At 59.4% G+C, this 118398-nt stretch overlaps 1 protein-coding gene and 1 long non-coding RNA gene across 8 annotated transcripts; one reads left to right on the top strand and one right to left on the bottom strand.

Moving 5' to 3' along the window:
- Window positions 1-14641: 14641 nt before the first annotated feature.
- On the top strand, window positions 14642-109996 carry AGPAT3 (1-acylglycerol-3-phosphate O-acyltransferase 3). 7 transcript variants are annotated; one of them, XM_045852739.1, is made up of 9 exons: window positions 14642-14661; window positions 95893-96119; window positions 97242-97411; window positions 97954-98115; window positions 98981-99134; window positions 99699-99801; window positions 103943-104018; window positions 109230-109428; window positions 109744-109996. In XM_045852739.1, the coding sequence occupies exons 2-9, from the start codon at window positions 95942-95944 to the stop codon at window positions 109830-109832; spliced, it is 1131 nt and encodes a 376-aa protein (XP_045708695.1). In that variant the 5' UTR covers window positions 14642-14661; window positions 95893-95941; the 3' UTR covers window positions 109833-109996. The 7 variants fall into 7 exon arrangements, with proteins under 7 accessions (XP_045708695.1, XP_045708691.1, XP_045708690.1 ...); XM_045852735.1 differs by lacking the exon at window positions 14642-14661 and adding an exon at window positions 31426-31598; XM_045852734.1 differs by lacking the exon at window positions 14642-14661 and adding an exon at window positions 32129-32261.
- LOC123828108 lies at window positions 81181-84210 on the bottom strand. The gene is made up of 3 exons (XR_006787422.1): window positions 84068-84210; window positions 81436-81512; window positions 81181-81318 (listed from the first exon to the last, which is right to left on the bottom strand). It is a non-coding gene; the product is annotated as an uncharacterized LOC123828108 (long non-coding RNA).
- Window positions 109997-118398: the final 8402 nt, after the last annotated feature.

Below are 118398 nucleotides of genomic sequence, written 5' to 3'. Positions count from 1 at the left end.
TGCTTCCCTGCCTGTCATCTCTACCCATCATTCACCTGTCGTCTGCCCCCCTCCTTACCACCGTCCGCCTCCCTCCCTGCCCCCACCCTCTCCCTCTCACCCCCTGAGATGACTGGAGCCACGGTGGCGGTCTGAAAGGAGCCCGTTCCCAGCAGCTGTGACTCGTGGTCAAGAGTCAGGGCCCAGCCTGGAGCCGTCGCGTGTGAGGCTGAGGGGCCTCAGCTCAGCTGTTGGCAGAATGCATCTCTCTGCAGCTGTGGGTCCAGGGTTCCCCTTTTCTTGCTGGCTGTCACCCAGGATCGCTCTGAGCTCCCCTGGCTGCCCACAGTTCCCTGCCTTCTCCCAAGGCTGGCCGGAGGAACCCTGGACTTCCATGCCCCTGCAGTCTCTGAGCTGTCCGGTCGGGTCCAGCCCACCTGGGCAGGGAGGGAGGGAGTCACGGGGGCTGTGCCAGGGGTGGGCATCTTAGGGCCCTCGAGAGTCCTGCCCCAGGTCCCTATGTCTGGTCCTCTTTCCTGAGTCTCACGCCTCCAAACCTGACCCAGAGCAGAAGACCCAGGGGCCCCTCCCCTCTTCTGCCCCTGGGCAGTGCCCTGCTCTGGAAGGTTTGCCAGAGTGAAAGGGGTAGAAAACACTGGAATGTTGGGGAGTTGACATTTAGGGTCAACAGAGCCAGAAAGTGAACGCAAACTCCCTGGATGCCCCAGCTGGTCCCTTGTCTGGCCATGCCTCTGATCCCTCCACCAGGGCCCAGGGAGTGGGGAGGGACATTCCGGGTCACCTCCCCTTGACCCACAACCCCTCGGCCTCCATCTGAGTCAGCACTTCCCTGCTTACCCATACCCTGCAACGCCCCAGGTCCACCCTGACTGCCTACCCTGACTGCCTGACCTGCCTGCCATCTCCAGGGCTGGGACCAGGCAGGGAGGGGCAGACTGACCCAGCATCGGGCATCCAGCCCCGGCCCGGCCGCAGGGAGCAGGCTGGAGCTCACGCCGAGTGTAGGACAACTGGTGCCTGGGCCTGTTTGCCGCCTGATGTGGTTGTGGCCCCGCAGCCCTGTCTCCTGGGTGTGGGCCCGTGTCACCAGGAGGAAAGCCTGTGACCACGCTGCTGGGGGCCGGCCCTGCTTTCTCCCTGGAGTGTGCTGGGTGGGCTCCTGCTCTGGCTCCTCCCATCCCTGACCTTGACCCGAGCTTCCTGGGGTGGATCCTACCTGCAGGCCGGAGGGCAGGCCACTCACAAGGGCCAAGCCCATATCCCCACCTCTGTGCCCCAGCACCCCTGTCTTCGCCTGCCCCCCTCTGTGGCCCCAGGGCTGTGGCATGGGGTGGTAGCGTGCTGGGTGGTCCCCCACACTGCCCAGCACCCCACTGGCTTCAAGATACTAGAGCTGCCTGGGCCTCGTCCTGGGGTGTTTCCTTCCCTGGGTGGGAGGCGGGGGTGAACTGGTCAGTGTCCATCCTGGCAGCCCTCACACTCTGAGGACAGAATGCCCCACTGTCCCCTGAGGCCTAGACACCCCACAGCTCCATCCTAGGGCACCCATGGGGAGCAGGGCTTCCCGCCCCCTGACGGCTCCCAGCTTCCTGGTTTCCAAGCTGACAACTTTCTCACGGCCCCTTCACTTCGTACCAGTCAAAATGCTGCTTCAGCCCTGGCTGGTGTGGCTCAGGGGCCTGAGCACCAGCCTGCGAACCGAAAGGTGGCTGGTTGGATTCCTGGTCAGGGCTTGTGCCTGGGTTATGGGCCAGGTCCCCTGTTGGGGGCGTGTGAGAGGCAACCACACACCAATGTTTCTCTCACGCCTTGGTGTTCCTCTCCCTTCTCTATAAAGACAAAATCTTTTTTTTTTAAAAAATGCTGCCTCGTTCCAACTAACTCCTCCCCACCCTGTGATTCACTCTGTTCTCCTTTCCTGGGGGCAAGGAGCAGACTCCACTATTCTCAGTGGTGACCGTGGTGGCCTTTCAGTGTCGCCCTTTCTGTGTCCTTTGTTCGGACGTGCAGGCATCCGGGGAGGGAGGAGCCCCCCTACCCTCTGCTTTGCAGCCAGACGGCCTCTACAGCCTCTTGCTGGACAGTTCGCTCGTTTTCATGGCGATCATAGTTATAATAAGTCGTCCTGGTGCAAATCCATGATGCGCTTGAACTTCAAAAGTGGGCCCTGCAGGTCTGCGTCAATGAGCAGCCCCGACGCAGACGGGCCTAACCCGGACAGAATTCTCCGGCTCTCAGCCCCAGAGAGCTCAGGCAGCGCTGGCCTCAGGTGAGGTCAACGAGGGCCAAGTCCCTTTCTCACCTGCTGAGCAGCAGCCCCTAACAGCCCCGTGGTCAGTTCCACTGAGAGGCTCACCCGGCGGGGGCCACGCCGCCCTGAGCCGCCTCCTGGTCAGAAGGTGCTGCTGGCGACGTGGGAATGGAGGCGCTGGGCAGGTGAGGGAGGCGTCTGCTCCGTCTCTTCCACCTGGGCTTTCCCAAGCAGGAAACCCAAGTCTTCCCCTTTTCTGGGGGTAAAACTCCTAACAAAGTGGAGACACGTGTTAACACTCAGAAGCACGTGGCTCTCAGTCCGACGGGGAGGACGGGCAACTGATGACTAAATTGGGGGCTGGCCATGTCCGGCCGTCTTGACATGCCCCTTAGTCTCAGGGTGCCGACTGCCCGCCCCTCCTCCCGGCGTGGGGGCAGCCAGCCCTGGTCGCAGTGGGGCACCTGTCCCGTCAGGCACCTGTGCCTGTTTGAAAGTCCTGGTCAATGCTTGCCTTTCTTTGTATCTGGAAGCTAGGAGCAGCGGCCTGCCCGTCCCTTGGAGCGAGGCGTCCGGCACGTTCCAGCCGTTAGCTGTCTCTGGGGAAGCTGGCGCTGTCTGGGAGCCCATGCCCTCGGGGGGAGCATGAACTTGTGCAGGAGGCCATGCTGCTCCCAGCCGGAAGCTGGGTGCTGGGCGTCAGGTGTCTGACACCTGTGCGTGGGGTGTCGTGCAGGCGTCTCTGCCCAGCACCCTGGTTGCTGTGAAGGGGCCCGCGGGTGTGACCCAGGCTGCCTGCAGTGGGTGCAGTGGGTGGGGGCAGTTGACTGTGGGGGCCCGAGGAGGGTGAGCCGCACACGGGCCTGGTCCCCGGAGCACGACTGAGCCTCGTCGTTGGGCCCATCTTCAAGCCACCACCCTTCAGCCTGCCCACCCCATTCTCTGTCCCCACTATTTTCGTCACACTGTGCCTGTGGCGATGCTGGCTGGGGTCAGGTTTCACGTGGGAACTCTGGCCCTGACCGTGGCGTTAGCGTCGTCAATGCTGCCGCCCGGGCTGTGGTCGGCACCTGGGAGGAGTGAATGGACAAGCACCACGGGGACCCGAGTGATACTGTCAGCCATGCGTCTCATGGCAACGCTGGAGAAGCCCAGCACTCAGACTTCTGCGGGATGCTGGGGCCCAGGCCGCTCTCAACCAAGGGCAAGGTCGCCCGCCGACCCACCCTTCCTGTCCAGATGACCCCAGACCTTCTCTGCCAGAGGGCCATCAGGAACCAATAAGAGTGAACTCCTCAATTCAGAGAAGACAGGGACCATGGAAGGGTGGGACCCAGGCGACACCTTTGTGTCACCCCCGGTGCATGAAGGGGTCACGAGGATGACAGGCATTCGTGTCACAAAAAAGAGAAACTCGCAGATGGCAGTGCCCCCTGGTGGAGGGAGGGACGGGCGCTGCCTCTGAGGACGGTGGTGGTGGGGGTGCCTCGAGGAGCCCACCTCGGATTACACCGGTAGAGCTGACGCCCTTTACAGAAATGCAGGGGACCCAGGAACAAGTTACTGACACATCAGGGACACGGACAGCACCCTTCAGGTCAGGGGAGGGGGCGTCCCCAGGGCAGGCAGCGGCCTGGTTCTTCCACAGAAGCTTGGTAAGCCAGCCAACTGGGACATCGCTGAGTCTCAGACCACGGCCGTGTGTGTTACCAGAGTAAAAACAGAAGCAAAACCCAAAACCCAAAACCGGTGCAGGAACAGTGCGAGGACATTGAGGAGTCACTGCCAACCTGGGGGAGTGAGGAGGCTGCTGTTCACGGAGGAGGGACCAGAGACCCAGTTCTGCGAGGGAAGGTTTGCTCTCGAGGACGTCACTGGCCCTGGGAGTGAGGGCCCGATGGTGACAGTGCATCCATGTCCCCCACCCGAGAGGCCGAGGTGCGGGGAGGGAGGACGATGTCCTTCTTGAAGGGCACACGGCGGGGTTGGCGATGTGGTGGGGTTTACTATACGACTCTCCTTTTACCTATGTTTGAGATAAAACATACTTCTCTTTAAGGTGTAAAAGAAGACAAAAGAAGTCTCTAGAAAATATTATGTTCATAATTTCTATTTTATTGTCACCGTTTGGGGCTTTAGAAATGGGATGTGTTTAGCCCTGGCTAGCGTGGCTCAGTGGATTGAGCGCGGGCTGTAAACCAAGGCATCAAAGGTTCGATTCCCAGTCAGGGCACATGCCTGGGTTGCAGGCCACGGCCCCCAGCAACTGCACATTGATGTTTCTCTCTCTCTCTCTTTCTCCCTCCCTTCCCTCTCTAAAAATAAATAAGTAAAATCTTTTTTAAAAAAGAACGGAATCTAAAAAAAATTCCTTCTAACTGAACAAATATTTAAAAAAAAAAAGAAACGGGATGTGTTTAAAAAGCACAGCATTTGTATGAGAACAAAGGTTACATTACGTAGTGAAATGTAAGTGGTTTTGCTCTGACGCTCCTGTTGTGGTTTGTACAAACAGAGTCTAGATCCAGATGCCACACACATGCCTTCCTTCGGCCGTGCCCGCGCTGGCTGACGAGCGCACCGTCCACACACGCAGGGCTCCCCTGGGGAGGGGGGCTGTGGGATTCCTCCCGGGACAGGGGCCTCTGGGCAGGAGCCTGTGGGGGTCTGGGTCCTGGCAGGCAGCCGCCTCCTTCCCCAGACCTGACCTGGACATAGGCACAAATGGTCTTAGTGCTTAGTGACTTTAATGCCCTCTTCCTGCCCGGCCCCCTCGCCACCACCGTCCCTGAGCTCGGTGTCAGCACCACCGTCCCCAAGCCCAGTGTCGGCACCACCGTCCCGGCCTCGAGGGCCACGGTTCCCTCCAGCCCTTTCACTGGGTACCTTCACCCTGTGTGCTGCCCCCCGTGCGGAGCCAGGGGACCTGGGTGGCCCCCTTGTACCCAGCTCTGTGCCCAGCAGGCTGGGGCTCGGGCAGGACCCCCAGGCTCCCCTGCTGGCTGCTGCCTGCTGGTTCTGCTCCCAGCTCAGCTCCCCCGCCCCCAAAGGTCCCAGCTGGGCATCCCAGGAAACCCCAGCTCCACCTGCAGCCAACTGCGGCGGCCATCCAGCCCTCTCCCGTCACCACAAGTCTTCAGAAGCTCCTCCTGGGGCTGGGGCCTGGCACTTCAGAGGACGAGCCACACAGCTTCTGTGCTTACCTGGGAGGTGGCCCAGGGACCCCGTCAGTTTCCAGTGAGTTGCTTGAGGAAGCTGTGAGCTGGGGCCTCCGCACATGGGGCACCAGGCCAGGGCAGGGAGCTGCTGGCCCAGTGCGGGTCTTAGGATGCCAGCCTGTGGGAAGGACCCGGACAGCTGTGCCTCGGTTTCCCCATCTGTCCCACAGGGACTGGCAGTGGTGCCTGCCTCAGAGATCGTCTGAAGACTGAGTAGACTGATGCGTGCTGCCGCAACAGAGCAGCTGTGGGCAAGCATCAGCGGTCTGATTTTTTTATCGTGTTTTTCCCTCTGTGCTGAGCAAAGGCCCACCAGCTCTGGGAGGACAGCACGGGCTGGACATGGACTCGGAGACCCTGGAGCCAGGCGGGAGAGTCCCGGGCGTTTTCTGAGTTTAAATCTGGGTGTGGGAGGCGGCCTTTCCCTCCCCCCATGACGGGTGAGGGGGCAGAGGAGCGTCCCCCCCGACCTCGGGGAAACGCAATTAGCGACCTATTTCAAGGCAGGTGTATTTTTGGAGAGGCCCCTTGCAACATAAAGGCACACTCATCGCTTAAGAGAAGAGGCAGTTTTACCGCTTAACCCGCCAGAGACACGAGGCCTGTGGCCCCGAGTTTCAGGCCTCTCCTCCCGAGGGCGCTCTCAAACCGTAAAGGTCGACTCATGGTAGAGATGTGTGTCTCTCAGACAGTCAGCCGTAGGTGACACAGGCCGAGCTGGAAGCAGCAGGGACGAGGAAAGGCACTGGGGACGGCAGTGAGCCCACAGAGCGACCCGAGCCAGAGGTGACGGATCGGATCGCTGCTGGAGGGTGGGGGCAGGGCCACTTGGGTCCCTGCGGCTCCAGCCCCTGCAAGGGGCGGGCGCCACCAGCCCCGCGGCTGCAGCGCCGACCCAGCATGCACACTTCCCGGGGTGTCTTTGCTCCCTAGGTCCTCCCTGACCTGGGGCTGGTGGGGCGCAGTTCTGGTCCCGGAGCCCACCTGCCCTGCCCACGGCCCGGAAGAGCAGGGCACTGAGCCCTGTGCCAGACCACCCCACAGGGTGGGTGTCCCAGGGACCGAGGCACAGCAGAGGGGTGCCCTGGCTGGGCCGGGGCCGGGGGAGGGGGGCTCGAGAGGCCTGGTGTGCCCTGGGCCCCCTCAGCGGGGTCTGCTGGGAGCCTGGCACAGAAGGCCCGGCCCCCCTGGGAAGCCCTGGCCCCTCCTTTTCCCCTGCTTTGGGGGTCAAGCTGCCCACGGGCGGGGCAGGGGGCAGGGGGAGGTGACTGAGATGCCTTGGTAAGTCAGGCCCAGATTTTGTGTTTGTTTAAAATTTTGATATTTTGTTTATTGCTGATTTCTTTTAAATCCTCACCTGAGGACATTATTTCATTGCTTGAGAGAAAGAGGAAGGGGGGTGAGGGTGGAAAAAGAGGAAGCATCAATTGGTTGCTGCCCATATCTACCCCAACTGGAGATCAAACCTGCAACCTGGGTGTATGCCCTGACTGGGAATCGAACCCACGACCCTTTGGTGCATGGAAGTATGCTCCAACCAGCTGAGCGACACCAGCCAGGGCTGTTTATTGTTGATGTTTTGGCATCAATTTTGATTTGTTAAGATACTGTGTTCAAGTATTAATCTCCATTGCTGAGTTTTTAGTGCCTCCTAATTTTTTTGCCCAAGTGAGCAACGTTCTCCAGCCCAGGCCCACCTCCCCCACACCCGGCCCTGAAGGACCCCAGCCCAGCAGAGCACTCCCTCCTGGCAGGGAACTTTGGTCTTCTGTACACACAGTTTGTGACGTGGCCACGCCCTTGGGCTTAGTGAGATGGGAGGGGCAAGAAGAGAGGACCCTGCAGTGGGGTGGCCCGGTCCCTGCGGTGGGGGGGACTCCACAGTCACCCCCACCCTGTGGTGAAGGGCGAGGACCACTGCTGTCCCCAGATGAGCCCAGCACCGCAGCTGGCCCTTGGCGCCAGTGCTGGGCTAATCAGTTCTCCTTCTTAAGAAGCAGAAATGAAACAAGCACTGGGTGAACTGCTCGTCAGGGGACCAGCAGAAGCAGCGAAGATGAATCAGGTGAACTGCAGGCAGAGAACAGGCTTTATTTTCTCTCTTTTTTTTCCTGCCTCGAGCTCATCTTTGAGTACCAAAGCCAAGGAGCATAAAGAGGTCAGAGTGTGAGCTCAGCCCCTGAGTGTGAGTGTGTGAGTGTGAGCATGTGTGCATGCACTGACTGCGCGTGAGTATGCAAGCATGTGAGTGTGAGCATATTTGAGCGTGAGTGAATAAGGGTGAATGAGCATGTGTGTGCAAGAACATGCGTGTGAGTGTGAGTGTGAGCGTGTGCTGGAGGGGAGAGAACGACAGTGGGGATGAGCCCTGAGGGGACCCGCAGGGATGAGGTGCTGTCTCCTAGAGGAGCGTTCCTCCGTCTGTAACAGCCCAGCAGCCAAATTCCAGGTCCCACCGAACAGAAACGCTGCCACTGGCTGTGGTGGGACATGTGTTGTCTCCCCCCCGCCAAGGAGACCTGCCAGATGGGGCATGTCCCCTCCCACAGCTGGGTGGACCCCTTGCTCGGTGCTCTCTCCTCTGAGCCTCTCCGCCCCCACCCTGGGGGCTCATGGGGGTGCACTCGGGCTTGACGCCCTGGCTGACCTCTGGAGAAGTGGGTACACCAGTCGGGGGCCTCAGGTGACAGCAGTGGAAGCTCACTGGTTCAGTTTGGAGGGAGTGCAGGGCCCGTGGGAAGGCCAGAGAAGCTTCCAGAAGTAACCCCCAGCCTTGCTGAGACTTGGCCCGCCAGAACCCCCCGCTGTTGAACACTGAGCCAGGAAGGTTCCTGACTGCACATCCACCCTCCCTGACCCTGAACGCTGTGTCCCTAGAAGCAGCCCGAGCTCACCTGCACCCGCAGACTCGAAGGTCGCAGGCGGAACCCGGGCCTCCAGGCCCCCACCCCAGTCAGGGCTGGAGCCTGGGCCTGCACCTGCTGGTTGGGGGGAGGGGGTCACTGGAGCTGTGGCTCCTACCCGGGCACTCCCCCAAAGGCAGGCAGGCCTTTCCAAAGACATGGGTGACAAAAAGAGATCGACTCACTGGGACATTTTGCTGAGAGAAAAGGCCAGTCCCACAAGGCTATGTGTGTGTGGTTCCTTCTAGAGAATGTCCTGAAAATGACACATTGTGGAGCTGGAGGGGGGACTGGTGGTTGGAGGGGCCGATGGCGGGGGAGTGAACGGACACACAAGGGGCGGCGCAGGGACCCGTGGGGATGGGATGCTCCCTATTATCTCATCTGTATCAAGGTCAGTGCCCAGCTTACGCTGCTGTCCCCCTGTCCTCCAAGTTGTCACCATCAGGGAAGCTGGGTAGGGAGTCCCTCTGTGTTACTTTGTACAACTGCATGTGAATCTGCTCTCAAGATAAAAGTTTAATATCACAACAAAGAGCCGGCAGCCAGGCCGGGACGGACGCCGTGCATGCTGGGCGGTCTCCATCTCTCTTGGCTCTTGTCCTGCCCAGAAATGTGCAGACGGGGGACACCAGCTCGATTGCTCAAGACCTGCCTCCACCCCGCCATCTCTTAGCCAGAGAATAGGGGGTGTCACCGGGAAGGTGAGCCCATGCATGTGACGCAGCCTCGGTTTCCTGGCTCGCTCTCCGTGTCACCGGCCATCCCTTCCGGTGGGTTCCAGTGCTGCCGTCTTCCATGCGGCAGAATGCCGCCATTGACAGCGAACCGCAGCTGTGCCTCCCTTGCATGCCGGAGAAGTCTGGCAGCTCCAGACACCATACGCCGGCTCTTCTCTTTCTAATCCTGCCTCCAGCTTGCCAGCGCTTCCTGTCGGCTGTGTGTGCGGAGGACAGTGAGCGGCCGATTCCCGGGAGAAGCCAGGCAGAGCGGCGGTGTGGGAGGGGGATGCACGTCCCTCTGCCGACGCCGGCCATGGACCTCGGGTTCCGCTGCCCCCTTGCTCAGGGAAGGGCTCCCTGGGGGCCTCTCTCTGCAGGAATGTGGTGTCTGCCAAATGCAGACTGTCAAAGCGACTGTGTGTCCCCTGCTTGGTGTCCAGCCGCATGGACTCCGCGTCCCAAGCGGACGTCCCGGTGCAGGTGAGAGTTCAGAGCCCAACGCTCTGCATTTTTGCAGCAGCGGGGAACCGTAACCCGCCCCGCCGGTCTTTTCACATTGTTTCCGTAACTGCTGACTCTGAGTAATGGGCGGCTTGTAGCTGTGAACAGCTTGTTTGTGTAAGGATCCTAGGAACTTACTTCTAAAGATACAGACTCCGACCTTCAGGCGTCCCAGCTGCGGGAGGGTTGCTGCCCTTCGAGCACGCAGCCAGGATGACGTGGAGGACGGATGACTAACCCAGGGTGACGCACACTGACCGGGCCGTCACCTGTCTAGGCAGAGTGGACCGAGCCCGTCTGCACATAGAGAACCTTTCGACCCCCTCCCTTGACCTCTGTGTTCTGCTCCCCCCTCCCTCCTTACAAAAGCCTCTCCCTCCACCGAGAGGTGGAGGTGGGCTTTGAGACGAGAGCCCCCATCTTCCAGGTGGCTGGCACCTGCAAATAAACCACGTTCCTTTGCATCAGCACCTGCCTCATGAGTACTGGCTTCTGCAGCGGCCCTGTGCTCGGTTGCATTTGCACCTCGAGTTCAGCTGATGCGAGAGGGATGGAGCCAGAGGCTCGCCAGGGACCACGCGGCAGATGCAGGCACAGAGATTTCCAGCCACTGAGCTGGCGAACGAGCAAACGAAAAAAAAAAAAACAAAGCAATTCCACCTTCTGGGTCCTTCTGGTAGTTTACAGCTTAATCTGCTCATTTCTCCCCATTTATTTTTTTCTATTTATAAGTTGCTGGCACTGTGTAATTTTATCTGGCTGCAGTCACAAAGAAGAACTGAGGGTTTGATTTTAGAACCTTCGGTAGAACAAGAGTTGCTGTCATCTGGTGTGTCTGCTCCCTCTGCTCGGGGCCAAGTGCACATGGGCAAGAAGCTTCCCTGCATTCACAGGGACCTTCCATCCCTGGAGAAGCCCTCGGAACATGAAAAGTCTTTCCTTGTCTTCCATCTCAGCTGTGTGTGTGTGTGTGTGTGTGTGTGTAGAGGGTAGAGTTTGGAGAGGGTGAGGAATATAGGTTTTAGAATCTAAAGTCCAATGCTTGACTTTACAATGTATCTGCTATTTAAACTTTTGGCTTCCTCAACACTGTTTGGGAAGGTCAGTTCATGTCACAAAATGGCCACTGGCACTCCAGCCATCATAACCATATCCCAGGCAGGAAGAAGGAGAATGAATGGAGGAAGAGCGCACTTCTCAGTGACTGAGGCAGTCCTCTTTAAGGAACTTTTCTAGAGTCTCAGGTCATTATTTGTATCTCGTTAGCAAAGCCCATTGGAAGGGGAGCTGAGAAACATTTTCAAAGCCGGGCTCATGGCTGCATCACCAATACTGAGATTGTGTGGCGCAGGAGAAGGGAAGAATGGGTGTCGGACAGGGCGCCCATGGAAGGAGGCCCCCTGCCCAATCTGTTCTAGTCCCCGTTTGTTTTGTCCACAGCATTGACAAATGGTTTGGGGCTATGGCTTCTGTTTGTCTCCCCCTAAGAGTGTGAGCTCCGAGAGGGTGGGGCTGGGCTGATCCCCCCGCTCCCACCCCCTCCCCTGCGATCCTGGCCACAGCCCCCAGAGGAGTGCAGCGCGTTTGCTGGAGGCAGGGCTCTGAGCCTGCCGCCTGCCTCCTGCCTCGTAGGGGGCAGGTGGGTGGAGACCTGGAGCAGCAGGGACTGGGGACCTCCCTCCCCCTTCTGGTCCTCGTCCCCAGCTGGGGTCAAATCTCTGGCTCTTGTGTCAGGGTGAAGGCAAGAAAGACTCACCCAAACCCTCTGACCTGGCACATGCCTGGGCGACACCTTGCATGTGGCCCAGGCTGTCACCACTGTTAAGGAGGGGGCGGAATAAAGTGGGGGTCCACCAGCCCTGACCAGTTCAGGCCGGGACCCTTCTGGGGTGTGGGGGGCTTGGCCCCCAGCGTGCGCAGCCTGGAAGGAAGCCGCCTGCGGCTACAGCTCTGACGTGTTTTCAGTCCGGAAATTCCATTTTATTCTGTACAGTGTCGCTGGGAGACACGAGGGGTTTTCATTGTTCAGTTTCCATGCTTAACCCACGCTCATTGAAAAAAAAAAAAAAAGCCGCACCTGTTCTCAGGAGTAACCACCATTTTTTTAATAGACTTTTTTGATTTTGCTTTAATCACCCACTTGTCCGCTGTGGTCTGAGTGCTGAGCTGGCAGGGTGCAGAGTGTAGACCCCTCTGCACAGGCAGATGGTGCTGGGGCCGGGGTGGGGGTGGGAGGGGGTGAGGAAAGGGTTGTGGGGCCAGGGGAGAAAGGGGGAGGGGCTGAGGGAACCCCCAGCTGGGCCCCAGCAGGCAGGCAGGCGGTGCCTGCAGGAGGGCAGGCAGGAATCAGGGGAAACCGACCTCCCTGGTGATGGTGGGGGTCAGGGGTGGACGTGCAGGCCCCCTGTTCCTCCTGTGCTGAGTCGCTGTGGCCCCAGGTTTCTGGCCATCAGCACACCCCTGGTCCCACTGGGCAGGCATCTCCGGTGAGCCCAGGGGTGAACACAGCGAGGAGAAACAGGAAAGGCCATCATCAGCAGGGTGGCCGTCCCCGCTCTGAGAAGACAGGCTCCCAGACCCTCCCGACGACACTGTCCCTCGGGGCATGCAGACCGACCTCGTGGTGCAGAGGTCCTCGTCTGACTCGTGGGCCCGGGTCTGCCCTCGTGCCTCAGGGGCCTGCCAGCTTCCAAACCAGTGGGCAGCTGGCAGCCCACGCCGAGCTGCGGTGCGTGGGCCTGAGAACGGGTTCCCCAGAAACAGCTGTCAGGCTCTGGAAGGAGGACCCACTGGGCACCCCTCCCTGGCTGTTCTGTCTTTAGGTGGCTGGGGTGGAAGGAGCTCCTCTGCTCTCGGGCGAGCGGGCGCCGGGACAGACTTGCTCTCTGAGTACAGGGAGGGCGTGCCGTTAGGACCCACACGGAAGCCGCAGGGCCTGGCCCCGGGACACAGGTCTCAGCCGGGTTCTTGTCAGGCTCCCAGACTCCCCTGAAGTCCCCATTTCTGCCCCCTTCCTGCAGAAGGGAACCTGGAAAGAGGTGTGGCCGTGCCCCAGGGCCCTCGGTCAGCGGGCGTGGTCAGCCAGATTCCGGGCTGGGTCCCCCGCCCACGAGGCCTAGTGGGTGCACTGCTGTCCCTGAGGCCTCCCAAGTCTGTCTGTCCCCAGGTGACCCTGGTGAGCACCCCGGGGTCTGCTGACAGGGCCACACAGACCCCTGAACAGAGGGCAGAGCTTTAGAAGCGTGGTCCCTCCCCCTCAGTGCCCTGTCCCTCCCAGGACCCTCTCCCAGCCGGATCCGGAGACAGACAACACGGGCCAGCCCGAGGGGGCTGAGCTAGGGGCCTCTGAGTCAGGAACCCACCCTCCTAGCAGCCCGGGTCCCCCCAGGGACCACCCGCCCCAATGGGCTCTCGGCTCTCCCCACGGCCCTGAGCATGTGGACGGAGGGCCGGCCCCGCTCTCGCCCTCTCCCGAGCACCGGCCCTTGGGGTCTCTCCTCCGTGCGCGTCTGTGAAGCCTCGTCAGACTCCTCTTTAGAAACTGCTTTCCAAAGGAACTCAAAATATCCATTTCTAGAAGGTTTGGCACTCGGAGCTAAGGATGACTCACAGCCCAGCCGGCGCCTCCTTCTTGGGGGGGGGAGGGCCCTCCTCGAGGCCCACACGGAAGGCCTACTTCCAGCCATTCCGGCTGCTCGCGGTGCGGAGGAAGCCCGGGCTGGCCAGCGCCACCTCCTGACCAGCCTGCCTCTCCCGTGGTTCGTCCCAAGTTCAAGGGGGCCAATTGCAACTCGGTCCCTGAAGGCCGACGTTCTTTCTTGGCCTTTTTTTCCTTTCTTTCCTTCTCCCTCTCTTGCTTTCTTCCTCACCCCAGGATGTATATTTATTGTCACTGATTTAAGAGAGGAAAGGAGAGAGAGAGAGGAAGAGAGAAACATTGACTGGTTGCCTTTTGTACGGGGATTGAACCTGCAGCCTAGGTGTGTGCCCTGACCAGGCGCTGAACCCACAGACTCTGAGCATGCGGGGGCGACGCTCCAACTCACTGGGCCACCTAGCCAGGCCCAGCGTGCTCTCTGGGTGACCAAAGACGAGTCTTCAGCATCCGGTGCCCTTTGCCAAGGTGTCGTGAGTGTGTTTCATCGTGTCCCGGAGGGTTCTGTGAGACAGAGACTGGAGTGTGGACGTCGTCACGACAGCCGCGCTGCGTCTGTGCGCTGTGGTGGAAGCCGTGCACGTTCTGAGCCCTGGCACCTTCCAGGGGCCACGGCGGCTGCCAGTGTCCCTACCCTAGAGACGAGGACACAGGGTCGGAGTCGCCATCTGCTTAGGTAGCAAGGGGTCCGCCAGCTCCTTCACCCAACCTAACCTGATTTTCTCATCCATAGAGCAAGACAATACTTTAAAATAATAATGCTTATCTTTTGGAATTGTTTTGAAGAGACTGTTTAGCAGTGACTCACTGGGTGCATGCAGCAGGCACTTAATGTGTGCAGGCCCCTCCCCTTCCCCTGCGTGTAGGAGTGCCCCCCAGGCATCTGCCCGAATGGACTTGGCTGGGGTTCCAGCTTCCTGCTCTGCTCTGTGAGCAGGAGCCCTCGGGCCAGCAGGACAAGGGGCTGCTGGTGGCCCGCCCTGGCCTAGGCCTGGGCGGGGGCGGGGCGTGGGCAGGAAGGACGTCCAGTCTGAGCAGGAGGGAGGTCAGGCGGAGGGCATGGGGTCCTTTCAGGTGACCTTCCTGGCCAGCAGTTGCTGGGCCGCGCATGCTCTGGCCGCGGGGAGGGGAAGCTGGTGCTCCCACGGGGCCCTCTGGGTGGTGTGCCGGTAACAGACACCCCCCAGGGGAGGTCGGGGAGGAAGTGCGGGGTTCCCGGTGCGAGGAGAACCTCGGGCAGACCGAGTCACTTCTCGGGAACAGTGCGTCCCGTGCGACGTCTGACATACTGGCACTGAACGTTTACCTGTGGTTTTCCTGGAATTCCGACTGAACAGGGTGTCCTGGGTTTTCGTCTGTTGGACCCTGGGCACGTGGTGCCGTGCGGAAGAAGCTGGGCACAGAAGGACAGGTACCGAACGACCCCGCGTCTGGGAAACGCCCAGACAGGCAGCTCCACCAAGAGAGGAGCAGGAGGGTGGCCGCCCAGCTTGGGGGGCGGGAGGGGGGTGACTGCCCAGTGGAAAAGTTCCGGAAGCAGAGGGCAAGCACGGTCACACGACCCCGAAGGCTTTTTGCATACCGCCCCGGGGACTCTGGAAGGTGTTTTGCTGTGCTCCCCACCCCACCTCGGCAGTGGGCAGGGTGCCCGTCCTCGGGGGGTGGGGAGGGAGAGGGATGGGCTGCTGCACTCTCGCCAGGACCACCGAGGGTGACAGATGTGGTGTACCTCCCGGCGAGGGGGAGAGCCCCCTCTCAGCCCCTCTCAGATGTCAGAGCCGCCCCAGCCGCCGCCCTCACCCCCTGTGGGTGTGGATGTGCTCCTTCAGGATCCCCCTCGTTACAGCCGGGGCACCCCAGGGGGCAGACCCCCGGCCTCCAGCTCCCGTTCCCCGCAGGACGTGGGTCTGAATCCCTGAACACTGCTCGGGCGTCTGTCACAAGCTAGCCCCGGTGTAGACACAGTGGCCAAGGGCAAAGTTGGTCCTGCCTTTCCGCGTCTGCAGTCTGGTGGGGCGGCCTGGAGGGGGAGGCCCCCCTACCCTGGGGAGTAACCCCCCAGCAGCCCCGTGATCACCACCGAGCCCGGAGAGCGGGAGGAGAGAGCGATGAGCTTGCGTGTTAACGGAAGGCGCGTTCCCGGTCCCACGGCCGGGGCCCAAGTGGTCCTGCTTCTGTCGGCCCTGGGGAGGTTTCAGACAAGTTATGTCAGCTTCTGAGCCTCAGTCCCCTCCCTCGGAAAGTGGGCACAGGATGGTAACGATCAGGAGACGGGACCTACTCGCAGAGTGTGTGTGAGGCGTGTGCTCACGTCCGCCCCTTGCAGCCCGAGCTGCCTGCGTGCGTGTGTCTGGATGACCCATCCCATCCTCCCAAGGGAGAGGCCTGGGGTCTGAGAGGCGCCTCCACCCCCACCCAGCCTTGGTGTCCCCATGCCTCCTGCTGTCGCAGAGCCCCCGGGGGGACCTGGAGGGGGAGGGGTCCTCATCTTATAGACGGGCCTGGCGCCGGCGTCACGGCTGCCTCCCCTCCAAGAGCCCACGTGTGAGCTCCTGCCGACTTCACTCCAGGAGAGGAACGTGGGTTTCTGTTCGGACAAACGCGTCTCCCTTCCGTCGGCGGAGCCCGGATCTGTGCGGCCCCCGGTGTTTCCGCCACACACACACGCCGGCACACACGCCGCAGAGGTCACGCCGGGCCGCTTCCACTCGGGTTCCCGACCTTCCTCTGATGGGAACACCGGCCTCATTGGCTTCTTTTCCACCTTTTCCTTTTGGTTTTGTGATGGGTTTGCTTTCACTTTTAAAAATAATTCTTGACTACCCAAGTGGCACTTTACAAGGAGAAACTCACTGTCCCTGTACAAATTTGACAATGAGGAAGTGATGGATCGGGGAGCCCCTGGGGTGGCGGGGCATCCAGGTGCTGGGGGGCAGCACCCCGGGTCCCCAGGAGCAGAAAGCCCCCACCAGAGCAGCCTCGGGACGGACCCCCTGGGGGCCTCCCCTCTGGCGGGTCGTTTGTGTCCTTTGTAGTGAGTGGGTCACGTGACCCGGTGATGGCCGGCTGCGCAGGGCTGCCCCAGTCCGGGCCTCCGTTCCCTCCGACCCGGGAGGCTCGGGGCGCGTCTTCCCGGGTCTTCCGGGGGTGTTGGCGTTGGCGTAGAGAAAGATGCAGGCAGAGCAGGCGTGCATGACGCCGATGGGGCCTCTTTCCCCCCATAAATGGTGTCATGCACACGTGTCGTTGGGATACTTGCTTTCTGTGTTAACTCCCTGCCTTGGAAATCTTTCCACGTGTCCGGTGACAAGTGATGTCTGGAGTGATGCTGACAGAGTTCACTCCGAGTCGGGACCCCCTCCCGGCCGCCCCCTCTGCACTAACGTACGGGGATGGCCTCTGGGGGGCGGCCTGGGGCCCTGCGTGCGTCCCTGTGGGGCCGAGCCCTCCTCGGACCGGAACTGTGCCTGCATCCAACGCTCTGCTTGACTCTGGAAGGAACATTTGGTCAAAACCAGCTGCAGGAACAAGGTGACACAGTGAAGTCGTGGCTGGCCTCAAAGGGCCCCTCTGGTCCCTGTCCAGCCTCGTGCCGTGTCCCTGCTGGGCAGGGGGCAGGGGGGCTGAACCCTGGAGTCCCGTGTCACAGGGCGAGGCCTGCCGGTGCGCTCTGCTCGCAGAACCTGTGTCTGAGGATGGCTCAGAATGCCCCAGCTCAGGAGATTTCGGTCTCCTCAGTGGGTGTGGGGCATGGGCTCACAGGGAGGGCCTGGGGGCTGGAGTCAGACACTCGAGGGGTGTGGGTGGCCTCCAAGAATGCTGGACACCGGTGACAGGGCTGTCCAATCACAGGGCCAGGGGAGGTGGACAGGAAGACCTCTCCCCCTGGCGGGGGGATGGTTCTGGAGCCTGGTACGGGTAGGGGGAGGCCGGCTGGGTCAGAGAGGAGGAGGCTGGGGCCCGATGCAGGATCCTCGCTTTCCAGAGAAGCTCAGTAGAAAGCCTCTGTCTTGAGAATCCGCTGGCCCGAGTGGGGTCTCACTGGCCGTCTGTCGTGGGTGAGCTGTGGGAGGGTCTGCTAAGCTCGGCCCCACCCAGCCCCTCCCCCACCGAGCACTGGGTCCACTGCCTGGCCGGGAATCCAGACCAGGGGAGCCAGAGAGTAACACTGTCGCTCAGGCCCGCAGCCCTGGGGCTCCGTGTCCCCCGTGTGTTCTCGAGCAGGGGCTGCGCCTGGTAACAGAGCCGGGTCTGGGGTGGGGCCCAGGCCACGCCACGCCCGTGACTTGTCCGCTGTGGCCGCAGAAGGGATTAGCTAAGGTGAGGTCAGGCCGCAGCAGGGTGGGCCCTGGCCCAGGGACTGGTGTCCCTCTGTGGAGGCCAAGAGGTGGCCCAGGCCCAGGGAGATGTGACAGCGGAAGCAGAGGTGGGGTGATAGGGCCACTGCCGGGGACGCCTGGAGCCGCCAGGAGCTGGAGGAGGCGGGAAGGAGCCTCCCAGGGAGCACGGCCCCGCCACACCTCGGTCCCGGCTCAGGAAACTGCTCTCGGCCTCCTGGCCTCCAGACCTGGGAGAAGGCCAAGGTCAACTGCGGCGAGCCGCCCAGGGCGTGGTGCTCTGTGGCAGCCACCGCAGGTAGTGCATCCGGTGGAAGTGACTCCCCTGGCCTCTCCTGACCTCGTCCACACCCCTGAACTTTCCTGGAGACGGAGGAGGACCGAATAAAGCTTTCCCGGTGGACTGTCCCTTCACCCCAAGGCCACCACACCCAACACAGAGTAAACCAGAAGCAGCCGAGCGAACAGGAGGCCGGGGCTGCAGCGGCGAGCGGCTGCCCAGAGAACTCGCCCTGGGGTGCCTTCCGTCTTCATCCGGCAGCAGTGCTCCGGGGAGGCCTCCCGCTTGGCGCCCCCCTCGGGCCTTGGGTGGGCCTGGGCCTGACCCTGCGTGCCCTTGAGGCCGAGAGCTCCCACTATCCCGCCCCAGGGGAAGGGGGAGGCCAAAGCCTTCTCCTTATCTGAGGCTTCACCTCTGTCTGCACCGGGGGCCACCGTCTTTCCTTCTGGCTTCCTTGGCGCCCCATCTAGGCCAAGCCACTGGCCCTGCGCCCTGCGGCTCCTCAGGCCGGGTCCTGGCGCCCCTCTGCCCCCCGCCCCCACCAGCACAAAGCTGGGGCCTTGCTGGTTCACCTCTGTCTTGTCAGAAATCATCCTTGTCCTTGAGGTGAACGAGCCCCTGGACCCAAGTTACCACGGGGACGGCTGGGGGCCGCAGAGATGGGGCAGGCCCCTCCGAGGCCTCTCAGGGTGGTGCCCAGGCTGCAGTCCCTCAGGGTGGCCCTGGGGGAGGTTCTGGGGACACAAGCAGCCCGCCAGGCAAGGGGATGGGGAGGAAGAGCCAACCTGGAGCAGAGACGGAGGGCCTCTCCCAGGAACCGTGCCCCAGCTGAGGGGGTGCCCTTGACCGGAGGGTCTTGAGTTGGCCCCCTTCCCCTGGGAGCCGGCGGATGCTGCGCTCTCCTTCTAGAACAAGAGCCCCAGAGGGAACACGCAACTTGACCCCCGCGCTTTGGTGGGACCTGAGGCGCCGACTCCAACGCGGTCCCTGGACTCCTGAGCAGCTCTGACCACGCACTGGTGCCGGGAACAGCTGCCTGGAGTCTGTGACCTCACTCTCCTCCAGAAACGGCCATTCACTCCTGTGGCTGCCACGAACACACACACACACACACACACACACACACATGTGGGGTGAGGGCGCCTTCACTCTAAGAAAGCAGCTTCACCTAGGACCCAGCTATGGCGTAGCCACAGAAAGTGCACACGAGTTACCGTGTCTTGCCATGTATAACCCGCGTTTCTGGCCCAAACTTTCAGGAAAAAAATCTTTTGTTGTAATTTTTAATTTGATTATTTATTTCTACTTAGATACTTGTGTATTATAAAGGGATTTTAGCATTTATTTGTGAACATATTGTGGTAACAGAGATTTCATGTACCCAATGCTTACAAAGCACAAGAACAGACACAAGGCACAGATACTTTGTGTACCGGGAACAAACTCACCGTACTTACTCAACGTAGAAGTCCAAGAACTCCTCAGGAGGAGTTCTACCCGTGTATAATGCGCGTCCTTATTTTCCCTCAAAAACTTGGGCGAAACAGTGCGCATTATACACGGCAACACACGGTACTTCCCTACCCGGTTCCTTCTTGGCTTTCTAAGGGGACTTCTAATTGCTTTAGAAGTAAAGACGTTCGGGAGAGCGGATATTAAACAGATATCAGTAATCTCATTTCGCTAAAGGCAGTTTGTGCTTTGCGTTGTAAGTTCTCTAAAATAAATGCCATTTCATACCGAGTCCCCTAATAGAACGTGACGTGCTCTCCCGTGGAGACACACGCCCGCAGTGGCATGCGCGAAGCTTTGCAGCCAGAATCCGGTGCAGGTGACTTCTGAGTCAGGCAGCCGCCCTGCTGGGTCGGTGGGGGAGCTGTCACCTGCTCACAGGAGAGCCAGGAGGGGTTGGGGGTCAGGTCACTCCCGGGCCCTGTGCCTGTGAGGAGCTGAGGGGCCTCATGCCCAGCCAAGGCAGGGCCCAGGAGAGGGTCCTTTCTCGGCAGGTGGCACGCTCCTCCTGCTCAGCTCGGGGTCAGAGAGTGTCACCGAGCACCTGTGTCGTGCCCGCATCTCCAGCTCAGAAATCCTGGGCAGCTCACCCGGGGGGCAAGGGGCCCGTGTGCTGTCTCCGTCTGGACAGTCAGAAGGCCGGCTCTTCCTGGGTGCTCGGGGCTGAACTGTGTCCTCCTGCAGTTCACACGTTGAAGTCCCCGCCCCCCCGCCCCCATGTGACCTTATTTGGGGTGGCTGCAGGTGTAATCAGTCAGCACAAGGTCTTACTGGAATAGCGTGGCCCCTCATCCAAGATGACTGTCCTTAGAAAAAGGGGACCTTCGGACACAGACTCACACAGAGATGAGGCCGTGTGAAGACAGAGGCAGAGATTGGGGTGATGCTTGCTTCTACGAGCCAAGGAACCCCCAGAATTGCTGGGAGAGAGGCCTGGAACAAATCCTTCACTAGCACCTACTGGTGGAACCAGCCCTGCCAACGCCTTGACCTTGGGCTTCTAGCCTCCGGGAAATGAGGGAACGAGTTGTGGCTGCCCGTGCCCCGCAGCCCCTGGCACCGGTGGTGGCAGCCCCGGGACCCACACCCAGGGCGCAGCTGGGGCGCGGCGTCAGAGCGGGCGATGGGATGGAGAATCCCTCATGTTCAGCACAGGAAGAGAGAGGACAGAAACTTCCGTCTCCTTTTCTTCAGCGACTCTGCAAGTGAGGTGGCTGCATTTATTTTTGTTTTTTAAAATAGAGCCTGGACCCTCTGGAACAGGGGGGCTTATCGAAACAGAGTGGTGGGCCCCTCCCGGAGTTCCCGATTCCACAGGCCGGCGGGGAAGTCGGGGGCTGGCTTTCCAGTGCCCAGGTTTTGCTGTGGGGGTTGGTCTAGGGCCTGCCCTTTTAGAACGACTACTTCATAGAGTTGGTCAGGCACATCCATCAAGATTGAAACGGTAAAACTAACCCCTGACGTGCCGTCACGAGTGGGGGGAGGGAGAACAGAGAGAGATGGTCGTTGACCCTGCCCCATGTGTCGCCCACGCGGTGTATGTGTGGCCGCTCCCCCACACCGGGCGCCCTGCCCCGCCCCGTTGACATCGCCTCTTGTGGTCCTCGCAACACTCCTCAGTGGCAGATACTTTGATTATTCCCATTTGAAATGAGAGAACAGAGGCACAGAGAGGTTGAGAAACCTGCTGAATGTCACACAGCTCTCAGTGGCTGAGCCAGGATTCAAAGCCCCGGGGGCCTGGCCCTGGCGGGGTGGAGGCAGGGTGTCGAAGCTCTCTGGTGCCCGTTTCAGGGTGGCATGCGTGAATTCCTGGGGAGCCAGGAGGAGGGAGAGGGCCGAGGCCCACGCAGCCTGGAGGTGCCCAGAGGCGCCCTGTGGGAGTCAGTGAGGCCCGAGGCCGACTCACCTGCTGGGCGGTGTCTGGGGTTTTCCTGTTCCAGTCAGTGGCACCGACCGGCTCCAGCCAGGGTAATAGCATTGATTGTCTTAGTAGATTGTAATTATTTATAATTAGCATTTCAATTCCTGTGAGGAGATTGCTTCTAAATTGCTTGAAAGTAGTCCTTGAGTGTCTTAAATTCCCTCAACAATTCTATTTACTCCGTAATTTTCGGGACGCTGCAGCACCGCACCGAGAAGTGTGTGTGCGGTGCACCAACCCCGCACCTGGGGGCGGTGAGGGCAGGGCCCTGGGCCTCCTGGCCCTGGCCACTGGGGTTGCCGGGATGTTGAACTGTGGTGACGGGGTTTCCCTCGGAGAGAGCATTTGGGGGTCTCTCCGTGACCACGGGGTCACAGAGCGAGGGTCACACGGAGTGGAACGATCCTGTGTCTCTGCCAACCCCGGCCTGGGGCCCGGGCAGCTGCTGGCCACACACTCACCCTTTAGGGCGCCCAGCAAACCCCTGCTCAGCGGAGACATGAGGGGACCACTGGGTTGGGGGGCGTCGCCCACTGACCACAGTGGAGAGAAGGCAGGCTGCCTGTGACGCTGGTGGACAGAGCCATTTGACGGGCCGGGAGACAGAGGTTTGGAGAGGACAGTGGCACCACATTGAGCGGCGTGACAAAACACCACAAACCAGGCGGCTTGCACCCAGGCAGCCCTGGAGGCTGGGCGTCCGAGACCAGGGTGTGGGCGGGGTGGCCCCTCCTCGGGCCTCTCCCGGTGTGTAGATGCCGTCTTCTCCCCGTGGCCTCACGTGGCCGCACCTCCGTGTGGGTCTGTTCCGACTGCCTCTTTTTATAAGGGCACCAGTCACGTGGACACAGGGCCACCCCGGCGGCCTCTCTCCATCTCGGTCCCCTCGGTAAAAGCCCCATCTCCAAATACAGCCACCTTCTGATGCACTAGGGGTCAGAGCTTCCACATATGAATTTTGGGAGGACACCATTTGGGACTGGCTGAGTTGTGTTAACTACAGCTGCAGGTGTGTTAGGGTCCCCACCTGTGCCGGGAGGTGGAGGGGCAAGATGGGGCAGAGCTGGGGGTGAACTGGACAAAGGCCGCGCACAGCCTTGGCCAAGCCCTCTGGGAGCTCTGGATGGACTCTGGCCATGAGAGTGTCCCCAGATGGGCTGGCGTGGCTGGGCTCATCCCGCCTGCCCAGTCCCCAGACATGGCGTCACCTCTGGGGAGTGGCTGTCTGTGGCGAGGCCGACCCCCGGCAGCTGCTGGCTGTCTGCTTTGGAGACAGGAAGGAGGCCGGGGGCCCGATGCCCTCTTCCCCCTGCCTCTGAGGCTGCCTCGAGCCCAAGTTCTCCGTGTGTCCCATCTGAGGTGCCCTAACCTGACGCGTGATCACTGGCTGGCGGTAATCACACAACGCTGCGGATGGTTCGTCGAAACACGAGAAAAACATACACAGGGACAACCAGGTCCTGTGGGGGAATCGGGACAGCAGAGCCACTCCTCACATGGGGAGTGTTTCTCACCGCCCTGCACAAGCAGGGTTTTATTCTTGAATACCAATACCGTTTGCAAATTACAAGTAGTTAGCTTTCGAAAGGTGCTGGCAGATTTCCTGCTGGGATCCTAAGCCAGAGATTTTGGGGTTTTATCATTTAAAAAGACTACAGGATTTAAAGCTTAGTTCTGTTTCCTGCCCCTGACTTCATATTCTAATTAAAGAGCATCCTCCAGCAAGCAGATTTCACAGGGTCTTTCATATTCTGTGTCTTAGGCCTGATTACTCTGGGAGTCGCCCGTTTCTGGTCCGGACTGTACCGCCCCTGTTACTTCCAACGGGCCTGAGTTGGGCAGAGGACACAAAGGCAGCTGGGAGACTTGGATTTCTCAAGGACTCAGGCATTGGCAAAATTGGTGCTTGATGTCGATCACCCCGTTATTTCCACTGCCCCGCAAGTCTTGTCCCCGTCATTCCTTTGTGAAGGCGTCTGTCTTAGATTCATTCTCTATCCAAGAGAATTGTTACCCGTCATTGACTGCCGTTCATGCCAGGGAAATAAGTTTTGTCTCCCTCAGTGGCTCCTGGTCCGGAGGTCTTTCACTCAGCCTAAGTCACGGGGGGTTACAGCTTCCTGAGACCAGGCAGGGTGGCTCCCAACACTAACCCAGCAGTCTAGACACAGCAGCCAGCGTGGACTGTACCCACTGTCCCCTCCTGTCCCTCCCGTCCCCTCCTGGACTCGCTTCCTTTCCCCTCCCTCCAGCTGCCCTGGGATGGGACGTGCCGGCTGAAGCACTGTGCTCAAACCTCCCTCAGCTTCCTCACTCTGGAACCCCAAGTCTGGACCGCCGGTGTGAGGGGTTTCACCTGCCCCCGCTCAGGGGCTCGCTGCAGGCTCCGGGGCGCGGAGGGACCCAGCCGGCCCTCGGGAAGGCCGCTCCAGCCACAGAGCACAGGCTGGACCCGGATGGGCCAAAGCGGAAGGTGCGGGGAGGCCCACGTGGCCACCGCAGAAACGGATCTCGGTGCAACGGCAACAGGAGGGGACAGAGGGGGCGGGGGAGGGCGATGCTGCGGAGGGAGGCGCCCCGTAACTCAGCATCTGAGGCGCATCTGAGGCGGGACCCACGACTGCGCTTAGACCGGCTGCCGGCTGGGCTGCCCACGCCATCCCGGTGCCCGGCACTTCCCGAGTGGGTCAGCGCTGCGTGTGCCCCGGACGCCCCCTTGAATTGGCCTCCTCGTCCCCAGCTCCCGGCCGGCTGCGCGCATGGCACGTGGGCACCGAGCGTGCACTGCACGCCTCACACTCAGCATCGTGTTGCGTGGGGGCACGTCTGTCTACGGCTGCTGAGGAAGGGGCGGCGAGGGCTGGGAGGGAGCCTGCGGCCCGCGGTATTCTGCAGTGGAGAGACACCCTTCCCCAGCCCCCAATTCAATCGTTTCTAGTGCAAAGCTGCAACAGGCTTGTGGTGACTGAGCTCAGCTCAGCAGGCTCTGAAAACAGCGCGATCGGAAGCTCTCTCTACATCGTGTGTCTCTACAAGATTACAGCCCCCGCAGCCCCGACTCCAGCAGCCCCACCCCCACCCCCGGTGGGGGAGGGTGAACGGACACCTCTGGTTCCCTCTCTCCTAGATGAACAGGAAGGCAGCACCAGTGCCTGTCGCCATGGGAAACGTAGCAGCTCATCGCCGCTACAAAATAACGAAGATGTCCATTTGTGGAAACATTCGGCGCTGGTTGTATCTCCCCCGCGGGTTTCGGAAGGAGAACGTGCGGAGGCCTGTCTGGGTTGGAGCTGGCAGAGAGGGCCCTTCGCTGGGCATCAGTTCATCTCTAGCTGGGTGACGAACCGCCGTGAATCTTAGCACTGACAGCTTCAAATGACCATTTCTTCAGCGCTTGATGCCGAGGGCTGGCAGTGAGCCTGGGCTCAGCTGAGTGGCTCTTCTGCTGGTTTCGGCCGGGTGGCCGGCACCTGGAGTCAGCTGGTGTCCGTGGCCTCAGTCTGGAGACTGGCGGTTGGCTGGGGCGACAGGCGACTGGCCGTAGGCCTGGCAGCACCCACCAGCTGGCCGTTCCTGTGATGGGATCCCAGCTTGCAAAGAACAACAAGACAACAAACCCCATCCATGTGCAAGATCTTTTAACATCACTGCTTTAAAAAAATCCAATCCTATATTACATAAAAGTATCGTTTTGGCCGCTGCTAAGTGTACAGTTCAGTGGCTTTATTCCGGGCCATGTCTTCCACTACCTTTGCCTCAGTCCCATTGGCCAAAGCAAATTGCAAGAGCATCGAAGGGTCAAGGTCTTGGGGGAGAAGTCCACCCCTTGATGGCAGGAGCTGAGCGTCATTGGGGCTACTTGTGCCTGCTTGGAGGAAATGTGGCACAGGGTGGCCCTCACTGTGTGGCTTGCACAGCAAAGATGTCTCACGGGAACGGGGCAGCAGGGGCCTTGGGCGTGGCAGGTAGATGACCGGTGTTTGGATACAGAAATTGAGCCCACGCTGGAGGCATGACCCTTGGTCCCCTGTCCTGAGGAACAGGCCCAGCCAGGCCGGCGGCCAGGGTGCCATCGACTGGCCTGACACTTGGAAAGGCACTCCAGCCTGTTTGGGAGCAGACATTTCATAGACACTCGCTTGATGCCACTTCTTGTTCTCATTTTTGTTTAAAGTTTTTTTAAAAAGATGTTATTTATTTATTTTTAGAGAGAGGGGAGTGGAGGGAGAGAGGGAGAGAAACATCAATCAGCTACCTCTCATAGGCCCCCAACTGGGGACCTGGCCCACAACTCAGGCAGGTGCCTTGACTGGGAATCGAACCAGTGGCCTTTTGGTTTGCAGGCCAGTGCCCATCCACTGAGCCACACCAGCCAGGGCCAGTTCCTGTTTTCTTGAATAATGACAGTCAAAGGCAGGGCAGAGCCCAGTCATGTGCGTGGCAATGGAAGAAGATGGGCAGGAGGCAGCCACTGAGCAGACCCCAGCCGGAGCCCGGTGCGGGGGGCAGAGTGGGGCATGAGTGTGTCCCCCGAGGCATCTGGTGTGTGTGGAAGGGCCACAGGGGGACCTTAGAAATCCAAACCTCATCTTCGTCAGGGCGAAATGGCACTGAAACCACGACCTCTCCATCAGGCAGGTTATAAAACAGGACTGCCGGCTTTGCTATCTATCAGCTGGCTTGACTCCCAGGGTGCACCTGCTGCTTTATTCATTGGGGTTTGGTCGTAGATCAGCTCGTGTTTGTGCCCAGCAGGGGGCGTGCTCACAGGGACAAGGGTCCATGCCTGGCGCCTGCTGGGCCCCAGGGAGGGAGCTGCCTCTGCCCACAGCACAGCCCGGGGCCCACTCTCATCCCGAGTTTGGGGAGCCTACAGCCTTTCCGTATTACCTAAGGAATACACGTGCATTGCAAAAAAATAGAAATAAGGAGAGAAAGGGAGAGATAGGGAGAATACACACGTCACGCGCCAAGTGTTTGGGGGGCTGGGCCACCCCAAGTGCACACGGTGAGGCCTGCACTTAACATGTGTTGAATGGGATGCGTGTTATTTGGAGCTGGGGAGGGCCCATTCAAGTAGTAGCTGAGGTTAATTGAGGTCATGGGGTGGGCTCTAATCGATATGACCAGTGTCCTTACAAGAAGGGGAGATTGGGACACAGACACACACGGAGGGGAGAAGACGGCTGTGTACACGCCAAGGTGGGAGGCCTTGGGCAACCAGCCCCGCCCATAGCCCGCACAACAGCCGCAGACCTCTGGTCCGTGATACTGTTCCACTTGTTAGGCTGCCCTGCCTGCGGCCCTAACAGACCAAGGCGAGAAGTCGAGAGAGAGCTGCCCCCTGCAGACCCGTCGCCCAGAGGTCCCCAGGGGTGCACTTGGCTGCACAGCCTTCCAGGGGCGAGAGCCTGTTTGCACAGATGGTGGCTGGTGCCTTGCAGGAGCCAGGCGCAGCTCAGGGGCCAGGTGGGCACCATCCTCATGGAGCACCCGTGCTGGGGCCCTGGTGGGGTCACAGACTAGGAGACAGTCCCCAGGAAAATGAGCAGGCTGGCTCGGAGAGAGTGACAGGACCCCCGGTGGAAGGATGATGCTGGGGAGACTGAGCAGGGGGCGGGTGGAAAGTCCCTGGGTGGCGGTGGGGCAGGTGAGGGACGGCGGGGACCAGGGTTGCAGAGAAACCTCGAGCCTTTCCCTGTGCAGACTCATCTGGTGCTCCCAGAGACCTTACTGATGAGCTCCAGGGAGGGGGTTCATTAGTGCTCTTTGAACATGCAGTAAACTGAGGCCCAGAACAGCAGGGTGACCAGCTTCACCAGGAAGAACCCTGTCCCTGGAGTGAACCACTTGAGCCACAGTAAGTTCCAGGGGCCTCCTGGGATGCCCACGCCACTCCCCCCTCCAACCACTCTGTGTCCGGAGGCAAAACCCCGAGCCCTGACTTGCCCTGAGGAAAAAAGAGGAACCATGGATTTATTTTGCAACTGTGAGGTTCAGTCTGCAGCCCATCCTGATGCCAATGAATCAGGGTTTGGTGGTTTGTCTGTTTGCTTTGGTTTGTTCTGTGTAATGTTGTAAGTGAGGAGGTTAGGAGGCCGGCCGAGTGAGAGCTGAGGCGAAAGGGAAGACGCCGGTGGTCCTGTCTCCCGAGTCTCCACATGACGCCGGGCCGCAGCCACTGCCCTGGGGGCGGGCAGCCCAGTTCTGTCACCAGGGCTAGAGCGGGCGTTGTGCGGTCCAAGGGAGCTTATGCATGCTTCTCTCTTTTTTTTTCCCCCAGAAACAAATCTTCTGTTATTCTGAGTATTTGGATTTTACTCATTTTATTTCCAGTCCAATCGCTTTGCACCTAGGTCTAAATCCCTACGCCTGAGGCATCCACTATCTCTCTGCTCCCCTGAAAAGCCATGGGGCCACCCCTCCCCTTTGTGCTAGCCCACCCACTGGGCTATCTGTTTCCTGGGAGCATTTCCTTGATCCCACTGAGAACGCTCCTGAGCAGCGCCTTTTCCCATTTCTCAGGAATTAGCCCCGTGGGCCTGTGGGCGGGGTCAGCCTTTTCCCACAGGTGTGAGTAACACGGAGGTGGAACAGGTGGGTTTTTAGAAACAGCATGTACTTTTTTTTTCAATCCCAGAGAACATTTGAAAAAAAATTGTGCTAAGAAAAAAATTATAGTTTTTGCTTTCTGTGCGCATGCTTGTGTGAGGTGGGGTGGGCGAGGCAGGGAGAGACTGTCCTTTGAGAGGTCCTGAGCCCAGGGCAGCCACTCCCACCTGTACAAGCACATCAGTGATTGACAGACCCAGGGCCAGAGGCCCGCCTCTGTCTGCAGAGTCGTGGAGCAGTCCCCGGTCGGTCGGGGAGGGCAGTGTAACACTTGTGAAAGATACAGGGGGCAGGACTGGGTGGGTAAAACCTCCGACCGAATGCGGCCGGCAGAGGCTCAGAGCACAGACCGCCTGTTGGGGGCGTCCGGCCCCAGCACCCTGTCTGCTCGGACTGGCTTAGGCTGCACCCCACAGCCCTGTTCTGGCCCCCCTGCTGCTGCCCCTCAGCCTGCCCTCTGGCCCAGCTGCCCTTGCCCTCTGGCACCCCTGACTCTTCCGTGGGACTCGCTTAAGAGGGTGCTGACGATGGCTCAGCGGCTGTGGGCGAGGCAGGCCCTGTGCTCAGATTGCAGGCCCTCAGGCCCCACACGGGGACAACGGCCTGCAGCAGTGACTGTGTGCAGAGCGAGCGGGGCACTGGTGCGGAATGGCGCACCTGCGCTCGCAGCCAGCTTGAGGGCAGCGGGTTCGAGCCCTGCGCGCTCAGCCTCCCCACGTGCCGCGTGTCTGCCCGCCATCTGCCCTCAGCAGGGCACTGGCCTCTGCTAGCTCTCGCGACCTTGACCTGGACCTCCAGGCTGATCAGGCCAGGCTTGTCTCCAGACCCCTGCTGCACCACGTCCCCGTATTCTCAGCTGACAGGGCCGAGGGATTTCTCGACGATGCGCTGTGTCTCCCGAACAATTGCACTTATCATTGTTTTCCTGTTATGTGTTCATCAAAAGCATGTAACATCTCTCCATTTGAGATCTGTGTTCATGTGCCAGACTTAGACATCTTCAGCAAAGTTATCTTTGGTTGCGGTATATTTTTGTATCTCGGGTAAATGTAAAGTTCCCTTCAGACTGTTAAAAATGCCCAGTGTGGCCCTGGGGTCACGGCTCTCTCGGCCTATTCTCGGGACTCAGAGAAGTCCCAAATGGGAACTTCCTTGTTTTACAGAAAAGGAAACCAAGACCTGAAGGGGCAATGGCCCTGTCCAAGGTCACAGTTCAGCTGGAGGCTGGCTCTGAGTTCCCCGGGCAGTGACAGCAGCCTGGTGTCTGTGCCCAGCTGCCCTGGGAAGCCTTCCCTGGGGTCACCCGCCAGCCGGCGTGCTCTCCCGGGACCCACCCAGACCCGCACCCTCTGTGCCCCTGAATGAGCCTTGGTGGGAAGGTGCTCCAGGGAGGGTCTCAGAGCTGGCAAGAGCCCCTCTGGCCTCGGGGGTGGGCAGCTGCCTGCCATTTGACCTTGGGATGGCCCCTGGGGCTCCGGTTTACTTACCTGAGACATGGGAGCCCGGCCAGCTTGCTCTGAGAATTAGAAATCTCGAACCAGGTGCCCCTGCCCCAGGGCCCAGCTCACACTCATGATGCCACTCTCCTTCTCATTCACGGCAGAAATGCCCTCGCTCTACAAATCCGTGTCGCCAACACTCCAGGCAAGGATTTTCCTTTCCCCATTTTTTAAAAAGGATTTTATTTATTTATTTTTAGAGAGGGAAGGGAGGGAGAAAGAGCGAGAGGGAAACCTCAATGGGCAGTTGCTGGGGGTCATGGCCTGCAACCCAGGCGTGTACCCTGACTGGGAATCGAACCTGTGACACTTTGGTTCACAGCCCGCGCTCAATCCACTGAGCTATGCCAGCCAGGTTACTTTCCCCATTTTAACTTAGGCAACTGGGAACCCGAGTTTCTCTCCTGATAAGAAAGCATCAGTCACTCCTGGGGCCGGGAGAAGCTCCGGCCTTGTGGCCGAGTCAGGGGGCTCTGCCGCCAGCTGTATTCTGCTGGGAAAGCTAGGCAGCTTTGCTGTGCCTCGGGTGGCGCCTACAGTCTCCACCCAAGGCCTTGTTTCCATAAGTAGCTGAAATGCACGCACATAGTAGGTGCATCTCAACACACCTGAGCGACGATGACCCCGTCCCTGTCGGTCTGAGCACGGAGGGGCTTGGCCAGCGGCGGAGGGCTGGCTGGCGGACTTCCAAGTTCCGCCGCAACGTCCCCTTGGCTCCTACGTTCAGATGAGCCAGTGCCTGCTCGGCCGGGCATGAGTGATCACAGATTCTCACCCAACGGAGACTGCCTCCTGCTTCACGCTGTTGAGACCCAGGCAATGTTTTTTTTTTTTTTCCCTGATAGAAAAGCTCCAACTGCAAAGAGGCCATCAAATATCTAAATGATGAGGTGCTTTTTAACTAGCTTTAACAAGTAATTATAAACATGTGTGCACATGATGAACTTGACCTGACATCACCGCCTAGTGCACAGCCAAGGCTTCCTCCCCGCCCCCCACCCCCTGGCCCAGGCAGACGCATGTTGGGGCGGGGCCCGCCCTCCCTGAAGTCCGCTACCCACGTGAACCCGTGTCCTGCTTCCCGACCCAGGAAAGGGGTCACGGCGCCCCCGTCGCTCTGCCCCTTCTCTTGGGTTTTAACTTACGTCGTGGGGATTATGTAATAGCATGCACAGGGTTGCCGCATTAAATTTATGGAGTGTCTTACATTTAACATACTATTCGATGACTATTCTGGAGTGTATTTGACCAGGTCTCTGTGGGTTGTTCGCAGGGTCTCCGTGACTCCGTGCTGTCGGGATGTCCCCCTGCGCACGGCTGCCGGAGCTGGCGGGGTCCCTCTGCAGGACGGGGGGCTGGAAGGGGCTGGGCGGGGTCCGAGGTCTTCTTACAAACGTTCCACTTCCGTGAACATGACGGACCACAGCTTTTGATTTCAACAGTGAGGGACTTGTGAGTAGAGCAGGTGCGTGTACGTCTATTTTAGTCTAGGTGTTTTGAGAAATAATGCGAGGAGGCTTCCAATCAGGCACAGCCAGCAGTAACCCCGGCACCTGGTGTTTTAAAATAGCTCTTAGATGAAACTTGTTCAAGCTCCGGGGGAACAGGTGGCCCTGAGGCCCCGAGGCCCTGAGCAGGCGTCAGGTCTCGTCCAGGTATCAGGTAGAGAAAGCCACATGGGGATGACCCTCTGCAGTAGCCATCCATTGACAAGGACATCTGGGGACAGTGCTGTTGGCTGCTCCCTCTGCTGGCTCCGCCACAGGGCAGGCGCCCTGCCCGGATGCAGAAACCCCCTGCACCCCCCCCGCCCCTTGGCCAGGCCAGGAGAGGACAGGGGTCACTGACCACAGGCAAGCAGCTGGCCTAGGGGTCATTGACCACATACAAGTAGCTGGCCTAGCAAGGCCAATTCAGGGCCATTGCCACCCCTCCCCCCAGTGGGGGAACTTCCTCCAGGGTCAAAAACCAATACAAGGCAGCAAGCCGGTGTCAACTATAAGTCAGAGGACACCGCGCACACGTGGGTCTGAAAGTGGATCCTCCAGCGGAGTCAAGGCTCCCAGGTCGCTCCCTACCGGGGCCGCCACCGGAGCGGTGAACCTCAGACCTCCGCCAGGATTCGGAAGGGGGAGCTCATGCCCGGAAACACCCCCAGTGCCCTCAGGACATTTTCCCGGGGAGGTAGGGGGAGTCGAGGAGGGGTCGCGGGGGGGGCCCACGGTGCTGTCTTCCCGCCCCCATCTGCCTGACCCCTCCCCCCACGCCGTGCCCCTGGCCCTAAGTCAGGTAATGGCGCCCGTGTCCCCGCAGGCTTGCGTCCCTGCGCCCCTAATCAGGCCCCTCCACGGACCTCACTAGTCCCACACCCCACGTGGCCCTCCTCCCGGATCCCGTCGTTCCTCCTGCCCGCGTGTCCGTTACAGGGCCCGGCAGGTCCCTTCTCAGCCCGCGGCCGCCCTGCCCCCACCCCACGCCGTGCCCCTCGCCCCTCCACGTTTCCCGTCCCGCGTGCTCCCCAGCACTCTACGCCCCCTGAGTGCTCCCCTGTCCCCCGGCGTGAGGCCCCTGCGTGCCTCCTGTCCCCCCCGCGGCGGGTCCCGTGTCGCCTCCCCCCGCCGCGTGTCCCCCGCCCCGCGCGCCGGCGGAACTGTGGGATCGGCGCGCACAGGAAGTGTCGGGGCGGCGCGGCCGAGGGCGGAGGGCGGCGGGCCGGGCGGGGGGATGGGGGCCGGGGGCGGCGGGCGCCGCACTCGCTGAGGCCCGACGCAGGGCCGGGCGCCCAGGGCCGCAGCGCAGGCCGGAGCGGCCCGGAGGCAACGCCGGGGCCACGCGCGCGACGAGCAGGTGAGTGGCGCGGCCGCTGCGGAGGTCGGGTCCCCGTTCGGCCGCCTGAGGTCGGCCCCCAGCCCCGCCGCCTGAGGTCGCCCCCTCCCGCCCCGGGCCCCGCCGCAGTGGGCCAGCGGCGCGCCCCCGGGCGTGGGGCCTGCGGGACGAGGGGGCTGAGAGGTCCGCGGCCCGGGTCCTTCCCTCGCCCCACCACCCCCGTCCTCCCCGGGGCCTTGCCCAGCAGAGGCCCAGGCCACTTTCCCACCTGCCTGCCGCGGTCGCTGCGCCGAGTGCGCTGGGCCCAGGGAGGGGGCACCCCAGGCGGGCTCGGTGGCTGGCCAGAGGGCGCGCCGCCCCCTCCCCTCACCCCGGACTTCCAGGGGTGGAGGATGTGCTCCATCGCGGATGCCACGCGCCCCCCCACCCCTTCCCGTGTGGACGAAGCTGGTGACCCGGGACCCGCGGGGTGTACCCTTCCTCCCCGACCCAGCACATGCGGCGCCTGGGTTGGTTTCACTCTTTGCGGGCTGGCGCGCGGGGGGGGGGGGGGGGGGGTGCTGGCTGGGGGAGGGCCGCAGGTGTACTGCAAGGGAGAGGGAGGGGCGTGCTGAGTTTCGGTTTGGACCAAAGGCTGACTATGAATTTCCAGGGTTCCAGTCAGGTGATGGGTCCATAATCCCAGACAGGGCCCTGGGGAGGGAGCCACCCGCACCCCAGGGCCACCCAGAGCTCCTGGGACCCTTTGAGCTTCAGATCCCCAGGACCAGAGGACTATGAGCAGTTGGTGCTACCTTGAAAAATTGTGCAGTTTTTTTTTTTAACTTTGAGAGAAGTTCAGTGACATAGGAAAAATGCTTTTTTAAATAAATGGCTCCCCAGGCCTTTTTTTTTTTTTTTTTAAGCATAATGTTAAGTCTTGTCTAAGGGAATACTTGAGCAGTTGGGTGTCTTTTCATAGGGAATGTGATCTAGGAGAAGGAAAAATGAGGGCCGTTGGCCTTGAGACAGGTTGGAAGGAGAAGTGGCCACCTACATGAAAAGTGAAAATCATCCCAGAGAGGGCCCAGACCCGTGAGGGGGGGCTGGTGCTGAGGGGCCGGGCGGTTACCTCTAACCCAGAAGGCCCCCTGTGTGCTCAGTTACAGTGCCTGCGGGCCGGCCTTGCTCATCTGGGAGCTGCTTATCAGCGTTCTTCCTGCAAGAGCTTCCTAAGGAGGTCTTGGTCAGACCCTGGCCATTCTCTAATTGGCTCACTTGCTTTCTGTTCCCTGCCCCCTACTCTGTCCCTCCCTTTCTCCCCACCCCTCACACCAAAGTTTCAGAGTTAGCCCATTCCAGTCCACTTCTGTATCCATTTCTTGGTGAGGCTCACAAATTGTCTGGATTACATTGTTTCAAAAAGAAGCTGCACGTGACTGACATTCAGCGTGCCCAGGGGCTCTCCTCGGCCTCGGGAGGCGTAGGTGCCTTGACGTTCTGAGCCAAACTTCACGTGCTTGGCTCGAGCCCCTGGTCACCCCACCTGCAGGGGGCCCTGCCTGGGCATCTCTGTCAAGAAGCCTGCATCTCAGCAGTCGCCTGCAGTGTTTGCGAGAGCAGGGCCCAAGTCAGCAGTGTGGATGCCGCAGGAGGACTCAGGAGGGGTCCTTGAACTGCGGAGTCCTGGTTCTAGAAGCCGTCCGGGGCAGTGGAGGGGGTGGTGTTGCTGCCGTCCCTGAGCTGGCCCACTCCACTCGCTGGCAGGGATCCCCCCTGTGTCTGTGCTTCCCACTGGCGTGCCAGGCTGGCGGAGGTACATTGGAAGTTGTTTTATTTTGGAAGTTAGAAAAAGAGCATCCATCAAAGTGACCACTTCCACTCCTCCTTCCCCATTAACCAGCAGGGGGTCCTGACACACGGGGTTAGCCCCTGGCATGGGTTACCTCTGATCAGACTTTGATCTTGTACAGAGTGGTCTGTGAAAACGGTGAGAGTCGGTTACCTGCTGAAGGGCACAGGTCAGCGCGGTGAGAATCTAAGCTGCTGGGACTCCCGTCTCCTCAGACCCATCAGTCCACTAGGAGTCGGTAACCTTTGTCTCCGGCGACAACAGGGAGGGAGGGAACCGCGGAAATCCTTACAAACAAGGGACATGAAAAACGTGTTTGAGAAGAGCCAGATTTACTGGGGGTTTGGCAGGGAGGGTCGGGGTAGTTTGTCCGGTCACATTTGACCCCGAAACACACACCTTCCGTGGACCCTCAGCCTGGCTTAAGGGGACTCCCGAGAGGGGCCAGCCCCCCACTGCAGCACGTCGCCCCTCGTCCCTGGCGGCGCACCTGTGGCGAAAGCAGTGGCTCCTGTTTTCATCCTTGTCTTCGCGCTCTGGCCTTGTCAAAAGCTCTTAATACTTTTCCGTTACAAGCTGCTGCTGATTGATGTTGAGAGAGCAAAGCATCGGGCAGACTGGTGACATTTGTTTTCTTTTTGAACGGTTTGTGGAACTGAGATCTTTATTGCTTAGTCTTCTCATTAAGGAAATTTACAGTGCAGTAAATTTCGTAAGACGGCTGCTCAGAAATTTATGGGTTTTACTTTGGGAAATTATTCTTTGGTCAGCTGAAGAATGCTGGAGGTTTTACATGGGTCGTTTCCGATGGTAAAGGGGGAAGGACTGTGACTGACCTCTGACCTGTCATGCCTAAAACCACTTGACGATCATTTTAAAATTAGCCCTATGTTACTAATTTTAAAAGGCTGCATTTTAGGCCTCGATGCATTCGTGGTCCATCCTCTGACAGTCTTCCGTCTGGTTACTTGGAAGAATTCGCCGTGTTTGATTGTCCTTATCAAGCAAGGCACAGGAGACTGAAACACTGCTAACCCTGGGGGCCGTCCGTGTATCTGTCTGCGGGTGGGAGCGGAGCAGAGTGGGGGAGGAGTTGGCTGAGTGCTCACCACGGGGCCGAAGTCTCTGAGTGGTCCTGGGGTTTGTGGTGGCCCCGGGTCCCGCGGCGGCCCTGGCCAGGTGTTCTCCCTGGGAGCCAGCAGGGTTACAGAGACGTGTTAGAGGCCAGTATCACCAAACTGAAAGAAACACGCGTCCTTGGACGTGTGACGGGCAGAGTTCCTCCTGGCCAAGTGCTCTGCGTCGTGGGTCAGGACTCGCAGCCGAGGCTGGGTGCTCCTGCCTGGGCGGCGCGGCCGCGGCCAGAGGCCCGTCCCCGGGCGCCTGGGCCGGCAATGCATCATTCATGTGCGGCGTCTGGATCCCTCCCCGGAGGAAGCGGGAGGACGGAGCCGGCCGTGGAGGATGGCAGAGACGGCTTCCAGCACAAGCGGCAGGGAACACTGCTGCCAGGGAGGTCCTTGCCCAGACCCGTGGCTCACGGGGACCCGCTGCCCCCCCGGGCACCGGCCAGGCGAGGGGCCGGGCTCCGGAACGCCAGAGGTGGCGGCTTGCTCTCTCCATCACGTGGTCTGTTGACCGGAGAACTTCCCGAGTACGTGCCGCCACGAAACGTGTCCCCTCCTGCGTAATTTAGGCTTTGGGTGTTGTGTTCCTAACCGCGGCTACAATTCTTGCAACGGTCAGGCATTTTAGGTGCTTATTTTGTTGTGTGATTTCAAAACAGCGCGCTGCAAGGACAGTGGTGTTGCCCCGTTACACAGAGGAGAGGCCGGGGCGGCTGGGCCGGGCCAGGGTCGCTGAGAGACCAAGCGGTGCATCTCGATCCCAAATGGAGGTGCGATTGAATCCAAATCTCCCTGGTGCTCGGAAAACCCAGTGTCTGCAAAACCCATGTTTTAGAAACCGAGACCAGCCTCACGGAAGTACTCATTCACGCACTCCTCGCTTGCAGGAGGCGGTACGTGGCGGGTGGGGGTCGGGAGGGCCCGTCTGAGATGATAGAAACGGGCACCAGACAAGTTGCATCGGGAAGAATAGAAATTCACTTTATGCAAATTCGTCAGGCTCCGCTTTTCATTAGGCAGCAGGTAGGACGAACATGGAGAACTGTCCATTGAGAAAAGAAACTGCTGATGATTGCGTGAACCTCTCCATAGACTGATTTCGAATCTAGACTATTGTCCTAGTCTAAGTGGAGTGAGTGACTGAATGAATGAAGGAGGGGATGTACCTTTGACTAGGAAGATGCACATAATCCTCGTGTTGAGAGAGAAATCACTCAATTGGTAGACCTTGCAAAATTCGGTCTGATAGCAGGAATTTTTGCCCAATTTTCTCATGCAAAGGCTGCCTCAGTATGGGCTCCTCTGGGGGTGGTGTCAAGGAGGGGGGGCCAGGAGGGTTATGGGGAGTCCGCTGTGGAGGCTGATGGGAGAGGGCAGGAGGAGGCAGAAGAGCCCGGGGCCCACCATGCTCAGCTGTGACCCCTCGAGGGGAGGGGGAAGGGTGGAGGCCTGGGGAGGGGCCTCTGCCCGGGGTCTTCAGGCGGCCAGGACGCAGCCCAGCCCAGCATGAGCGCCCCCTGTCTGAGCTCCCTCTGGGGGATCCTGGAGGCTGGAGGCTCCCCCCCCACCATGCAGCTGGTCCTCTCAGTGGGGTCTGAGTGACAGAGCTCTGAGGCTTCCTCAGAGACAAGGTTTAGTGACTCGGTAATCCACAAAAACGGACGGGCACAGTGGAAATAATCTCCGCGGTTAGCAGGCGCACGGCGTTGGTGATGTTCGGTTTGGCTTTAGGGAGAGTCCGTGGTCAGGGCGGGTCTCTTTAAGCTGACACTTGGCCCCTTCCTGCGCTGTCTGAGTGTCCCGGTGAGAGAAGCAGGTGCTTCCAGACAGGTGGCAGAGGTCGGCACGCACATGTCAGCATGCAAACATCGTCCGCAGTTTTCTAAACCGAGGCCCGTGCTACCATATAACTGGAGTTCTAGAACGTTTGGGAGCAAACGTACCCGTAGCCCGCAGGTGTGTTCTAGCTCCGGACCAGCACGGCGTTGTCCTGGAGCCGCGCCTGCTTCTCCCTTTCCCTTCTTCCCTTCGCGTTTTAGAGAGTTACTGGGCGTACCGGTATCTGGTTTTGGGGGACAAAGCTAGTGGATGTGAAAGTTGTAAACGCAGATCCCGACAAGGGCTGGGCAGGAAGATAAGCCAGCGACATGGCAGAGATGGTCGCACGGACGTGAGGCGACTGGGCGCCTCCCCTTGGGCCACCGCCTGACCCCAGCCCTGACCCCAGCCCTGACCCCCAGCCGGCACGACAAGGCTTGCCCAGGCCCAGAGCTGACGGGTCTCTGGCCTGCTGTGACAAGCCAGAAATCTGGGTTTTATACGCAAGTATTTTTAACAGACCGTGCAGGCAAATCAAAAATGCTCCTGCCTGAATCCAGCCTGTAGGCCTCTATTCTTACAACCTCTGGTCTACAATATTTGCTTCATTGTTTGAAACAAAGTAACCCAGCTAACTGATGGGGATACAACTGGCACGTCTCGTCCCAGATGCGTGTGAGAGATGCAGAAAACAAATGGCAGAAACCCGCGCCTTTCCCTGCAGGTGAAAACCAAGGAGCTGTCTGTCCCCGTCTCACTCGGCAGCTGGAAACGGGCTGGGGTTCTGGGGTGACAGGTGCAGGAGAGAGAGGGTGGGGCCGAGAGCAGGTCGGCCGGGAAGCAAGGGGACGCCAGGTTTCCAGGAGCATGCAGGAGGCCCTCCCCGTCGGCGTGAAGACGTTTACACAGAGCGTCCGACGGTTCAGCGGCAGGCACTCCTGACCTCGGTCGTTTGCGGCTGCTGTCCGTCGGTGCACGGGGAGTGTCCCGTGCACAGGGCAGCAGTGCTGATGCACTAGAGCTCACACGGTGGTGCCGGGCTATTTCCCGGACGCCTGTCCCACGCTGCACAGCCCCCCACGGTGTGCACGGTGGGCCCTCGGGCCCTGCAGCCCCTGCTGTCGTCACTGATTTTCGCCAACAGGATGAATGCAAACATGGTGTCTTAGTTGTGGCTTCGCTTCCTCCTCGGGGACAGGGACGCTGGGCATCTGCTTCCAGCTGCGGACCACGTGTGTTTCCTCCTCTGTGACTCCTCCACCCACGCCCACCGGGCCGTGTCCTTTTCCTTTGCATTCCTGACATGTGGTTCCGTTTGCCGTGCTTCCTCATCCAGCTGTGATCCTAATCCTGTGTTGTAATGTGTGTATCACATGCCTTTTCCCAGCTGCGTCTAAATTTTTTTTTTTTACTTTATTCTGATGAATAGAAATTCTTTATTTAATGTAGAGTTAAATCTTTCCTTTATGGGTAATGCCTTGCGAGTGTTGCCAAGAAGTGCTTCCCAACCCTGGGGTCTCCCGTATTTTCTTGTTTGCCTTCCCCACTGAAGTCCCCACTGAAGTCCTCGCGCCCCTGGAGTGGACCGTGTGTGGTGGAAGTGGGGAGCTCAGCTCTCTCCTGTCCTCACACCCGTCCTCAGCTAGCGGGTCCCCTCCCCCGCGGACCCACGGTGTCCAGGCGCCCTCCGTCTGGTTGTCTGTCCCACTGGTCGGTGCGTCTGCGTGGGCAGCACCCTGCCGCTCGGCTGTCCACCTGCCCGGCTGTCTGGACGTCCTTCCCTGGGTCTCCAGAGCCTGGCTGTCCCTCACTCTCTGCTTTTCCATGTTAAGTGTTAAAGTCAGCTTGTCAAGTGTCATGAAAAATTGTGTCCGCATTTCGGCTGAAATGGCATTGACTCCGTAGATCTGTTTGGGGGCGTTTTTCATCCTCCTGCTCTTCAGCCGCCCTGCAGTGCACGGGAGGGCACACGTCTCCATGAAGGAGGATCTTACGTGACTTGGACTTAGGCTCTGTGACAGTCCACACACTGTCTTAGACTCTATGGCGAGTCTAATTTTCCCCCCAGGCTCCCTCATTGTTTTTGTTGCTTTTGTAAGTGGTGTTTTTAGCGTTTATTTTTATTTATTTATTTATTTTCAGAGAGAAGGGGAGTGAGGAGGAAAGGGAGGGGAACATCAATGTGTGGTTGCCTCTTGTGCGCCCCCCAGTGGGGACCTGGCCCACAACCCAGGCATGTGCCCTGACTGGGAATTGAACCGGTGATCCTTTGGTTTGCAGGCCGGCACTCAATGTACTGAGCCACACCAGCCAGGGCTAAGGTTTACTTTGAAACTGCAGAAGAGGCTGTCTCGCGGGCAGGCCCGACCTGGGGCACGTGTCAGGGCCCCGGGCGGGACGGCCACCAAGGCTCTTTACAGTGGGCGTGTCCTGGGGGAGAACACCGTGGTCCATGAGCTGTGTCCGGAAACAGTGCAGCCACTGTTAATGTAACGAGAACGGTTTGTGCAGCATCCACGTAGCCTGGCAGCCAAGGAGAGTGGGCTGGAACGCGCATGTGTGAACAAGGACGACTTCACTGTACTCGTCAGTGGGGGCAGTGGGTGCCCCTGAGTGAACATGTGTACTGTGTGGCTGTTGTATTCAAAATGGCTGTGCTAATAGACCAACGAATCTGCATCAGATTTTGCATTAGGCTTGAACATTCCTCTGCGGAAACTGTTTGGATAATTCAGAAGGCCACAGCTACGGGCAACTGGCGATGGGCACCATCATCATGGCAACACTTTTGCTCATGCGCCGTGTCTCATGCGGAGTTTTTGGTGAAACATCAAATCACCCAGGTGACTCAGCCCCCCTACAGCCCAGATTTGGCGCCCTGTGACTTCTGGCTTTTCCCAAAACTAAAATCACTTTTGAAAGGGAAGAGATTTCAGACCATTTGATAAGATTCAGGAAAATACGAGGGGGCAGCTGATGGCGACTGGGAGAGCTGTGCGAGGTCCCAAGGTGCCTACTTTTAAAGACAGTGAGGCATCATGGTCCTGTGTACAATGTTTCTTGTATCTTCTTCAGTAAGTGTCTCTGTTTTTCATACTACATGGCTGGACACCTTCTGGACAGACCTCGCGTACACACAGTGGAATATCACGTCAAATAGAATCCACACGATGGGAAAGAGACGAGGTAGCTGCAGCCGTAGGCGGCAGGTATCTGTGGGTGTTGCCGGTGTGCCGAGCGCAGGGCGTGAGGCAGAGATGTGTGCGCGGCCCCATCCGTGCATGCGAGGCAGGCGAAACCAGGGTGTGCTGCCCGGGGTCGGGGAGGGCCCGGGGGCGCAGTGGGGGCGGGAAGGGAGCGTGCCAGGCCTTCTAGGGGCGCAGGGAGCGCCGTTTGCCCCGAGCCAGAAGCGGGTCACGTGGGTGGGTTTGGTTTGTGAGCGTGTGAGCTGTGCACTTACGGTGTGTGCGCCTTTCTAAGTGCACGTCCTGCTTGAAAAAAGCGTGGAAGAGACAACGGCAGACACGGCCAGCCGGCAGGAGTCCAGCGTCCGTGTCAATAACCCCTAGAACCACACGCGCGCGCAATCAGGAAACCCAGGGAGTGTGGCCGGCAGCGATGGAGGCCGCTGCCCTGGGCAGCGGCTCGCGCTCAGGTGGGAGCGCGGACTGGGTGCACACGGGCCCTGCGCCGCCCGGCACGGTGACCCAGACAGGGAGACCCCTCCTAGCAGACGTGGGCGGCCGGGAGGGGGTCACCCCCCCAAGGAAAGAAAAGCAGGTGGCTGGCCGCTCCCCCACAGCACGTCCAATGCCCGTCACACCCGGAAGGGCCTGGGGAAAGGAAGCGGGGCGGGGGCCGCAGACTTGGTGTCCGGCCAGGCCGTCCCTCCAGTGCCCGTCGGAGTTCAGGGGATGGGCTGGGGAGAGTCCTTCCGGGGACCGTCTCAGCTGAGGGGCGAGTGCCAGTCCACTGTGAGACGACAGCGAGTCCAGTGACGTGCCGGTTGGTGGTGGTGGCGGGCAGCGGGGCTCCCCTGCCGCGCACAGGTGCCGGGTTGGTGGCGAAGGCTGTGAAGGTGGCAGGTGCTGTCCTGTGGGCACAACCGACGTGAGAAGGGAGGGAGGGCACAGGAGAGTGGGCCTGGCTGCGTGGCCGGGCACCGGGGCCGACAGAGCATGCCGTGGCAGCCAGCGCCTTTTGGGGCTTCCCGAAAGAGAAAGCGAAAGTCACACTCTTTTTAACCCCGGTCTCGGAGGGGAGCTTCCATTCCCTGTGCTGTGAGCCAGCCGGGGACCACGGGAGGGTGCGACCAGGGGCGTCGCCTCCGAGCTGCCTCCCACGGTCCGCTCCTGCGCCTCACGGTGAGTCCCCCCTTTCATTCCTCAAGTGGCTGTGGCCCCCCCCTTTCTCCCACCTTGCCCCAGCAGAGGGGGGACTGCTGTGCCACGGGCTCAGGACCTGCTTCCTTGTTCCCCCTCCCCCCGCCCCAGGCCTCCGCCTCGTTGATTTCTGCTGTCCACGCCCCTCGAGTGTGTCCTGTCGTGGTCTCTCTGGGTTATCGAATTGAAAGCTTAACTTCTTTTTTATTTTCCCCAGCAGAGTCCCTCCGTGGTCAGTCTGCATTTCCATCCAAAGCCTGTAAGGCTGCACCTGCCCTTCTGGGTCCCGCTGAACATGCCGGGGGCAGGGGCGGGGGGGCGTGCCTTCGGCACGGGGCGTCCTCGCTGTTCAGTTCTCGGCGCTTAGCATTCTCTGTGTTATTCCTCTGTGACCCACGAGGGCGGTAGAAGACATTTTTGTTTTCTAAGCAAGTGGGGATTTTAGGTTAACTTTTAACTCCACCTGCCTCGTGGGCACAGGCCGTGGTCTGTGTGGCCCTGGCTGGGAGACCTGCCTTCCATCCCGTCACTGTGTCTGGCTTCGTGCCGGTGCCGCGGGAGCAGGCGGCCTGTCCTTCCCGGGCGGGCGGTTCGCTCCCTCTCCGGCTGCTCCGAGAGCCTCTCGGCGCCGGTGTTCTTCTGTCTTACGTGTGTGGCGTCTTGACGTGGATTTCTTTTAATTTTTTCATTTTATTTTTTATCGTCACCTGAGCACGTTTTTAAAAATTGCTCTTACAGAGAGAGGAAGGGAGAGGGAGGAGCATCGGTGCAAGAAAGAAGCACCGGTTAGTTGCTCCCCCGTGCACGCACAGACGGGGGGGCATCGGTGCCCAGACCGGGGTCGCAGGCACCTGTGCCCGGAACGGGGATGGAACCTGCGATCGAGGCGTGTGCCCGCCCTGGGAATCGAACCCTCAACCTTTCAGTTACAGGACAGTGCCCCAACCGACTGAGCCACACTGGCGCCGGCTAGAGCAGGTGTCTTTTATTCATTTTGCTTTGGATTCATTATGCTTCCTGAGGACAAACTTTGTGTCTTTCAGCAGTTCTGGAAGAACTTATACCACCCTCCAAGCCTCTCAAACTTTTATTCTTGTGGTTTAGTCATTTTTTTTTCTCTGCATTCTCGGTAATTTCTTTGGCTTTCTTTTCCAGTTTTCCAGTCCTATCTTCATCTCTGTCTAATCTGGTATTTAACCTGCTTATTCCACTTTTCATGTCAGTGGTTACATTTTTCATTCTTAAAGGTTCTCTTTGCTTCTTTCCAAATCTACCTTTTCTTTTGCTTCATGTTCTTTGCTTTGCATATATTTCAATGTCCTCTTTTATCTCTAAATGTATTTATTTTACACGCTGCAACTGATGATACCAAAACAATAATACCAAATGTGATACCAAAGCCTACATTTCTGGGGGGTTGCATTCCATTGCTTGTTCTGCTGCCCGTCACCCCCTGAAGCTAGTCACCCACGTGCTCTGTAACTTCGGGTTGCAGACTGTAAATCTGGGGGAGCTTTGCCTGCAGGTTCCTGTGGGGCTCATGGAGCAAAGCCCCCTGCAGGGGCTGGGCTTCTGTGAGGAGTCCCAGGAGAGGGACTGAGCTAGAACCACTTTAGGCTAATTTTCTGGAGTCTCAAAGGGGACTTCTAAAGATGCAATTGACAGAGCAGCAAAAAAGTAAGTAAAAATAAATAAAACTCCAAGACTGAAGAAATTGCTAGTGGTTGGGTGAACCTACAGAAATTGCGACGAATAAAGCAACAGTGAGAGTTGAAAGAGTGTCGTAGATGTGGGTCTCAGTGACTAAAGTGAGTGACTCACCTTGGGGAGGCACCCCGGCCTGAAAGTGCCAGGTATTCGAAGCGGGGAAGACCCTCCTCGCACGCCCGTGACTCCGGTACAACTGCTTTAACCACTTCAGGACACTGCTGCAAGACGTGTCTCAGATTTCGTCCTCAGTGACCTTGACTTTGTGTCCACGTCTCTCCCGTCCGCACCACAGGTGATTCCTGCCGTCTTAGAGCCGGCAGACTCCGTCACCGTCTAAAGGGTTTTCTTCGGATAACTTTCCCTTTGCGGCTGAACAACTACCGTGTGTATGCAATGTGCGGTGCACAGCAGTGACCAAGAGCGTGGTGTTTTAGGAAGGTGGTTGATGGTAATGAGTTAAAGAGTATGGTTTGTGGGGGGAGATGATTATGACGTCTTAGGACGTCAGATCTCAAAACTGGGAAGTACGTGCGAAGGAAATGACGATTAGGCACCCAACGGTGTTGTTCTTGGGGCTCCGACTGTCCAAGGTTGTCATCCTGCTGGGGGTCTTCCATCCCCCCTTGTTGTTTGATCTCCTGCAGGGCAGTGGTCCCAACTCTGCCGCCCCGCTCGGTTCTGATTCCTCAACCCCAGGCCCGCAGACTCCGCGGCCCCTCTTCTCGGGCCAGGGCCCCGGTGGCCACAGGTGCTCTCCTGCCCTTCCCCCCGGGATCCCCGAGCCTCCCTCCCGTCTTCCTGCCTCCTGCAGCGAGTCACTGAGTCACTGTCCACTGGCGTCTCAGTCAGACCCCCAGGATGCGCCTGCGACCCCCTTTCCTCTGTGGCCCCCACTCCCACCCCCGTCCACTCATGGGCCGGACCTCGCTGATGCCACTTCCCACTCCACATACTTAACCCCCGCCCCCGGCCCCAGACAGGCCGCACTGGGTGACCCCAGTCCCCGCCGGAGGCCTCGGTGCCGCAGTTCCGCTCCCATCAAGTGTGTCCCCCGCGGTGAATCCGAAGTTGTATTTCAACAGCCCGGCTTTGGCCCCTGCCACCCTGGCTCTGCCACCCCCGCTCTAATCCCCTGTGCGGTGACGCCCCGTGGACGCCCTCTTCTTCCTCACGCACCACACACGCTCCCGCCACAGCCGGGCTTCAGGCACCTCCCCGAGCCGCGTCTGCCCTGGACCTGGGCACGCCTCTCTCCGAACACCCTTTCCCCCTTTGCCGGGTGAACTCCTGCTCTCCTCCAACTGGGCTGGCACCTTGCCGGGAGGCGTTTTCTTATCCTGAGTGTGAGTGAGGACGTGCACACATTCACGCACACACACACACGCTGTTGAACACGGGGACGGACTCACTCCTTGCACGCTCTCTCCGAGGTTTGCACTCTTCAGTTCACGGTGCGCAGCTGAGCTTTGCCGCTTACCCCGGTCCCTGGGCGAAGGCCGTGAGGGTTACACTCGCCTCCCTACCTGGCGGTTGGTGTGTGCAGCCAGCCCTGCTGATGGGCGCTGAAGCCCTCCCCCTCCCCAGTGCCACTGGGGCGGCCGTCCTTGTCTGGTGCGGCCCCTTGTCCTCGGCCTCCCGAGGGCAGTCCTGCGGGCGGACTGCTGCACGGAGGGCCCGCACGTTCAGGAGACGCTAGGCCCGTGTTCCCAACCTGCCCTCTGAAAGGCTCTCGCTGCTTCCACTCGCCCCGGTGGCATTGGGAAGAACGACACTCTCCTGGGTGCTTCATACTTTCTTTCTGTTTCCGTTTACTTTCTCACGTTCACATCCAACACGCTAACATGTCACGGTGCTGCGTCTCGCCGTGAGATGCGGCAGTGGCATCATCGACCCCGTTAAGGCCGGCCGTGCAAATAGACGGCGGGTGGCTGCTCTCTCCCCTGCGGAGGCGCTGGGGCGCACCATGGGCTTGAGGCCAAGGTCACGGGTGACAGTGGCTCCGGCAGGGGGCTTCTCCCTCCAGGTCATGGCCTCTGCTCCTCCTCTGATTCCCCCCGCCCCGTCCCAGAGCCTGTGAGGCTGGGCAAGGGCATGCGTGAAAGCGCTCTGTGAGGAGGTGTGTACACACGACGCACCTCATGCGCGTCAGGTGGGATGGAGAAGGGACCTCGCACGTTGGGGTGTGCGGTGAGTCCCAGCCAGCCAGCCCGCGCCCGGGACGGCCGCCCTTAGGGAAGACGTGGCTCAGATGGGCGCACGCCGCAGTGAGAAGGGCGCAAGCACAGAAACAGGGCTGAGCTCCGCACAGGTGGCCGGGAGCCTCCGGACACCTGACAAGGGTCCCACTTGCCCCTCACGCCGGTCTTGGCCCTCCTGTTCTGCCCTTGGGTGCAGACGAAGGGGACCGTGGCCTTGTGCACCCCTAACACGGTTGGTTCCAGATGGAGCACAGGGCACGGGGGCATTACAGCCGCGCGGCTCGTGGTGTCTGGTGCAGCTCCGGGACCCGGCCGCGGCCTGGGTGTTGGCATCAGCTGTGCTGCCCACCTGCACCCACACTGGGTGTCGGCCTGCCTTCACCGCACGGGGCTGCGTTTCCGTGCCAACTCCGGACTGCCGTGCTGCTGAATCATTTCATGGCTCAGCATATCCGAGAGTAGCATCTCTTCCTCCCATGCGAGCCGGCGGGCTGAGGGAGAGGAGCAGCAGCGGTGACTAGGTATCGAGTTCCCTTCGTGGCGGCTGGGCGACTGCCTGGCGGGAACAGGTAAGGCTCCTCGTCCCTCCGGCCCCATGTCCTTCCCTCGGGGTGTGCGGGCTGCGTCTGGGAGATGCAGGGCTGTCCGGGGCCGTATCCCCGGAAGAAAGCTGCCCCCGGGACTGTGCAGGGTGTGACTTCACGTTCAGGCTCCCGGTGCGGCGGGCCCGTCTCACGTTGCTGTCCGGGAGGCCGATGGGCTCAGAGTGAAGGGTGACCGTCCCTCTCGGCCACTGTGCTGATTGCCACCTGCCTGTGGGGGAGGGGGCCACATATGTGTCCATGGCCTCTTTGAAGATTACTTTTAAAACTTGCCATCCCATTTAGGGTAGGACAGGTTTATTTAACAACAATGATTTTGCCAGTCAGTCGTTTCATTCCCACTCACCCATCCTCCAGATAGTGCCACGGCCGGCAGGTGGAGGGGGCCCCACCCCCCACCCCCCAGCACAGCGTGGGGTCAGCAGCGGCCCCCTGAGCGTTTCAGATGAGCTTTGTCTGACTCGGTGTTTAACTCGACGGTGTTTGTGACGAGTAGTATGTTAACTGTGCGTGGCATGCTACCAGGCCAGTGGTTTGATGACAGAGGACAGAGATGACCCTTCCTAATTGTGGGGGGGGGGCACTTGGGCATGGGAGAGAGAGACAGGCTAGAGTGAGAGAGAGACAGAGAGAATCTAGACAAGAGAGAGGCTTCATATGAATAAGGACCTCCTTTAGGAAAAGAAGAAAGAGGAAAAGGAAGTGAGGATATGATTACTGTTGTTTGTACTCGGTCATTTATACTTCTAGAAAGGGTTCAGCTTCTTCCAAAGTTTACAGAAGACATAGAAAGCTGAGAGTGTTTAATGATGTTGTCAGTGTTTATTTTGTAACTTGTTATGATATTGTATTTCTGGGAACGGGTTAGCTTCTCATTTTTTAAAAAAGAAGAACTCTGAAAACATAAACTATTGAATTCCCCTACCTACCACCATCCAGTGGAAGAACTGACCACTGTGGAACCATTTGAGGCCGAAGAGGTGGTGAAACTAAGAACTTCTAAAACTCTTCACTCGTCAATGGAAAAGGGGGAGTGGGAGGGAAGTCACCGTCGGAGGGGGTGTCAGGCCCGAGTTGCGCTGCCCCATGGGGTGCCTCGAGCCATAGCGGCCAGCCTGGGCTGGAGGCGCAGTCACTGGGACACGCTCAATGTCGAGGAGCACGTGCTCTGTGACCTTGGGCACGTCCCCCACCTTCTCGCCACTTTTATCCAGCACTGCGCTAGCAAAGTAAGGCAGGAAAAGGAAGCAAGAGACACGCACAACGGAAAAGAGAAGAGAAGAGAAGAGAAGCTGTCTTTATTCACAGATACAGGAAGTCCTAAGAAATCTGCAATAAGCTACTAGAACTAATAGGTGAGTCTGGCCTATTTACAGGACACAGGTAAACATAACAAAATCGATCTGATTTCTATATACTAGCACTGGACAATGAAAACCTGCAGTAAAACACCACTTGTGATGGCACAGAAGATATGAAATTCTTAGGGATGGACACAACCCAAAGAGCGTGCCAGGAGGAACTGAAGAAGACCCGTGTGGAGGAGCAGCCTGACTGTGTTGACGAGCCAGAAGACTCGGTGGCACCCGTCCGGCCATTCTACCCGGACCGACGTGTGGGTGCAGTGCGGTCGCGTCACGGTCCCGACACGTTTTTTTTTTTTTTAGAAAAGAAGTTTATGTGCTTGTTCTCAAATTCAGATGGAAGTCTGAAGACCCAGGATGGCCGGAGTAGTTTTGAAGAGACAGACAAGAGACGACCCGGGTTCCAGGCTCTCTGTGTTGCTTCTGGGACCTAGATGGGGCGGGAAGGCCAGGCCCGGCTGGGGCGGGCCACCCCCCCACACACACACACAAACCCGCGGGCTCGCCCTCGGTCAAACTCAGTGAGGCAGCGACATGCACGGGGCCAGGGTCATCGGACGCCGACACGCCGAAACGACGACCTTCACCCTGCTTCCTCCCACTGTATAAAAGTGGTCTCGGAGCGGGTCACCGACCTCAGTGTGGAAGCTAAAGCCGTAGGGTGTGTAGAAGAACGGTGTGGTGTATGCGTAGACTCCGCCTTAAGAACAGATAGGCTTGCAGTGTGGATGCGCCTGGAGGACACCAGGCCGAGGGACGTGAGCAAGCTGCAGAAGGTCAGACTCTGCGTGACCCTACTCACGTGAGGTGCGTGGAGCAGTCGGATTCGCAGAGGCAGAAAGTGGGTGGTGGTGCCGGGGGCTGGGGGTGGGGGTTGGGGGGTGAGCATTTAACATGGACAGACTTTCAGTTCGGGAGGATGGAAAGTTCTGGAGAGGGACGGTGGTGACGGCTGTGTGACAGTGTGAACATGCTGAACGCCACTGAGCCGTGCACTTAGACGTGGTTAACATGGTGAATTTTAGGTATGTTTTGCCACAATTTAAAACAAACAAAAACAAGGGCTAAAAGGGGCCGGTGGACTTGGGGCTTTGCTTTGTAGAACACGAGCTAAGGCCAGGCCCGAGGGAGGGAGGGCCGTCCCGGATGGAGGGGGTGGTTCCCTGGGGTCTGGGAGGGAGCGAGAATGCAAATGAGGTCGCGGAGCTGCCCTCCTGGGAAGGGCAGAGCGTGCTTCCCGAGGCTCAGAGGCCTGGGGGCTGTTCCGTTCCTTGTTCAGTTCCTCGCTGTGGGGGGCAAGGCAGGCGGGAGGAACCCCCCCCCCCCAGCTGCTCCCAGAGCCTGCGGGCAGGTTGGAGTTTCTGTGCTGCCCTTCCTGAGGTGTGTTCATCTGTGAGCCGTCCGTGGGGCCTCCTTATCAGGCGGTGGCGAGGGACAGCCCGGCGAGGCCCTGTCCGGGGCCCCGACCCCGGTGTTCGCTGAAGGTGGTGGAATGTTCGGCTCACGGGGAAACAGGTCATGTGTCATCATGGCCAGTGTCCCTGGTGTGCAGGGCTGTGGTCACCACGTGTCTTTCCACGTAAGCACGTGTGTCCGTGCCTCTCACTTCTGGGCCTCCAAGGCGGGACCCTCTGAGGACGGTTGCATCTGCTGGCTGTGCTGTGCTGACTCCCCCAGGCCTCGGTGAGTTGGGGGGAGGGGGCGTCTGACCTCGGGCTCCTGTGGTTCTGCTCCCTGGAGCAGCCCTGGGGTGGGCCCTGCCGCCTGCCGCGGGCCTGGCTCTCGCTGGCAGACACACAAGTCCGTCTGCCTGGAGGGCCAGGCCCGCCGAGCTGGCCTCAGTGACACCAAGGGGACCTTGTGGGGCGCAGCTGGGCCTTGGTGTGCGCTGACCGATTTTCTTGAAGGGGTATGTACTCGGAAGCTTCCTCACCACCGAGAGACATTTGTTGATCGGTTCCCATTTGTCCAAAATCCAAACAAAGTTCAGGTATATGGTCTCCCCTTCTGTTCTTTCCTGGGGGGGATGCGCCGAGGGGCCAGGCGAAAGATGCTGCGGGGTCCCAGGGTGTCCACGGGGGTGCGCCTGGGGGTGTCGCCCCAGCAGTGCTGGACATGGCTTTTGTTAGCAGACCCCGAAGTCCGAGAGGGTCTCAACTGGGTGTAGCTGTCCAGTTGAGATGTCCAGGGATGACGTGTGCCCGAGGTCTGTGCATGTGCTCCCCGGGGCGCCCTGTGGTAACCAGTAGTTCTGGCGAGAGCGCTGGATTGGGGGCGGGAACAGGGGCACCTCGTTCTTCAGACCTGAGGGCTCCGCCCGCAGGCCCGTCTCGCAGAGTGGCCTCCAGTCCCCCCCGCCACCCCCTCTTCTGTCCTCCGTGTCCTGGCTCTGGGCAGTCCGGTCCCTCCTTTTATGCTCTGTGCTGACTATCTCCCTCTTGCGCCCACACTCATTCTCCGGATCTACTACTGTTGGGGAAGTGAGCGACAGGTCCCTTTTATTAATCACGCCTTGGCCAGATGGCCTCCTGCCACTCGTTCTTTGGGCCCGGCGTCACCTCTCGTTTAAAGAGCCCTCTGTGAAGAGCGGGTCCCAGCCGCCATGTCTGGAAGCCTGCCCCTTTAACTCGTAGTTGCCCGACCTCGGGCAGGCGGTGTAAGCTCCTGTGTGACGGTGACAACACACGGTGTGCTCGTAGCTGCTGTTCGGTAAAAACAAACAACTTTCGGGGTACAGGTAGGGCTGATGCAACCCGGTGCCGATGTCACCCTCTTTCTATTTATAGCCATGACTCGTTTGAAACCAAGCTGCTGAAATATATATATGAACTGAGCCGCTGCAGCACTGCCTGGGTCTTCAAATTAAAATCACTTTGCCGAGTGTGGCTTTAGAATTAAGTCTTTTCTTACTCATGGTCTTACTCATGGTCTTACTACGTGGTCACTGTTCACATAAATGTGATGTAAGCGGCAGTTCCCAGTACTCTGAACTCTCATCTCCAACGTTCTGAATCAAAAGTGTATTTGCTTTGTTTGCCCATTATTGATTTAACAGACAGCTCATGGTTTGGACTGCTAAATTGTTGCGAGCTGCTACTGCGCGCAAAAGAAAGTCACCGTTACATTGTGTCCCAGGGCTGAGCTCTCAGCATTCCTTTCTTTGCCTGTCTTATCGCCTGGCAAGGGCTGGGGGATGCCTGGGCCCTAGAGGATCCTCTCTCTCACAGCTCCCGGGGGGTGCTGGAGCCCAAGGCACAGCCTGCCGTGCCGCAGGGGTTGTGGGTGCCGTCCGAGTGTACTCTGTGAGGCACACTGTGTCGTGCACAGCAGGCGTGAGCCCTCCACCATGGCGTGCTTCTGTGGGAGAGTGGCCTAGGGTCACCAGTCGTTGGCCGGACATCTCCCAGAAAGATGGAATTTGGGGAGACTGGAGACGGAAATCAGTCTGGTTTCCCTGGTTTTAGGGGCTGGAGCCCTCACTGTTCTGAAACAGTCGAGGGCTGGGGAGGAGGAGGGGGAAAAGGAATGGCAAGTTGGAGACGTTGTGCTTTTTAGGGAGAGTAGCAGTCACACGCCAATCCCCGGATCAGATTTATAACCGAGCGTCCAGCGAAGTGAACTCACATTCACACAGCGGACCGCCTTCAGTTATACGCACACAGCTTCTTTGCAGAGGCAGGAAGGAGACAGCGAAACGGACTCTTCCCACCTGCCTGGCTGGCCGTGGTCTGTGTTTCCAGAGCTTCCCGGCTGCCGTGGACCTTGCTTGGTGCAGCTGCAGGGGGTGATGGGGCAAGGGAGCAGGGGACCCCTCTCCTCCAGGGAGAGTGAGGGTGGAGAGAGAGTCCCAGGGTCCCAGGGGGACCAGAGCACTCACTGGGGAAGGTGAAGCTGGAACGGGAAGCTTTGGTCTCAGGACTGAGACAGGCAGCGCCCCCTGCTGCCCAGACCCCACTGTGCTGTGAGTCCCAGAGTGAGGGGAAGCCCAGGGACTTAAGGGAGGCAGGGTCTGTGCTCCCAGCCTCTGTCTCCCGGGTTTGGTCTGAGGCTGCAGTGGGTGTTTGTGCCGGACGGAGGCCAGGCTGGTCCTGTGCCTGCCCCGTGTGTCCTTTGAGCCCCAGGACAGTGCAGGTGCCACACACGGCTCACACCCAACGTGGCCTCAGCCCCAGAGCCCTCACAGCCAGGGCCTGGGCGGGTGGCGGGGAGGCCGGGGTGTGTGCCTCCCCTGCATACCCGGTTCCCCACGTCACTGCCTTTGAGCTTCGACTCACTCTCCAACCCAGAGGGCTTGGACTTCGGCAGGGCAGCGTGTGTCTGGAGGATGCACATCTCTGGCAATGTAAACTTTTTCCTTAAAACAAACAATCAAACAATCAACCTGCCCTGGCTGGTGTGGCTCAGTGGATTAAGTGCAGGCCTGTGAACCAAAGGGTCACTGGTTCGATTCCCAGTCAGGGCACATGCCTGGGTTGTGGGCCAGGTCCCCAGTAGGGGGTGTGTGAGAGGCAACCACACATTGATGCTTCTCTCCCTCTTTCTCTCTCCCTTCCCTTCTCTCTCAAAATAAATAAATACAAATCTTTAAAAAAAAATCCAATCTTTTCAGTGTTCAAGATAACTGGTTAAGCTGTCATAACCACTGTCCAGACAGAAGGGGTAGGCTTAATCAGCGAGCAAGGTAATTTCTTTCTTAACATTTACATTTTGATTATAAAAGTGTGATACGTGCTTGTAAAAGTTAAATGCAGAACCAAATTTAATAAGTAATCAAAATTTCGCTGTCTGGTTCATCCCAGACCCCACTCTCTCGCCCGGAGGGCACGCCTGTCGGTGGTCTGTGGCTGACCCCTCCGGAGCATGTGACCGAGGGGTCAACCTGCCTACCAGAGCTTCTAAAAACGCCTTCACATCATAGTGCCCATCTGGGCAACTTGGCGTGATGCGTCTGGAAGACATTTTGTAATCGACCTACCTCATTTTTTGTGTGTGCCCTGAAGAGCACGGGTGGCTGGGCGTGTACGCACACACACATGTTGTAAGACACGCCCGGGCGGTGGTCTCAGCACATGGCTCCCTGTTGGCCACTTTGCGAGGGTCAGCGCATGTTTTCAAGACCGGGACGTGTGTGTGGCTTGGCGAGGTGGTGAGACTGGCACACTCGTTCCCACACTGAGGGGCTGGCTGGCAGCTCGGTGACAGTGTGCACGAAGAGGGTGACGACGGCCCTGGTGGCGCTTCAGGGTCGGGTAGTGCCCGCTGGCCCAGGCACTCGACCCCTGGATGACAGACTTTGCCTCCTGCAGCCATGGAACCCGGTGTCCCCTTCTGTCCCTGGCCGGCGCTGTCGGTGAGTTGGCAGGGGTGCCGGGAGTCTTTTCGGGGACAGTGACCTTGGCCAGGTTCCCTTCCCAGGGAGGAGCGTCTGTTTTCTGGAACATTCCACACGGTGTTCTCCTGGAACCTGCATCAAGCACTGTGTGCAAGCAGGTTCACACGCCTTTTGTTGTCTGGGTCATGAGTGCTCACGGGCAGAGCTGCCCTGGTGCACGCGTCTGACACGCAGGCGCAGCAGAGGTCCCCGTGTCAGTCAGGGCGCCGTCTGGTCTCACAGACGCCATGTGCGTGGCAGCTCCTTGTCTCTGGGGCCCGGGACTGAAGACTGAGGCGCGCCTCTGGGGCGGCCGTGCCCGGGGGCACCGGCCCCTCCCGTGCTGCCGTCTGGCTCTGCGCCGGGGGTTCTGGTTGGAACAGGACGGCGGGGAAGGGCACGGGGAACATGTCACAGGCAGCCCGTGTGGTCTTAGCCGCCCTCCTGACTCGGCTCTCGGCACTGTCTGAGCTTCTCCGCCGCTCGCCTCCATGTGAAGGGAAAGGAGGAGGCGAGTCCCCGGGCCTCCAGGGCTGAGCCAGGAGAGCGGGTCCAGCCCGGACCTGGTGCACGAGTAAATGTCATGCACGTGTGGCCCCGTCTCGTTGTTGGTGCCACTTTGCTGTCCCCCCGTCCCTCCAAAGGGAACGTCCGTCCAGGAAGCGTGTCAGCTGTGGGCAGACCTGGAGGAGGGCAGGCGGCTGCTGCGGGCGGAGCGATGTCCCCACTCCACACGCAACCAACCTCCTGTGACTCCCCGCTCTCTGAAGCACACCTCGAGGTCTCGGGCTCCCCATGTCGGCGATCACGGCATCTGCGAGTGACCGGAGCCCTGTGATCCTTGTTTCTCCGTTCTTCACTCGTCCTGCCGCGGTGGCCGCAGTGACTCTTGGTGGGGGTACGGGGGCCCCCGAGGGCGACGTCCTCCATCGTGTGGACGGGGCTGGGCTCCCTCGCCGGCCTTTCCCGAGTCCGGTGAAGCCGGCTGGTTTTCCTCTCTTCTCTCCTCTTGTCAGTAATTAGCATAATTGAGTTTCTGCAGCAGACTGTTTCTGTGTCCTGGTGTGAACCCAATTTAGCCGTCGTTACTGTTCTTAGCTGCGCGGCGTGTCGGCCTGCTCACGGACACATGCCATGAGGGCCCGCCGGTGCGCGTACCTGTGCTGGCTCGGCAGTGGGCACCTCGGGCTGCTCCTGTGGCCTCCTGGGACGCTGCCCACGTTCCTCCCTCAGGAGGTGCTGGCTGCGCTCGGGGCTGCACGCTGTCACTGCCCCCCGCGGGCAAGGCCATAGTGGGCGTGTCACCATCAGGGGATGCGTATTATGAGCATATCTAATCTTGTACATTGTCTCTACTTTACAGAGTGTTTTTTTAAATCATGAAGTGGGGCTGGATTTTGTTAAATTACCTGACCCAGCATTCTCTTTAAAGAAATACAATGAATTTTATCAACAGGGTTTTTTTCCCACCCATAAAACCATCCTTGTAATCCTGAGACAGTGTGTGTGTGTTGTCTTTCGAACATGCTGTTGGGTTCTGTTGGCTAATTTTTAGAGGCATTCCTGTATTTGTGTTCCTCAGTGGAGAGCAGTGGCTCTCGAACCTTTGGTCTTTCTACACTCTTAAAAATCACTGAGGGCCCTGGAGGGCTTTTGGTTTTGTGTTGTATCTGTTGTGGTTCTCAGCCGGGGGACATTTGGCAGTGCCAGGAGATGTTTTGGCTGATACAGCTGCTGCTGGTGGTGCTGGTGGTGGTAGTAGTGGGGGGTGGGGGGTTGCTACTGACCGCCGTCAGCAAGACCTGGGGAGCTGCCGCACATTCTACAGCACGCAGGATGCTGTCCCCCCCCCCCCCCGCCCACAGTGCCAGATCCAGAGTGTCAGCGGTGCCGTGTTGGAGAGTCCCTGTTGTTGATACATATGTTAGAGAGTAACACTGAGAACGTTTAGAAATCTTTAATAATTCACTTAAAATAGAGGCAGTAGCTCTCTCCCATCTTTTCCGGGGGGCGAGGAGCCATGAGCAGCAGAGCCCGACGGCGGCGACGCCCTGTGCGCCCTGTGCGAGGTGGCGCAGGAAGCCCTGCGCGGGAAGCAGCGTGGGCTCAGGACGCACTGGGAGACGGCGGCCCTCAGCGGGACAGATGCCTCTCGGGCATTGTCAGGCTTACGTCCACCGCCCACCCGAGTTCTGCGGTGTGCTCCGCAGGGCCAGCCGCGCTGTGACGAGGCCAAGGCCAAGGCCGTGGACAGACGCCCCCCACGTGGACAGCAAGGCGCTGAAGAAACTCAGCGAGAACGAGAAGCTGGCCAGGGAGCAGGATGCCGTTTTGGCGTCAGAGTCTCCAGTGGAGCAGATGCCCCGAGTGCCGGGCCAGGCCTGAACGAACGGGGCTGGCAAGGACCCTTCCTCGCTGACCCACGGCGGGGGCTTGGGCGGTGGAAGCGGAAGTGAAATCCACAGTCGGGTTCCCGGTGCAGAGAAGGTGCTGTGTCTGGCGGTGGCCGTGGGCCCCGTGAGGGTGACAGATGACGAGCTCATGCACGACAGACATCCTCTCAGCTGTGGGTTTCCTGGTGCCGCTGCCCGAGAGGGACCTGCAGAACCTCCAGGCCTCATGCGCCAGGAGCCCCAGCGCCTGCACCGCGGCCCAGCCGAGCAGACAGACCGTACTGCTGCCACGAAAGAAAAATAAATTAATTTTAAAAAAAAGCAATAAGCCCATTACACCTTAACATAAATAACATCTTTGTAAAGGACACTACATTTTTCAGAACTGGAAAAAATGCGGTGGAGACGGGGCCTTGTTGAATGTTTTCACAGCGTAATCCATCTGTTCGACCTCTGACCCGACGGGAGGCAGCTGGAGTGATCTGCTTCCGCGCTGGTGGAGGCGGCGGAAGAGACCTGCTCCCCGTGCGCGCGCTGGGGCAGCCGAGGCCTCCCAGGGTCCCCCTGACCGCGTGGGTCCTCCCACCACGCCCGCCTGAGAACCGTGGGTCCCACGAGGTTCCTCTGCATCCGTCCCCACACTGTGAATTCAGCGTCCCGCTTGCTTTGCAAAAGGCGCCGGGAAGTTTTCCTTCTTTGCCCGTGTTCCGGAGGAGGTGAAAGAGCATGGAGACGATCTATCTGTTCCTGCAGAATGGGCAGGAACCTCTCGTGAAGTCGCTTGGGTGGGGTCTCGTTCATTAGCTGTGACACACGCCTCGTTTCATTCCATAAAAATAGATCTTTTCAGAATTTCTGTCTTTCCTGTGTTCATTTTTTTTGTGTGATTTTTTTTTCTCCAAGTATCCACTTCATCTAGGTTTTCAAGTTCATTTGCGTAGCGATGTGCAGTCATTTCCATGATTTAAAAGAATGTTTTCTTTTGATGGTTATTCCCTCTTAGGCCTTTTATTCTCCTTTGTCTTGGTTAGTTTTTTTTTTTTTAATTAATGTAGGTGACTTATCTGTTTTGTTGATTTTTTTTAAAGAAACCATCTTTTACAAATGTATTTATTAATTAGAATGCTTTTTTCCTAATTCATTATATTTTGCTTTCCTCTTTATTCCTTCCGTTACTTTTTAATTTTCTTCCAACTCTTTGTATTGGAGGCTTGACTCTCTTGTTTTCATGCTCTCACTCCTACAGACTTAAAGTGACTGAATGTAGTGAATTTTCCTCTGAGCCTGGATGCAGTTTTCTAGAAGTTCTGCAGGTTCGCTTTTGACTTCCCTCAGAGGAACGGAGAATGTTTATGTTTCAGGGAGGGAACGCTCTTTCTGTTTGATCGTGTTGTGGATTTTCAGATCATATTGTTTGTGTTATAATCACTGTATGGAATTTGTTGAAAATTTCCTTTTTTTTAAAGATTTTATTTATTTTTAGAGAGGGAAGGGAGGGAGAAAGAAAAACATCAATGTGCAGTTGCTGGGGGTCATAGCCTGCAACCCAGGCATGCGCCCTGACTGGGGATTGAACCTGCGATACTTTGGTTTGCAGCCCGTGCTCAATCCACTGAGCTACGCCAGCCAGGGTGTTGAAAATTTCTTCGTTGCCTAATATATAGACACTGTTTGTGAATGTTCCCGTGAGCAGCTGGGAGACCTCATGTTCCTCCCGGTCAAGCACAGGTCGGCTGTGTGGTTTTCGGGCCGCTGCGCTGGTCTTGTTGCGGTGTCTTCTGCGAAGCCCTTCTTGGTCCTGACCCCTGTCCTTTCTCGGATGGAGACGTGGCGAGGTCCCTTACGGTCAGCACGCTGTGATTCCTTCCTGTGGCGTCCTGGTCGTTCCTGCTTCATGACACATGCTGCTGGGTTATCCAACGCCTGGATGTTAAATCACGACTCTTCTTCAAGGATTTTAGTTCTAGCATTATACATATTCCTGCTTCGTCTCATTCAGTGGCGGCACTTGGCCTGATATTTTATTCTCCCGTATCGAGAATTTGAGCCCTCCTTTTATTTGCGTTTCCCCAGTGCACGTCTATCCACGATCTTCAACCCTGCTGATGTGCGGTGGTCTAGGCACTTCTCTGATGTCTGGCCGACTGGGGTTTGCTCTGCGAAGTAGTTCCCGTTTTCAGCAGGGGGGCCTCCGCCAGTTTGAGTTGGTCCATGTGGCCCCCGCGTGTTTGATTAGTGCTGTTGGCACCTGTGTGACGGTGCACGTGGCCCCCGCGCCGCGCCTCTCCGGGGGCTGGGTTCTGGGCGGTGCGGTGTTCCGGCGCGGCCGGCCTGCTGGCTGGGGAAGCGTGCGTTTTGTGTCAGGGGTCACCTGGTCCGACCTGACCCGGACGTCCCCCTGTCAGATCCTTCGTTTCCCCCGTTTTGGAAAATGTCTGTTGTTTCTGTGCTGAGAGCGGCAGCGAAGTGCCCGGTCCCTGCTGCTCCCGAGGCAGTGCCTTCCCGAGCACCTGCCCTTGCACCTCCACCTCCTGTGCACCGCGCACCATCGGAGCTTTTCTCGTCCGCCCGCCGCCTGCCGGTGCCTAGGAAGTGGCGGTGGTTCCTTGCGTCCCACCTCCCCTGCCCCCGTGCTGGTCAGTTGTCTGAGTAGGGGGTGCTCGGTGCCCTCTGCTCAGGCTTCTTCCTCCAGGTGGACACATCATAGTGATCCCCGGGCCTTGGCGCCTCAGGTGTGTCCCCAGCTCCGTCACAGGTAGAGGTGTGGGCCGCCAGTAAGCGGAGCTGCTTGTCGCCGTGGCCCAGCCCTGGGCATCTCCCCGGGACCTCTCTCCGGCTAGTCTGTTTTACTGTCTGATTTTGTTGCCCAGTGTTTTTTGTAGGTGTTGGTACGTGTTTGCCTTGATTTAGTCTCCGTCTCTCTGTGGCACACACGGTGTTAGTTTTGTCGTCTCCCGTGAGCCCAGCAGGTGGCAGGGCTTCCCGCCGCTGGTTGTACTCCCCGTGGTTCCTGATGCAGTCGGACCTCCCCTTGATCGTTGTAGCCGGTGTCTGGCAGCTTGTCCCTTCCTGCTCCCGTCCTCTCTGGAATTGTACCCAGTAACCCTGCTCGCCCGTTCCCACCATTGGGCGCGCCCTCACACCGCAGGGGGGCTGGGGCACCCGGCTGAAGCTCGCTGCTGTCTCTGCCTTCCTCCCCAACAGTGCAGAGGCCCGAGGGCCGGGACTTCGGTCCCACAGTGTTTTCGAACCCACGTTTCCCGGGCACACGCAGCACCGTGCCGGCCTGCCCCAGAGCCTGGCGTCCTTACGAGATTGCTCCTCCGTCCCAAGTGCCACACAGTCGTGCTGCAGCGGGCCCCGTGGGCGTGGGTCCAGGCCACGCCGGTAACCGCCGTCACCCGCACCCCTGAGCGCGGGGACCCTTCCCGAGGCAGCTTCCTGGACCGGCCGGCCGGTGTGCTGGGGATGCTCTGGTCTGTGTCTCCCTGTGTGAGGGTGGGGCCCGGGGCGAGAGGGCAGTGAGCCGCTGCTCTGGTCCCAGCTCAGGTGACCCTAAGAACTTGATGAGACGCTGGGTGTTATCGAAGCGGCGAACGGCTTTGGAACTGTTGGGTTATCAGGTGCCTTTGATAAGTTCTCAGCTAATAATAAAACGAGGGGTTGACGCCCGGCTTTTGTTAATTAGTAATTAGGTCCACGCTGCTGACTCTCTGAGCTGACTTGTCCGGGGCGAGCACGCATCATTTTCCCGTGGAGACTCTGACCTCCATGGTCTGGGACCCAGGCCGGGGCTGGGGGGAGGGTGGGCGTGTCCTCCCCCGGAGGGTGCTCGCTCCGTGAGCGCCAGGAGGGCCAGCGGCATGGGCGGTGCCGGGCGACGTTTTGCTGGATTCCCTGTCTCTTGAGGCTGTTTCTGTGAAGGGTTAACAAATACCGGATAGGTTGTTCTGGGAATCTAGACTTCTTTATTTGAGATAAATGCTGACTAGTGAAGAAGATTTCCTCCGGAAGTTAAAATCCTTAACCCTGCAGTCTAGGTGAGTGGAGGCTGAGAGTGTCGGTCCCGGGGGGGGGGGGGACGTGCAGGGAGGCGAGGCACTCACGTGTGGGTGCCGGTTTGTTTTCGGTGCTGTAGGTACTTACGGTTGTGCGTGCTGAAGAAGCACTGTAACTGGCAACACGTGGTTTTTAGAAGTCACGTTGCTCATAAAGAAGTGTGCGTTTAAGGCTTCAGAGACCTGGATAGCTGTTAAATAAAGACGGACGAGGTCACGACATCTCTGTGGTTGCTGGAACATTCCGTTCATCTCTGGTTCGGCACCTCGGGGTCCGTGTGGTTTGCTGGCGAGGAGAGGGCGTGGACTTGCCAAGACTTCCTCTGCGGGGGAGGCCCCCCGGGCGGTAGGGCCCCAGGTGGAGGGGGTGTGCACAGCCCCCTCCCTGCTGCCCGGCAGTGTAGATCTGACTAGATAATCCCTCACTCCAGTGGGGGCCCCACTGTGTGCCGGCGCCCCCCTTGGTGCTGGGGGCGGAGGTGACCAACCAGCAGACCTCGGTGCTGGTGGAGGGAGGTGACTCAGACTAACTTGGAGTGTGTGTGACGTCCTGCTTTCAGTCCATTTGTTCTTCGTGGACTCCTAGAGCCCTGGGAGCTACACTTTCATGGGCAGCAGGGGAAGCGAGGTGACAATAATAAACAAATAAACATAGGAGAGAAGCCAGACAACCCAGCTGGGAGAGATCTAAGGGGCGTGGCAGAGTGATGGGCAGGGTGGGTGCTGATGGAGAGCGGATGACCCCTCCCAGGGGCTGGCAGGGAGCAGGTGCTCCCAGAGCTTGGCGGGCAGGCGGCAAGCAGGCAGGCAGGCTCCGTGGGGCTGGTGGAGGGCCGGGGAGTGCAGACTGCAGGCCCAGCAGGCCGGGGTGCCCGGCTTAGTAGACGTGCAGGGATGGCTCTTGTTCTCGGTTCAGTTGGGGCCCTCAAGGCAGAGGCCTGGCCAATGGCTCAGCCCTCAGTGGGCGGAGAGAGCCCCGGCTTTATCATGGATCGCGGGGGACAGGGGTGGAAGTCAGGAGAGGTGGTGGGGCTGCTGGCACAGTGGGCAGAGAGCCAGGAGTGCTGGTAGGTTGAGTGTGTGTGCAGGTGTGTGCAGCTGTGGGATGGGTGTGTGCATGCCTGTGCTTGCTTGTGTGCACCTGCACATGTGTCTGCGTGCATGCATGTGTGCACATGTGTGTGTCTGCTGACCTGTCTCAGGCTCACAGAGGCACAACTGGGAGGAACACACTCATCCCCCGATGGAGCCTGCGTGAGCTTCCTCACCCGGGGCCGTCCTTTTGGAGTGTGTCCGTCTTAGACCTCATGCTGCTGCTGGGCAATGCGACTGCCACCTCCAGGCACGAAGGGCTAGAGCGCGGCACTGGCTAGCTGTGGCCTCTTAGCCTCAGCGTGTAGTTGGACTTCTGGGGTGTCTCTCTGCCTGGCCTTCGGCTGAGGCCCAGGCTGGCAGCGCTGCCTCCTCAGGGTTTGCAGACCTGCCCGTCCCCCACCCCCCACGCACCTGCAGGAGCAGGGGAGGCCGAGCCAGGTGGGCATGACCAGGAGGAGGGGCAGGGCGTGTGCCTTGGCCCACCTCTCCCACCCTGATGGCGGGGCAGCCTCACGCCGGCGCAAGGCATGTGGCGAGGGCCTTAGAGCCCGCACGTCACTGGCCTGGCGGACGGGACGCTGTGCGACCCGGGACCAGAGGCGGGAGGTTGGGCGGGAGGCTCCCGCTGTACGGACAGACGGGTGCACGGGGCGGCCCCAGCTTTGGGGCACCATGGGGCCAAGGGACTGTCGCAGCTCTGCGACAGACCCGGGAGGCAGCTGGAGCAGGGTTCCCACACCCAGCTCGTGTGTCTGAGATGCTGTTTCTACCCGCAGCATATTCACACACACACACACACACACACACTCACTCGTATACACGCCACACACTGGGTTTGGTTCTTCGAAGACACAGCAGAAGCCATTGTGGCAGATGGGTGATCTCAGTGGTGGGCGCTGGGCGTCCGAGGCGCTGCTTTTTGTGTTGGACTTTTTAAAATTAAAAATACAGGTTCCAGCACAAATAATGCCCCCTTTTTTAAATTACAAAATCATAAGCATGTCACGTAACAACATCACACCCAAACACACCCTGTGGCATTTAGGTGAGATGTTCAAGTTAAAACTATAAACTGCCACACCCACATTGTTACCCTGCCAACAGCACTCAGGCAGGCCTCACTTCTGCCGGACCCTGCACGAGTAAGCGAATGGGAGGGACCTTGGGAAGTGTTCCCGCCCCAGGGCGGAGCTCTCCTGCGGAGGCTGCAGAGTCGGGCTCAGAGGACCGGTGCCGGCTGAGCCCTGGTGCCGGCAGACCGTGGGTGCGGGGATTTCCCATGCCGCCCACGGGCAGGCTGTTGGGGCAGAGCCCAGCCCTTGGGTCTGTGCACGGGGGAGCCTGTCCCATGTTGCCTTCAGGGACAAGAGGCCGCAGCCTGGGTCGGTATGACGCAGGCCCCGGGGTGCTCTGCACACGGCCGGGCCGGGCCCTGGTGGGTGAGGGAGTCCGTCTGTCCTGGGACCTCATCCTTCTGGCTGAGCCGGCATCGGCCTGGCAGAATGTCCGCCCCGTGGCCATGGAAGCAAGGGACAGCGAATCCTGCACTGGCAGTGTGGCAGAGGGAGAGACTTTCCTTTACCCTCAAGGTTCTTCCTGCTGGAGTGACAATCAGACGGACACGAGACTGATCAGCAGTGGACAGTGACCAGACTCAACACCTGTGTCCACACGAACCCCCACGCACGTGGGAGGCTGGGAAGGGGACAACAAGGGACGGAAGATGGCCAGAGTTCGGGGAGGGGAGGTTCTGGAGGGCGTCAGCGGGTCGTTCCCCCCTCCCCCTCCCCCCCACCCCGGCCCCAAAGGTCAGAAAAGGTCACCTCTGATCATCTCTTACTATGGGCCAGGTCCTAACCCAGCGTTTGCCGGTTGGGGGTGGTCGTGGGGGTGGACAGAAGTTTTCCCTGAGCCCACAGGGTCTTGGTTGCCTTGAGCTAAAAAAGACTCCACACACCACAGGAACCTAACTCGGGGCGCTTGTTCCTACTGCTTCCCAGGGTAGTCAGTGCTCCAGAAACTGAGGGCACCCTTGACCTTTGACCTGGATGGGGTAGGAGGCCTTGCACCTGTTTCTTTGCGCTTCCCTCCTCGCTCCACTTGGCACGTAGGCGCCGGTTGTGCTAACCACGTTTCTGTTTGTCACGCGGTGGCTGGGCAGGTCCCAGCTCTCAGCCTCTGCGCAGACGGGAGAAAGGACAGACCCGAAGCAGACAGCCGCCGCCCCAAGCGGGACTCCTCCCTAGTCGCTCCCCTGCCCCTGCCCCGAGTGGCGCCCATCCCGCTGGCCGCAGGCCGCCCGCCCTCTCCCCTGGGCCGTGCAGCGGTTGCCCCAGGCCACCCACGGTCCCGGCTACTCCCACCTGCCTGGTGAGCAGAGGCTCTAGGCCACAGGCCTTTAGAAAAGGAGAGCTCACGCGCCCTGGGAGCCCTTGCCTCCCTGCAGACCCCGCCTCCCCGGCTGGGAGGGGCTGAGGTTGGGATAAGAGCCGGGCCACCTCCCGTGAGGGAGCTGCCCTGCAGGTCTGGCCCTGGAGGCTCACAGGTAAGACAGGTAAGCGTAGGGCTGTTCTCCAGCAGAACCGCCCGCCTGCCCCGGACGGACGGACAGACGGAACGAGGCACGGAATAGCTAGCGGTGGGAGGGAGAGTGGGCGTTTAGGGCCGGGCATCTCGGACCCCACCGTCTCCGGCCACAGGAGAGCCGATGGGGCGAGTGCTCTAGCCTGGACCCCCCCTCCGCCTTTGCTCGCCCGGACGGTGTCTGTCCCTCTTTCACGTGTGGAAGCCCCCGTGGCCGGCGTCTGTCCTTTCTCACCCTGAGCTACACTGTCAACGTAAGACATGTCTGGACCCGCAGAGAAGTTTCTGTAGTAAGAGCTGACGTGGGCCGCACTGACGGCATGTGCTGGGGAGCAAGACGCCCGCGTGCTGGGGGGTGACGGTGGGCGGCGTTCTGTGTGCGTCTGAAATCCAGAGGGGTCGCGTGAAGGTGGGGGAGAGCAGGGTGGGGGCTGGACCGCAGGGCTGCTGACAAGGTTGTGTGCTCCCTGGAGGGTCGAGGGCCCCTCCCCGGGGCGTTGCTGCTGGCGTCTCAAAGGCGTGTGAACCTGGACATGGAACAAGGGACAGGGCTGGCTTGGAGCCCTTTGCTCGAGAAGCCGGAGGAGGCCCAGGGCCCGGCCGCCCACCCTGAGCTGCCCCGCTGGGCAGCTGTGATCGGATCAGGCTGAGCCCTTAGTTCCCATGGAACGCCCCCTCTTGCCCACAGAGCGAAGGCAAGTCCCGGGTGACCCGGACGTCTGGTTCGTGTTGTCCCCTCCGGGGCCTCCGCCTCACGCTGCAGCCTGTCAGGCGGTTCCAGCAGAGCAATTTCTGAGACCGTCGCGTCTCCCCGGTCAGGGGGGTCAGAAGCGTCTGCCCGCCACAAATGCCACACGGCCACCTGAAGTGAGAGAGGCAGTAGTGGCCCCGGGTCAGCGTCCCTGCCCAGAGTGGCTGTCGGGGGCGAGGGGGGGGGGCCTGGGAAGCGGAGGGGACGAGCTGAGAGACGCGGAGGGTTCGGCACGGGGGAGCTCACGGACTGGAGAGGCCGGAGGACGAGGCGACGCGGGACCTCTCGTTAACGCCTCTGCACCTTGCTCGCCGGTGGGCGCGGCGGCATCCTGGCTGTCCTGGGTTAAATACCGCACGTTAGGGAAAACCGGTTTCACTCTTCCGCACCTTCGGCGCGGCCCCGGGAGCGGCGAGCTCGCACGCGCGCCTCCTTGTCGCTGGTGGCCGGCCTGCGGTGGTGTCATGTGTGGACTTTCGCCCGAGACAGACGCCTGCTCGTGGCGTGCGCCGGCTCCGCTCTCCCGGGGCTGTGAGAGCTGGAGGGCTCTTAAGCGGCGCGTTCGTCTAGAAGGGAGGCGGCTGTCACTCCTGCCTGCGGTGGCCGGGCAGGCCGTGTCTCTCGGGATGACCCTCAGGTTAACACGCGAGTGGCCGGCCGGAGGAAGCGGTTCTGGAGGGGAGCGTATATTCAGGTCTGTGGGCGGGGTCGGAGGTGCGATTTTATTTGGGTGCCCGGGGTGGGCTCTGGTGTTGGGCTCTGAGAACAGGCCCGTGCACAGGGGCCACACGTGCATGACAATGAACTTGAACCAGCAAGTTCCTTGCTGGTTCCTAAGTGTGGTGGGCTTTAAGCTGCAAAGTAAGCACCCAGACACTTAAACAGAGGAGTCCGCTCTGTGGTCCTGCTGCTGGTTTAGTTTCTGTCGGTTGGGTGCGGGGGCGTGTTGTGCAGGGTGAGACCCAGGGCCCTGCCCAGCAGTCCCGTGTGACGCCCGAGTGGATGGGCGGGTGGCCGGGCCGGGGTCCAGAGCGCCTGTCACAGGCCCCACCTCAGGCGCAGGTGGGAGGAGGTGGGAAGATTTCCCTGCGAGTTAAGGTGTGTGCCTGACTCCCGCCCGCCTGTGGACCTGCTGGTGGCCGAGAGAATGTGAGTCTGCGCTGGAGTGGGCGGTGCCGCTGCCCTGCCCCCCGGGTCAGGACGGCAAGAATTGGGATCAGGGGCCACGGCTCGCCCTAGTAATGACTCAGCCTTTGACTTGACACCCCTCCATTTGTTCACTTCACGGTTGGCTATCTGGTCACTGTCACTGCCAGGGCCTGCGGTGGGAAGGGGGTGCAGAGAACCATAGATGGTGGGTCTGCCCTCGTCTGTCAAGGAGCAGGTGTGGCATTGCCTGGCACGGGTCAGCGGCCGCGCCCGAGCTCCCGCAAAAGTGCACCGGTGGGCACTGTCCAGTCAGGGCATGGGAAAGCTGGGCAGCGAGGGGTCTTAGAACCTGTGTCCAGTGGCCACAGGCAGCAGAGCGGGCCACCGGGGTGGGGGTGCTGGAGCTGACTCTGCTGGGGTCAGCACACACCCGCACAGGGACCCCCTTGATGGAGGCAAGAAGGGGGGCCTGGACAGCCCGGCCTCCGTGGCTGTTGTCACCATCAGCATCCACCCACGCTGACCGCTCCGTTCCGGCTTGTTGGAGAGCAGGGAGCACTTGCAGCTGCCCGGAGCTCGGGAGAGGGTCCTTCCCAGCACCCCCTTGTTTTGCCCGTCTGGCGGTTGTCCCTGTCCTCCTGTGACTCGAGGGCCAGCTCCCTGTATTTACAAACATTTTCCTAGAACCGAACCTGCGTGCACAGGACGGCTACTTCCGCTTGGGCCAGCCTCTGTGTCGTTTCATTCGGTCACGGAGCTGCAGAAACGGCGGCTGTGCGGCGGGTCTGGGGCCGGGCACTGTGGTTCCGAGCTCGGAGCTGCGGGAGCCCGGGGTGTGAGCTGCTGGAGGCGGTGGGGGTGTGTCGGCTGACACACTCCGCAGGGGTCAGGGGAGTCGGGGTGGGGCGTCTCCCCTGCCCATAGAAAGCGCTTGGGGCCTGTGGCAGAGATGGCCAGGTAAGTGCCCGGACACTCAGCTGCCACAGGTGAGAAGCGGGAAGGCACACCATCCCCCAGGGAAACTGAGAGACAGAGGGTCTGAGCTCAGAAGCATAGTAACCATCTCCCGGGCCAGAGGCAGAGCCAAAGTGCTGAGCGTGGGGGACAGCCAAGGCTGTGGCAATGGCGGTGCCACCTGGAGGCTCCGCCCTTGGAAATCACAGGGTCCCAGGACTCTGTGTGTGGGGGGGGGACGTGCACGGCCAGCCCATGCTGGAGCCAGGGTCTGGCCTGAGGGTGCCTGCTGGCCGGAGGGGTCAGGGTGAGAAGGATGGAGGGAGACAGTGGCTGTTGGCCTGGGCCAGCGGCTGCAGCCTTCTAGGAAGCTGGGGGCAGAGGGGGTAGCGAGCACACAGCCTCCTGACGTTCACATCGAGCCACGTCACCGGCTGGCCTCAGTCTGTGTTGCAATATCCCCCACGTGACCGCACAGCAAGAGCCCAGGTGCCGTCCGGTCCCTGGTCTGGGCGGAAGGCCTCAGACGGCCACGTGGAGGCAGCTGCATGCGGTGGGAGCGGAGTTTCAGCAGAACCGGCTTCAGCCGCACTCTCAAAGCCAGGGTTCTGCGAGTCTGACCTGGAGACAGTGTGCTCCGTCGGTGCCCAGAGAAACAGGGGTTTCCCCAGGTGGAACTTGTTCTGTGATGCCTTTGGAAAGACACTAAAAAGCACACCTTGCTTGGCATGCTCAGAGGGCTACTTAAATGACCCCCATCTCCCTCCCCGCCGCCGCCCCCCCCCGGCCATTCCGTCTGCTGGGGGCCATGCGGGTAAAAGCGGCAGGATTTTACGCACAGAGCTGGTCTGCATTCCGCTCCCGTCTCCACCAGGAGCCGGCTTGGGCTGTGCTTTCTCCCTTTTCCAGAAAAATGGGAGGTGCGAATGGTCGTGCCCCCCTGGGAAACAAGGGGGCGATCGATGGGCAACTCCCCTGCCCGTGCAGCACGTCCCCTGCGCCTCAGAGTCCTGAGCCTGGGCTGCAGGAGCAGGGGGGGCTCCAGGGGCACCCACTGCTCACAGGGAGGCAGGGTGCCCAGCAGGGCCCGCTCCCCAGGTGTCACAGCAGTTGTCTCTGCCCGCCTCCACGGGGGAGGGGCTGGAGACCAGCACAGCTGGTCAGACCGGAAAATTCCCAGATGTGGCGTCCGCCGCTGGAGGCTTAGGGGCTTTTCTTGTCTCACACTTTTTTTGAAGATTGTGGAAATAATGCATCCCCGTTTTCCAAGGAAAAAATCCATAAGGCCTTCTTAACTGGGGACTTCTGAGCACAGAGCCTCAGCTCTGTGAGCTACAGGGTTGATGCAGGGGATGCACTCGCTCGTGGGTGGCAACCCTGGGAACCGCCCCCCCGCCCGCTGGGTCGTTGGGGCGTCTGAGGTACCCACGAAGGACTCGGCGTCACCTTGGTGGCAGAGGCACTGTGGAAACCACACCTGGCCGGCACCAAGTTACCTTCCAGGGCCCGAGGGCATACATTAGGGATTGCACTAAATCTGTAATCGGGTCCGTGATTCAGGGGACACCTTTGCTTCTCTCTCCTTCGTGTTTTTTTCTTGGTCTCTTTTATCGCTTAGGCAGAAATTTTTCTAAGTAAAAAAAAAACAAAAACCAAAAAAACTCATGTTACTTTTTAAAACTTTTTATTTTGAAATCTAAAGAATGTTATTTTTCTACCCCACCGTGAAATCGAAAGAAAATTTTATTAGGAAAACCAGACGCAGACCAGCTCCCAGGTGTTAAGGCTGACGTGGCAGCGGGCCAAGTGGGAAACCAGGCATCTGAGAAGCTTCTCCTGCCTCGAGTCCTTCCCACAGACCGCTGTTTTGTCAGTTTGCGTTGCAGAAACCGTCTCCACTAGGGACTTTTCTGCACACTGACTGAGGGAGGGTGGGGAGACCCCGTTCCTCAGGTCACACTTTAAAGCCCCTGGTCTCACACTGTCGTCCCTGAAGGCAGGTGCGGCTCATGCTGGGAGCCCGGCTGGGAGCCCGTGGGGGAGGGCGGAAGGATCCGGGCCGTGCCCCAGCCCAGCCGGTTTGACGATTTGACGACACTGGCTCAGCTTTCAGTTCTCGAAGGCTGGAGCAGAGCGCTGAGCAGCGTGGGGAGCCTGCCCACAGGCGGAGGCGGAGGCGGAGGCGGAGGTGGCTGTGCGGAGAGGAGACGGCAGTGGTGGCGGCGGCTGCGTGGAGCCCAGTGGGGTAGGACCTGCAGGGAGCGGGGGCTGGACCTGTGGCCCTCCGGGGAATGCCACTGTGGGGCCTGCAGAGGTGTGGTTTTTGGTTTTGGCCATAGTTTAAGTTTCTCTTGACTTTTCTGTCTCAGCCTTTTTCTGTAAGGTAAAAAAAAAAAAACAGTTTGCCTCCTCTCAGGAAAAGGTCAGTGTCAGTTGACAAGGTACCGGTCAGTAACATAACACCGGCCACCGAAGTGCCCCTCCCACCGCGCTGTGCCTCGGGGGCAGAGGCGGCATGCCGGCGGCCCAGGCGGCCCCCTCGGGACCTCGGGGTGCTCACCTTGGAAACCAGTCAGAAGCTTCTCCTCTTCCCGGAGGGACTGCACAGCCTGAGCAGTCCCGCATGGGGTGTCGTGCACACACTCACGTCCCCAGGTGAAGGGTGGTGTGGTGGCCCCAGTGTTACAGAGCTGGGGAGAGGCCCACAGGCAGGCGGGACCTGGGGCGGGGTGGGTAGTGGGGCAGCACGGCCGGGCTGGGAACCCCGAGGCCTCTCCACCGCCAGGCAGTCACCCCCGTCGGCCAGGAAACGAGGGGAGCAGACCCTGCCTGAGCGTGAAGGCTGCTGAGGCTAGAGCGGAAGTGGATTTAGCTGGTGGGGCCACTGCAGGCCACTCACTCCTCTCCAAGGAGCCTGAGGGGGTGGCCCAGAGTCACAGCGTCACACCACAGGTGGGGCATTCGGCATCTGAATGTCCTGGACAGGAGAACGATGACATGCTTTTTAGTACATCCCTACAATGAAATGCTCTGCAGCCAGTGTGACATGAAAGAAAGCAGCAATGCTGACAGTGACCGCACCGAGCCCCAGGCTGGCCCCTGCTCTGGCGCTCCCCAAAACACACTCATTCAACCCTCCTGACTGGGTGAGACGGGAACCGTGTCCCCACTCTCCAGAGGAGGCCATGGGGGCTCAGAGAGGTTCAGCACCTTTCTCCAGGCCACACAGCTCAGCGGCGCAGAGGCCAGGATCTGGACTGCGGTGGGGTGCTCCTGTGCTAACCTGCTGCCCCTTGCAGAAAGGAGAGGCACGTGCTGACCCAGCAGGCTTTCCTGTCCGAGTGTCAGCCTGTGCAGGCTGTTAGAACAGAATGCCATAGGAGGGCGACTTTAAGAAAACAGACATTGATTTCTCACAGTTCCTGAGGCTGGAAATCCAAGATCAAGCCACAGGTGTCTGGAGAGGCCTGCTTCCTGGGTTGCAGGCAGGGCTTTCTTGCTGTGTCCCCAACAGAGTGGAAGAGACAGAGGAGCTCTCTGGGGGTCTCTCTTAGAAGGACACTGATCCATTCATGGGGGCTCCACCCTTGTGGTCTAGTCACCTCCCAGGGGCCCCACTTCCAGTACCACCACGTGGAGCATTTGGTTCCAACATAGGAATTGCGGGGGCAGGACCCAACCATTCAGGCCACAGCACAGAGCGTGGTGGGAGGGACACCAAGTCGGAGTCACAGAACCTCGCCACGTGAGTCGGCGTCTGAACCTCCCTGCATCCGGGGCAGACAGCAGGTCCGTGGCAGCCCTGGGAGGTGGAGCAGTGCTGAAGGGTCCTCTTTTGACCGTGTCCCTCCGCGTGGTTTGAGATTTTTTTGCAGCAAGAATGCATTACTTCCCACTAACTCAGAACACCTCATTATTTCATCTTTTGAAAAACACAGTTCAAAAGTTGGGGAGTGTTTTTGCTAGAAACGTTTCATTCGGGTGCAGAACAGGCAGCTGGTCCACCCCAGGCAGTGGGTGGCTGCAGCGTCTCAGTCTCCCAGGGGGAGCAGGGGGTCTTTGGGGCCCACCCTCGGCCCCCTCCACCCATGTGGACCTGATGTTAGAAGGTAGGGGAAGGAAGCTTCTGCTCCCATCTCCCCCGAACCCCGCTCCCGCGTGCCCTTCTCCTCCCTTCACTCACCTCAGCAGGCTCCTCTCCGGCCGCGGGGCGCAAACCTCTGTCTTTCAGCGGAGACGAGAGAATGGCGGCTTCCAGAGCATCTGGGTCGGGTTTGGCTCCTGGGCTGTGTAGGACCCAGTCCTGTTTATGAGAGAAGCTAGCATCCCAGTTCTGCCACTCACTTGCTCTGTGGCTCCGGGCTAGTTGCTTAACCTCTCTGTGCCTCAGTTTCCTCACCTGGACAATGAAGCTCGTCCGTGTGCCCCCTCCTGAGGGGTGTGGTGAAGAGTGGACGAGGTGACGGTGACTAGCATGCATCACCCTGTGCAGCGCTGCCAGCTGCAGCTACTGTTAGAATGTCCTGCCTGAAATTCTAGAACCTGGTCTCCCTCTCCAGGGAGCCGGGGTGGACGGGGCCCATGTCGTCGGGCCTGGTGCGTCCTGCCAGGGACTGGGTCAAGCTGCTCTCTGAGCGCTGGGCGGCGGAGACAGCCCGCACGGCCTGCTCCGGCTGCAGCTGGAGCCTAGCACAGCTGCTCAGCTGACGGGGGAGAACAGCGCCCTCTGCAGGTGGAGAAGAGGGTGGTGTGGGGGGCTCTGGCACGCAAGGTGTCAACCCAGGCTCAGCCCCCACACGGCCATGGTGGCTCCTCACTGGCTGCTGAGCGCACCCCAACGCAGGGCCTGCTCTGCGGAAGGAAACGTGGCCGCAGGGAGCACACTTGCTCCGAAGACGCAAACCTGTGCTCCGAAAACGCAAACAGGAGCCGGCGGACACAGTATCAGGCCGCACACTCGCCGAGTCTGGGACCCCACGCCCGGCCCAGCAGCCGCTGCCTTGCCCCTTCGTCCTGACAGGGAAACGGCTGATGTTTCTCCCCACTTCCTCCTCCCCTGCCCCTCTCTCTAAAATAAATAGAATTTAAAAAGTAGTCATTTAAAAAGGAGACTTCGGAGAGCAGAGCGACAGCGCTGGGGGGTTGGGCACGCTCCCGCCTGAGAAGAGGGCACCCCGGCTGCAGCGTCCAGCGCGGGTCACCCAGCCCGGAGGTGTGACAGGCACCTCGGCAGTGGCGTCGGTGGGGACGAGGCGGAGCAGAGCAAGCTAGCTGGCTCGTACGAATTTTGAGGATCATGACAACGGTTCCAACAGACTTCACGTCTGAAACTGGGTTTTGCTTAAAAGCTGCTTTCCGGGCAGGAGGCTTTTTTCCGGGGATGGGTTTCAAGCTGGTGGTGCCGGTCACCGGGAGCCGTCGGAGTGTGCGGCGCCCCCAGGGTCGGAGCCGCCCACTGACAGTGCACGACGAGCTAAAACCCGTCTGCGCCCCGCGCCCCTTTTTGCTGCCTTGGGACTTCACTTCTTTAAGGACCACCAGGTGGCTCTTGCAGGTGCTTCAGAGCTGTGTGCACCTGTCTTCCTCACTGTCATCCACTGCTGGACTGTGACTGCCTTTGGAGGGCCGCCCACCAGTCCTCACCTGCCGCCGTGAAAGGGAACCAGCGGGTTCACATTGTCTGAATTTGCTGGGTGCCAGAGAACCCAGTCATGTGTCCCTGGGGGGCTTTATAGACTGACCCCCGAGTCTCAGAGTGAAGCCTCTTCGCCCACCCGTAACTGGGAGACCCCCAGCCCCCACGCAGTGAGTGGCATCCTCCCAGGACACCTGCTGCCAGTCACACCTGTGCCTGGTTCCCCCAGCGGCCTGTGTGCACGCCACCACCGAGTAACCGCAAGCCAAGCAGACAGCGGCGTCTGGAACGGAGCTCCCGACTGCACTTCAAAGCACTTGAGACTTGGCCTCTGGCCTTCCTGGGCTCACACCTCCGCTGTTTACTTGTGTTTGGTTTGCATAGTAACCTGTTCCCCTCCCGCGTCCCAGTGTGGATTGGAAGGACATTGTATCAGCTGGTCCCTGTGAGCACCCGCCTCGCTCCTGGAGTTTCTGCCGCCGCGTCTCATTTACCCAGGGCCAGGCGAAGCGAAGAGCCTTCCCACGCGGGGAGCTCCAGTTCTGTGCGTTGCTTAACTATTTGGGTATTTGAGGCTGTGGGAGGGCCAGCTGGGTGAGGAGTGGAATACAAAACCTCCTGCCTCCAGGTGAGGAAGGTCCCTTCTGCAGGCGCCCCCCGGAGAGGGGTCCCAGCCGAGAGGGACTCAGTGCGCGGTTGCGCCCCCCTTCCCCTCCCCGGAACAGAGTGGACGTGAGCAGGACTGGAGATGCTTCTCTAGGACACGCTTGGGCGGTGGACTCTGTGTCCTCCGCCTCTTCCTGGTGGGACCAGAAGAGGCAGCTCTGAGGACTCATAACCTCTGCAGAGGCCGCTGGGAAGCACCAGGAGCTCCAGTCCAAGCGGTCAGTGGGAAGGACGCCCTGGGCATAAGAATGAGGTGTGAGGGGGGAACTCCCTGTCAACAGTGAGCAGCCCAGCGAGGCCTCCCTCGGGTGGGGGGGGGGGGTCGTTAAGTGAGCGCATCCGGCAACTCTTCTTCTTCTGGAAGGTCCAGCAGCAACGTGTTGCTGGCATCCGAGGGTTCTCTCCACTCCTGACGCCGAGCTCAGTCCGCGTAAACAGGCTGGTGAGATGGCGTGTTCCCAGTGGGCGGGCGGCATCTCATTAGCCTAATAAAAGCAGTGGGGCTGTGTGTGTTTGGGGCGGGGGGGGCGGGGGGAGGCCTGGGGACGGATGTGTTTAGCCAGTGCGTGTGGACAGCCAGGGGCGGAAAGCAGAGCAGTAACTTCCGCAGCTCCTCGTCCCCGCCGCTCTGTGGGTTAGGCGGGACACGCTTTCTTGAGGATGCCCAAAGGCACTGTGTCAATCCCGGATGTCAGGGATTGACACAGTGCCTTTGGGGAAACTGTGGGGAAGAAGGGGATGAGCTGTGAGTCAACAAGAGTCCGAGGGGTGGAGAAGTGGGGACAAACCCCAGGGAGCCCTGGCTCCTGGGGGCTTCCTGGAGTTGGTCCCTACCTAGGAAGAAGCCGCGAACCCTTCCGGGAGGATCTAGGCAGAACCGGTTGCACCAAGGGCAGTTACATGCCCTGGGGCCAGCATCAGCCAAACTCGGTCTCTAACCCCCGGTTGGCCGGTTACCTGGTGACCCTGCGCAGAGCTTACGTGGAGCTGGTAGTGGTGCCAGGAGATCAGGGCTATTGTGACCATTCAATGAATAATTCACGTCTCGTACCTGCCACTTAGCACGACCTTGGCATGGCCTGCCTGACATCTCCCCTGCACGTCTGGCGTGGTCTCCCCGATCTGTCACCCGTGGGTCTCATTGGGGCTCTTGTGGCCTTTCCTAGTTTCCATGTTGACTGCCCTTCCAGACCTCAGTGTTGACGTACAGGCCGTCAGCACCCGGTTCTCGGGGTGTTCCCAGATGGGGTCCTCCCTGGAGGGCCGGGACCTGGAGGTGAGGCTGGTGGAAAGGGGATCACACTTTCTGGGGGTGGGGGGGAACCTGCGTACACCTGGACTGCAGGTGAGCAGAGAGAACTGGCCGGGGAAAGGAGGAGGCTGACAGAAGGGACAGGAGGGGCACTGGACCTGGGCTCACAGGTCGGGGCTGTCCTGGGTCTGGGCCTGCCCCTGCCCTGGAGGCAGGTGGAAACACAGTGTGTGTTTGTCTGGAAGCTGGAGACACGCAGCTCACTGCACGGCTCCTGCAGGCGCCGCCATGGAACCTGTGATCCCTGGTGGCCCCTGGTGGCCCAGTGGGTGGCCCCCAGGGCAGGGCTTTTTCTCTCCCCTGCCCAGGCACCTCCTCCTTCCTGCGCTCTCCTGGTCTCTAGCTTCACGGCCCTCCGGTGTCCGCCAGCTCCCGGTTTTGGGGTGGGGCTTGCGGCACTAGGCAGACGCTGTGGAAGCAGCACCTGGCTGCCTCTGGACCCGACGGCTGACAAAGGGGCCCTTCGCAGGATGAGGGGTTGCCCGAGGGACAGGAAAGCGAGTTTCTTTTCAGAACAGCACAATGATGCGACTGCATATTTATCACTCACGCGTCCTCGTGTCTGATGGCCGCAGGAGTCAGACTAGTTACACAGGGATAAGCAATCACACCTCAAGTTCTCAGTTGTGCAAGAAAGAGTGTGGAGGTTTCATGAGAAACTGAATGAGTCTAAAGAAAAGTTTTGTTTTTATTTTTTTTAAAGATTTCATTTGCCCTGGCTGGCGTAACTCAGTGGATAGAGTGCAGTCTGCGAACCAAAGTGTTGCAGGTTCGATTCCCAGCCAGGGTACATTCCTGGGTTGCAGGCCATAACCCCCAGCAACCGCACATTGATGTTTCTCTCTCTCTCTCTCTCCCCCTCCCTTCCCTCTCTAAAAATAAATAAAATCTTTAAAAAAAAAGATTTCATTTATTTATTTTTTAGAGAGAGGGGAAGGAAAGTGGAAAGAGAGGGAGAGAAACATCAGTGTGTGGTTGCCTCTCGTGTGCCCCCTGCTGGGGACCTGGCCCGCAACCCAGGCATGTGCCCCGACTGGGGATTGAACCTGCGACCCTTTGGTTCTCAGGCCCCCCACTCAGTCTACTGAGCCACACCAGCCAGGGCAGAGAAGTTTTCAGTTTTTCGAGTGTGCTTGCCATGCGGATGCTCGGGGGAAGCCTCCGGGAGATCCTGCCCGCACGCTCCCGCCGCGCTCTCCTCGTGCTCAGTGTGCCGCAGCCACTTCAGGCCCAGGGCAGCGACCCGGGGACGAAACGTGCCCGTGACACTGTCTTGTGTGATGTGTTCAGGGCGGCTGTGCTCTCTCTAGCTTCAGTGAGAGGCTGGAGAGTGAAACCGAGCGGGGGTCGAGGGGCAGGCGTGGCGTCGCACGCGGGGCTCTTGGGACAAGGGGACCCTCACGGCGACGGGTCTGCACCCCGAGCCCCCCCGGGGAGCCTCCGCTCAGCAGAGACCCGGCCGGAGGAGGGGCTGGGCAAAACTCATGTGCTAGCCTTTCTCTCAAAATAAATAGGACCGAGACTCCAGACCTCCTAGGTTTGCTGAGTTTTGCACACGTGATGGAAAGAACACAGTGAAAGGAGAACGAGCTCCCCATGCTTTATCGTCAGTAGAACCAAAAACAGGCCTGAGCTGTAGTTCCGGTTCCGGCCCCGCCGAGCGAGGAACCCCCGGTGCTCCTCCCACCTCTGCCCGTCGGTCCCCCGCAGGCGCGGTTCGGGAGCCACGGCGTCACCGTGAGAGCTGACCATTTCTGGCGTCGCCCACGCCGGGCATCTTTCCAGGTGTTTCTCCTGTACCACTCCCCTGCCTGTCACCACCCCGCCGTGACTTGGGTAGAGCGATTATCCCCACTTTACACTGAGGCTCAGCTCGGAAGTGGGGGCAGGTGCTAGGATTCGGGTCCAGTCTGTGCCCAAGGCTGCAGCCGTGAGCCCTCTCTCCAGGGTGAGCACAGCGGCCTCCTGCAGTGTCACCTGAAGAGAAGGGACTCCTCCTGTGACACACGGAGGCAGGGAGCGACTCAGGTGCGGCCTGACCGTTCCTCTGTCCTCCAGCCCCTGTCCCCCACCCCCACTGGGGAGCTCTGCACACAGGCCCTCGCCAGTGCTCCCCAGGGTCCAGGGGGGAGCAGAGGAGAAGAGAAACCAGCGCGGCAGCAAGTGCCACGGCCTGGGTGCTGACAACAGGCCCAGAGGAGCCCCTGTGGGCGCTGCCTGGACGCCAAGGGCTGGGAGGGGTCTGTGGCCATCTGGGGGGTACAGCAACCCCACAGGCCACCCACCCACTCGCCCGCCGAGGGGCTGGCCTGGCTTCCACTGTGCGGACTGGCAGGAGGCGAGGGGTGGGAGCAGGATGTAGCGAGTATCTCAGAAGCCTGCAGTTGGGCAGGTGGCAGCTGGGGGGCGGGCCGTGACCTGATTGCTGCACGAGTCTCTCTGCTCACCTCTTGCAGGAGAGGGGCTGGCACCCTGAAGCGCTGGGGGGGGTGGGCCGGCAAACAGACAGCCTACCCAGAGGAAGGCAGGGCCTCCCGGGTCCCAGAAGGTCCCCACCAGTAAGTACCTTCTAAATGAGAACTGGCCTCGGGGCAAAGATCGAGCCAGGGGCACCTGCTGCCCTTCGTGGGTACCTGAGAGAGAGAGAGAGAGAGAGAGAGAGAGAGACCCCTGTACTCAGCGATGGGCTTCACAACCTCAGGGGCCGGCATCCCCGAGGCTCAGATGCATGGAGGGCCCCCCCGCCCCCACCCAGGGTTCTTTAGGCCTCGCCTGTCGACCTGGGAAGGTTGTTGTGCAGACTCGGACCACTGGGCAGCTTTCTGAGAGGGGAGGGCTTCTTTTCTTCACTGCTTATTAGAAAGGTGGGGGTGCGGCTGCCCCGTGGGGGAGCAGCCTGGTTCTCTGGCCCTCAGAGGGTGAGGACCGGCCTCGGGTCCCAGGGGAGCACGCACAGCCGTTCAGGAGCTGCTCCTCCCCGGTCAGCGGCTCCTCCGGCCACTTTGGGGATTAAGGAGGTGGAAATCCGTAGCCAGCAAGATGCTGCTCAGGGCAAAGCCCCTTCCCGGTGGACTAAGCTTAGGGGTGATGACCCGCCTTCCATCCTAACAGGCCAGAATGTCGGTCATGGCCGGATGGCTCTAAAGGGACCTGACAGTCACTGCCCAGCGGCCACAGGCCCGGCAGCCCAGGTCACACTGCAGACCCCTGGGTGGAGCCCAGTGGCAGGACCCGCTTTTCCCACCGGTGCCCTGCTGCCAGCAGGACGCAGGAGCAGGGGGCTGGAGTGGGCTTGGCCGGGCGGGGCGGGAGCAGCAGGGCCGGCACCTGTTTGGGAGTGGGTCTCTTGTGTCTTGTGCCAGGGAAGGTGCACAAAGCAGCGACTTCCCTGGCACCCCAGAGCAGCACGAGCACCCCGAAGGAAGGTGTGCTGGCCAGAGAAGCCTCGAGGTGCTCTCCCGATAACTCTCCCTCTTCCTGTTCCTCGTGTGTCTGTTGGGGCCCTTCTGCACAGGGAGAGGTTTGGAGGGGGGGACACTTCTGTCCCTGCGTCACTTTATCACATCTCAGGTCCATCGTGCAGATTCAGAGCCTCGGGCTGGGGAGGCGCGAGAGGCAGCTGACCTCCACCCGTCTGCGGTTCACTAGTCCGGCCTATTTAGTGCCGTTTCCCAGGGAACAGGAGGGGCGACTCCTCCCAGAGTTCTCCACAGGGCAGTGACCGGAGCGGCCATCCACGGGGTCTGGTCTTGGAACTGGGTTTTGCCTGTGGGCTCTGGGGTGTGGGGGCTTGGCAGCCCTGCCCTGGGCAGGGGTCCTGCTTGCCCCAGAGAGAGGGTGCCCATCACCTGGAGGCCTTTCAGGGGTTTTCCAGCCTGAGGCCGAGACTGGGGTCCCCCTCGGCATCACTGGCTCACCCCACAGGGGCTGTAGGGTTGTCGTGCTCTCGGGGTTTCCGGCGGCTCCTGGGTCCAAGGGCCAGGGTCAGGTGCTGGGGCGGGGCCCTCTGACCTGCGTCCTCTCCGAGCCCCGTGGTGCCACCTGTTTACAGCGGCTCCCAGTGAAAGCTGCTTATTGGATTAGTGGGTGCCCGGCACCCCGCAGGGGCTGAGGAGAGGCCCTGCTTCATGTGCCGCTTTGGGGCCCTGCTCTCATTTGACTTGGCCTCCAAGACATGCCGGGTGCTGCTGGGTGGGAAGCAGTACCCGCAGAACTGTGTGTAGCCCTCTTTCGGCTGAGCAGACACCCTTAGCAGCCGAGGCGCATCCAGCACAGGTGATGCAGGCCTGGCCATAAGCCCTCTCCTCACCCCCCGGCCGAAGGTGACGCCCACTCACACCGCCGGTCCCCTCACCGACGCGCAGAAGCACTCGGGACACGGACTGTGAAGATGCTGGTCAGCTACTCCACCTGCCTGTTCTCGGGGGTTTGCGCCGCCCTGGTGGCTGTGGCTTTGGCCTATTACTTGTACTGGTGAGCACGGCTGGCGCCTGGGTCTGGGCCCTCCCGGGGGAGGGGCTCCCAGTGCTGTGGTCCGTCCCCCTCAGTCCCCACGGGTCCGCACACTCTCTCCGCCTGTGGGAGGGGGACCCCGTGGCAGGTGGGGGAAGACAGTTACTTCCGTCCGGAGCACAGCTCATGTGGTTCTCATGTCATGAGGGTCCTGGGGGGATTATCCTGGCCTTCCACGAATGCTTTTTTGTTAAGAACATTCCTGCAGAAGGTCACTGGGTGCTGGGTGAGTGCCAGAGGGAAACCCCTGCACCCAACACGCCCCCATCCCTGTCACCTCCCAGCTCATGGCTGCCCGGGAGGAGGGATGGGTGCAGCTGGGGCTGCTGACCCACAGGGTCTGTGGAGTGGACGGGCAGCAGGTCACTGCCATCAGAGGGACGTTACCCCGTCGTGCCCATAGGAGATAGGACGGTATATGGGGAGTCACCAGTGACCCTTCGCAGCGGTCGGGACCAGAGTGCACGCCAGCTCTTGCTGTGAATGTGTGTGGGGGCGGGGGGGGGGCACCGGCCTGGGGGCTGGAGGCTCAGTTCCACCGGCCCCTCCCTCGGTTGCAATGGTAAGGGGGGGGGGGCGTGTGTGCTCTGGGCCCCCGGTTTCTGTCTGTGGAATGGGGTGTCGGCCCCCTGCCTGTGCACGTGACAGCCTGTGTTCACCGGCAGATACGGGCAGCCCCACAGGGCTGGCGCCCACCTGACGGTGGCCATTGTCGGGGTGGCCGCGGGGAAGCCCCGAGCCCCACGGCTGGGGCATCTCTGTTGGCTGGGGCTGGAGAGCGGGCAGTCTCCCCCGGACAGAGAGGCAGCAGCTCTCGGGAGGTCGCCCTGACTTACTCCCAAGGCTTCCTCTTGTCTAGATCCGATTAGCGCTTCTCCAGGTTTGGTGACTTGGAGGGGTGCTGCGGGCGGCAAGGATACCAGGTGGGCAGGGCTCGCCCGCTGGCTCCAGGCCCCTGAGACCCCACCAGCCCCCCAGGCCTCGGCGGCCCTCTCCTGCCGCGGAGCCCCCTCCCTCCTGTACTCTGTAGTCACCTACTTCTTAGGACGAAGTTCCTCCCCTGAGGTGTTTGTATCCGAGGTCTTGTGTTAAAATGGTACGCTACACAAAGAGAATTACACAGACCCCAAAAGATAAGCAGGTACGTGTGGGAGTTAGAGGAGGAATCAGTCCAGGTGCGGGGAGAAAGACTTGACCCCTTGGTATTGACCCCTGTGAGTGGGGGGCAGGGTCACTACTGGTAAGGAAGTCCCCAGGTCCCCAGAGGAGGAGCAGCCCTTTGTCATAACCTGCGGGGCACTTTTGAGAGTGAGAGATCATCAGCCCAGGTGTGCGGCACCAGGGCCCACAGGGAGCCGCCCTCGTGGGGCCGTCCTCGGGCGGGAGGCAGGTGTGTCCTCAGCGAGGGCTCACTCCAGGACACTCCCTGTCGTCGGTGGCCAGTCGAGGCAGGGAGAGCGGAGCAGCTTGAAGGTGTGCTGGCACTGGCCAGGGCGGCTGGGCCCCAAACAGGGTGGGGCGGGGCTGCCTCACCTCCCTGCAGGCCACCTGCCCACCAGGGCAGGGGTGTGCTGCTCCCCTGGTCTGTCCTCCCGCGTTCCCCCTCCTGGCTCTCCTCCTGGCCGCCGAATAACCCTTAGTCTGAAAATGGGGAGAGACCCGGTCCAAAGAACCTTCTCCAGGTGAGCTGTGGTCTGGCTGGAGGGGCCAGGCGGCCCCGGCCCCCCCCTTCCGCGCCCCGCCCTCATTCCCAGCCTCAGCGAGGGCGGGAGCGTGGGGGTCTCGGTTCTCCGGGGCTGCAGAGCTGTCTCCTCCCCAGTGAGCACTGGACGTAGGTGCCGCCTTCTCAGCCGCCTCGCCTGCCGGTAACCGGTGCCCCAGCTGGCACTCGTCAGAGCTGGCGTGGCCTGCTGAAGGGCGGTCCCCACCCCAGCCCAGAACCCCTACTCCCCAGCACCCGGCGTGGACCCGCCGCTCGCCGCACAGACTCGGCTCCGCTCTGCGGTCGAGGTTCCAGGAGGAGCTCTGTCCCGTTGGAGGTGCTGCCACCCCTTTGCAAACCTGTCCGCCCTCCCTGGGAAGGTTCGTGGGCTCCGCTGGGGGGTGCTCGGCTCCCCCTCATGGGGGCAGTGCAGAGAGCCCTCGGGAAGGGCAGCTCCCGTGGTGGGTTCCCGATGGCCGCGTCTCCGCAGCAGGGAAGCTCCCCCTCGTGCCTCAGGTGAACCCGTCCCCAGCAGGGGGCTGGGAGGGCAGAGCAGCTGTCTGAGGGGCAGTCTGACCGAGCTGCGAGGTCATGGCGGGGGGTGGGGTGGGGGTGGGGTGTCACACAGAGCCTCTGGCTAGCCAGGGAGGCCTGGTGGTCTCAGCCCCGCCCCCCAAGGCTCCTGCAGCTGCCACCTCTGGGCACAGTGGCCAGGGACAGAGCCGCGCTTTTCTCAGTGAGCCTTGCGTCAGCTTTGGTGTAAGATTCCAGGACCACCTAATGGCACGTAAGACAATGGTGGCTCAAAGCCCCGGCCACGCAGGCAGCACCCCTCACAGGTCACTTTTCTTTTTATTCAGCGGCGTTGCCAGCTGCTGCTTTCGGATGTGGCACCATGACAAGACACATTATGAAAGGCACGCTGGGCTATAGTATCACAGCGTGTGTCTTTGAGTTGTTGAGCAACAACAGCAAGGTTAGCGCAACCTGTCCACCCACGTGCTGCCTGGCATGGCCCCAGCGCCCGGTCCCACCCACTGCGGCGGCCCCGTCCTGCCGCCCGGGGGTGGGGTGGCGAGGCGCAGAGGACGCCCCGAGTGGGAATGCATTCTCATCGTCTTGGCTCAGTCGGCGGGCCTGCTATTGGAATGTATGTCACAGTTTGGAGGAATTAGTCTAATGGGAGTGAGGCAGTGATGCGGGAAGGAGGGAAGCCAGACCCAGAGAGAGCCGTAATTTTGGGCGCATTTTCCCCACGGGAGCTGGACAGAGTGCCGGACGCCTCTGGCGCAGTGGCCGAGAGCGGCCCTCCTGGGTTACGACGACTTTTCCAGCAGCAGTGCCAAACGTGAGAGGGAGAGCTTGGAGTTTCCATGCCAATTAGAAGGAATTAAAAATTGAAAGCAATTAAAATTTTTTAATGTTGCAAAAGTATTCCTAAGCCGGTGGCGTTTTTCGGATAAAAGCTGCCGTGTGTTTTCGAAAGGCTGATCTGACGGCTGGACCTGGGTGCTGGCCTCCCAGGCAGGGCAGAGCCCGGCAGGCGCTGGCCGCGCCTGTGTTGGCCATTTCGCCGAATCCACTCCTGGAGCCAGCCAGTGCAAAGTTTTTAGTTTCATTTAACCTGGAAGTCGCTAAAACTAGTGCGACAGACAACCCCCCACTCAGTGGCAGAGTCAGAGTGCCCGCCGTGGCAGTGTTCCAGTGCCTTCCAGCACCCCCTCTCCTGCCCCCTCCCTCCCCCGCCCCACTGCGGGCTGGCCCTGTGAGCTCTCACAGGGGGCCGGCACTTCTGCAAACTCGTCACGTCGCCTGGTGGCGGAAGGCTCGCCTGATAGAAAGAGCCGTTTTATCAGAAGACACACCTGCAGAGTGAGGAGAGCAGTTGGTATCAGCGGCCACCCTGTGGGACGAGCCGCGCCTGAGCCGCACGCGGGCAGGGGCCGAGCCTCGGTGCCGCCCGGGGCTCAGCACCGACTCACCAGTGTGGGTGCTGGGGTGGTCTCATCCGGAGCTGCCCTTAATAACCCCTCAAAGCCATTTGTAACGTCAAGGGTGTCTTTAAAAAAACAATAATAACATTTTTCTAATTATATAAGTAGTCATTGTTTCATGCCAAAAAAAAAAAAAACTTAAAGGAAAAGCAGAAGAGTACCCCAAGAAGTCCATGTTATTTCATTACCAGAGGTTCTCCCGCGGCACTTCAGTCAGTCTGTCCCCAGTGTGTGTGACTTACCGCGACACGGGTCCCCCTGTCGGTGGGCCGTACAGTGCACGTGGTGTCACTGTCGCTGAGTTTGCCGCACGGCTCGGTTCTGAGGGACAAAGGCACCTAGGGGCGGGCTCACTGCCTCGACCGCCCAGCCCCGAGTGCCTCCGGATTTCGGGGCCGCCCGTAACTATAAGCCGGTGTCCTCAAACTCTCTCCGTCCCCCCCGCCCCCCAGGTTCCGCAGGGCTCCTTCCTGCTGTGCCTCGGGGCTGAAGGACGGGTTGGTTGGAGCGCGCTGGGCCGGTTGCTGGGCAGGGCAGCCTCTCCCGGGGCCGTCACTTCCCTCTGTTTCTCTCAGCCAACGGCTGCAGGAGTGAACTTGCCCTTCTTTGTGCCTCTGGATCTTAGGGAAGCCCGTTGCTCATGGCACTGGAGGGCTCCTGGGACGTCTTCCGAGTTACAAAGGGATTTGAGCTCGCAGTATCACCTGGAAACTTCCAGAACCCATGGGCTCCTGCCGTCTCTGCTAATCCAGTTTGGCCTGGAGGGCCAGGTGGGTGGGTGGGTGCGTGGGTGGGTCGGTCTTTGGGGACAGAGACGCTGAGGCTGAGGTTGGGTGATTGGCCCTCGGTCGGCGGACCCTGTGATGGGCGGCCCCAGGGCTGTCAGGAAGGGACAGGGACCTCTGTGTCTGCGGGGCGACCGCGGCCGGTTCCTTCGCAGAAATAGAAAGGAGCGGCACGTGAGGTGGCGCGGGCACCGCGTGCCCTCGGTAACGCCAGCTCTGCCGTGGCTGTCGCCGCGGCGTCCGTGGGGTCTCGCGCTGTGAATGTGTCGGTGTGGAATGGGTGTCGGTGGACTGTTCACTCACCGCAGTTTCTCAGGGTGCCGGGCGCCGCCCCCATGACGGGGGCAGGGAGGCCGTGGAAGTCGTCCCTGAGGGGCTGGGTGGCACTTCTTCCCGGAGACAGCCCCCCCCACACCAGGGTGTGTGCCGCGGCCAGTGCGGCACTCTCTCAGTGTCGGGCTTGAGGCCGAAGTGCCCTGTGCCCACTTCCCAGTGAGGAGAGAGGCTGTATAACGAATAGCTTCTCTTCTTAATCCTGCTGAGCTGCTCTCGATGGCCCAGGAGGGGGAGAAACATCCAGGCCAGGAGGGGCGGGTGCCCAGCCGGTGGTCGGGGACCTTCCTCGCACCCGTGGGGCCGTGCCTGCCGCGGCCAGCCCTCGGTGTGGCGGCTCCCGGAGTTTCAAGTCCCTGAGCCGGCCCAGCCCCCTCCCCCCACCCCACCCCCAGCCTGGACTTTCCACCTTCACCTGGGATGGGCCGCGTGGCCTGCAGCAGAGCTGTTTGGAGGGGAACACAAGGTCAGGGCCGTGGTCCTGCCGGCCGGGAGGTTTCCGTGCCGGTGGGGCAGCAGCGGCAGCTCGCTCACCGCGTCCAGTGAAGCGGATTCTCTCTGAGACCCAGCATGACAGCGCAGCAAGGGCGAAGGTTTCTGTGTTGCACTGTGTGACAGCTGCGCCCCTCCTGCCCCCCCCTCGCCCCAAGACCGACACCCTCGGAGGTGGAGCACTTTTTGAGCATTAACCGCCTGAGCCCAGGGACCCCTGGGGGGCTGGCCAGGCTGCTCGGAGGAGGGGGCCTGGGTGGAGTGTGAACCTTGACCTTCCCTGTCTTCCACACACCCCATGCTTCGGCCGACCTCGGTGCCAAGTCCGAAAGTACGCTTGCGGCACAGTCCCTAACATTTCACCCACTTGGCAGACTGCTGTCCCCAGTTCGCTCCTGTGACCAGATGCCCCGGAGCCGCGCTTAGAAACGCAGGCACAGGGAGGCCCCTTGCAGCTCCCCCGCCCACGGGTATTTTTATGGGATATTTTTATGCTCCGGAGGCTCATGCGGCGTGGCCTGGGCTGTCCCCGCATCCTGCCAGCTGAGTCCCCCGAGGGAAGGAGGTACGGGGCTGTGGTCTGGCCATCCCCTCTGCTCGGCCTGCAGGGTCTCTGGGGTGAGGGAGAGGCAGCCAGCAGCCAGCAGCCAGTGGGGCTGCTGTGGGTTTCCTCTGACGCTCAGGGGAGGCCGTCGCGGGCACAGCTCCTACAGGAGGGCAGGTGCCTTCCCTGCGCCGGTCCCTTGAAAGGGGCACAGAAAGATGTGTGCTTTCCGGGTGCCAGAGCACCTCTCTCTGATTCCTTCAATTATCGTGTCTCTGGGCCTCCACGGGCAGACAGCTGGGCGTGGGGCCCGGCACCAGGGACCGCAGCAGCCTCACTGGGGCTCAACTGCACAACCAGAGGGGTTTGGTGTAGATGTCTGGGAACTTGGGGAGAGAGTCCCCAGCAGCAGGAGAGAGAGCCCGGGAAGGGGACGAGTCCGGTCTACTCATAAGTCACGCCTTACCTTCGAAGCGGGGCGTGAGGGTGCCGCTCAGGACCCGCAGGGGCGGCTGCTCCCATCTCGCCGGACGCCGTGGGTTCCCGTTTTCCTGGGAAAACTGACCTCAGAGAGCGCAGCTGTCGCCATGGGACCCGGCAACAAGGGGAGCAGAGGTCACTTCTGACCTCAGGCAGCTGCTCCCGGACCCAGGCCAGCACAGGCTCGGGGAGGACCCGCCCTCGGGTTGGGGTCAGGGGGTGGGGATAAGCTGTGACCTTGAGCTGTCTGTGTCCAGCGCCTTGCCCCCAGACCTTTTCCATTTTCTAGTCTGGGGAGGTATTGACAGGAAGTGAGGGAGGGGGCGGGGTTTTGCTCCCAGAACCGGGGTCACACCCCTGTACCAACCGCCGGGCAGATGGCAGCACAAGTGCCTGTTTGCCGCCACTACCCCAAATAAAGTGAAGATTTTATGTATGTATGTATGTATGTATGTATAGAGAGAGGGGACAGGAGGGAGAAACAGAGGGAGAGAAACATCAGTGTGTGGTTGCCTCTCACGTGCTCCCTACTGGGGACCTGGCCCGCAACCCAGGCATGTGCCCCGACTGGGAATCAAAGCAGTGACCCTTTGGTTCTCAGGCTGACGATCAATCCACTGAGCCACACCAGCCAGGGCACTGATGATGATGATGATGATGATGATGATCTTTATTTCACTTTCTGTTTAACACTGTATTTCCTGCATCGGGTTAATATTTTTGGATACTATCCTTTACTTCCAAACATCTGTTTGCCTGGGATGTTCTGAGTTGATATTCTGACAAGAAGCTCAACTAAGAGAGGAACTGCTGAGTAACAGGTAATTAAGGGGGATGAGTTAGGGATTAACTTGGGGTAAGACAGGCCATTTCCAAACCGCGGCTGGGCCGGGGGCTGCGGCGGGACCGTGAAAGGACATGTGGGGGCTCTTCCCCAGCCACGGGCGGAGGCCAAGGGCAGGCATTTGACACCTAGTAAGTGTATTCCATTTTGAATAGCTAACTTAAAAAACCTACTTAAAATTTAAAAAAAATTATTTATTGATTTGTAGAGAGAGAGGTGATGGGCGTGGAGACAGAGCAAGACAGAGCGAGACAGAGAGGGGGGAGGGAGACATCGATGGGTTGCTGTGCTCAGCAATGCGCGCACTGGGCGCTCCTGCTGTGTGCCCCACGGCCTTGGCATGTTTGGGTGACACTGTGACCGACTGGGCTACCCGGCTGGGGCGAACTCTGTTCCATGTGTAAATCACAGTGTCTCTTTAATGTCAAATGTGACGTTTTTATTTTTGTACGTGGCTCTGTTCATCCTTTAAGGCTTGTGTTCTCATCGTAGAAAACACCCTTATGTGTTTCATTTGTGCAGGAGACGCCCCCCCAGGACCCTCCCCGGGTGGGCATGTAGGGGTCGTGGAGGAAAAGCCTGCAGGAGGGCGAGACCCCATCCGCAGCTCTGGGGCCCACACTCTCCCAGCCACGCGGCCCCCACCTGCCCGCAGCCGTCACAGCCGAACCCCTTTTAGCAGCGTCCTGCATCCACCCCAGGACCCGAGGGCTCGGCCGCTCTCTGTGGGGGCTGCCTGGCCCTGCCTTCCTTGCCCTATGGCCGCAGGTCTCTGGTGGGACCCAGGAAAGTCATGAACTTGCACTCTGTCTGGTTTTACCCCTGCGGTAAGGCGGGTGTGACAGGCTCTCCCTATTCCCAGGAGGAAGCCGGGTCCCCCACGCGCCCTGTTAAATTTAAAATACATTGTCCATGCCGGAAAGTGCATCAGCCACCAGCTGATTGATAATTGCGCAGCAGACTCCCGTCTGCTTCTCGGAGAGTAAAATGTCCTTATTATAGTGGGCTATTTGTCGTCACAAAGTTAGGTCTCGTCCACATTAGCTGTGACTGTTGTGTGTGTGTGTGTGTGTGTGTGTGTACAACATGTGCACATGTGAGTGGGTGTGCTGCTGTGTGTGGAGGTAGGTGCGCACATGAGTGCATTCTGGACCTGGGCCCTCGCAATCTGCCCCTTTAGGGAGCTCTCTGGTGCTGTGGTGCCGCCAGCCTCCGTGCTGTGTCCTGCAGGCCCAGCGACTGTCACAGCTCTATTGTGCAGTCATCAGGCCCCAGGGGCTTTGCACACCCCTCCCACCTCCACGCCCCCCCCACCCCCGCCCCGCAAACACCACCCCTACTCAAGCCAGTAAAACCATCAGAACAACCTCGAAAAGACAGAAGATTCTGGGCTTGGAGAGTTGGGGTAGGTACAGTGTGCGGGGTCCCTGGAGGGCCCCGTGGCTTCTGTGTCTCCAGGGTTCTGCCCAGGCCCCCACTGTCCAGGGATCGGAGCAGGCTTTGCACCCTGCTGCGAGGGTTCCTCCGCGGCTTTCACAGTGGGAACAGAGCCAGTCCCGTCGCTGGCCCGAGGTGGCTCCTGCTTCTCCTCAGACAGCAGCCTGGGAGTGTCTCGCTTCCTTCTGTAGTGGCCTGGGGGCCCCCGGGGTGACTTAGATCCGCGTGGCTCCTCCAGCAGGCCGCGGTCAGGTCAGGATGGTGCTGGCTGTGCTGGCTCCCGGGCACCCAGAGCTGTGTGTCTGCCCTCTGTCGCCTGGAGTGCGCCCCATGTGTCTCCAGGGAGGAGGATCGGCAGTTTCCCGCTCGCTGGGGCCAGCATCACTTCCTCCTCCTGGCCTCACCAGGCTCCCTCCGCCCAGCAGACCGGCCCGAGCTGCGTCGGCTGGGACTTTGTTCGAGGTCCTCGGACGAGCTGGTTGGGGAGGTGCTCCCTGGGCCATCCCGTGACATTGTCCTTTTAGGGAACTTCCACTGCGATGGCTCCTAAATGCCATGCGCGCGGGACGAGATCAGGGAGTCCCGCTGCCGTTCGTCACGGATGTACGTGCAGTAAACACGAGTGCTCTGTTCAGCACACTCTTGCACACCAGGGCCGCGGGGACGACAGTGACAGGACTAACCATGCGCCACGGGGGGCTTGGGCTGCAGGTGACAGAAATGGTGGTTTAAAGACCTTGACTCTTGTCCTCTCTGCCTCTTGAAGTGGCAACTGCTGGAGTGGTCTCTGCTTTTAGGAAAATCGACGCCTGGCTGGAAGCCCCCACAGACGCCTGCGTCACATCCTACCGCCCAGAACTGGGCCACGTGTTGCTCCCTGGGTCAGTCTCTGGAAGAGGCGCTGGCATTCTCGTTACGGCTGAGATAGGAGCTGGGACTCCCCCTCCAGGGTCCAAGCACGTACGCCCCTACACTTGAAGGATTCTCAGATAGGAGGTGGGGGGTGGGAGGAACCCGCGGGGACTGCCTGCTGCAGAAGCAGGGTTCTGTTATCGACTCCTGGACAGGCGGCTTACGTGTCTTTCAATTGTACCGTCAGCATTCCCTGGCAGGGAAAATGTGTGACGCTGAAATATTCCCACAGTCCAGTTAATGGTTTTAAGTTAATTTTGCATTCTATTCATTGTAACGGTACCTAAATGCAGCAGAAATACAGAGTTGCCCAAGTTGAAGTGTGTCGGGGGGGTTGGGGACGTGTTGTTTCTTAGCTTGTAGCGGTGTGCAGCCCATGTGGGTTCCAAGCCTGCAACCGACTGCAGGCCATGCCAGCTGCCGTGCCCAGGAGCTCCCCCGGCCTCAGGTCCCCCTGGTCCGTACGTCTGTCTGTAGGCCAGGACCACTCTCTTAATTATTGAGGCTTCGTGGTGTGTTACGATCTTTTGTGGGGCTATTCTGTGGTTCTTTTTCATGTTTTTTTTTTTGGGGGGGTGCTTTTCTTTCCTTTTGTTTTTTCCATGTGAACTGTAAGATCTGCATGTCTAGTTCTGGGGGTGAAGGGTGGGGGACTGTTCTTTTAATTAGGGATTAATTACATTTATAAACTTAGAAAGTGTGGTTTGTGTAGCATGTATGTATCACTGTCTAACAAACCACCTCAAAATGTAGCAATTCAAAGCAGCTGCTGTTCTAGTGGTTCCCAGTCCAGGGCTCAGCAGGCCGGTTCTTCTGCTGCTCGTGCTTGCAGTTCTTCCTGCGTCTGCGTCGGCTGGAAGCCAGCCTGGGGCTGGGGGGTCCCTGCCTTCCCCACGTGAGCCCGTCGTCAGGCGGGCTGGCCCGAGCTTCCTCACTCGGTGGCCCAGGGGTGTTGTGGAAACTTCGAGGCCTCTGAAGGGCCGTGCTCCGGAGTCTAGGATGTCACCGCCACCACATTCCATGCACGGGGCGAGCCCTGAAGGGAGCCCCGGGCCCAGGGGCCAGAGCGAGTCCATGCTCTGCCAGGGGCTGCAGTGAGAACAGAGACGGCGGTGGTTGTCACCTGCTGCACAGGATTTTTCCAATTTTTTTTTTAGTTTCGCTTTTGTATTTTTCAGGATGTTCTAAAATTTCACTGCATATAGGCTTTGCTGAGTTCTTCTGAAGTTTTGGGTTCAGTGTTTTGTGTATTTTATTGCAGATGTACATACGCACTGTCTCCTCCAGATGCCTTCTCTTTGGTGTGGTCACGTGGCGGTGTGCCCACTGGGCCACGCTCCCGGGGCTGCCTGGCCGTGGCAGGGCCACGTGTCCTCATATTCCAGGTCGCTGAGCACTAGAACTCCGAGCTCGTACTCCACGTGCACTGGAGGAGACCCCAGGTCCTGACTTCCGGTCGCCCCCTTTCTGCCCGCTGGAGAGGGACAGCGAGGTCACCCGGGAAGCCATGCACTGTAGACAGGGGAGCCTCGGCAGCCTGGGTCCCCAGTGACCCCCCGTGGCAGAGCTCCTGGGCTGCCGGGAGCTCCCCGTCCTCCGTGCACGGCTTCCCGGGTGGCCCGGTTACCCCGCATGGCCAGGCGGGCAGCGGTGGCGTGGAACTGCCGAGTCAGAAAGAAGCAAGCGCTGCTGTCTTCGTTTCTTCTCATTCCGTGCTTCCGTCAGAGCTGACTAGTGAGCATCGTTAGCGTGTGGGTTTCTGCGTATTTTATTTTATTCCTTTCAGCGTCACGGTCCTTGCTTCTCGTTTATAGTAGCAGTTTGGTTGCAGTGGGTCCTCTTGGGTCTACGGACACAAAACTGCTGTCCGCACAGAGTGATGTTTTTATTTCTCGTTTTTCTCCTTTCTCATCTTTAGACGTCTCGGTGATTCCAAATGCTGTGATGAGGTGGGACTGGCAGCAGATGATTCTTAGCAAAGACATGTGCCATATTTTCCAGCCTTATTGAACGATGAGGTGGTACTGTGAGTGAGTTTACTCCAGAACTGAAGCTAGCCCCTTTCAACCTCAAAAAAATAGGATTTCTGTTTGTCTCATCTAAAATTTTATTATCGTTGACCCCATAAAAACACCTTCCCTGATTTCTGGCCTTCTTAAAAAAAAAACATAAAAGCGTGGTGACTGTGATACGGCCCTGTCTCAGCACTCGGGCGCGGTCCAGGTGGACCACAATCGCTGTATTATGTGCTCATCCGTGACGTCATCGAGGGGCCGCTGGGTCTGCAGACCCGCCCCCAGCACTGGACTCCCTCGGAGGTGGTGCCGCCTGAAGCCGCCGGCTTGTCTCTGCGCCTTTGTGCCTCCATCAGTAGGATGTCTGCCCTCAGCGACCGCCTCCCCGGGCTCTGCGATCGGGAGCTTCCCGTTGCGCTGTGGGCCAGGAGACCACCCAGTCTCACCTGTCCAGGCGGGGTTCATTCACGGGCGAGAGCGAGGAGGAGCCGGGCGAGGAGCGAGGGGCCCGTGAGTAAAGTGTTTACTTTTGTTAACACCGAGGCTGGCTGTTCCGAAAGTGTTGGCGGTTCGTTCCCGGCTCTTGGCTTGTTCTGGAGAGTGAACGTTGACACCTGAGTCATCTTCAGATACCTGTGGGATGTCTGAGGGAACGCTGTGTCTCTACTGCCCTTTGTTTCCGTTAGTCAGTGGTGTCTGTAGACTTTCTTTCTCCTCTGGTGTATCCCGACTTGGAAGCGACAGAGCGACCCACACACAAACTTCGGGCTCTCCGTGTTCAGCCGGCACGGCCTTTCGGTCCTGCCACCTCACTGCAGACCAGATCTGCTCTGCGCACTGCAGGCGTCGGCACTCACGTACGGGGTGGGTGGGCGGGTGGGTAGATGGGTGGATAAGTAGATAGTTAGATGGGGTGGATGGGTGAGTGGATGGATGGATGGGTGGGTGGGTAGATAAATGGACAGGTAGATGGGTGGGTAGATGGATGAATGGGTATGAATGGGTGGGTGGATGGATGGGTGGGTGGGTAGATGAATGGGTGGGTAGATGGCTGGATGGGTAGATGGCTGAATGGGTGGATGGATGGATGGGTGGGTACCTGGGTGGTGGATGAGTTGGGGGACGGTAGATGGGTAGGAAGATGGGAGACGGGTGGTCCAGAGGAAAGGAAGAAGGAAGGAGGGAAGGTTATCAGCCATTTCTTGGTTCTCCTTCATTGCGGACTTCGAATTTGGATCACTGAAATCCACGTGTGACCAAAAGTTACTTTCACCCCGTAATTCAGACCTTCCTTCTGGAACATCACAGACCATGAACTTTGCTGTATTTCAGTGTCTTCTCACCTCACCCACCACGGTCTGCTCAAGGTTAGACTTGATCTTGGAAAGACTGCTCAGACGGGACAAGGCAAGGCTGTGGGGCTTTGAGCATGGTTGGTTCGGAGGGGGTACGGGTCCCTCGGTGGTCACCTCCACGGTGTTCAGGACCTAGGGCAGCAGGTCACCTAACGTGGCACTGGCCAGCTCCTGCTCCGACACAGAGCAAGACGCGTGACTCTGGGGCCACCCTGATGCTGTTGGTCATGGTGCAGTGTCCAGTCCCCGTGCTCCCCCAGCTGTGTGGTTGGGGCACTGTCAGTAGAGGCGTGAATGGCACCCAGATGGAAGGACTGACATTGACCTTGTGTGTAAATGAAAGAGCCACCCTCCACATGGAGCAGAGAAAGTCATCAGCTTCTCTTCAGAGAGCAAAGACACGGAGATGCCTGGCCACCACTCTGGGTAGAGCGGAGGGGGGTGGAACTGTGACTTCGATTTCCGTTTCTGTGCAAAGGCTTTGTTGGAAAGCCGTGTTTTCCACAAAGATCCTTGGAGGGTACCTGAAGGTCAGACCATCTGCCTGGCTAATTCTTGAGGGAGAGGGACAGAGGGACCAGGGCCGGGCAGAGAGGGCCCCGTGGGCATCTGCTGATAGACTCTGAGGCAGGGGGTGGGATCTGCCCTCCAGCACAGCGAGGCCTGGCCGGGGTTCACTGGCAGCCGCTGGGCCACCTGGGCAGCAGGGCCAAGTCCCCAGTGGGACGTGGGAAGGGCATGTGCAGGAGGCCCGCGTGTTCACCAGAAGTGTATTCGTTTGCTGGGCTGCTGCTGCGCCAGGGCCACACGTGGGGGACTCGGGCCACAGGAATGGGTCCTCTCAGCCTGGAGGCTGGAGTCTTAGATCAGGGTGTCACAGGGCCCGTTCCTCCGGAGGACTCTGTCCCTGGCTTGTAGTCTTCTCCGTGTCCTCACACAGCCGTCCCTCTGTGCGTCTGTGTCCTAATCTCTCCTTATAAGGACGGCTGTCGTGTGGGATTAGAGCCCACCCCGGTGACCTCATTTAACGTGGTGCCCTTTGTGAGGAGCGTATTTCCACCTACAGCCCCGTGCTGAGGTTCTGGGGTTAGGACCCGAGTGTATCTTTTGGGAGGACACAGTTCACCCCTCACGAGGTGCCGGACTCGGGCCTGAGGGTGGCCCGGGCAGAGCCATGCCAGTGGGCGGGGCCCCCTGCTGACAGTGGTGGGGCCCATCCATGGTGTTCTGGGCTCCCCGCTCTCCCGGTCGCTGTTCGGCCTGAGCAGGAGCAGCCGGGTGGCAGGGGCCACAAGCACAGACCTGGATGAAGCGCCTGGAGGGACAGAGCATCAGGACTTCTGGGGGCCCCCCGCTTCTCAGGGGCCCTCGAGCTGGGAGGACGGTCTGGTTAGGGCCGGGTTGCTGCTCTGGGAGTCTTACCTGCTGTGGAACTATTTTTAGCATGGCCTCACCGAGCCACCTGGCTCACTCCCCGTCCCTGAGTAGCCAGCAGCCTGTCCCTGAGTAGCCAGCAGCCTGTCCCTGAGGAGGGTGACACCTCTCTGTACCCCTCTCTGGGGAGGGAGAGCGTGCAGCTTGCCCCCTGCCCTGAGAAGGTGGGTCCTGGCGGCTTGTACAGGGGCCGCCAAACCTGGGAGGCAGCCAGCTCGGCCTTGGGACCAGGTTGCGCAGATGCCAGGCCCCTGGAGCCGTCTAAGCCTATTATCTGCTGCAGAGACTCGGAGACGGGCTCGGGTTTCGGCAGCGCCTGGGCTTTCACGAGAAGGCGCCATGCGAACGGCTGGGCCGGCCGTGCCGCCTGCCAGGTCCTGACCGGGCTCCTCTCCCCGGGTACCAGGAACAGCAGTGTCCTCCGAGGCCCCGGGCGCTCGCCCAGGCTGTCCTGTGCGGTCACGGTGACGGGGGAAGGCGGCGAGCTGGGCTCTCGCCCTTTTCTCGAGGGAACCCTTGTCTTCGCGCACCAGACACACACGTCAGGAGCAGCTTGTGGCCCTGGGCCTGTCGCGGCCTCACCTGTCTTGAGGGGCAGGGCCTCAGTTTCCCCATCTGCAGTGCAGGGAGGTTAGAGCCCACGCTTCTGCATATAGGGTTTATGACATCACGATCATCAGGAAAATCCGAATCAGTAGCATTGTATGATGCCATTTTACACGCGGTCGGACTCGAGCCTGGCCTCCCGAGTGTCGCATGCCCTGGTGGCAGTGGGTGTTGGAGTCTACAGAGAAACGGCTCGGCACCATCTAGGAAAGTCCACACGGGCACAGTCTGTCGCCCGTGATTGCGGTCTGAGGTCTATCCCCACAGCGCACGCAGAGCGCCCCAACAGCACGTCCCTCACAGCAGAGGCCAGAGGCCAGAGACAGCCCACTGTCCCTGTGAGACCTGGGCTCCACTGGGGCCATCCCCACCCCGGGCTCCCCTCCTGCAACCCACAGGAGCCCCAGGGCCCATGGCCACGCGGAGGGCCACACAGAGGGATTCTAGAAACAAGATTGAACAAGCAGCAAATCACGGAAGAGTGAAGTTCAGAAAAATAAGGCGTGACACCATTGTGCCTGGGGGAGAAGACTTTAAGGAATGACAGTAGTTCCCTCGAGGCGGTGAGGGGCGGGGCAGGGGCGGGGCAGGGGCGGGGCCTCGGCCTGCGGTGGAGGCGCTCTGTCTGTGCCGGAATGGGATGTGCTCTCCGAAAGCTTACCCTGGCCGTCAGGTGAATGGCCACGTGTGTTGCTGCAGTTTTGAAGCATTGTGTTTGTGGTGTGTTAAAAGTCATTTTAATGCAGTAAAAAAAATTTTAAAAATAAAAGATAAAGTTAAGGGCTGAGATGCAGCATTAGATGTGTCTCTTGTTAACACTGGTTACATCTAGTGCAGTCCTCGTTGCTTATGATACTAAATACATATTTGGGGGCCTTTATTGTGTATAATGCTAAGTAAATAATTTTGGTTGATCCATCCATTTAAAAAGATCATTGTAAGGAGTACACAAGCCAGCACTCTTGGGGGCTGCGGAGTCGAGCAGCTGCCCGATGCCGTCCTGCGCTGCCAGCCGGTGGCCTCGGCGGGGAGGGAAGCGGGCGTGGGCGGAGTGGGTGGGGAGCAGGACATCATTGCACCGCAGCCCCTCTGCAGGGGAAGGAGGCTGGGCCTGCTCTGGCCGAAGGTCCGGGAAGTTGGCATGTGTGGCACGTTGTCGAGGTGATCTGGCGCAGCGGGGCCAGGTGGTGGCCCCGAGAAGGTGACGTCCAGGCATGTGGTTGGCACTGGGTGCTCTCGTGGGGTGGGTGGGCGGGGGGGAGGCCTCCTGAACTGAAACCGGCTGATGTGCCTCAGGATGGGGGGCCCACAGCGACTGATGCCGTCAAAGACCCCACGTCTGGGGCGTCGACAGCCCAGGCAGGTGGTCTGCAGCCGGAAAAGGTATGGGAAGAGGGCCGGCCAGAGCGAGAGCCTGCGGCCAGGCTCACTCCCAGGTGCCAGGGGGCCCAGCGGGCAGCGGGCAGGCCCGTCTCATCTTTCTCCTCAACTTGCCTGTTGCCACGTGGAGTATATTTGGTTCCTCACGGTGCTGCGTGGTGACATGGGAGCATGTGATCCGACAAAAACAGCCGAGGGCAGCTGCGGTCACGTGTGGAAGAAGCTGGGATCCAGCCTGGTTTCCACTTGCGCCTGGACGGGCAGGTGGTGATCGTGGGTCGCCCGGGAGGCTGGCAGCCATCACGGAGCTCCGGGCTGGCCCCACACCACACCGCACCGTGGGTCCGTATCGAGGCTCCCGCGCAGCCCCACGGGCTTGACCTGTGGGGGCCGCTGGACCCGGGACTCCCGCATTCCAGGCCCGGGGCGGGAAACTCCCGCTGCTCACTGTGTGACCCTGAGCACGCCGCCTCACCCCTCTGTGCTTCCGCGTGCTCCCCTGTCAGCTAGGCAGGTCGCGTGCGTGGGAAGTGTGTGCAGTGGCCCCAGAGTGTGGTCACGCACCCAGGAAGTGCCTTTGCCATCCCCATGGTGGTTTTCCCTTTGCTCACAGCAGTGTATTGGTCACACGCGTCGTCAGAGTGGTGAATGGGTTTTCTGAGGCTGCGTAACCGATGGCCCCACGCATGGAGGTGCAGGACAACACTGCACCTTCCTCACCTCCGTGTCCTGGCTGGGTGGGTGGGGTGCTCCCAGGCTGCAGGCGTCTGAAGGCATGGCTGGGCCTGGAGGGCCAGCTTCCGCTGTGGCTCCCTCACCTGGCACAGGTCTCCGCTCCCTCCTGCGCCGGGGTCCTCCCGTGGCCGCTGCTTCCCCCTGAGCCAGCTGCACAGGGGACCCCGGTGTGACTCAGCCTTGAAAATCCCACGGCCCTTTCTGCAGTTTGTTCTCCAGGCACAGGCCCCAAGTGGTGGGGTGGCCGGTCCCTGCTGTGCTCGGCTCCCAAAGTGCCACAGCGCCCACCCTGGGGAGCTGAGGGGGCCCGTGCAGCTGTCTCCAGGGCCAGCTCTGCACCCACCCCGGCCCGCAAGGACCAGGTCTGCAGGGCTCACAGCAGGGCGGCCACCACGCTGCCCACTGCCGGCTCTGCACTTGCCTGGGTTGAATCACAGCTTCCTGAGTTTCTCTCCTGGGGCAGGGGGTGGGGACTGGGCAGCTCCCTCCCAGAACAGGTCCAACCATGAAACGTTAGCGCTGCCTGGAACTAAGAAGTGCACATTGAAGAAAAGAGGAGAAAAAGCGGTTTAAGTTCTTGGGGAAGCGGCTATTTTTATGTTAAAAACAAAAACAAAAACCTTTTAGCTTAAAGAAGTGCACAACAGCCTGGGAATTAAAAGGCAGTTACAAGTTTTTATAGAGATTTCATGTGCAGTTTTAATCTTTTAAATTAGATGCTGAAAAAAATTACCCATAATGCCTTTACCTAGAGATAATTGCTATTAATATTTGGGTGTATTTCTTCTAGTCTTTCCTTCCTTATACACATGGGGGGTGTGTTTGGTTTGAGTGTGTGTGCGTGATATGGTGTGTGTGTGTGGTGCAGTGCATGTGTGTGGTATGAGCATACGTGATACATGTATTAAGTGACATGTGTCAGGTCCCCTGTGTGACCTATATGTCACCTGCAGGAGGAAAGCTCCTGAACCCACTCGTTCTGGGGCGCTGCAGATCCGGGGCTCTTGTGTGGGGACCGTGGGTTTCTGTTCTGCCTGCAGCTCTGGCCCCCGGGTCCCGGCGCACCTCCTGACCGCTGTCCCTGTCCTTCCAGGACAGCTGTTCTCAGTGAAGGACCCTGCACTCGCTACTGAGTAGCGACCATGGGCCTGCTCGCCTACCTGAAGACCCAGTTCGTGGTGCACCTCCTCATCGGGTTCGTCTTTGTGGTGAGCGGGCTGGTCATCAACTTCATCCAGCTATGCACACTCGTCCTCTGGCCCGTGAACAAGCAGCTTTACCGCAGGCTGAACTGCCGCCTCGCCTACTCGCTCTGGAGCCGTGAGTACCGCCTGTGCACATGGCGGGGGGCTGCTTGCAGGCTGGAAGGTGCTCAGGAGGGCTGGGGGGTTCCTTCATGCAGGGGATATGCGGAAAGGTGCCCAACCCCAAACTCACCATTGGGGTGGACCTTGTGACATTTGGACACCTGAGCACAGGGACCCGCCGCGGTGGCAGTTTCACGTGTGGTTTGGCGCTGTGCTTTGGGATCTGGAAACATTCACAAACTCAGCCTGCCATCAGCAGCCTTCAAAGCTGCCGGTACCTGGCCGGACCTGTTCTGCTGTCCCCTGGCACCCCTCCCCAGAGGGTTGTGACTCCTCCCTCAGGTGGCCTGTCATTTCGCTTGCCTGTCTCTGAAAGGAAAAGACACTTATCTCTCTGGATCGAATATCTGTGTGTAGATGTGTGTGTCACTGTGTGTTTGTCCATACGAAATCAGTCTTCACCTGTCAGATGGGCAGACTGAAAGCTGTTAAATGGCATTAATGTCACGTGCTGTCTCTGGGCGTGGGGCATCCTGCCCCGCCAGCATTCCCTGGCCCCATCCCCAAGGGCTGGGGCTCCTGGGACATGGGTTGGGCCAGGGTCTCCCACAAAGACGGTGGGGCTGTGCTCTGGCGACCCTGAGCCTCGACACTGCGCTTCCTGGAGGGTGAGGTCGCCCTTCTCGGGACACCTGGCCGTGGTGGGTGTGACCTGGCTGGCAGTGGCTCCCGCACAGCTGCGGCCGCTGCCCACGGGGGCCCCGGGGCTGGCCGTGCGCCCACAACCCCCCATCCCGTGGATGGAATGTGTGGTAGTCCCTAAGACCACGGCTCATGTGGGGATCGTAACCGGGCTCAAGATAACCATCCACAATGCTGGTTTTCCTGTTTCTTCTGTCACTTTCCGAAAGTTCCATTTGCCTTCTCCCTTAACTTTTTGCTTAGAGAAGTTTATTATACATTGGGAAAACTTATTTTATTAAATGTAAACTGCCAAAACGCATTTCTAGCAGAAAAGCCCGGTCTGGATGAAACACTGGAGAAGCCCCGCCCGAGTCAGAGCTGGGGCCGGCCTGTGCTCCCTGCCCGGGCCCCGCCCCCGCCGACCCAGGTCCCGCCCTCTGTGTGTCCGCAGAGCTGGTCATGCTGCTGGAGTGGTGGTCCTGCACGGAGTGCACGCTGTTCACCGACCAGGCCACAATGGACCGCTTGGGGAAGGAGCACGTGGTCATCATCCTCAATCACAACTTCGAGATCGACTTCCTCTGCGGGTGGACCATGTGTGAGCGGTTCGGCGTGCTGGGGGTGAGTGATGCGGGCGGGGGGGGGGGTCGGCCGGGGAGCTGTTGCCATGGCTCTCTGGGGTCTGGGTTTTCTCCCCTCCAGCTTTAGCCTCCGGCCCCCTGAGCTCGGGGTCCAGGCTCATGACTCACCCAGGGCAGCTCGGATGGCAGGTGGCCCTCAGCCGCCCCAGGGTGCCCCTGGGGTTGGATGTTCCTGCCTTTCCTCCCATTTAAGCCTTACCTATTGTCCTGTGAGTCCCCAGGGCTTCCGGGGCAGCCAGGCACCCCGATGCAGTGTTAACACCCTGAGCCTGGCATTCCCACCCGCTGCCCTCTGCCAGGCCTGCCTGCGCCTCAGGCCCTCCTCTGCAGGAGGTGCACCTGCACTCTTGGGCCACGCTGGTCCCAGCGGTGCCACGCTCGGGGTCCGGGTCTCCCCTCCACACTCAGTGTCAGGGTGCCCCAGCGGTCAGTGCAGTCACCGCCCACCGGGCCAGTCCTTGGGACGACGGCCGGGGGGCCTCGTGGCCTGCAGCGCACTACCTGCGCCCCTCCCGCCTCCAGAGCTCCAAAGTCCTGGCCAAGAGGGAGCTGCTGTTCGTGCCCCTCATCGGCTGGACGTGGTACTTCCTGGAGATTGTGTTCTGCAAGAGGAAGTGGGAGGAGGACCGGGACACCGTCATCGAAGGGCTGAAGCGCTTGGCCGACTATCCCGAGTACATGTGGGTGAGTCCGTGTGCGCACGTGCGCCCCGGCAGGGGAGGCCGCCCTGGCTGGGTCCCCCTCGGACACGTGAAAGCGACCCGAGTCACGGGTGGGAAGGCCAGGCCGGCAGGAAGCTCTGAGTCCCGGTTCACAGCGGGGCCTGGGCGCCGACTTCTGCCGCCCCGGCTGAGAACCACAGCCGGGAGCGGGGCGGGGAGGTGGGGCTGTGGCCCTGCTCAGCAGAGCGGGGTCACCTTGGGCGGTGAGTGGGTGCCCGTCCAGCGCCCTGGCTGAGGAGCTGCCTCTGCAGAGAGGGTTTTCCTTAGAGGGGGTTCCATCACCAACCCTAGTGACCTGAAGCTCTGGGCAAGTTCCTCCTTCAGGATACGGAAGAGTCGCAGGGCACTTGACACCCACCTGTCACAGCAGCCAGGGCCTGGGGGGCTTGGGCGGCTTTTCCAGCCCCTCAGGTGAGTTTGATGGGCTCCTGCCCGGAATCAATGGTGTCAGTTGGTTCAAATCTCCTGTCTCTCTCTCTGCTCCTCCTGCCTGGTCTCTGAGAGTCCTTTGAGAGCTGACTCCTTCCTTAGCGTTTCTACCTCACGTACGTATTTGCCACTCCGCCCGGAAGGCTGCTGCCCAGGGACCTTCGTGTGTCCTCCTTTCTGGAAAGTTCTCTATTGCCTTCTTTGAGAATAAGCGCAGTGCTGTTAGCTGTGCGGCGAGGGGATTCGTGTGGCCGGGGTGCGGATCACAGCCCTGAAACATGCCGCGTGCTCGTCACCGTCGCGGTGCTGTCCTTCCTGCAATCGGGCGGCAAGCTGCCGGTGGGGTTAGCCCGTGCACGGGGGGCGTCCGAGCCCACGGCCCTGTGTCTGTGCCCTAGTTTCTCCTGTACTGCGAGGGCACGCGCTTCACGGAGAAGAAGCACCGCGTCAGCATGGAGGTGGCCGCCTCCAAGGGGCTGCCCGCCCTCAAGTACCACCTGCTGCCTCGCACCAAGGGCTTCACCACCGCGGTCCAGTGCCTGCGCGGGACAGGTGAGGGCCTGGGCCGCCCAAAGCTGGGGGGGGGGCGGCAAACACCGGTCCTCTGGGCTCCGTGTGAAGCCAGAAACGAAAACAGTCAAAAACCACATGGGTGAATTACATGCAAAATACAGGCCAGGAAAGGGAGAACCAAGTACGTGGAGTTAACATGTGAAGATTCTTGTATCGTTTTCAAGGCGATAAAAATGTTAGTTCATGGAAAATAACTAAAGTAATAAAAAGTATGTAACTGAGAAACTTACAAAGGAAAAAAATACACATTTAAGTGACCCAAAAGGCGGCAAGCGAACGGAAAGGGGCAGAGGACAGACGGGAGGAGTAGAGGGTGGCCGGAGTGGATTTAAACGCGTGCACGGCCGTAAGTAGTTTAGATGCAAACCAGCCGAACGCCCCACTAAAAGGCGAGAATCGGATCAGCAGAGAGAAAACAGCCCCTGTGAAAAGCTTGCTGGGCTCTGCATGGGGCAAGGGGCGAGGGGCGAGGGGCGAGGGGTGGTGGGCGGCGGGCGGCTCCGGGCTCACTCCTGCACCACCACCCCCCCCCCCCCGCCACAGTCGCAGCCGTCTACGACGTCACTCTGAACTTCCGGAGAAACAAGAACCCGTCCCTGCTGGGGATCCTCTACGGGAAGAAATACGAGGCGGACATGTGTGTGAGGTGAGCTCGGTGCCCCCCCCATGCTGTCCCAGCCCCCACACGTGCCCCTCCACGTCCCGGGCTGCCCCCGGGTGCAGGCGGCCGAAGTTCCCGCCCTCGAGGGTGGACACACATGGGACAGACAGGGGCACCGCCGGCTGTCGCACAAAGTGAGCGAGTGGCTGTGGGGTGAAGGCAGAATGTTCCAGATGGTCCAGGGAGGGGTGACCCCCTCCTGCTGGAGGAGCACAGGAGCTGTTTGGAAGAGGCTGAGCTGAAATTTGCACGGGGACTAGGATCCCCACAGGAGAGACCAGGACAGCGTTCCCAGCCCGAGGGGCACTCCGTGGTCCCCTTTTCAGGTTAGGGCTGAGGCTCAGAGGCAGCCCCAGACAGAAGGGTCAGGGCCACGGCCGACCGCAGCCCCACTGGGACGCCCACTCCGGGCCACCCCAGGGTTGAGCCCCTCAGGTTCCACTGCGCCGGCCGCAAGCCCATGTTCAGGGTTGTCCTGCTGGAGGGACGTGGGAGCCGGTCCACGCAGAGCTGCTCTGTGCCCCGAGGAACCCCGAGAATCCAAGAAGGGGAAGTCAGTCTGAGGCAGGGCCCTGTGGAGCCCTTAAAGCACCCTCAGATTATTGGAAACAACTCCTATTAATTGTTCAGTGTACATGTATTGAGTGCTTACTGTATGCAAAGCAAGAGGCCAGAGGCAGGGTGGGGTGGGCAGGTAGAGGGACCAGAGAACCGGGTGTCTGACACACCGGCATGCGCTGGTGGAGACACGGGAAATGCGCTCAGGGTGGCAGAGGTGGGGGGGCCCCCTTCAGCCCGAGGCAGGGCTGGGCTGGGCTGGGCTGGGCTGGGCTGGGCCGGGCCGGGCTGGGCTGAAACCCTGCCCCAGGGGCCAAGAGAGGTGGGATCTTCCCCAGGCCTCCCAGTCGGCAAGGGGTGCCTGAGGGGTCGTCTGCCAGAGCCGAGGACGGGAAAATGCAAAGGGAGACCCTCATGTTGTTTCAATTTCGTGTTTCATTCCTTTTTGGGAGACTGCCAGGCCAGAATGAGGGGGGCCATCTGCCACCCCCTCTCCCCCCTCCTTGGGAGCCCGTGTGGCGTGCCCACACCTTGCGGGGTCAGTAGGCCCCTGGGGCCTGCGGTCATGTGGCCTGGCGGACGAAGGGGACTGGCCTTTCCCCCCAGGGCAGGACCAGATCGGCTCAGAGGCTGGCGGTGTGGGCTCTCCCACAGAACCCTCCGGCTGGAAGCTGCATGTTTGTGACTTGCGTTGGCACTGGCGAGTTCAGCCCCAGGGTTAAAGGGATCTGTGTCTGCAGGAAGAGGAGTCTGGGAGGAGGGTCCGTTTTAGGTTTCATCCCGAGTGGTTTCTGGTGCCGGCGAGATGAGACAGGAGTGAGGTGTCCAGGTGTCCACTGCAGAGCCCGGGGCTTTGTCCTGAGATGCAGGCACGACTTCACGTGCAAAGCGACCTCCATTTTGGAGGCACAAGAGGAAGGTCAGTGACCAAGAAGGTCACACCCAAACGGCATGTCTCGCTGCCACGCTCTGACTCTCCCAGTTTCTTGGCCTCAGGATCATCCACCCAGAAAAATCATTTTAATGTAAAACAGTCTGGGGACTACTCTGTTAATAAAACGGTGTTGTGACTTCGACTCCAGCTCAAGACAGAACTCAGGCAGGACTTCCAGGGCTGCCTCCGCCTGGGTCATCCTGGTTGACCTTGCTGGTGTCATTCAGGTGTTCCCCGGGGAGGCAGGTCCCTCCCTGGTCGTGTGTAAACCACACGGAACCCTCTGCATCAGCACCCTTGTCTGCCCCCGTGACTACCGGCGACTCGGCGACCATCCCGGTCAGTGTGACTGGCGAAGGCTCGGACAGGCCCTCTCCATGGCAGTCGGGAGAGCTTGAGGCAGTAAATGTTTTTTGTTTGCTTGCTTGCTTTTGTTTTTAAATACCACCCGGTTCTGGCCACACTGTAGGAGATTTCCAGGAATAATTTCGTGAACATAATAAGCTGGATGTGTTTTTCCTTCTGAAGTTCGCAGTGGACTGCTCAAAGTAGCTACAGAGCCTCTTATTCCATCCTGGGATCGGGGAGCCCAGGGTCCCCCCCACCCTTAGATCTCCAGAACCCCTGGCGGGGGGCTGACCTAGCGCGGCCACCAGGGACTGGGTGATGTCTCTGGGCCCTGGGTGGGCCTGACCCGGGAAAGCCAGGTCAGCTCTCTGCTGGCTGTGGCTCTGTTTAGGATGGGGATGCGGTCCAGGACAGGGACAGCAGTGGTGGGCTTTGTGTCCAGTGTTTGTTGGTCTTGGAGGCAGGTCTTGCTCTTTTCCTGGGTAACCATGGTCAGAAAGTCTCTGGAGGTTGGGGGGCGGGGCTGGCAGGGGGCGGAGCCAAGGAAGCCACTAGGCCCAGCTCAAGGCGGATGCCCACAGCCACCTGCAGGCTGCACTGTGCCTCCACACAGACGCAGACTGCAGCTGGAGCGGACTCGGGTTTCCATCTCTTCATTCCCCCCTTTGGTGCAGAAAACACAGATCTATAGTTTACGTTAATAGATACATTCTTAGAACTTCTAAAGCCTCAACTTACTGTTTTTGTCACTTACCCTTTGGGTCTTGAGTAAAAGCAGTATTCTGGGGAGCCTGAAACGTACTTGTCAGCAAGCTGAGGCTCTGCAGCCCAGGTTGGGGTGCGGGGGTGGGTTGCCTCGTTCTCTGGGCCTGCTGGCGAAGTTCCCGGGGCCCTGTAACTGGTCAGGGCCCAGGCTTTGGTGACGGTGGCCTGAGGCTGTCCCGCGCTCCTGCTGGCCCGTGTCCTTAGAGTGGCTGAGTCAAGTCCAGGAGATAGATGCTCATCTTTGTATTTATTTTTGTCTCATCTTAAATTCTTATTGCACGTATATCATGGTGCATCTAACAGACACACACAGGACCTGTGGGTGGCATGCAGACTATGGATGTAAATCAGGGAGAGCAGTTGGCCGAGTTTGACACCTTAAACTCGGTGTCAAACTGAGTCATCTTTCTGTAGGTGAACCCCTCCGGAACTTTGCTTCTTCCTGGACTGGTCGGTGCCTGGGGCAAATCCTTTAAGTGCCAGTTCTCAAGGTGTGGTCTGGGGCCTCCTGGAGATCCCCAAGACCTTCCAGGGTCCACAAAGTTACACTGGTTTTGTTTACTAGGAGGTCGCAGGCCGTCCCTTCCCTCAAGCGTGTGCTGGAGTCTCCCCGGGGCTGCAATATCTGACATGTGCAGGCCTAGAAAGTCAAATGTGGCCAAGATACAGGTATAAGCCACATAAACCGGAGTTCTCCATTCTTAGAGCACAGTGTTTGAGATACCTTAAAGCACGGGGATGTGTGTCTGACCACGGACATCTCACCTGGCTCCTCTCTCACCACGGGCCTGTCTGAGGCGGGCGGCCGGGGTCCTGGGGGGGCCTGCACCCTGCCGGTCAGTTGCACCGGCTAGCTTACGTGTGCGCTGGCCATCTGGAGGCAGGACAGTTGCCGTGGTGGAAAGTGGTTCTTGTCCTTCTAACCTTACCGGGTAGACACCTGCACCCCTGGGGCCAGTAATCCAGCTGGTGACCGGTTGTACAAGTAAGTTAGGGTCCTGACCGAAGTCAGCTGCTTGTTCATTGAGATTACGGTTCCAAATCTCCATGGCTTTTCATATTTGAAGCAAGTAGATTTTCTCTGTGATGTCCACAATCTCCTTTGCCTAATGAGAGACTCTGAGTCATGAGTATTTCCCAAGAGTGAACCATTAAGAGAGACTAAAGCTCCTGCTGAAGCGAATACACGACCACCCTTCACAGAGGCCCTGGGGGCGCAACCCACCCGTTGCCCGGCTCCCTGGGTCCCCGTGAGATGCCTCCGCTGCCCTCTGAATGCAGACGCCTCTGGCCCCGCCACTGCAGTGCTCGCCACTGCGCCCGCCCTGCAGAGAGCCCCAGGCCGCCTCTGGGGGAACGCCCGAGGAGAAGTTACTTTGATGTTCACGTGTTTTTGGAAATTCAGAGGGAGACTGATTAGCAGAAGCAGGCCAGCGAGGAACCCCATGCACCGGTTCTCCCCACTTTCAGTTCGCCGTCATCCTGTCACTCACTCTGCTCCCGGTCTTCTCCGTCCGACAGGAGGTTTCCTCTGGAGGAGATCCCGCTGGACGAGAAGGAAGCGGCTCAGTGGCTGCACAAACTGTACCAGGAGAAGGTAAAGGCACGCAGCGTCCCCCTGGGGGTCTCGGGAAGGGCTCGAAGGGGCGGCTGCGGGGGGTGGGCAGGCTGCTGGCATGCGACTTCCTCCGGCCCCACGAGTGCTGTGCCGTTCTCACATCCTTCTCTCTGGTCCTTTCCCTCTCTCTTTTCTCAGCTTTTGAGGAATGAACACACTAGAGAAATGTATAAGAGTAACTGACATAGTGCTTGTGTAACCATGGAGAATGATACTTGATTACATTTGATTTAGTTTTTCATGGAAAAGAAATCATAGATACAGAACAGACATAGACAGTAAGTATGTGTGTTCGGTTTATAAGAAGCAGCAGAATGTAGATGACAGAAAAGGTCCTCATGGCCACACCCAGCTCCACTGCATCCCCCAGGGCATGCCTCCCCCCCTCCCAATCCTGGTTTGTTTTATATATACAAACCTGCAGGGCAGTTGATTTTTGTTTTCAGCATTGAGAAGGGCTGAGATAATCAGAAAATCCTTTCAGTAGGTAACAGATATCCTTTCAAATGCATTGACCGGCTTGCAAGAAAATAAGGGCACTCTCCAGGGATCAAAAACGGAGAGGGAACTGAAAAGCCGTGGTAAGCCTGTGGGCTCTCCCGGTGGAGCCTGCTGGTCTTCTCAACCAGAGTCTTGGGTTGTAATGTCTCCCTGGAAACAGAAGGTAAGGGTTTGACCTCACTCAAGGCAGGAGTTAGAACTGGAAACCCTACATGAAGCCAGAAACCTCCGAGAGTTTTACCCTCAGAAAGGTGAAACGAAAAGCATCTGCCTGTCAGCACAGGGAAGGGACTTGGAAGCTTCCCTCTCTCGGTCTCAAAACAGCCCCCTCTGGTGAGTCAGAATCGCAAGCCTGACCTCGAACAGGCTTGGGGTTTGAATTTACACTAACAACATAGTTCGAAAACAAAGACAATCTATCAACGTGAAAAGTGGCTCCAGGCCAGTCTTTGGGGTTCCTGGGAGCAGCACGTGCCACACTGGAAGAACGTGACTCCAAGCCTGGGCTGCCCGGGACATCTTCGGGTGAGGAGGGGCTGCTGGAGACGGGCTCCGAGCCGGAACCCGCAGATACCGCAGACTGGGCAGCTGGACTCCAAAAACCTCAGACAATGGAACTCTCAGACAGAGGCTAAAGTCGGTATTTTTGAAATGATTAAGCGTAAAAAACGGAACTGAAAAGAGCAAGACCTACGAAAAAAAAATGAGTCAGATCTGAGAAAAACCAAGTCGAATTTACAGGCGTGAGAAATTCAGTCATTAGCAGTAAACTCTGAACAGATTAACTGTCCGATGAGATACAGACGGAGAGGAAATTAGTGAGCTGGAAGATTTAGAGGAAAGTGTTCAGGATGCAGCCCAGACAGAGTGCACCTGCGAAGGGGTGGAGAAGACAGACCGGGAGGTGCAGTGGGCAGCAGTCGGCAGGTCCCGAGGGGGAGAGTGGGAGGCGTGGTGCAGAGCAGCTGTCACGGCTGATGACCATGAAACTCCTGGAAGTGATGAACACCGATTCCCTCCGGTTCAAGAAATACTGTACGAGTCTGGGATGAGATAAATAAGAAGTTCACCCTGCTTGGCAATGAAATTGCTAAACTCCAAAGACGGAGATCTGTAGAATCACCAGAGAAAAGACACACTGCCCACAGAGGACTGACTGTGAGGTTAATAGTGGACACATCTCTTACTGGGTGTCAGAGTCTCTTTGAAAGTCTTACACACATTTTTTCCTCCTAGTAACTGTACACATACACACACATACATGTGCAGATGGAACAGAGTAAGCCCAGAGTGTAGAACACAGAAAAAAAGTAAAAATAGCATGAGTTATTATAACAGAAGGCAAAGTTACATAAGAGCAATCGCATCAGAAGCTTGTCCTTTAGAACTCTCATAAAACAGAAAGCCCCGGGCCAGGCTGACCAGGTGAAAAGGAGTAGTACTGGCATGAATAGGGATTAAAAAGGTGGACCAGGCAGAGAGCAGCGAGTGAAAATCATGTGAGAGCAGTACCACTAGCTTTATGCTCCCACCTTTGAAAACTTAGAACACACAATTTCAAAGAACAGTGTAACCCTCTCCAGAAGAAAAAGCACAACCAAAAGGAAACTGCGCTGGAGCCCCAGGAGGGTAGGCAGGCGGACAGACCTCATGCGCACGGGCGGGGGCCGGGTGTGCGCATCTCTGAAGCTCAGTCAGGTTTACGAGTTCCAGACGCAGTACACGAAGAGGCAGGATTGGTTCGGCAGGAAATGAGGAATAATCTAAAAGTGCATCAGGAAGTAGACGCGCTGCATTTATATATTCGTTTGCTATGATTCAGTTAAAATAAACGAACTACGCATTGTCCACGTAAGTGAACCTGGAGAAAATTGAGTGAGAAAAGCAGGCTGCAGTGTGTATGCGCCGTGACTCTCACGGAGAACTGGGAAGCGTGCAGCGCCCCAGGCGTCACTGTTATGCGCATGCGCCTGTGGGAGGTGGCGGGGGGTAAAGCCGCGTGTGGACAGAGAACTGGGAAGCGAGCAGTTCTCTGGGCATTACTCACGCGCATGCGCCTGTGGGAGGGGGAAGGTAAAGTCACTTGTGGTCGGAGAAGTGGGAAGCGAGCACCTCTCCGGGCATCACTGTTACGCGCGCATGCGCCTGTTGGGGGCGGGGGCCTGGGGGAGGGGGGAGAGCGAAGCCGCGCCTGGGAACCGAAGCCCGGGTCTGGAGCGGGGCGACCTCCAACTTCCGCAGGGGACAGGACGCAGGGCCTCGTCCCTTAGACGGTTCACTTCCTGAAATGATCCCCCGCGAGTGCATCAAAGGACAAGTTTTGACCTAGCCAAGGGATTTGAGTATTCTTATACTATCTGCTATGCTATTCTAGAATACTGAATTATATAACATACATAGTGTTTTCAGTTTTGGGTTTTTTTTTTGTTTTTTTTTGTTTTTTTTCAGTTTACTCTGGGGACACCATGCTGTGGTGTTCTTCTGCGTTATTCTTTTTGCCTGTCACCGCTGTTTTTTGTATCTGTCGACAGTGACCTAGGGGGGTTGAATTCACCCCTTTCAGATGCTGCATGGCCTTCCTCTCTGTGATATTAGCGCGTGTCCCACTTTGGTGGGGCGGGCGCACGTGGGAGCGTGTCTGTCAGAGACGCAAAGACGCGGGTTATGTCCCCCAGCTGAGCCTGAGATGCCCCTCCCCCATCCTGTGAATAGAGGGTCTGGGTGACCTGCGGCCCCGCTGCCCCCAGCCAGGAAAGATGCAAAGACCCTGCAGCGACCAGACTGGGAGCTTCCGAGAGCCACGATGCCTTATGTCTTTGGCGATTACCAGCTAGCTACAGTCTCCCCTTTCACAGATGTAGAAACTAAGGTCCTGAGAAGAAAGGGACCATCCTCTGGGGGGCCAGGCTGGAAGTCCCCAGGTCCCTGGGCCTCTGGCCTGGACACGGTCCATCACACCTGCTGCCGAGTTGAGGAGTGACTGCCTGTCACAGGTGTGGGGGTGGGGGGAATGGGACCAAGTCCTGGCAGCCGGGGGGTTCTTGCTTCCTGGCCACCCACATCACCATCACAGACCTGGGTGGGGGCAGAGTAAGTTTACAGCTGTTCATATCCAGCAATGAATAAGTGATACAAGAATGAACTGTGCTTTGTGTACTCACTACTGGAAACCTACTTCTGCCCCGCCCTGTGTAGTGCGCACGCTGACCCCAGGATAACAGAGCCGGGAGCCCCCCCTGCATGGGGCTGGCTTTGGGGGCGGGGAGAGACAGGTGCTGGAAACGGGGAGGCGCGTGGTCTGGGCAAGCCCAGGCTACAGCAAACTGAGCAGCTTCTGTTTCTCTAGCCTTCCGGAATAAGCATCTTCAGCAGAGGTTCAGGTGAGGGAGTCGGGACGACGAGGAGAAAGGACATCATACTGGAGAAGCAGCGCCACAGGATCATTTCTGCGGGTCGGGCGGCCCGGCATAGAGCCGAAACGCGTACGACACCCCCTGTGCCAAGGGCGAGCATCGTGTCCTCCCGAAATCCCTTGCGCACGTGGACGCTAGATTGCGACCTGAAATGCGGTTCCTAGCTCAGAAAGGGCAGGGGGAGGCGTGGAAAGGCCCCGCCTTCTGTCCGTGCCGCCATCTCAGGCCCTGGTTCACCCTGACGGCCACCGGCCGTAAACACTCGAGGGACGAGGGAGCCGGAGACAGGACCCTTGTGCTCCGGGTTGGGCGGTCGGAGTGGAGGTGGCCCAGTGGGCTCGAACATGGCAGGGACATGCCAGGACCACGCAGGGCAGGGGCTTGCAGTCGCCCCGAGGGGTGTGCATGCGCCTGAAGGTCAAGGGTGCCCTGGCCTCTCAAGGCCTCCTGTGGTGGAGGGCGGCCATCTACGAGTTGCATGGGGCTGAGGCCGGGTGTTTGTCAGGCCCCCGCTTGCATTTTTATACAACACAAAACACAGCTGTGGAAGAAAGAAAATAAGAACAGACAACACCGTACTCCCCGTGGTCCCGTACAGATACGTGGCCATGCATATTTTTTTGCACACGTGGAACCCCACGGCACCTCAAATGCCACGGCACACCTCCTCTCAACACGTGCTGTGCGGTGGCTGCGGAGAAGTCCGTCCTGCTGGGCGCCCCCTTTCTCAGCCAGCCTGCGCTCAGTGTGCAGAGCGAGTCCCCGCGCCACTGCCCCCAAAGCCCTGTCCGTGTCATCTCCCTGTGTCTCCGCCGGCTCCTCCCTCCTGTCATTCGCCTACGGGAAGGAGGGGCAAAGTGAGTTTGTGTGGTGACAGAGCCAGCACGGGGCGATGCCAGGACCATGCCCCAGCCGGCCGCTGGACCCTCGGCACTGGCACCCCTGCCCTTGACACGCAGGGGGAGAGGGCGAGGGGCCTGGCGCGCACACCCGGTCGGTCACTGGGTCGCAGTGCCCGTCCTGTGCCAGGCACAGTCTCATCATTTTCCTGGGGGACGTTCCAGGTCAAGAGGGTTGTGTTTTTACGCGTTTCGGTGGTACAGGCAGCCAAGGCGCTCCGCGCAGGCCATGCCGGCTTCCTCTCCCACCCGCAGCGCACGGTTCGCCCCTCTCCGTGGCCCTTCACAGGTCGGGCCGTGTTTCCCTGTCAGCACAGCTGTCCCTCTGTGAGGAGGACAGCGTGCAAAGACACTGCCTTTCTTCTGGACCCGCGCAGGATGCCCTGCAGGAGGCGTACAACCAGAAGGGCGTGTTTCCGGGGGAGCAGTTCAAGCCAGCCCGACGGCCGTGGACGCTGCTGAACTTCCTCTTCTGGGCCACGGTTCTCCTGTCCCCTCTGTTCAGCTTCGTCTTGGGCGTCTTTGCCAGCGGCTCTCCCCTCCTGATCCTGACGTTCCTGGGCTTCGTTGGGGCAGGTAAGGGATGCGCGTGACCTCACGGGTTGGGGCCGGGGCCTGCTGTGTCCCTGCAGAGGGACCCAGGCCCGGAGACGATCACGGCAGCCTGGGAGGTGACAAGGAGCCGAGGGTCCAGGCAGGGCCTCCTGGGCCTCAGAGAGTGGGCTCTGGCCACTCTGCTGTAGAAGCCGCCTGCTCCGTGGGGACAGGCCGCCCAGGCCCGCGTGGGGCAGAGGGAGGAGCGGGAGTGGGCCTGCCTGTCCCCCACATGGGCCCCCCAGGAACGGTGTCCCCAGCTAACCTGTCTAACCTCACCTTTCTCCTGTTTTAAAGCTTCCTTTGGAGTCCGCCGACTAATAGGAGTAACTGAAATAGAGAAAGGCTCCAGCTACGGAAACCAAGAATTTAAGAAAAAGGAGTAATTAATGGCTGTGATTGAACACACGTAACCTGACGGTGGTATCCGATTAACTCAATTAAAAACAGAACAACACGTACGGAGAGGAAAAAAAGACACTTAGAAACTATTTTTCTTATTAACTGGTGACTAATATTAACCAATAAACTTGAGCCAAGAGTAAAGAGATCGGAAGGCCTGCCGGATGGAGACGGCCGCAGCCCGCAGCAGGGCCTGCCTGCCGCCGCCGTCGCCGCGGGAGATGAGCCGGGAGGGCAGGGTGGGGGGTGGCGGCGTCCGCTCTGGGGAGGCGGCTCCCGGGGCACCGGGTCTCACCCAGCGTCATCTCTCAAGGACTCCGCCGGCCAGAGAGAGCCTCCAATGCTTTCTCTTCTTAACGTTATGTCCTGTTTTTTGCTTTTACCCGTGATTTCGGGAACTCGCCCTGGCCCCTCAGCTCCTCCCCAGCACCCCCAGCAAACGCTCTTCAGGACCCCCCAGTGCTCCTGGGAACGAATGTCACAGGGTCTCTGGCCCCCCAAGGCACAGCCAACACCTGCACTTCCAGACAGCGGGGCTGGGGAGCTAGTGGGGGCGGGGACGCTGCTGAGAGAGTTCTCTGGTCAACGAGCACACACGGGGTGTCAGAGGAACTGGGTGCCCGCGCCGGGCTGGCGGCACGCACGGGCTGTGCAGGTTACTACCTACCCCTGCGTGGAGGTGCCCGGTGACTCGCTGACATGCAGCGTTCTTCCCGCACCCAGAGCTCCTCTGGCCCTTTCTCCCTGCAGCCTTTGGACAGAGTCCCTCTGCTGGGTGCTGGGGAGGAGGCCACCCTGGGCTGGTGTCCTCTCCCCCCATGACCGGGAGCCCAGGGCCCAGAGGTGCTGAGTGTGCTGGAGGGAGACCTTTGCCCCATGGCCCCCAGGACCTGTGAGGGCTGCTTTAAAAGCGGGGTCGCCACCCAATCTCTTCTAAAGGTGGTTGGAGGCTGCTAACGCAGAGCTTGTTGGCTTTCAGGGATTTTGTTTTTACGGTGGGTCTTTCGGTGGCTCTCAAGGCCCTGATGAAAATGAGAGGGGGTGAGCCTGTCTCCCCCCAGTGTCACCCTCCCTGCTCTGAGCAGGCACAAGTGTCCCTGGGGAGGGCCAGGTGGGCGGCTTCCCGGCCTGGCGGGGCCCACACCCACAGGTGCCCAGCAGAGTGTCTCCCCAGGGTCCCAACAGCCTGTGATTGGCCTGTCCTCTCAGCCTCCTTTGTAGGCGTGGCCCTAGAGGGAGGCGTCTGATCTGAAAGCGATGGTTCAGTGCACCAAGGCCGGGCTGAGAGCAGCTGGGCAGACGGAGGAGTGGGGCGGAGGGGCTCCCTGCCTCCCCGCCTCCTGGCGGGGCTCAGCTCAGTTACTCCACTCCCACCCACCTGCACTGGGCTTCCTTCTTGCACTTTCAAGTTGGTTTTTTAAAGTGACATTCCCCTCATCTTTTTTTTTTTTTTTTTTTTTAGCAAGGGAAAGAAAATAACGGGTGTTCTCTCTGATACACTGTAACCAGCATTCTGAACAGAGGCGGGTTGGATTTTCTAGAAAAAACAAATGGAGGGAAGAGACATGAAAAACATTAGAAACTATATTGGAAAAAAAATAATGTGTTGGCCCTAAGTGTGTATTTTGGGAAGATTTATCAGGATGGCATCAATTCTTCATAACAGTGACACGCTCCTGAATTTTAGGTTTGGTGACAGGGGCGTTCTCGCCTCTGTCTTAAAGCACATCCCTCTGCTCCCTCTGGGCCGAGTGGCCGCTTTGGAGTGGATTTGTCTGCGCATGGCGCGCTGCTCGTCTGTTTTTATGGGCGTTCATGGGTGTCATTCGCCACGTCGCCGATACCTAAAACGTTTTCAACGAGACAGGGAAGGGGGAGGGTGCCCCCAAGGCAGAGCCATTAGGAAAAAAAAAAAAAAGCAAATTTAGATCTTTTACCGCTTAGTTAGTTACTCGTCCTGGTTTCCAAGATAAGTTCCTTCCGCTGGAAACTGATACACAATGTGCGAGTTCTACATGGAGTTAACGAGCAGTACAGACTCCTCTGTAAGCAGAGACCAGCACCAGGGCGCAGGTTTCACATCTCAGCGATTCCTTCTGATTTAACCCAGAGCAGCTCGCGCATCGCACCCTAAGCCCTTTGGGAGCAATAAAAACTACAGCACGAATGTTTCAGGGGTTTTTTTTGTTTTTGTTTTTGTTTTTCAGAAGGTGCCTCTTGCCTTCCATTGACTTCAGAAGAAAAGGGGGAGGGGAGCTCTTAGTTTTTTACAAATTAATAAATTGCAGAGTAGTGCTTTTCTTTATTCTTTGCCTTCACACCCACTCTCTGAGCTCCATCTGTTGCTGGAGTTGTCATGTCCAATTCATGTTCTGAGCGTCGGAACAGGCCGTGCTGGTTGCTGCTGCTGCCTGCAGGCGCTGTGGGCCTTGGGGGCACCCTCTACACTTGCTCTTGGTCAGTCTAGGGCTGGGCGGTGTGTGCTGGCCCTCCCCGCCGGGGCAGGCTCTGTGGCCAGTAGCATGCTTCTGGAGCCAGCCTGCTGATCCTGCGGGGGAGGGGGTGTGTGTGTGGGGTGGGGATTCACTGGCTGCGTGTTTCTCAGCTCAGGGCAAGGCCCCACTTTCAGGTGCCAGGTTCCGAGCCCTTTGTCATCTTCCACCTCCGGGAATCTTGGCCGTGCCCAGTGTGTGGGGTTTGGCTCGTGGGGCTAGCTCCTGTGTCTAGCTGGGGAGAAGGCTGCAGTTCTCCGGGCCCCCTCTGGGGAGTTCCGGGGGCTTCTAAGGTGACTGTGATATTTCCATGGTGACTTTGTAGCAGCCACCGGCACCTGGGGACTTTCTGGCTCCCCTCTGCGGGGTCTTTCAGATGGCATGGTGCGCGGTGACTGTGCACGCTGCTTGCAAGCGAGCAGATGCTGGGGAAGGCTTGGCCCACCAGAGGGACAGCGGGTCATAGACTTTTCTCTTTCTGTGCGCCCCCTTTTTCTCCAAACAGGCCTGGTGGAGCGTGTGGAATCGCTCCCCACTGAGGATTTTTAACCCCAAGAAGCAGCACTGGTCGCCCAGTGCTCGGTGGCAGCATGCTAAACGCACGGCCCTGTCTGAGGTGCTTCGCAGGCCCTGTCCTCAAGAAGCACAGGATCTGGTTGATGCAGTGAGCTCTGAACATAGAAACCACTAAGTAGTAACAAAGCAACAATGTACACAGCACATTCTTGTAAAACAAACAAACACGAATGCAGGTGTGGTCACTGATTAATTCTGAGTCTGCCTTGTCCCTGTCGCCGCCTGTGCACCGAGGCGGGAGGACCTTCCTCGCGTTCGCTCAGTCACTGCGTGGCGTCGGTCTGAAGGAAAGCGGTGGGCGCAGGTGCGTGTGTTCGGGAGCTGTCGCCAGGCCGTCCACACCCACGTGACTCATGATTATGTCAGATTTGGGGTGAAGAATGAGTAACTCTCTGCATGTTGCTTTGTCTCTGCCCGAGGCACCTATAGGATAAGCCAAATAGAATCTTGCAGCCCAGCTGACTTGCAGCTGAATCGTTCAACCCCGAGCGTGAACTCATGCTGCGAACTTCTCACCACTAGTGCATGCTCCCCCCAGCATGCAGCACTTAGCATCCAATGGTGTGAGTTGGCTTCCAACTCTCCTGCCCTGTCACCAGGCTCAGGACTGAAAGAGTTGGGCCCGCCGTGCCCGCCTGCCTTCTCTCTGGAGACAGCACGTCCCTGGCCCACGTGCCTGCCCCTTTGTCTAGCGAGTTAGCTCACAAAGCGAAGGCCAGCCTCTCCGAATGCCCAGGCCTGGGTCCTCCAACCCCACTCCCGGCCATACCACCCACTGGGCCTGGGCCAGGCTTTGTCCCAAACCCTGCTTGGGGCTGCCAGGGTGCATGCGAACATCCGGGTTTCACATTCTTGCACAACAGGGCCAGGACGCAGAAACACAGGGACAGTGTCTGGGTAGAAGGTGTCACACTGGGTTCTCCTTGTTGGAGGGGGTGGACACTGTGGATCGGGTTTTAGCACAAGTGGTTGCCACCAGCTGATTCGGTGAACATGGCGGCCTTCTCACAAACCACTCGGGAAATTCAAGGACAAGATCATTTCAGGGAACCCGGGAAGTACCGGGGAAGCTAACCCCAGTCAGCCCCAGCGGCAGCCACGCATTCTTTTCCAGGACAATTGGATGGCTTTAAATTTTTAAGCTTTGTAAATGACAAGTTCACCTGGAGTTTTCTTTTCTCGTAAACTTGTTCATTTCTTAACTTTTCCTTGCGTAAGTATTTGGACAGAAGTCAAACTGTGAATGAGATACTGAAGTGCACTAAATTGTATTAAACTGGAGTTACTTGATACAATGAGGAAATGCATCCGATCTGCTTGTATTTATTGTCTCAGAACTGCTACGTCGCGACAATCAAATGTTACTTGCCTACATGCCAGGAAATGCAGCTGGCTTCTTAGTCACAAAGACCATCAGCAAGTTTCGTACCACCAACTAATCATTAAACACGAAGGCCGTCAGCAAGTGCTGTCCAAGGAAACGAGAAGCTCTCTGTGGAAAACCACACAAACCATCGACCCCAGTGCATATGGCAGACGCCGACAATCTGCCGTAGCTGACCGTCGGCCAGTCTCAGAGGGTGGCACATCGTCTACAGGGTGCAAATGTGTTTATGGACGTTCCTTTTGTACACTTCCTTTTTACAAGTTTGCTACTCACAACCTTTATGTAGTTGGAGACAGAGGTATTTTTGGTCTATAGGAGCTGGGGCGGGGGCGGGGGTGGGGGGGCGCTGACTTAGATTTTAAAAGCCTGTGTCCCCAAACCCCGACTGTTCACCATGCTCTGCGAAGATCGCTTTGTACACGGGCGTGCGTCAGCCCGCCGGAGCGGCGCCGGGTTCCAGATAAAACGCTGCAGGCGTCATACTTATTTATTAAAGTTGCTGCTGTGAGAGAGAGGGATAAAATATCCGCAATGTAAGAGAACGTGACTGTCTGTCTCCTGTTCCTTTGTCTCTAGTCTGCATAGATTTCTCCCCCCAGGGAAGTACAGGACCTTGGGCACTCACTGGCCTACGGGGCTGGCAGCTGCATGGGCCGCCCTGCTCCTCGTCCTCCTCCCCCCACCCCCACCCCCGCCTGCTCCATGCACTTACGAGCCTCCCCTCTTCATACCGGTTGCCTTCCAAGGGGAATTGGAGAAGGGGCGCCACCGTCTGGAGGAAGGCAGTTGGTGCATAAAGTCTGTGACATGTCTGTCTCTGCCTGAAACAGGTCTTTTTAAAAAAGCCATCAAGGACAAAAGGGTTTCCAAAGTAGGCATGTAGACATCAAAAGCTATTTTTTTGTAAAAATTTATTCTATGGAGAAAACCGACTCCTTTTTCTTTCTTTCTTTTTCTTTTTTTTTTTATTATAAAGAACAGAACACTGGTTAGAACCAAGAGCTATTACCGGGGTGCACTGGTCTGTCTGAGGAAAAACAAACCCAGCTAAAAGACTCATGGCTTCACTTCTGCTCTGGGAACTGCCGTGGTGTCGTGCTTCTGCTCTGAGTGGGGTCCACACTCAGCCCCCTGAGAACCGGAAAGGCCGGGTGCAGACAGGCCGTCACGTCTAGCTGCGACTTATTTTAAAAATATACCCTGAATCCAGAGCATACATGTACCAGCACATGCACACGTGTCCATGCATTCATGTGGACATGCATGTGCATACGAACACATAGGTGTGAAATTTGGGGTGATGTAACACAGGAGATGAAACCAAAGGGCCCTCCCTGGTGCCACTTGGTGTGTTGGAATGGGGGGGTGGGGTCACCCCCTTGACCCCTGTGTGCACCATTTTGCTTCACTTGTGCTCTTGGCCCCATCTGAGCACGAGCGTCCCTGGGTGGGAACGGGTGGCTGTGGAAGTCACCCTCAGACCCACAGACACCTGGGATGCCCGGGCCATGGGCCGAGCCCGCCTGCTGCTGCTGGCCCAGGCCCCGCCTCTGCTTTGACCCTGCCGGGGGGGGGGCATGGCATGTGTGAGTCCACCCCTGGCCGCCCACTGTGATGAGAAGTGTGTGGGAGCATGATCACATGTACCCCTGAACATACATGCTGGTGTACATGTACCAACACACATGCACATGCACACACATGTGGGCCCACAGCACACACAGGCACCAGTGTGCCTGTATACATACCCACATGTGCACAGCAGGTGCACACAGGTGCACATATATGTACACACACCCAAAGAATGGGGGGAAGCAGGGGGGTCACTTAAGAGCAACCCCATTAGGAAATGGGGTGAAATCACAAGCCTACGCTCCTGCATCATTCTCACTTTCGTGTTTCCTCCTGGTACACTGCCAGAGGACGCTGGGGTGTCCAGGCGACCCACGCAGCAGGGGGATTTGCGGAGAGAAAGAAGTGCTCCCCAAAGACTAAAGAAATCAGACTGTCCTGTGACTTCTCAGAGGGGCTAGTGATGTCTCTTGATCCGGCCGGCCCCCGGCTCCACCAGGAGCGGGGAGAGTGCTGCACCCACAGGAATGTTACCCCAGGGGCACGTTTTATGGAAAGCGGGCAGAGAGTATGGAACATGTGGGACGTGTGACTTATGGGGTCTTCAGCCCCACTCCCTCCCAGGGAGAATCCTGCGTGTGGCTTGCAGGGGTCCCACAGCTGTGTGGAGCTGAGCCTGACCCCCTAAGATCACACCATGGAGTCCCGTGAGGCCCTCCAATGGCCTTCTAGAAGGGTGCATCTTGCAGAACAGGTGCGTAAGCCTGTGGCCAGAGATGACTGCTCCGTCCAGGAGAAGCAACAACCCATACTGTCTCAGGTCTGTCCTCTTCTCCTCGGGGCCAGAGTGTGACACAAGTGAAGCCTTGGGAGTCAGAGGAGGGGATTCCAGGGGCCCAGAGCACTCCAAACCGGGAGGTGTCTGCAGGAGCCTGGGGGTGCCCTTGAAGACTTTAAACAGGGGCTGGGATGGATGGGCGGAGGCCACAGCGAGCTCCAGCCAGGTGTGTCCAGCCTGTTTGCAAAACGACTGTACAATCTGAGTCCTCCACCAGGGGGGGCAGCTTGGGGTAGGGCTCTCCTCCTGTCTGCACCCTGCCATGGAGGGACAGGGGCTCAGATCTGACACCAGGGGTTCAGACTTAAAAGGACTTGGGGTGCTTCCGCACACCTGCGCAGGGTTCGCCCAGCTCCCCCCAGGCCGTCAGTGTCAGTTCAGGACCAGAAAGCCTCCAGGACAGAGATTCCCCCCCAGACTGCGTTACATCGTCTCACTTCCTGGCAAGTCTTCTGATGGTGTCTCCAATTAGGCAGTCAGTCCCCTGCCCAGGACTTTGTAAGAAACCTGACCCACGGGGCCAGCCCAAGGCCATTGGATGGACCCTCCACCCTTATACAGATTGAGGGAGTGGCGCTGCCCCCGGTGACCCTGCCACGCAGACAGGACGGAGAAACTGTGCATCTCAGGATGTGACCTGAGATGGCAATGCAGGCACGTGTCCTGCTCAAACCCTCTCTTGCTGCGTCCAACCGGAAAAGAGCGCCCCCTTGACCAGTGGCGGCGTTGGTCTGGAAGGAGACGTGCCCACCTCTCGGGCCACACGTGACTCTCCGGGGTTGGGAGGGTGCCCTGGCCTCAGGGTGTGAGGTTCTGCAGTCCAGAAAGTCTCTCTTTGGCCTTCCCGGGCCCGCTGCTCCCGGACGGACGGACGGACACAGAGCTCCTGAAACCCTTGTCCATTCCTTAGCAATAAGGACACCAGGAGCAGCTTTGTTCTAATGAGGTGACCCTGGGTGGGCTCCCTATGGGGTCCATCCTCAGAAAGACTAAGCTGTGATGGGAAACTTGGAGCTTTCAGCCCCCTCCCCCACTCTCCAGAGAGGGGAGGGGAGCTGGAAACGGAGGTGATGAAGCCCCAGGCCTATGCAAGGGAGCCTCCGTGGAACACCAGTAGCATGGGGTTCGGGAAGCTTCTGGGTCGCCGTGTCCACGCCCCAGGACTGTGAGGCGTGCCTTAGCTTCCGCCAGAACCGTGCCCGCCCAGCCCTGCCGGTGTTCTGTCCCCGTGGTCTGGAGCTCCTGGTCGGTTCTGCCGGGACCGCTTGGGCACGCTGACCCCTTGAGGGAGGCCTTCAGATCCCACCAGGGCGGGCCGAGGCCTGCGGGCGCTTGGCCGGGACAGGCACCCAGCCCGCCTCAGAGCTGCAGCCCTCACCCATTGTCCCCACACGCCCTGCAAGGACCCAGGGAGCAACTGGGTGTCCTATTTATAACCATTAAGTACTCTCAACACTCCACACGAAGCATTTATTACAGGTGGTTCTGAGCCAGCCAAGTTCTGAAGCAGCATATTAAACATTAAACATTGAAATAATAAATGAATCATCGATTTTCAGTGACCAGGCCAAGGATGCATCTGTTTTAGGCACAGTTGGGCAACCCTGGGTGGCCCTCTTGGGTGGGGCCTGGGCAGTGTGCATGGGCATCAGAACCGTAGCAGTCTCCGAGCAAGGACTCGAGGT

The sequence above is a fragment of the Phyllostomus hastatus genome, unplaced genomic scaffold (assembly GCF_019186645.2).
Source record: "Phyllostomus hastatus isolate PE091 unplaced genomic scaffold, TTU_PhHast_1.1 phas_contig_948, whole genome shotgun sequence".
Taxonomy (NCBI): Eukaryota; Metazoa; Chordata; class Mammalia; order Chiroptera; family Phyllostomidae; genus Phyllostomus; species Phyllostomus hastatus.
This window is presented reverse-complemented; position numbering and strand designations above follow the sequence as displayed.

Coding starts and splice junctions, on each gene's coding strand:
- AGPAT3 (XM_045852739.1), top strand. CDS start 95,942: ATGGGCCTGCTCGCCTACCTGAAGACCCAGTTCGTGGTGCACCTCCTC. Junction 99,135..99,698: donor CCAGTGCCTGCGCGGGACAG/GTGAGGGCCTGG, acceptor CCCCCGCCACAG/TCGCAGCCGTCTACGACGTC. Junction 99,802..103,942: donor GAGGCGGACATGTGTGTGAG/GTGAGCTCGGTG, acceptor TCCGTCCGACAG/GAGGTTTCCTCTGGAGGAGA.